We start from the raw sequence: 111,185 nt of genomic DNA, 5'->3' as shown, positions 1-111,185 counted from the left end.
CTGTATTCAATCATTACTTGATTTGATGTTAGAGTAAAATAGATGACTGTAAGCAGCCCACAAATGCGCGCTAATGAAAATGAAGCTAGTGTGTTCACTAGCAAGCAACAGTTCTCAGGTGGAGTCTTGGGGAAGTAAAGGTTAATTATGTCCCCTGGGGTTAAGTGAAGTTCGAGAGCCATTTGCAAAGCAATTTAAAATATGCCTGCACCCACTTCCACAGGAGGAGGATCTAGCCATAAGTTTTCATCTGCACTGTACCCTCTCACCCTACAGGGCTTATGCCCTCCCTGCTTTCGGAAGCCTAGGTGAGCTCAAGGCAGACAACTGGTACCTCCACATAAATGGGGATTGCATGTGCTATTATTCCATAGTACCAAAAGGCTGGTGCTGTATTCGCTGCTACAAAACACCAGAGAGGCTTGCTGGCGGCAATGCCTGGGCTGGTACCAAGCTGGTACCTCTGACAGGTACCAAGTTAACTAGCATCGCATCTGTGAGAGCGCTGACTGCATAGCTTATACCTAAGGTTGGGTATTCTGGCAGTCCCTCATTGGGAACGGCGTCTGGGTTCATTTTCCTTCTATTAGGGACCGATGTACTTTTCCACCCTGTCACAGAGGTATTATTTGAAGTCCATATCTTATATTCTGAAAATGGAAAAATGTTGCAGCCACTACTGAAAACAAAAAAAGTCTGCCATTACTTGCTCAACTTTAAGCAGAGTTTATTACAGATTCATATACCTGGCGATGTCAATTTGAGCTTAACGTCAGATATTTGGGCACCCTAGAGACGTAGGCAAGTTTCAGCTCCTTTCTGAATAAGTGTTTTGAACAAATACTGTCAACATTCACATCCCTCCAATTTACTAAGGGAGGATTCTGGTCTTATCTCACTAATAGTGTACGGTGAGATTAGGTTCCTCTGTACTTTATACCTTGTAGTATTGGGGAACTGCCCCATGGCCTATTGTGTCTGTAGCCACGAACACCTCTATCTTAGGTACCTATAGAGCATCTTTCTCTCCTCAGTCTCCATGGGAATGAAGACATTTTAATACATTAGAATTTCAAGAAGTCGTTAGATAGTGGCTCAGACTTGTAACTGTCAACTTAAATACCTCCTTACCACGTGACTCTCAATTGTCTGCATATGGAACAGATGCAGTTCAAATTAGCGTTTGGAGACTTAATTGACATGGAAGGAAGACACATGCATAAGAGTCTAAAACTTAACTAAAGCCTGAAGACCTCATTCAGAACCACTGATGAATTTTTCAAGCGCCCATGTATGTAAGACGGTCACTGCTCTATAAACCTTCCGACCCAAATAGTTGACACAGAAAGAGATTCTTTTGTAAAAGAGAAGAGACCATCCTAAGCTAGTTGTCCACAATTATACAAGTCTCCTGTAAGCAGCCATCTTTGTAGTTTCCAATGACCATGCTTTGGCTAAATTTTAGCGTCTGTACCCTATCTTCAAGACAACCATTTACCCATACGCAGACTTAATACTGACCTCGTTGCACTACTCAGAGGAAAATTGTCGTGTTACTTTTAACAGTCTGATTAAACCAGTAAGCAAAATGTTTAAAATATGGAGTAAAAGTTTTTGTCTGTGATAAGCACAGGCCATCTCTCATTGGTCTGTAGAAATCTACACCTGAAAGCTTTTTTATTTCTCTAAGAACAAACAGGGCTTAAAGCATCTTTGATAAATATTTTTAAAATCAAATTTGAAAAGTCAAAATTACTTTAAAAAAAATAGATCAAACACAAATATGTCAGAGCTTGAATTCACTAACAGGTTATCTTGATTCCTAGGTCAAGATACTTGTTTTACAAATTAGAGAAGAAAGCGGGAGAAATTGCAAAGTGCGTGGACTTTAGTAATAATATAACTTGTGAACTACTATCAAAGCTGACTGTAGAATGCCTGCAAGCAGCACTCAATGCAAAGTTCCTTCTTCAGGAATTTTGAAGACATTTGTCTTCATTATTGAACCAGCTCTAGGAAGACTGACTTTCTGAACACATACAAGAGGAGCAGCCTGCATATACTGAGTCACTAACTAGCGTGGGGGAGTAAGATATCAACTGTCACAGTAAAAAGGTTTTCCCCTCCGTTGGTACTGAAGGAACAGAAGAAGTGTTTCACAGGCTGTCACAAAAAACAGACTCGTTTACAAGATATATCACACTGAATCTAGTCCCCCATAGTTGTGGGGAACCCTCATAGCATTTTACTCATGCAGAATATCAATGATCTTATATATTTAAAAAAAAAAAATTCACTCTCCCTTTCGATGCCTTGAAGCTTGCATAAAAATCAGACACAAATGGTACTTTCTTCAAAAGGACTGGAATCAGATACTGTAGTGCAATTAAGTTGTACTATCTCCACTAAGAAAAGTTCTGCATCTTAAACTGATGTAAGAGAAATCCAACCGTCAATGAACCTCCTTGGCATCCACTAGGTCTGACAGTTTGTAACAAACACTAAACTCTTAAAAAGCAGCAAGAGAAGACAGAATGGTACCAACTGCTATGTGACACATGAAAACATCTCTCTGAGGGTTCATCACAATATTACATTTGCACAATTCATCTTTCAATGCACTTGTAATTCAAAAGCATATTAAGGCTTCTAAAGCAAAAGTGTGTCACCTTAAAAACACAATAGCGAAGATCACTGGATTCCAAATGTTTTTATTTTGTGTTCACTGCCATAGAAAGTAATCTAACAGCATGGTCATCACTGTTAATGAGGAGGGGCAGGTGAGGGGGAAGAGTGGAAAAATGTGGTTTTTCTTTTCCTGAACAAAAGATGTTATGTACATAAGTCCAGACCAAAATTCTGATGTTAAGTACAAAAAGCAGCTATCTGAATTATAAAATACTGTATGTAGAAGTAGAAAAATGTTCCAGGTGTTCAACAGATTTTCTAAACTTTCAAAGGCAAATCCCAGCCAGGCAGGGTAAATAGCTCTTGTCTTCAAAGATGAGCACCAGGTCACTGAGCAGAATGCCTGAACCTTTATCTTCCTATGTTACAGCTGAAGCAGACTTTGCTTTTCATCCCAGTCAGGGTAACATGATGGTCCTAGTGATAAAGGTGTTTTTCACGGACTTATTAATTTAATAAGCACTCTGTATATATAAAAATGGAATTTCAAAAATGTATACAACAACTAGACTTTATAAAAATATAAATCTATAACTTTACACCAGGAATTATCCAAGTTAAGTTTCCATTTTCTTAAGTCTTAACCATTAGGAATTAATTTTTGTCTTTTGGAATCTTATCTATGGCTAGAATGTAAATTTAAATAATGTGAAGTTATTAGCTAGTGAAAAGAATTTTAGGAACATTTTGTGTTTATTTTCGCCTAAAGCGATCCGATTTCTGCATTCTGCAGTACTTCTTTTATGGCATTTGTACATATTATTTTCAAATACGTTACCAGAGTCCACATCTACTTTTTCCAGAATTTTGACCACCTTCAGCGTTAAAACCCAAGTAAAAACCATCCCATCATCCTCACTGTGGAAAAAACCCAAATAAATAAAATTAGACAGTACTTTTATTTTTCTGTACTGCATTAACTCTTTACTGTGTAGTGGAGGCAATAATGAATAATACAGCCATTAGATGAAGGAATGTAAAACAGAATACATATTGGAAAACACAGACTTCTGCTGTGTATATATATGCGTATATACACACACACACACAGATATATGTATGTCTACATTGCAGTTACCATTGTCACTCCACAAAAGATTCACTTTACGGACTGAACAATTGTTTATAACTTCATCAGCTGGAGTTCTTCAGGAAGAACTAGCTTTCAACTTGGACAGCAGCATTTCATTCTTACGGCATTCCTGTTAACAAAAAGCAAACAGATCAGGTAGTCACTCTTAACTCTATTAGTTGTGATATATATCTTCAGATCATCAAACTGAAACCTGAAAAGATGTCCAAGATCCAAAGGAGTCCTGAGTGAGTGATGAGCTGCAGATATTTTTGATTCATCCATAACATTGTTTCAATGGCATATTCATTAAACTTTATGATGTACAATGCTGCTTGATCATTAGTCTAAAATTGTTGTAAGCAGCTAAAGCAAATCCCCCTTTTTACTTATAAATTGAAAAAACCTGAAATAGAGATTACTGTTAAGTAATCTGGAACATCACAAAACAGTTCGCAAAAAAGTCAGTGTTCATGGAACAATTTTAAGTCAAGAAATGTATATACATATATACACACACAATCTGTTCTCAAACTATTGCCATTTTAAAATATATATATTTATTTTTAAGGTAAAAGACAGGATAGAGCAGAAATGCCCTCACAAGCACAGCAGGAGACAAATGGCTTCTCTACGTTTAACAAAAAAAAAATTCCAAAACCGAAAAACTCCACATCTGGAGTGCTGCAAACAGGACACACAATTCTGCCGGTCATAAAAGTAGCTAAGCAGTCCCTGTCACTCTCCCAGAGTCTACGATCCAAAACAGGAGGGAACTGTCTCAGAACAAACCAGGACAAATTAGAGGAAGATGTTTTTCTCCAAACATCGGAAGCCAGAAGACAATTTTGTTGGCAGCACTACTTTGTCATTCGTTATCAAGGAGACAATAACAGAAGCACATTACAATGATAAACAGAAACCAAGCAGACACTAAATCAATGAAGTATTAAAGAGTACTTTCACAGTGGTTAGACAAGAAGGCTGGCCACTTATTTTATTAGGCTTCTAGGAAACGAATACCCAGGGCAAACTCGGTAATCACCAGCTCTCATCCACAGTACCGATTCTTCTATCACAACAGGCATGCGTGCACAGGACACCTAATCAAGTCTCGAAATAAATCCCTTCAGGAAGTATTATTATGCACGACTAGCAAGACTCATTCTGATGAACAATCTCCCACGCATTTCCATCACCCTCTCTGCTCCAATACCTAGCTGCTCATAGGTCTCCAAGAGATTCCACTAAGAAAGCTAAATACAAACCTTGCTCAATAACCAGTTAATACTGCCCAAGAAACACGGAGGGATGCAAATCTGTCTGTGACAAAAGAGTTTTCAGAGTCCAAAAATCATGTGGAAACACCCACCAAGAGACACTGTGAACATGACAATATAAGCATTGTATAAATAGCACTGATGCATAAGTTAATGCTTAAGTCAAGCCAGAACTGCAAGTCACTGAATATCAGAGCTTACATGCTTCTAGAAATCTTAAATTGTTGAATCACTTCATCTTCCATTTTCTGAATTTACTAATCACAAAAAACCCCCAACACACACATACACGTTCACTCCTATTATCCACCAATAGGCCTTTTCACTTGTAGACCAGCTTTCATACTCCGATTTTGTGGAATTTTTAAGCAACAAGTGTCAAGGAAGAACCCTTCATGTTTCTTCCAAGAGGACTTAACCTACTTTTTTTTGCATTACTTCCACTGCCTAGGAGATGACAGGAGTCATGAACTGAATTCCAGAAACTTGCCATTCTTCCCATTATTGTAGTGCAACACACCTCAAAGGCCTAACACCTCATCCCAAGGATACCCATGACACGCAAAGAGAGTAAAACAGTTCTCAGTAGCTCTCATAGCGTTAATACATCTAAAACAACTCTTATTCAAGCCACTAATATTGTGCTGAAAAGTAAAGCAGTCGTTAAAATTTACTCTGAAAAATGATTCAGTGACCTGCTTCTGCCATCATGGACTTCAACAGGAGCAGAAATAGTCAGCTCTTCTTCCAACCTTCCCCCCCCCCACCCTCAACCTTACTACTAGTTAGTTGCTGAGATTGCCTTTAAAGTATAGGCAACTCTGCTGCTGACTGTCCTACAATACCTAATTATATTATTTGTTATTGTAAACTCATTTAGTTCCCTCTATCGAGCTGCTGCTCAATGAGATTTTAATGAGCTACATTATGAGCCTTAAAAAAAAAAAAAACAACCACACACACACCCCCACACAGTTCTTGTACTGAGAAAACACTTCAGCCATTCCAGCAATCTGAAAAATGCACAATAGAAAGCTCATTCTCAAGATGGGATTGCACGTTTCCTCTTTGTGATTTAACTTTGAGGAGACTTCAGAGAAAAATTCAGAGAGAAAAAGTTCAGGGTAGATCTACCCATCTAGGAAATTTCTCCTTACTAAAAGCAAAGTTTATGATCCACTTCAAAGCAAGTAGTTTCTCTGGGCAGAACAACTTCTTAAGCAACTATTTACCAGTTCAAATATTCACCTATCTACATCAGCAAAAATGCTCTTACCTCCTTAAATTCTTTCACTGTTTTAAAATAAAGCCTTTGTTTCTCTAGAAGCTCCAAGTATTCATCATTCAATTGGTCTCTTCGCATTTTGTTTTCTTGCTTCTTTTTTTCCATCTGTTGGTATATAAGAAGAACAGAAGATCAAAAACTGTGTGCGTAGGTATATATATATATATATACACACACACACACGCACACACACACAAATGTCTACAATAGACAATGGGAGACACGTCAATCATAAGTGATATGTAAGTGACACTACTGGCTGGTGCTTTTAATGCAATGAACTTTTAGGCCAACTCTTAACAAACAAAAATACCCTAAAGCTAAAGTCTCAGTGCCAGTGCACTACAGGTAACATTCCTATTTGAACTACGGCGTATACCTCTGCAAGCCCAGGATCTCGTCTACTAAACAGTGCTCCATCAAAAATGACTCAGTGAAGTTAATTAACAAAAAAAGAAATTGAGGTTTTGACAAAACACCTAGATCTTCATTTGGTGTTTAAGTCTGCTATATCAGTCACGGGGGAGGCATCTTTACTTTACTATACAATGCTGTATTTGATCAAGACTTACACTTAAGAAATCCCTTTTCTCCCCTCTTTTCTTCTCTCAACCTCATTCAGAGTGGAACATGCCAAAGTCGGACCAAGCATACTGTAAATCCCTAAGAGCGAAGGGGACCAATACTTATTACAGAACAGACTGCCTTCCTCTCAGGAGTAGTCCTAATGAAGTCCTTCCATCATAAGCATCACAGACAAGGTTGCTGCTAGTCTGGAAAGTAAATTTTGCCTGCTCTTCTCCGGTTTTAAGGAACTGCCACATGAATAAGCCTGTGGCATTCCTCTCCTGTTTCGAATGCCTCTCCAAAACCAGAACAAGACAAGAGACAGAAAAAGCACCACCATATGCATCCACTCCTTTAGGATGAGGCTGAGAACTATATTGCTAAAACATCAAGGATCCAGGTTCTTGTCAAGCGATAAGACCCTATTACTATCCTTTGGTAAATTTTTTTTTGTGCCTGACCATGACAAATCTCTCTTGACATATTCCTCACAATGAAGACTAACCTGTCTCTCCTCAGAAAGTCTCATGAATATCTGTTATCACACAGAAATTCTTGTTTGCACATTACTCGTTCTCAGTAACAAGTATACCTAATTTCCCTGTAGGCCTCTTCTACAATGCAGTTACAGTATGATGAGCTTTGAAAATCGGAATTTATCCTCAGGTGTAAGGTCTTCAGGTCTGCACAGAAAACAATTAAAATGGCCTTACTTTAAGAGAGGATCACAGTAACTGACTGTGAGCGCTTCTAACCCACCGCAGATGGAAACGGAATGGATCAGACTAAATCATCAAGGTGGTAGATAACCCTTGTTGTAGATAACTAGTCCATCTCTTCAAAACAAAGTAATTCAAGAGACTTTTGCTAGGTGAGGAATAAGTAAAACAAATAAATAAATAAAAACAAGAAAGCTTCTGCTGCAGAAGCAACCATTTACTGTCAGGTTCCTCACTGGCATTGATAAATCAACCACTAGATAATTGCACTGTTCAAGTATTTTCATAATCTGTTTCACCTCGAGACCCTCATTACATCAACAGCCTTGACGTACAGCTGTTTCAAGCATCAAAATCACTACAATGCCACCAACAAACTCAAGTGCTACAAGCTGCTTGCCAGGAGAGAAGTGTTACAACACCTCTGCTCTATTCTATTCATTAACGTTTTAGTGGTGAACACTTCCTTGTGGAAGCGAAGAAAGAAATAAGACTAGTTATTATCTAAAAGGTTTTCTGAAATAATTTCCAGCTTTTAGCAAAGAAAGGGAGAAGAGTCTCAGACCTTCATCCGATTCTGTTTAATGCCTTCTACAATCTGCTCCATCTGCCGTAAAAATTGCTCACGAGAACCAGAAGATGCCATTGCTCTGAAAAGAAAAAAAGATAACAACTGATAGGAACGCGTGGGACAATGTTTCATTTACAATTCTTTTTTGTCCTGCATATATACCTAAGTCCAAGTATACATACTGCTTAGTATTCTGAGTAAAAAATTAATCTTTTTAACTACTGATTTCAGGTAACAGCACAGATCTTCAGCCGGTATAAATTATCAGAGCGCCCATCACAAGTGTTCTCCCTGGCAGTGTAAGTCTACTACTTTCTCATGACAACAGAAATAAACTGCTATCACCTAACCAAAAGCAACGTTGCAAATAAAGTTTAAGAGCAGCTGATGTGAAAACAAGGAAGGTGACTGAAGGACCAGGAGGTCAGTAAATATTCTAAACACATCCTTGTACCCTATTAGGAAAAGCCCAGAAGTGATTTTGGGCTCGAAACATACCTTTAACAGATTAAAGCAGAAAGAAAGAAAGAACAGCGCAACTCTCTACCGACTGGACAGAATCAAAAGGATTTCATCACTGAGCAAAACAGATCTACAACCTCTGCTGCAAAGGAAAATAGCTGAAATAATTCTTGTTTTTTGTACTAGTTAATGGTTTTGGATATCAAAATAGGGGGAAAAAATTAAAAATAACGCAAAGTTTCTGACCCAAGACAAAAATATATGGAAACAAGTAAAGAGATTATGAATTACTTTCTCGGGGGGCAGGGGGGAAATCATATAACTTCACAATAGAATTTTAAAAAGATACAATAGGAAGAACTGTTTAGAACTACTAAAATAGCCATTCACATCAGACTTTTTCTCCAGAAGCAAAAAAAGTAGAATGAAATAAGTTTTGGCTGCATCACAGACTGATATTTGACCTTGGACTTCCAGTGGGACCATAATTTTACCTAAAGACTTCACACTTCATCAAAACTTTTAAATAGAATTACTCTATAATACACGTCTGAAATATGTCTGAAGTCTAATGTTCTGTACATAATGTAGTAACCACAACTTCACAGAAATGAAGAAAAATATTTCAATTAATGCCAGGAAAATTATGACCGAATGATTTTTTTTTTTTTCCCTACAAATGCAACTGAAGAGCCAGATATTAAAAACATATGTTGACTACACACGTTAGGTAGTATCAAGTCTATGACTCCCCAGCCACTACTTTGAACAGAATTCACTGTATTTCATAATACAGTTTAAATGAAAATTATATTCTAACATGTAGATTCATACCCTCTCCTATTTCATCAACCAGCCCTACTACTCATTGCAACTAACAAGTCAAAAATGACCATTACTTACTGATGAAAGTTGTCATGAATAGAATTCAGCAAGTTAACCTATGAATTAAAGGAAAAAAACAGAAAACATACGTTGTCAGAATGAATTTTCATGAACAATGAGATGAAATTCAGATCCAATAATTGACTATATAAATACTGTCCTGACAAGCAGTTCTATAAAAATCACCATAAGCTTCTTTTAGGAAGAGAAACCACAACCCCCGTGTATTACCGAAATCTATCCCAGTGGAGGGGCCACAATAAAATGAACAAAGTCTGACACAACAAGCGAGACTCTTAATTGTATTGATGCTCAATTGCACCACTGAGAATTTTCCTTTGGGATGACTTTCCAGACTAAACTAATGAAGTAAGAGGGCCTACACAGTGTTGAAACTTGACATACAAGTGACAGGTAATAGCCCAGTGTTCAGCACGCGTGGTACACAAATACACGTAGAGACTGCGTTAGGTTTGCTAACTGGTCTTAGTTGTAATTACCAAGTAGAAGAAACTGGGTTTCACACATGCGTAGCCCTGTGTATGCTTACAAGCTGAAGAGAACAAACATGAAAATATATCTTAAAAAAATAATAATAAATAAACCACACAAATATATGCAAGACCTGCATTTAGACATAATTTCCATCGGTACCAACGTCAAGTGCTACTGGTGCAGCAGATCAGCTACCAGCACCAATACCGAAGATGCTAGCTCTGAAACTGAGCAGCGCAGCTCTGTCAGGAAGCTGCACTTCAGCTCAGCCTGAGCAGAATATTGTATCAGCAAAAAACTACTGCTTCTGAGACAAGCCTAGTATCCGCGCAGACTCAGCAAAGCAGTGAAGGAATAGCAGCTGCATTTCCACATTGTATTCGCTGTGTGGCATAAACTTGGTTAGACGAGTTTTGCGGGAGTTTCTGAACAACCTGTGCATCAGTACTTGCTTTGCTTATACTTATTTTGCAGGCTGTTAAAAGATAAACAGCTGAAGTATAGCATGACTCTTCACATGCAACACAGTAAGACTATGGTTCCAGTTATGTGAAATGAACACTGCACTGAATCAAGATATAAATAAGAGTTTACAACAATAAAACAGGGAAATTTTGTTGCTCTTTGTATATAACTCCCCCATTAACTGAACTGCATATTGAAAATTCTCTGTGTAGCCTCCACTGTTTTTTTTTTCTTGCTTTCTAAATATTGCTGAGAACAGTTAAATTCACCAAGCAGCAATTGACGTGAGTCTTCATCTTGGCTTTTGATACTCATACAAGGCTCGCATGGTCAAGCCTTCCTTGCAGTTTCTCCTTTTGATGAATAACTGAAAGTGTTCTGCACTGCCCAAATCTGAGCACTGCAAACAGAACCACTTGTCCCACTACTATGGGAAGCTAAATTCGTCTCCCACAGATCTAAAAAGCTTCCATATGAATAACAGTGATAGGCACATGCATGGCTCAATCTGCACAGTCATTCCTGACCTCGTAAAAATTCAAACGTAATCCAAAAGAGGTTAAGATGTTTAAGAACTCCTGTTATTTAGAGGAAAGAAAGTATCTCAATTAAGGGCAGTGACTGCATGACTTACGAATATTTGCCAAGACCATACCTGTGCCTCTGCCTCTACTTCCAAAAAGCACGCGTTTAAGAATGCGATTACACAGTTTATACTGCAAAACATTCACATAATGAAAAGTAGCACTTTGCAACTATGGCGAAGTATGACTGTTGCTATGTTACATTTCAAAATAGAAAAACCGGAGCCCAAACCCAAATAGCAAAAATTATGAAAAAATTGAGTTCACAGTATCTGCAGCATTTTAAAAGTGAATCTCATATAAAATAGGATCAAAACTATCAGTGATATAAGCAGAGATCTTTCATGACGCAACGCTAACCTTTAGGGGCCACAACTCCGTTGTATGAAAACCGTAACTTGTTATTTTAAAGCAATTACGCTCAGCCTATTATAAAAAAGGGTTTGTTTTTTTTGAGAGAGAGTTTCTTGTATTTAAAAAGGCATCTTTCAAAACCCCTTATGAAACAAAGGTGCCAAAAAAGCATAGAAATCTTTTGCACATATTATTAGACAGTATTTACTTGCTGAAACCTTATTTCTAACATTAAAAGCAACGCAGGAAAACCATATACTTCCAGCAGACAAAAAGGTAAGTTAATAATTCCAAGGTAATTTATTTGCGGAACTTAGGGACCATGATGCAGAAGAGTTTTAAGAAATAGCATTATCTTCTGCTAAAATGAAACCTCTTTCACAAATTGTGTATTTCTAGAGCATGTAACAATCAAAATAGGTAAAATTACAACCTGCTGTAAGATGCTGCCTGGTACTTACCACTGACCTAACTCAGAATATACATTTCTATAAAAAACGTGTTGTACAATTCAGCACAGAACTTACATTTTTTACAAGTATTATTTACATGTTTTGCTACAAAACATGTAAGTAATATTTGCAAAATATGCACCTGTGAATTGTAAAATAGCTGTAAAATATTCAAACTGCCATCCAGTCACAGCAGTTATTTTAAAGTTCATTGTAATGCAGTCTGGATTCTGACAATGTTTATATTGCACTAAAATACTTTTCTGTAACAGAAAAGGCCATATCTACCCTAACACTGCTGTCATGTCTTAAAATACTTTTATTAAGGTAAACTAGGGGAACGTTTAGAATGGCAGCGTGAAAACAGTGTTCTGTTATATTTTTTTCACCATCCTGGCCTCCAGAAAGTCTGTGAGAAAGCCTAGTCTTGTACGACTGAAAGAAAAACAAGACACCCTATCTCTGATAAGTTCTGCACAGCATGAGAGCACCTGTGAGCTTTCCAGCAAACTTTGGCAGATTCACATGGAGCGCTTTTTAAGGTTATCAAAACCAAAGCAAGAAAACTGTACTAAGTTACTGTAGAATTAAATAAGAGAATCAGGAAAGGATGAAGCAGGATTTTTCCCACAGTTTTCTCGTACGTGCCTAACGTGTTATGGTCTAGCCTGAAGGACTGCTGTTTGCCAAGAGCTCCCCTTCTCCCCCCAGCTACATCTTCTCAGAGTTCTACCACAGGTACAGTACCTGCAGCATAGTGTCCCTGAAGAACACTTCTGTTCTTAAATCTATTCCATTAGCCAAGTTCCATGGCAAGCAACTGCCAGGATCACGTGCCTTCTATAAAAGGTACATAAATTACTGATTCTTCAAACCGAAAAACTGAGAACTATTTAGCACATGTAGCAGAATCAAATGCTCAAGGGAAGGAAACTGATGCTCATCATCTTCAGTCCTAATCCAGGAAGTAAAATGCCTTTACATAGTCATAAAATTGACTATGGCTTGTCTCACACACTAAGCAATCAAATACATTAAATAAGGCAAAACTAGTTAAACTATCTTCTGATCTTATTTTATTAGAATCAGAGAAGCCTGTAGTATCAAAACCTTTTACAGTTTAAAGTTATGCTGTCATTTTTTAATCAAGCTTTGACTGTTCCTATTTCTCCATCTTTACTGGAGTCACACGTCGATCATTGCAAAGAAGAAAACTGAAATCATCTGAGCCCAACTCTGCATAGTGCGGACAGAGAGAAGGGAATAACTTGCTTTCAGGAAAGCACTTTGATCCTGATCCATTAAAATCACCAGTGACTTCAGTGTAGGCAGGATGAGATCCTGCGAACTAACTAGGATGTTGCTGAAAGCAGCTGGAATTTAGTTTCCAAAGTCAATAATTATAGCATTGGTTCATAATAAAAAATAGTAACCAAGACGACAAAGGACGCTAACTTACTCCTATGACACCAAGACAGAGATATTTGCTAATCAAATGTCATTTGTGTTTTACAAAACGCAGGGTTTTGAACGTGCCATACTAACGATAGCACTTTTTAGTAACATAGACCATTTTCCTGTAAATATTGTTGAAGTATTCTTATGAAGACAGTTGTTTCATTTTTACTTGTAAAGAGTATTAACCCTTCTCTAGCAAAGCTGAGTGTGAAAGCTATGCAAGAACTTTGCATCGTCTTTTCCAGAGACTAAACACTTAGAAAACAATAATATTTTCTTACCTCCTTCTCCAAATATACTTTCTTATCATCCAGTGTGTTATAAAGAGTAAAGAACTGTTTGGTTTCTTTGTGAGTTGCTGACACTGCAAACAAAAGAAGGGTAGAATAATAAAAGAGCATCACGTGAAATGGAACCTATAAAGATACTTTGTAGGCTTTATTGTTTTTTATAACTTCGTACTATTAATAATGGAAGACACTCTTTAACACATTCCGAAAGAACCCTACATCTGCATGTAAATCTCCAGCAGGGTTTGCAACTAGCAGATTACATGAGCACTGGACTTCAAAATAGCACAGTTCAGCGTCTAAATTAAACCTCAACTGTCAACCACACTTTATGTCAACGTAAGTTGGCACTATCAGCTGTGCTTCCCTAACACTGTCTGTTCATTCTTCTCCCATAAGCTTTTCCCTTACACAACACAGGCTGCTGTGCTGCTAACAGTTACCCTCGCATAATTTGGGTGTTTTCATCTGCGTAGAGGGAGAAGAAATTAAGCAGAGACAGATAGGAACTAGATAATCCAACTCTACAGGGCGACATCTGCACATTTTATACTATACCCTTCAAACTACAGATGCGCTAGGTACCCAAGAAAGCTTTGACTGTGTTAAAGCCTCTTTTTTGTTTTTACAGTTTGTTCATGCTGATATAGCTAAATAATACCTTCTCTTTTCAAAAGGCTGTTTTAGGTGACTATAGCATTCACAGCGGTCACAGTTGGTGGGGAAGGTAGGCTCAGCCATTTATCCCCTTTGGGCCTATAAGGCAATGACGACTGATATTACAAGGCTGCTAAGCGTTCCTCTGCACTTCTTCACAGTTTAAGGAAAACTAAAGACAATTAGCTAGGATCCTCAAGGCAGGAGCTCAACAGAGAAGGACAGCTGGCAAAATTATGGTTAATTTATCAAGCACTATCTAGAATCCTGAACCCAGAAAAGAGTATGGGTCAAAAAGATCAAACGAGGTAATGATGATAATTACTCCAGAGGTCATGAGCAAGCCAGATAAGCCAGACTGAAATCATCTTCACTACCTTATAGTCTGAAGACTAACAAGCTGCTATAAAATCTTTACAAAACTGATAGAGATGACTTGTTTGATTTCTGTTCTCAAACAGAAATCAAAACAGCAAGCTATAGCCCAAAGGGGAGCATTTTAATGATGGAAGTCCAGAAAGGCACCAGTAGTGCCCTACTTCTGCAGTAGTGAGATCTAACGGACCAGAGTGCATTCTTGTCACCACAATACGACTGTAACATGCTCTGGATATGATGTAACCTAGAGAAGCACACTACATACAAGGAACGTGAAAGCACAGAGAGCTCAAGAAAGGTATAAGCGCTGCCCAGCATATTCCATGAAGAAGATTTTCCAAGTGCTGAAATTGAGTTCCTTCTGGACAAACTGCAAGAATCTAAGCGCAGAAAACAATCTCCAGAAGGGCTTTCTCCAGAAGGTGTACTTTCTTGATTAGCTCCTTTTTTTTGTAGGACTCAATTGCTGCCAAACAGAAGAGCTCTGCTAGTCATGTATCTGCTACGAGTTGACTGCATTTAGTAACTCAGAAGAAAACTATCAATGTTTTCCACTGGTTTAGCAAGTTGCATCACCTCACAGAGGCTCCAAAACACACCAGAGCCCATGTAAGGTAAGAGGGAGGAAGAAGGGGAAAAAAAAGAGCCAACCTGCTGCTTGCTTTTAGTCAAACAGAGAGAGATAGGGAAGGGCTAACATCCATTTGTAGTGTATTTTCGAATAGCTTCCTAAATTGTTTTTTGAATGGATTTGTTTTCACCGGATCTTGGAGGTTAAATGGCACCTCTGCAGATCGTCTAGTCCAATCCCTCCACGCAGAACACTAGAGCAGATTGCCCAGGACTGTGCCCAGTCAGGTTTTGAAAATCTCCAAGAATGGAGGCTCCACAGCCTGCCCGGGCAATCTGTTCCTGTGTCTGATCACCATCAGAGTAAAAAAGTTTATTCTTACGTTTATATGGAATTTCCTGTATTTCAACTTCTGCTCATTGCCTCTTCTCCTGTCACTTGGAACCACTGAGCTGGCTCCATTTTCTTTACACTCCCCCATCCCCACAACAGGTACACTGGTGCGCATCAGCACACTGTTAAGATCACTCTGAGCCTTCTCTTCACCAGGCTGAACAGTCCCAGCTCTCTCAGCCTCTCCTCTTATGATAGATACTCCAAGCCCTTAATTATCTTTGTGGCCCTTCGCTGGATTTGCTCCAGTATGTCTCTCTCTTGAACCAGGGAGCCCAGAACTGGACACAGGGCTCTAACGCAAGGCTACAAAGCTGATTTGTGGTCAACTTGTTGTTCACCGGGACCCCCTCCAAGTTCTTTTCTGCAAAGCTGCTTTCCAGCCTGTCAGCCTCCAGCCTGTACTGGTACATGGAGTTATTCTTTCCCAGGTGCAGGACTTTTCACTTCCTGTTGTTGAACTTTGTGAGATTCCTGCTTGCCCATTTCTCCAGCCCAGTGAGGTCCCTCTGAATAGCAGCACAACCACCTGGTATATCAACCACGCCAAGTTCTGTATCAACCGCAAACTTGCCGAGGGTGCGCTCTGTCCTATCATCCAAACCATTAACGAAGATGTTAAACAGTATTCGGCCCCAGTACCAGCCCCTGGGATACACAGCTAGTAACTGGCCTCTAGGCTCCATGCAGCTGATCACAACCGCCGAGTTCAGTAGTTCAGCTTGTTTTCAGTCCACCTCACCTGCCCTCTTATCTAGCCTGCACTTAATGAGTTTCTCAGTGATGATCCTGTGGGAGATAGTGTCAAAAGCATAGCTAAAGTTGAGATAAACAACATCCACTGCTCTCCTCTCATCTACCATGCCATGCATTTCATTTTAGAGGGCACTGCAGAAGATTGGGAGAGTCGGTATGGATTTGAGAAGGGGAAATCATGCCTGACCAATCACCTTCTTGCCCTTCATTTGTTTGGAAATGGTTTCCAAGAGACTTTACTCCACCATCTTCCCAGGAACTGAGGGAAGGCTGATTGACCTGTAGATCCCTGGCTTCTCCTTGCTCTTTTGAAGGCAGGGGGAACATTTACAGAGCAACAATGATGGAAAACAATCCCTTCAAGAAACTCTTTGTAGTTCTTCACATAGTTTGTATATAGAACAAGGTATCTCATGCCAAAGAAAACAATCCAATGTTAAGAGCAGAGTAAACGTGACTCATGAACGGCTACCTCATTTGTAAGTGGCAGATTAAGGACTACCGTTCAAACACACTGGTCACTGATCCAAATGACTGAGTCTTCTGCAGACAAAATTTACTCTAGACAGCTTGTGCATTAAGTTTCATCCTCAAAGATAATATTATAGCCAGTTTTTAAAACCCTGAAAAGAGGGTGTATTATGCGAGTGTCAAATGAACATTAAAATACCACAAAACTAGCAAGTGCTGATGCTGCACACCATCTGCTTATAACGCAACTGCCCTCCTTACAGGACTTTAGCCTTCTGTAGAATGTTTGTTTGATATACATACCCTGACTGTAAAGTTCAATAAATCTTTTCTGATACTGCGTTAGCTCAGCTCGGCTGGGTACTTCATCAATCTTGCGTTGTAAAATGGCTATTTCTCGGTTTCTTCGGGCCTGAACAGAAAGGAAGGAGGACAGAAAACAACGCCTCTGCTAGTTCTCTTCTTAAAAAGGATGAAACCCGCCCAGCAAGATTTTGTTACTAAATACTTAACTTAAAAAAAGAGTATTGGCTGAGGCTCATTTTTATTTACACTTGGTCTGTGACATAAAAACTTTTAAAAATTACAACAACAACAAGAAGTATTAGAAGTGAGAAGATGAGAAAAACATCAATAATTTTATCCTAGTAAATTTACAAGGAGTTACTTACCAGTAATAGCCGGATCTTTTGAAGCTTATCTTTCTCGGTTTGGTACTGCTGGTCTATAATCTTATTAGGCTCCTAGAATTTGAGAACCCAAAAGATAATTTTGGATTACAGTAGCAAATCAGATCTGCAATTGGAGAAGCACGCAGTTTGGATTTGTTTTGGGGTTCTTTGTTCATCTTTCATTCAATGAAACCTACTATATAACACCACCATTTGCTCATGTGTTGTTTTTTGTTGTTTTTTTTTTTTAAATAGATCATGATTTGCATGAAAGAAATCTGTAACATCCTTCACAGTAACCAACTGTGTTTTGCTAGTTTTTAAGCCTTTAACATTTAGTTTAAGATTCGTCAATAGGTTTTCCGCTGCTTAGAAATAGTCACTCTTCTGAAAATGAAGAGTGAATAACAGATACGTATGGAAAGATTCTTTTCTATGCTCATTTTCTGAATGTTCATACTTTGATTTAGTGCAAGGGTTAATGATAAACAATCAAACCCTCTGACATGCATTCTAGACTCGCTTCCTTGGGGATTTTATGATCATGTTTTCTTCTATTAAAAATTAAAGCTCTAAGCTTACATTTTAATTTTCTCATGCTGGGTTCAGGAGGACAACAGCATTTTGGGAAATGTTTATTCATCTAAAATACAAGTAATTCAGCCTTTTCCTTTTCTGTACTCTTCATTCATTCCCATCAGACTGGATGCACTTGTGTAAAAAATAGAAGTTTTGACAGCTGCTTACTGCATGCAGTGTAGTGCGCCACTGAAAACTTGTGCTTCCATCTATCAGACGAAATCACTTAAAAAAAAGAACTATCAAAGCAAATACATTTTTGAGGAGGAACTGTTTTTGTCAGAGGTACACGCTGCTCTTAACATGCAGTGATTCTTCTCTGATACGACAAAGACAGTGGATTTTAACGCTTATTAGAATGCACCAAAAGTTAGAAGGACCTAAAATAGGATTTTAAAAACATAAAAGTAAACTCTTAGACAGTTGCTATTTACCTCTTCCTCCCCATTTTCCACTGCCTCTGCTTTCAAATTCTCAATATTTTGTTGAAGTCGCTCCATTTCTTCCTTTAAAATAAGAAAAAAAAGGTTTTGTTGCTTTTAATTAAGATCTATCTTTTAAAGCAAAGATAGCAGGAAACTTGATTCCACATATCGATAACCAATTTCTGGAGTTGACCACACGCTTTAATATTTGTAAATTTGTAAGACTAAATGTCATTCTCTGCTTAGGGTTAAGGTAGCCATTATTACTCATTACATAAACGGAACATCATCTTCTATCAAATGCAAACGGCTTCATTTCTTATTTGCAAATATCTAGATCCAGCTAAAAGGAGTAATGAATGATATGGAAAATTGGACCGAGGAAGGAAAGTAATATTACAGTATCAATAATACAACACTGGACTGTAAGACATGTCATTCATAATAACAAATGAACCAAAGGTCAGTTGCAAGATAGTTTCCTTTACAACCCTTTACAGCTTTCCAAGAAGAGGTATGTATGGGAAATGAGGTGTTCTATGCTCAGCTTCTGCCTCGGGGCAGTATTTCTTTATACTACTTTTCATTGAATTAAATCCCTTCTACTATTGTTTAAGCAGAACAGAATGAAAATAATTGAAAAATATTTTCTGATACCTGGAAATATCAGTAAATGGTGGGGGGAATGGCAGGATGGGACATAAAGCAGGAGCTGTGCAGAGCATACATAATGCTCACACGCTTGTTTATCAAGTTTTATATCAATCCTTATATAATAAAGTAAAGCTTACCCTACAGTGCGCTTTGAACTCTTGCTCCTGGCTTTTGAGATTTTCATTCATAGCCACAAGTGCTCGCAGGTTCTGTAATATGCTAAATTTGAAGACCCAGAAAACAGCATTAATCTTTTAGTTTCTAATTTATACAGATGGAGAATGAAAAGATATTAGAACAAGATTAGTTCCAAGTAATTTTCCTGTAAAATAAAAATCCATGTACCATCATTCCTCTGTTGAAATAACAATACAGTATTGCATCAAGTCTTTCCATGCCCTTACCCTGTTCTTCCCTCATTATTGCAGAAGTCTTCACAGGTCCTCTATTTAATTTATGCAAGATGAAGGTTTAAATTGGGGGAAAAAATAGAGATAGGAAGGCCCCACCTACTTGTCAAATGGGTCTTGGGTTCTTCTGTTTGTGTTATATATTTAAGCATCAGCAACTATTTTCAAATACAGATTGACACTTAATATTCATTTGGACTTAGTAACGTGGTAACTGTACCCTGTCTTTGGAAAAGGAGCAGGAGGAACCTCTTGTATACATTTTTAATTTGTAGTTGTTTGTTTAGGCTGACCAAGCAGCAAAATTGAGTGATTCATTCTAAAAAATCACACTTTTTTTAGAGCTTAAAAGGCCACAAAAAGAGGGGAAAAAAAAACACCCCCCCCCACACACACACGCACAAACTTACCTAGAATCTGCTTGAGATTCTATTGTTTCTAAGGCCGCCAATTCCTTGTCCAGCTTTTCACTGCAACTCTTAACCTAAGGGTTGTAATTAATAATATACTGAAATACACTTGCACACATAGAAGGATTCATGGTAGTCAGCTTTCCCATACTGTGGGATCCATGGGGTAAGCTGCACCATGAATACAAGCTTTAGCAACTCTCCCACAACCTTTGGCTCTCTTTTGCCATCATTAAGACCTTAAAAAAAAAGTCCAAAGGAAATATTAGTAGAATTCCCATATTTATGAGCTCTGCATGCATCTGAATCACCCTCTTGAGTTACGTTTACCCACATCTAAAAATCCTACTTTATCAAGGAGATCAGACAAACTGTATAATGTGGCTGTGCCTAAAGCTCTTATCAAGCTGGATTAAAACAGAACTGCTCTTTATAGATTCCTTTTCTCCCACTCCAAAATATCATCACCTAACCACAAAAACTTCAAAAGTCAACAACTTCTGAAATTATTTTCAGTAATTAATAAGAGCCTAAGACTGGTCTCGTACATTTCTCCATCTGGCCCCTGAAGAGCAAGATTGTCTTTGAGACCATGCAGCTACAAAGCAGAACAAGACTCTCCTCTTTACACAAGCTGTAAGCAGAAGGCTCTAAACAACAGAGCGGAGAGAGCACTGGCTACAAAGGGGCATTGCTTCACTTCTCTGTTCCGTGGTCCAGGCAGCTGAGATAGCCCGAGATGGTTTTACTTACTGCCAGTAGCAAATGGAAGTAAAATTATTACTCTCAACAAAAAAAGGTAGGAGACTGACTGAGAACGATTATCACACAAGAAAATATAACCCAGCTAAAATCTGTGTGGGAACATAGGTGTTTACTCTGCAGCTTAGAACATACTGAATACAATGATTTTGGGTCAAATGAGGCTTTGGAAGGGTTTATTACCTTAAACCAGACACAAGTTACCAAACCTCTCAAGTCTTAAGTCCTAGACTGCTCAAGATCTCAGGGAAAGTCCCCCTCCTTCTCAGCATAACTGCCAACCTGAATTGCTCAAAGTTCTGTTCTTTAAAGGCCTGTATTCTACCACTCTTTTGTGCAGCTTCACCAAAGAAAGAAATCGGATGCTAACTAGAAGATCATTCTCCGAAATATGCACGTTAGCTTTGTAACGCAAAAATCAGTTACCTCTGCACCGCACCCATTCACTTCAATACGTTCATCTTGCCCCACACTCCAATAGAACGTAAGATAATAAAAGCAGTAATAGTAACTTCCCACAACCTTTAAGTGCAACTAAAACACTACTAATATAGTAAAAAGCACAAAATTTAAAAAAGTTTACCCTTTTACTCAAATTCAACACTTAGAGACTTACATAGAGCAAATCTCATCACAATGAGATTTTATAACCAGAAGGGGGTTCTACAGCTGTCGTAGGATCCAACAGGTAAAAGGGATCAGCTGTGACTGCCTGTTTCTGACCACTGCCTGTATTGCAATCCCTTAACTTCCATTTGGAGAAAAAGGGGGAGGGCAGGACAAAAAACCCAAAACAAAACAAAAAACCACTTCCCACACACCACAACAACCACATTGACGCTCCAGACCTAAGTTGGGTAGAAACATCATGACAAAGATACACAGGGAGCAAGAGTTACTTCACTACAATGATCCAAAATATAACAGCAAAACCCCTCCCAAAAGCAGTTTTTTACACATAAGAATAATTCACACCAGGAATAAACTCTATATAGTTCAATTAAACTAACATTTCACTTCAGGTAGAGATTTTTACTAATAGATTTACTGGTGCCATTAAAAATATTGTTGTTCTCTTTTCGTATTTTACATTGTGTTGCAATCATAGATATATTAGCGTCTGTGGTAATCTACAACTGACATGTATTATTTGTTTAAAAAACAAAAACCAATACGCCTGATCCATACATAAGAACACATGTATAACTGAGTACTGGGCTTTACAATCACACAGTATGTTAACTTTAAATCCAACTTGATATTGGTATCCTGCTGGATTTTTTTTTCCTTTGTTTTATTTACAAATTAGATGCCCTCAAGTAAGTCATTTTCTCACAGTAGTTCCCTTCTTCCCCATCTATGCAACTCCTTTGCAAAACGTAAAGGTCAAATGGTCTAGGAAGAGAAGTCCTTTAATAACAGCACGAGTAAAGCATATTCTGCCGTGAGCAAATAAAAATCTTCTGAAAACGGTATAGTATATTAAAAGTATTCAGCAGTGGTATATAAGACATGTTGAATGGCAAAGGCAAAACAGCAAAACCATCTTATAATACTGAATATAGGACGCTGCAGCAGAACGAAACCAAAGTCTTCCCAAGAACATCACTAACAGGTCTTCCTTTGAAAGTTACCTGAAAAATCTCTGCTTTTTTTGAGCTAGGAAAGCTACTAAGCAATGACAAAAGAAATCCACATCCCCATCTCTGCAGTCAGAACTTTTAACAGAAAAGGCTTTCCTACAACTCCACAACTTAATACCCCCCTACACACACACTACTTCTCAAATGAATTCTCTCAATGATGATTCAGTGAGAATCAGTTTAGTTTAAATAATATTGAACTAAACGTCAAAGCACATAAAATAAAGTGATATAGATCAATTTTAACAACAGTAACTCCAGTAAGTCTGATTTTTCCTATATACTTTGAGCTGTTCAGAGTTCCCCAGAATTGTTCATTCCAAAGCACCTTCTCAGGTTTTTTTTTTGCAAGTTCATGTTGTAGAGCTGCTTTAGGAAGCAAGTAAAGCTTGATCTTAATATTCACCTATTTCTCAGATTGACTGTGGCATTTATCCCCATGTCACAGTCTAGAAATACTACTCATCACAAATATATTGACCAGTTGTTATGATAGCATGGAGAACTCACAGATAATGCCAGTTTCAAACTAAGACAACCCACATTTCTTTAACTATTCTTCTTGTTGAAGAATGGAGAAAACAAAAAGAGGTGTTTCACTTCCCAGGAGGAGTATCCATGATCAATGCAAAAATTCTCTTTTTCACTCTTTTACAAGCACAACATGTTCCCCCAAAAACAAGGCAGACAGATTTTTAATTTTTACATGGAAAAAATAAAGATTACCTCAGTTAACGTCTTCTTTGCTTCAGTACATTTTGCCTGCAGATCAGCACATTTAGCTTGTAGCTGTTATCAAAGAAAAAGAAGAGAGTTTTGATTGTATGTTTACTCTAATTATACCTATAACAGAGAAGAACAATATTTGAGCTGCCGAGTTCACAATGGTTGCCTTTTAAACAACAGGCATACCACCACAGTCATCGCCTTTTCCTGAGAGGTGCTCAGAGTGCATTTCATTGCAAGAATTCTGATTGAATGATTAATAGCAAACATTTTCCATCTGACCTTCCAGAGGTATTAGGTCCTAGAATAAACTGCAGCTTTTACAAAATGGATGCCAACGGAATGGTAACTTACTGGACAGAATCTTTTCTAAACTGTTGAAAGTTACTTAGCTGGACTATGTTAGCCTCGTTTCATACCAGGCTAATAAGACAGTCCCATTTTATACTCCTCCAAAAAAGTCAGGATGATTCAAGGCTTGCATAAAAGTGCCAAGGCACCAAACCATAAAATCGTACCATACCAATAAAGCAAGCTGTTGTAAGATTTTCCCTTTGTGAAACTACAGGAAGTCTAAAAGGCGGCAGTCAGCAAAATGCCACTGGCTATTTCACTTGTCAAATAATTTACAGAAGGTAAATTTTGGAAGAGTAACTTTCTCTAGAGTTCTTATAATTTAAGATAACATTACAAATAGTAACAAAAATGGGATATGGGTTAGAAGAGAGGAGTAGAAGTGCTGCAAATAAGGAAATGCACATTTGGCTTCCTGTTCCACTTTTTTCATGTTGATTTAGTTTGCTGTTTGTAATATGGAGCTACGGCTCAACACTCCATTCATCTGTTTTCAGAGCCAAATTTGTAACAGTAAAGCGCTTTCATTATTTATTTCACATTTTTCACGAAAAATTCAGAGACTGAATTCTAACTAGTTGGGGGGGGGGGGGGGGAGGACACCATAATTTAAGCCTGCAGTCCACATCTCATGAGGACCAAAAAAGATCCAAAAACTATTTCACCTAAGAATTCTTGCCAAAACTTATTGCAGTGCTGAAGCTAGAACTTCATAAACATTTTTTAAAATGAGTGCTTGACTGCCACTTTTAACTGACTTCAACTTCTACCTCACCCCTCCAAAAGCTGTCATTGGCTTGCGGCAAAACAATTTCAGCCAGAAAAACGCTTTACTAAAAGGACGAGAGAAGGATATGCTTGGTTTATATCTGTCAGTACTATTCTTCCATCCAAAAACATAACACAAGACTGTTATGTACTGCAAATAAGCCAGGCAGAATTAGAAAGCCTCCAACCATCAAAATGTCCAACAGCATTGCAACAGATTTAGAAAATACTTAAGTTTTCCTGTAATATGACGTTTATCTTTGGCAGTTAAAAGCAGATCCAGAATAAAGTACCGACTCTACCAACTTCTTGTGGTTTACAACCACATTTCTTCCCCTCCCCACACCACTTTCCTCTGCTCAACAGGATGTGGAAACCAAGCCAACATATTCATTCATGTACCAACTGAGTAATAAGTAATAAATAAAGGAATTGACTTGGCCCAGAAATGAAAAAGTAACTCCATATGTATGAAGTTACAGAAATATTTTCTGTTACTAATTCAGCAGGCACACTATGCTACAGTTTTGTGGAACAGAAGAGCCACCTGTTCCAGTAAAATGTTTTTGAACATCTCAATCATCGAGACTGCAAACAGGCATCAGGGGATCTTCCAGACTGTAAAGGCACAACACAGTAACACAGCATGGCTGCAAAGGCTACCCACAACTGCTAGGCTGGTTTAGCCAGCCTCCCTTACTGCTCAGGTAGGGGGGGAAAAGAGCAAGGAAACAGCATCGTTGGAGAACACTGTGCCATTGCAGTAATAGAGCGTGTTGTTTTTTTTTTTTAGCCTGAGATAAGAGGCCTTTTTTTTTTTTTTTTAAAGCTGAAATAGCTGTTGCAGTTTCCTAATGCTACCTTTACTACACAAACATACCTAGGTTCTCCTTCCCAAAGCTAAGCTTGAGCTAATCGCCTCTGAGAGAGCAAACAGCTATCATAACACAAGCATGCGGAAGAGGAGGCGCGGTACAGCGTTCTAGCATCTGTCCCGTTCAAACTGAGCATTCAAGCATGTATATACTGTCTGCAGAAAAACTGCAGACAGATGTGATCTGGCTAGATACAGCCCAGCTTCCATTCAAAAGCTGTACAGCTGCATTAGAACAATGCTAAACCGGAGCAAACGTGCCCTTTTCAACACAGTGGAGTGCTTACAAGAACGTGAGCCACTTCAAAGCAGCTTCTAATCTGTAACAGGTTTGCAACCAGCTATCTCAGGGCAGAGGCAGAGAGCCTGTGTCTGCCTCCCTTCTGCAATATTCAAGCAGTATACCTGTATCTTCTTTTGTTTTTATTTAAGCTCTTTTAGCAAAGGTGTTTTAGCCCTTGTGGTTTAAAAGAAGAGTTAGTGTAAAGCAAGCATACTGTAACAACTTAGGATCCAGCGAACATCCTTTTCCCTGCTTCTGAGATCCCAGAAGACCCCATTTTTGCTCCTACTCCAGGGAAAAAGACTTACAAACCCAAAGAAATTTAGGAATGATTTAACCATCTTTAAGCCCATTTTAATGATTTTGAAAGCTTGACACGTCAATTTGCACTTAAATGCTAGGTACTGTCAATATTTTGTTAGTAATAGACATAATTTTGATAGGGAACTGAAGTTGTTTGACGTAAACGTATTTGGAAAATTCACACTATCCAAGTGTTAAAAGGATACAAAATTCAAGTAAAAACCAGCATAACTAGTTTTAGTATACAATAGTAGCATAATTCTGGCAAGTTCTTATATGTGTTTTGTTTCCTGCGTGCTTCATTTTCCTTTTCTGTCTGAGGACTGACTACTTAAACAGCATTATAACGTGTATAATGCTGTAAGGAGACCTACATGCAGCACAATTTATCCGAAAACAAACGAGTACATTCTTTTTTAATGCTTTCTAATACTCCACTCTAGAACAAAGAAATTACGTCAGACATCGCTTAGATCCAAAATGCGGCACAAACCCAGAGGGCAATACAGAAATGGAACTGCATCAGCTTTGAAAGAAAAATTAATCCAGTTCAACATGTTCCAAAGGAGAAATATTCAAACATCTAACCATTAAAAAACACTTGTTGTAGCCTACCATTTAAGAGTCTAATTTTTTTTCCAAAGAATTTGTGAAAAACAAATTAATGAAGAATTTGTGCAGGTAGTTCTTAAACATTGTGACTTGAGCTGAAAAACAGGAAACAAGTAATAGAATAAGCAATTAGTTTTTCCAGTTTTCTGTGCTGAAGTTTTATTTCTATAGCTTTATTTAAATTTAGTATTACTTGAATGCTAGTTCAGAGACTTAGAAAAATGGGTCATAGTACGTTTTACTGAAAGGAGATTTATTTAAAGGATATCTATTCCTTTAAAGCTTACAAGGAAAAAAAAAAAAAAAACAACCTGATGCACAGATAGACCAGAAGTAGAGACTATTTTATTCTCACAAAAAAGAAAAATATATAAATCAAGTCCAGTAAGTGGCTAGGCAGTAGGGATTAAAAGCTAGTGCTCCCATAGTTATTTCATAGCAGGTAAATATTTCAAAGCTATCATTCCTTTACCTCTGTTGTTTAAGACCGGACACATCACTGTCTTGTGAGATACACCACACAAGTCTATCTTTCAAAATCCCTGTACCATTGATGTTTAATGGGTACAAAGAGTTAAGATGTAAGGTCTGTCTTACTGACAATGATAGTTAAAAAAAGAAAAAAAGAAAAAAAGGAAAAAAGAAGAGATGAAGGCTGATGGTGAGGTGTTGTACTTGACAGAGTATCAACCATAGAAGTCATCAGCAACAATTTTCCTTCAGTACTATTTGTTTTCTGGTAAGCTCTTCCAATTACTGACACTGACACAGTATGTTTTCATCAGATTCTGCAAGCTTAGAAATCGCATGACTGGTTACAACAATGTGCATAGTTAAAAGCAGCATTTCCTTGCAGCATTTCCTTAATGACAATTTTTTTCCACTCATACTTTTTTGCATTAAAACGGCAATAGCATAAATAGGTTAAAATATGAAAATAGTGATTCTTACTCTTACAGATATGAACACAACACTAGTCACAAGTTCAAGAGCATTTTCTCCCTAAAACAAATGTTTGCTTTTTTCTTTTTTTTGAAGTCACATCAAAAGATGCAGTGAACAACTTCAAAATAAAATAAACAAAAAAAAAGGAGCTCAGTGCGCAAATCTGCAGCTGGCTTTTAGTCAAACATACAGAAGCACAGGCAAGGGCTAAAAATCCATTTGTAACATATTTTAGAATAACTTCTTAAATTGTTTCTTCAATGGACTTGCTTTCACAATTTCAACACTATACCTAACAAGTAAAATAGACAAAAACACAGGAAACATCTCTAGAAGAGGTATGCAACAAACAACAACAACAAAAAGCATCTTTTGATCAGCTAATCCTGTGTTCACAGAGCTATCCAATTCCTGAACATAAAAACAGTCGCATTGTCTTGGTAATAAATGCGCAAACAAGACATTCGGAGATGCTGAAATTAACATTCAGCGTGACAAACTGCTGATACAAGAGACAGTTTGCAAGTCTTTTCTGGACGGCAAGAACTTTACGATTAACCACATTTATCAATGTTTTCTTTTTGTTACGCACACAGTACTTACTTCTTCCAGGAGTTTTGTTTTCTGCAAAATCTGCTTATTCAGAGATGCTACTTTCCTTCTGTGTTGTTGAGCAGCTCCAAGTCTTTCTGGTCGCTCCTCAGCGGAAAGCTCAGACTGCTAAAATAAACAGCAACAAGAGCTTGTTGAACCTCATGCCATTACTTTTTTCTTCTACAGAAACTCAAAAAAGCCAGACTGGGACAGATCTGTGATACTGCTCATCCAGAACTGTGTCACACCATCCAGTACAAAGAGTGGCTTAACAGAGAAACAGATTTATCTACCTATAGACTTGAATCAAGGTCAGGAAGGAGGTAACCAACTGAACTGCACCCCAGAGGTACCAGATGGCGTGCCTGTCACTGCTTATTTTAAGTAAGTTAAAAGTAAAGTGAGGTTAGAGATATGACAGTAAACAAAAACAACAACAACACAACAGTATTACAATTAAGCCTGGCAGGGTTCCTAAATGGAAGAAATACAAGTGTGCTAAAAAACACCTTAAGTAGTGAGACAGTTTTCCAGTGTAAGTGGTATTTACTGAATTTGTTGGATCGGAGATGCTTCGTACCCCAATATTTAGATTCAGAACTACTAAAAAACGTGAACAACAGGGCGTTTAGATTCTGCAATACCGGCTTGGATCCATTCTCTATGCTCAATGATGTACTCAGTGTCATAATTACTTGTACCTCTCCACATCTTATTTGTTTTTATTTGCTACAGGCACCAGTCTTTGAAAACTGCTCAGTGGAGGATGCACTGCCAAGAAAGTGTCATTTAAATATGTAATGAAGACAGCAACCTGGATGCAGCTCTTATCTCTGAATTTTAAAGGGACGGATGCCAGAAATATTCCTTACCAGGGATAACATTTATAATAAAAATTGTGCATTTGCAACAGACTAAAGACTAATTAAAAATCAGTGATAGCTACTTACCTAACTGATTATTTGTCTAAATATTATTTGTACCTTTTGAAAGTCCTCACTAATATTTACATCCATCTGTTTTGGTAATTTGCTTTATTCACTCAGATTTTTCTAATTTATCTCTTTTCCAATATTTCATTAGCAAAACAGTTAATTTTCAGCTATTTCAGGCACTAATTTGCTGAGCCTGTCAAATACTCCAATACCGAGTGCGTTTTGAACGATCACCAGATGTTGACAACCACTACAACGTATAATCAGCAAAACGTTACAAAAAGTATGAAATACTCCACACAGGTATTTGCTTCTGGTATCCTTCCTAGACAGGTGGGAAAGCAGCTTCATTAACAGCTTCACTTTAAATGAAAATATGAGGTAAAAACTCTTCTCTTACTTTTCTTCATTTTATGTTATTCATGCTGAAAAGCAGCTTAATGCCTTGTTACCCTTTTACGCTTACAGCAAGAAAAGGCTAATTCTGACATCTTAGACTTCCTTTCTATTTGTTAAGAAAGGAAAAATGCCTCTAAACAACAGCTGTAACACTGAATTATTGAACAAATACCTACTCAGATTTACTCATTTCTCTCACTGCTAAATATCCTTTTAGCAATGCTCTTAAAGCAGGTATGCTTTAATAGTGCCCATTTAAAAGTTTATGTTCATAAAAGAGAAAATCTTAAAATACTGTGTTCTCATTTCACTCTGCAAGTGAACTATGAACGTAACTTTCAAAGTAACTACTAAATTGGATCAGTAGTACTTAACGCTCTTCATTTTTAAGGATCAAGCCAGAAAAGACTGCCATTTTTTTCCACAGTTTAGAGGACAAGAACCAAAGTAGAACTGGAAGAGCAGCTGAGTGAACTGTGGATGTATTGCATAATCAAGAGCAAAAGAATGTTGGACAGTGAAGATAGTAAGAAAGAAATTCTAAATTTGCCTTAAAAAGCAGGAAGTTTATTGTTTGTAGAGAGAGCAAAAAATCTTCTAACAGTACTTGCCAGCCAAGAGAGCTTTAGGGATTAGATGTTTTTTGATATTTAAAACATATAAAAAATACTTAAGTATGAAAATTGATATTTTATGTATTGTATTTTGATTTAATTGGTTTTAAATCATAAGTTTCGTAAATGTAATCACAAGTGTGATAAGTATAAGTTGCTGCTTGCAATAATCTTCTGTTGCACGTTGCCAGTGCTTAGTCAGAACAAAAGCCAGTTTGATTTGTGCACGTCAGTCATTATTGTCCTCTTTCATTGTAGTGTTTGAACTAGACTAACTAGGACTGCTAACAGTGTAATTAAAGCAAAATTATTAAGAACAGCTTATCGAGATTTTCTTACTCATTCTCATTTTCAGTTTAGGCAGTTACTTCTTAAAGGCAAAGAATGGAAAAAGCAGCCTATTTTGAGGAAACATTTGAAGATCAAAGAATTTGTAAAGTGGTCAAATGTGTTTTGGATTCTTCTGTATTAAGGTGGAGTTGGGGAGCAATGATTTACTGTATTTACAGGAGACTTAAAAAGGTTGCCACTCTGCAAATCTTTAAGAATAAGTCTGTGGCTGGCCAGTTCCATAGCTGTTGGATGGGGGTGGCTTTTTGAGGGGAGAGAGGAGAACACAGAAAAGGGTGTGTGCGGTTACAGAGTGACCGTAAGCTGTGAGAGTTGGGGACAGGGAGAGACTAAAAGTGAGAGTGGATGCTAGAGTAAGTCAATGTAGACTACACTAATTTGTTTCCTTTGGGAATGTAAGAGGATGATTCATGGGATCTCACATACTTTCCCGTCTTATTTCTGGTCATTTATGTGAAACACCCATGAAAGAGCTGACTCCACAAAAGAGCTGATTCAGGCTGAATTCTCCTGGGGGTACATAGGAAGTAGAATGAGAGAAGAGTGTTTCCCTTCTGTATTTGCTTGCATGAGAAGTTTCCCATTAGAAATAAAGTTTTGAGGGAAGTTCTTCTGCCTAAGGGAATGTAAATATTTCATTAACACGACAGGCTTCTGCTTCTCTTCCAGCTTCCACCAAGAGTGTAATCACTGAGGTCAATATATTCAGTCAACGTATTCCGACAGAGTGAGAGTCAGGCTTTGCGGACTTTAAGTTGAAAGCTCAATGAAATTCTTGAGCTACTTATTGCCAAGGCTGAACTGTATGCATTCTTATTTTTACATGATCAGTCTCGGGCTCTTTTAATTGATGTGACTTTCTCTTGCATTTCCAGTTTTCTTGACTTGCATGTTATGCATAATAGTTCAGCTAATCATGCAAAGGAAAGAAGGATGGGGTCTTGGAATGCATGACATCAAAAGGCAAAGGGAAGACAGGATTAATACACGCATTAGTACTTGATAATATTTGCATTGTGAGAAACACTGAATTACTCTTGAATACAGATTACCCTTGAATGAAAATTCACCTGGGTTTTCTACACGCACATTTCATTTTTCTTTTCTCATCTGTGACTTTACTCCAACAAATTACCTGAAAGTTACTTCTTTTCCCCACAGATAGTCATGTCCCAGCCAGTATCCCCTGCCTTTATCACCAACAGCCACTAACACTTACCTAACAGCAAAAATCCCTCGTTATTTCTGGGTCTCTCACTAGCCTGAATGAGTAGTTGCCTCCTGAACACTGTTAAGAAAGCTGTATCTGAGCGAGTCTACTAAGTACTAGTGTCTCAGACTGCTCAAGTTTGCTGCACTACCTCAATAAAAGTAGTTCAATTACAGAGGCAGCAAGGGATACAGGACATATCCTTTACTTTTTCTGTTAAATTGTGTTATACCTATACCTGCCTCACTTCTGCGTTCTTTCCCATTTCCTGCAACTGCTCAGCTGCCCTAAAAAGATTTAGCTAATTCAAATAAAACAAGTTAAACAAGTATTAGCAGCCTCATTTTGTATGACAGAATTTGGAAAGTTAAAACACCACATCAATTATGTTTTCTTGTATATATTGGGATCACTAAACTATTGCAACTCGAAAACTGGCAGCCAAACTAAATGGCCAATTACAGACCCTAAGAGCCTGCCTCCCACTGCTCACATTAAAAAAAAGCTTGAAGTGGGAAGGAAGCAGGAAACAGATGCAATGAATTTCACCCTTCGTAACGAGATTCTCTCTCAGACATTACTACTAGGAACTCTCTAAAGAGTAAAAAGAAACAGAATTGAATCATTAGTTTGCATAACTTCACCCCAAAAAAATTTGAGTCTCTGTGCTGAAATAACAACCTTTGTAGCAGTAACTAATTTTGTAGCCAATTTTGTGCATCCCTGCTGGTACAATCATCTACTACTACACAGATAGGAGTTCCTAACTTCATCATAGTTGCCTCGATTTGAAGTCCACTGTCTGAAGCCTAAAGGGAAAAACAACAACAAAAAAAAAAATCTCAAACCCTGTAACAGCTCAACTCTGTTTTCAATCTAGCTCCAGGTAGATCCTTAGCAATCATTTCAAAATATTTTGCAGTCATTTTTTCTTGATGTTTCCCCACGGCTCAGGAACTCAAGAGTAAGTGACAGAATCTCGCCTTACCTTTCACGGTTCTGGTAAGCAAATAAATAGCAATTTAGTGTCTTCCTTCAATGACTTATTTTAATCATACGATACTGCTGAAATGCTTATTCTATGCTATTCCAAGCATAGAGGACATAATAATGTCCAACATAGGATTCCAGAAGTTGGAAAATACTCTGAGTCAGCTTCTCATTACATAAGCAACTTGCAAACAGCGTTTAGACCTGCTGAAGAGGATTCTCCTTCACGCATTTTTAAAGGCAGTAATTTTGAGACAGTACTTATCTAGTTTCAGTCATTCTCTCATTTTAACAGGGAACAAGCTTCTCTTATTCTACTGCAAGCAAAACCTCCTGTTACATAAGGGGATCCCTACAAATTCTCAGAGAAAGAATCCCTCAAACACAGTTTTAAAAGCAAAGCTACATTGAATAAATCGCCTCAGAAAGATGTTGATGGAGAGGCAGATAAAAGCCATGCTAACAGCGTTCTGCCAAAATTTTTAGAATCATCCCTTCCAGTTTACCCAGTATGTTCATACAACAGGAGAAAGCGGGACAAACCCCGCAAAAAAATTGTACGTGCCGATCTTCAGCAAAAATACTATCCTGCAAGAACGGCCCTGGCATACAGCAACACCAAATTTAGAATTTTATTTGCCAGCTGTCTTCATTGGCAACAGGCCCGTGGATCAGGTCCCGATTAAGGCCCTGACAGACAAATAAACACTGCTTTTTAATCAGAATAGGAACAGTTACAAGGGGTTAAAGCTGTTGGAACCACATGCAAACACTGTTGATGCTTCTATAAGCTGTTTGATAACATCCTTAATTTTCTTTTTCTGGTGCACACGTGCTCACAAAGATTTTTATTTATTTTTTTGGTCGCAACCAGTAGATTTGATTTTAAAAGTGATATATTTTTGGTTTGACTTGAATCAGTTCTTACTTTCCAGAGTATTAATCACTGTTCTACTATAATAGTCAAGGTCCTGCTGCCTTCTCTCAGAACAGAAGAAATGTAACATTGAAATATGACCCATGGGCTTCTGTTCTTCTAATCCACTATAATAAAGAAAGGCCAAGAATTTGCTATAGACTGTGAGTTATAGGGTTTATCTCCCAAATGGGAAAGCTCCATACCTCATAAGTGTCAAGAAAAAGGAAAAAATATGAGAAGACTATTGGACAAATACCAGCGACCTATAACTCATAACTGGCAGTGATGTATTATACGGATTAATTGCCTGAGGAGCCAGATTTTCTTTTCACATTACCGTAAAAATAATCACAGTTGAACACAATAAATGGAGCTAATAAACAAAGTTAATTGCCTTGACTTCTAAAAGCAGCAAAGGTTTGCTTTCCGATGATACTAGCTTAGGAACCAGAGATCTGGCACGTGACTGGTAATTGGAGCCAAGTGCAAGTAAGATCCCAGTACCTGAAAAGACTTAGGCCAGTTTTTCACTGAGCAGGCCCACCGAGCTGTATTTCTGTGCTTAAAACTAAACGTCTAAAAACGCATTAAGAATTTAGGCCTCTAGTTCCAATAAAATATCAGCTCAGCCTCTTATTCAGGAAAACACTTAAGCAGGTGTTTATACCGTATTTACACATTAACACAGTTTAGGAGTATGTGCTCTCACCCTAAAAGCTTGCGCATGTCTGAGTCTGATTTAAATACTTCCCTGAATCTGGTTTTGCTGTCTTCTACTATGACACAGACTGCTGTTTTAGGAGAACCTCTGCAGTTAATTTGGAAGCTTGAAAGCTGAATTAGTAAGCTACCAAACATGACCTGGTAAAGCACAACCAGGAAACACTCTTACCTTTTCGGCATATTCTGACACTATTTGCTTGATCTCATCTGATTGGAGTCCAACAATCTGGCCTACTGTGCTTGCTGTCAACTTGCCCTGCAATTGAATCAAAAAGTGCTTGAGTTTTGGAAAAGCCTGTGTTTTTATACAGCAACTTCCCCAAGCTCTAATTTTAACAGAAACAAAAACCTTAATTACATTGCATTAAGAGCCCTAATCACAGAAAAGCCCAACAAACTTCCCAAAGGAAACTTCATTGATGGAAATTCCTTCATTTCTAACCTTTGAGCAAACAGCATCAGTCAACCGAATTCAGATTTTCAAGTATTTACATCAAATTGTATTTCACATACTGAATTTTACAGGTACAGTAATAAAACTCTCTTTTAGACCACATTTTGAGTCAAACTATGACTACGTAGATAGCCTGAAAGAATGCACTTTTAAAATGAGAGGCACATAGAGAAGCAGCCTTCCACGCAAGGAGACTGAATTCTACAATGGATTTCACTACAAAGAACGCCAGTCAACTTTGAGACTAGACTACTTATTGCTTTCTCTTTTGCAGCCGAAGCATGTTATTTCTGTTTATGTCAAACAGCTGTATTTCTTCCAACTAACCTCACCCAAAAAACGCAAGTGTAAGAATTTCCAAAATAAGCGCAGCCTAAAAGTTCCGCTACATCATTGTTATACTACAACCAATTAAGAATCTGAATGGAAAATATAGATATATTTTTTTTAAGCAAAAGCTTGAAATGCACACACTTTTCTTCTCCTCTCCCCAGTAAGAGGATTATTTCTCTGGATATCATCAAATATATACCGTATTATTTCTTGGGTGATGTTTTTGCCCTGAAATTCTCCTTGTAGAATCCATTTGAAAGAGGCATTTATTTAGAGTATTTTTACTATTTCAAGGTGAAGGATTAAGTTAGCAGCCCTGTAAAACGTGCTGTCTTCCTAATTCAACCATTTTTTCTTGCATTCCCTTTATGAAAATATATATGCAAAATTTTTTTCAAAGAACTTCAGAGAGTTAACCCAGTTTTAATAATAATTACTTTAAGTGACAGCTTTAAAGTAAGTGGTGTAAATAGCATGTTTAACTGCTCTCATGTAACATTATAATGCAAGAATGAAAGTTCTGACTGGGAAAACAGTATTAGCCTTTGTGTGACATCTTAACGACAGGTGAGGCCTGACAAAGTGGGAAACTCTCTGACGATGAATCTGAACTGCAATTGCTAAAACATACCCACATCCATAATTAAAGCTACATTAGTTTTAAATGCTGCTTACCTTTTCTGTTGCCATTGCAGCCATTCCAGTCATCAGAGTTTTAATGCGAAGCTAGGGCAAGATGCGAACGTAACTTCAACATATTCTGTTTACTGACAGTGACGTACATATAAAACTACTATCATTTAACATGATTATGCATTATTTTAACACATGCAATGGGACAGTAGTTCTACAAACATTAGAGAAGGGGTGGCTAAAGTTACCAAACGTAAGAAAGTTCTTTGTAACAGTAGAGGCTAATTCAGAGTAGTCAGCTACCAAGAGCAACCCAGAACACATGCACTAACCTCTTAAAAATACTCAGACTCCAAAACAAAGTTGACTATTTGGTATTAAATATCAACAGACATTTAATTTTGTGCTTCCATTTCAGCTTCCATATTTGCCTGTGTGAAGGAACTCCCATGTCAGTTAAGCACTGAGGTTTTCCTCCTTGCAGAGAATGACTCTGCAATGCTTACTGCTCCTCTCCCCCAGTTAGTGACATCCACGCCCGCTACATATACACACACGGCACACCTCTTCAGCAGCCTGAAGGTCATCTTCGTCACAAGCCTCAGCTTTTCCTGCTGCTGCAAGCCCTGGAGGTAGCACAATTTTTTTATCTTCAGCCTATTTAAAAGAAATTAAGAAAACATTATACCTAACTCCAGTGATCCGAAGCATCAAGAAAGACAACATGGAAAAAACTGGAACGTAACCGTTCTGTTTTTACGGATACTTTATAGACACAGGTAACGCTGGAACATCCTACAGTTCAGTTCATGCCAACTGAGGTGCAACCCTTACTGACTTCACAAATATCTCAGTTGTTCAAGACAGTGCCTCTGGCTTGCTACGCACACAGCTGGGGCAAAGATCCTTTATTCTACATCCTTCTGAGATCCACAACCTCACAAGCCAACTGTCTAGTCCAGAAGTTTGGCCTTGACATCTAACACACAGGGGAAAGCTGCTATTTTTGACAGAAGTTAAATTAAGATATGAAAAATGATTCAACCGGTGTAACAAACATACGACATTCAGAATGTTTGCCTAGTTCAGACAGAAGTATACTTACCACCAAAATAATGAGTACGGACAAAAGACAGACTCAACTTCTAGGTCACTCTATTGTACCATTGACCAGACTACTTAATCTTCTGCTTCTACCATACTGGTGACTCGATTCACACAATAAACATGACAGTCTAATACATACTCCAAAGTCAGTAAAATTTGTGAAGAAACAAAATGAACTATATGAGGCAAGACAACAGCCTGGAAGTGACTTTCAGGGAAAAAGAGGTGGGCATAGATTTGGGAAAATCTCCATTTATATAATTTACATGTTAAATGTACATGTGGATTATTGAGATAAAGAAAGAGGGCAACCTCAATATACTCAATGTACTGTTAAGACCATAATATGCTTAGTGTATTTCCTCATTAACACCATCTATAATAACTTGTAATCAAAGTAATATCCGCACTGAAATAATAAAACTGTAAATACTCCAATTAGCATAGCTTATGATTCCATAACCATCAAAAGCACAGGCAAGAATACTACTTTTCGAGACACACCATGATTTATTTATGGCATGGTATCATGCTTCTCTATCACATTAAATGACCTGGTATGTAATAAATGCCCACAAATTTTCTCACCTCGCTGAATGTTTATTTAAAACAAAAGAAAAAAAACCTCTAAGAAATGCATCTTAGAACACCTAAAGATAGTCATTAAGCAGACAGGATATATGGTTATCCCACATTAAAAAACTACCATCAGCAAACCTCTGATTTAAGCAACCTTTGTTTATAGAATGTAAACTTTAATGGCTATTGGCAGGTGAGGGAAATCACTTAAAAAAAAAAGTTGGTAATCATTAGCATCTTTCACAGCACACAGATTTTTAGTCCCAGTTAGCCCTTTTTAAGGGATGGTAAGAATAAAAGTTACAGCTTTATATTCTGTTGTATTGCTGTAAGATCTTACAGTAACCAACACTCCCAAGAAAATTAATACAAGTCTTCCCACAATTTGAGTATTTAAAAAACAAACAAACAAAATCAATAATAGTATTTTTACCTGTTCTGTTTTTCCTGCTTGTCTGCTAAATCCGTATCTCCTAAAATAATAATAGTAACATCAGACAAGTGTATCGCTGTTTCCAGTGTTCTCGATTTCACAACAAGAAGTTTCTATCAGTTTTCAACATAAGAAATCCACTAAAAAGTGCACCATTTAACAAAAGCGAGCCAGGCGCACGTTAGTTATGGAATGCTTCAAGTGAACTACACAAGCAGGTTCTGTAGCATATTTACAGTATAACGTCAGGCCCATCTACTCCATCCAGTACAGTCCGCAAATCTAGACTGTTCCTAAAGCATCGTCATGTAAAGTTAACGGATGGAAAAAGCAACGCTCTCTTTCCATTTAGAAAGTGATCCTGAGCTATAAGGCATAAATCCTCGAATTCTGGACAGGCCTTAAGAAATTGTCAATGCAATCTCTGCTCCTGAAGAACATTCATGCTTGTGTGGTTCAATGAACTTGCAATTCCTTCTGAAGTGTGGCCTTAAAGCTTCTGAGCTTTAAATATATACTTAGGCAAATTTTGTTTTTTCTTTTTTTGAGGGGAAAAAATTGACATTTGAGTTACATTGTTAGTTTAGAAATATTATTCTACAGAAAAGACAGGCAGAAAGCATTTTTAAATCTGAGCAAGAAAGCACCCTCATTATCAGGAAACACAAAACCCATGTCTATACGCATAGACATGAAGAGAACTGATGTTCCCGGTTGACTAAATTGCAGCGAAGACTAATTGCTTATCTACTGCAGAAGCATGACTACTTAAAGGCCTTTTATGGCTATAAGCTAGACGTGATCCTCAGCAACCGTATCAATTGTCACCAGTTCTCCATTTAGTAAACATTCATAATTACAGGATAAATCCAGTCATGTTTTATTACAATATAACTCCAAGTTCTCAAGAATTCCCAAACATGTAAGATCTCCCTGCATTTTTAAAGCTTATCAACACGGGGAGCGTGACAGAGCATCACCACCATGAAGAATACGCATAAAGCTGTATTTGCAAAGAAGCATTTAATAGTAGTACTGCCATTCTTGTACATCTTTTACTGCTTTCTGTAAGAGCATGAGGTTATTTTCACGCATACAATTGCATCCAAGAAGTGAACTGCACCAAAACAGCAATAATAAAAACTTGAGCATCAATTATACCAACAGAGAACATACATGTATCCCAGGCCTAACACTTCACATGTTAGAAGAACTGACTTTGTACTTTGTTTGAAAACTGATTGAGATTATGCAAAGACAAGGCAAAGAGAGCCCTTACTTGAAACAGGATACACAAGTACATGGAAAGATGCTCACCGACATCACTAAGCTCTCAGAACAGACTCTGGCTAACCAAGTCACACTCATTTGTGATAGCCTTTAAAATGAAGGCCACAGGAACAAAACCAATTCAGAAAACAGCACTATATCACTGGCTGTATCTGTGTAATGCTGCATTTGACATCAAGGCATGACAAGACCCTCTATTATTCACTGTACTGAGAGAAGGAACTTTTATTATTGGTGTCCTCTGAAAGAGGTCATTTTTACGATAACTGAGGGGGCATTTAGGAGTAAAAAAACCTCTACTCACATGATTTCAAGACTACCACCTACATGTAAGGAAAGAATGAGAGGTTCACTCTAACCATGTGAAATTTAAAAGCATTCAACTTTCTATCTAAACATATCAGCCAAAAGTCTACTATCCGCCTTCTTAGCGGTGCTCTAGTTTCCCTACGTGTTGAAAGGCAGACAGTCATCCCTACTGCCCTCTCAGATTTCTGTACACATCTCTAAGTCCTTGTCCTCTTGTTATTCCTTAGTAGGTTCAAGGCAGACATACAATCGCCTTCCTCAAAATTTTCTTTCTCTAGCAAGACACATGAACTGGACATTTATTTGTCTTACTGCTGTCATTTTCTCAGATGTTCTTCTTTGTTTTTGCATTACATTAGTAACAGTTTTCTGATCAAGAATTGTACACTTCGGGAATTTATTGTGAAAGTATCACTAGAATACAATCAAATCCTGTGACTGTCCTAATTTTCTCCCTCTTCCATTCAATTTGTACGTTGAGCTTAACTTTTCATATTAGAAGACAGATACAGCTACTGTCCTTCCTTCTTATCAATTTAAATAATCAGTCCAATAAGTATTCTGTCATGCTCCATGCCCTTCAAAGACCAAATGTCTCTTCTCCCTCTGTTTTTCTGCAAGGGCTGTACAATACCAAATCAAGATCATCTTAAAAAAAAAAAAAAAAAAAAAATCCCACACAAACAAAAACCTGTCTTAAAGAGGCTTTTTCTTTCCCAAAAGTTCCTAAGTTCTTGATTGTCTTTCTTAACAGAAAGATAGTCCCAAGCCACTTCTCACATCTATGTGCTGACATTCACTATACATTATAATAGCTGATCCCTCACATCTTGAGTGCCACCTCCCTTTCTGTTCTTATTTCCTCTCTCTGTACTTGAACTTTCTCCATCACTCATTTTTCATCCATTTTTATGTTAAAGTTTTATCTGTTTTTCCAGCAGAAAGGAGTTTTTCCCTCTCAAAAACTACTCGGGTCTCAACTGTTCCACAATACCTAAGCTAAAACAATTTGTGATGATCCAGGAAATGGAAATCCCATCTTTTTATTTCAACTTTCGAGCTATACACCGATTTCAGGTTTTGTTTTTAAACTAAAATAACCCTATAAAAATCATACACAAGAATTCCCTCAGATCCCATAAGGTATTTCATGTTCTTTTTGTTTATCAGGAAATATGCCTATCAACACTAGTATGTACCGTTTCAGTGTCTTTACTACAAGAACAGATAACTAGCCCAGAGTATACCAAGACTTCAGCATGTCTATACCAGCTCTTTTGGATTCCCATTGTGACCACTGATCAGGCACCAATGAGCTGATCTAAATCTAAGGATTTCTGCATGCGCCATCTTCCTGTGAAGAGCAGGGGAAGAAATCCACATGCCAGGTAGAATAATCCCTGACAATGTCATCAACCTGCAAATTCAGTTTTCATTCAGGGAGGAAGCAGACTCTAAAAAGTGATGACGGACAGGTAAATCAAGCCTAACTCCTTAGGAGTATTAGACAAATAGGAGTCATTCAAGATTACAGTCCACAAAAATTATGAATGTCAGTTCTGTTAATAAAATCAGTAGTTAATATATACAGAAGAGGTCCTATATTTCCTTGTTTTTTTGACTAGATTAAACAAATCTGTTAGAGCAGCCAGCCATTTTGGGCTTTTAAAGTAGCTTGCTAATACTTCACATAACTGCACAGGACTCTACTGATGTCGGATGGATGGGAAGAGTTCTACGGTTAGTTATTTATACAGAGAGCTTATACAAAGTCAGGCTCTGCTAAGTAACAAGAGATCCAAATATCTTCCACTAGTTTCTTTCCACTAAAAACACACTGTGGGCTTCATCCCACTTCAAAGGAAAACAAGCTGAAAGACATTAATTTGTCCACGCTGCCATCAAATACCCTGAATGAAAGGACAAAAGGTTATAAGCAATCTGCAATCAGATCATTTGCTGACTTAAACTGTACGTCAAGAGAAAGAGACAAAAAGGAAAAGAGGAACGTACCTATAACAACAAGACAGAAAATCTGCAGCTTTTGGGGAGAAGAAGCCATAACAGATTCAAAAAGGAATGAAAATGTGATTTAATACTGATTAAGTACTAAGAACTTAGCAGAAAAACTGTCTGTATCACCAAGCTAAGAAAAGGAAACGGGAAATAGAGGCTGAAACAGGAACTCTATTAAATTATTTTTTGCGTTAGGAGAGCTCACAGAAAACCAGAGAGACTACCAGAGGTAACGGATATATGCAAACCTTTAGTAGTTTTGTATCTAACTGGAAGCTTGTAGACGGTAAGCAGACAAAGCACTAAACCATAATTTAGTCTCCTGATTTAACAGCTACACTAGAACTATAAAAAGAACCAGTAACAGCTTCAGTTCCTTTTCTCCCCAGTTTCTGGAGGACTGCTTGCAAAGAGGCAATACTTACTGACAGTCAAGGTTGCGAACCTTAGACTACCTAGAAGCATCATGGATTTAGGCCATTTTTATGGCGCAAAGAACGAACACTTTCAATAAACACTTCCTAGCTGTACTGCAGTACAGCTCATAGGACAAAGTCAGGGTACGGGCTTCCATTGTACGAGACATTGTTCACTTACGTAAAAGGACTATCCGGTTTCCAGTGAATTTACAGGCTAAGTAAACAAAATCTGAAACAGTCTGTTCTCAAGTAACGTGGAGGGAAAAAAATCGCAACAAAACAAACAAAAACACACAAGTCTCATTTGAAATACCTCTAAAGGTACACAATACAAAACTCATTCATAACTTATACAGACTGAAGCCTTTCACCTGCCATATTCCAGAAGCGTAGCATGAACCTTTGATTCCTCGTCTAGCAGTTCTTCAGCTCCCTCCTGACGTTTATATTTTCTCTGGGGTTTATAAATCTCCTGTAAGGCAGTGAATAAATTTAAAGCTTGCCCAACACTTTTCTAAAATAAATGAAGAATTTTGTTTTTTAGAATGAGATATACCACTGGTTGTTTTCTAAGTCAATATACTCAACCAAATAAATAAAATCTAAGGAAGAAGTCTGCTACTAAAGTCATCACGCTATCCCAAGGAGATCCTAGCTGGACAACAATCCAGCAAACCAAACAAGGGTTCATAGGCACTCATTATTTTGTACTGATAGAGCTATTTTTTGTTTAAAAAACAGAAAAAAAACGACAGAGCTGCTATCCTGTGAGAGTATTAACATCAACACAACTGTTACAGCACTACAAATATGGCTTATACTGAAGTAGCCTTCTTACTCCTTCCATATAGCAGAAACAATACCAGCATAATAGTTTTTATACCAAAAATCAGAAAAATTATTCCATCTCATGCAGAGACAAGATTAAAGAATCTGTAACTCTCCTAAAATTAGTAACTGGAACCAAGATAAAATTTACTTTGATTGGAATCATTATTTTTGTTTGTTTGGCAACAGATCAGGGTGCAGCAAGTCTAAAAGGCAACATTTCTTTTGCTGACCCAAAGATTTATTTAAAGACGTTACTTAAAGGCTAGTATTTAGTGCTACCCTGCAAGCAAGGATACTGGAAAAAACTACTAAGAAGTTACAATTTCAAAGATAAAGTTATGACTCCAGTTCATGTTTTTTAGAAAGGTCAACTCTCCAAAAATCAATTAAAATTACGTTCTCTCTTCTCCTTTATTAAAGTGGAATTCTAAGTTTTACCTCTGCTGTGACAAGGGCTAATCATCCTCAAAAACTCAACAGCAAAAAAGAACATACCTTCCCCTCCTTTTTGGTCAGTTTAATACTCATATCTCTCACAACGTTTGAGGCTTAGAACGCTTAAAACAAATACGTTATAAAAACAAAAGCTGAAAAGAAAGCTTGTGTTGACATGGAACAAAAGATTCAATGCAAAAAAATTTGCAAAGATGCTAAAAGAAAATAAAAAGGATTTTTTTTTTTGCTTGCTCTGATTTTCCACACAACATAAATTGATTTTCAACCAGAAATTCCTGCACCATAACATTACTGAAATAGCGCTCTTTTTCAAAGATAGGTAATACCAAAGTAAAGATTTCAAACAAGTGAAAATAAAGCATACTCCTTTACAAGTTTCCGCTGAATTTGTTAGTTATCCTTATTGGGTTTTACTTCATTTCTAATCTGAATTTGTCTTGTCTTCGTTTCTAGCTATTAAATCGCGCTACACTTTTGCCCGCCACACGAAAAAGCTTTTTATGATCAGGATTTTCCCATAACATGTACTTTTACATCTACAGAAAAACAATGGAAGTCATAAAAGCAACTGTAGCTTTTATAACGTTATTCTGTAGCTATACCTGTTATACCTGTGCTATATAAGGCGTAGACCTCTTACCATAAACGTTAGTCTTGTCATCAGATAACTGAGCAGGTAAACAAAACGACTGCAGGAAAAATCTCAATTCACTACATATTCACCTTTCAACAGCAGTAGTTCTTATTCCAATCACCATTCCTTGATATTTAATATTCTCTTTTCTAACCTTCAGGCCTGACCATGACCATAAATCTCATTGCATTTTCCCCCTGAGAAGAGCAGGGCAGGTCCTTAGACTAGAGTGCTAAAAATGAATTCGGAAAACAGACTGATCTTTCACGCTTGCTGATCCTCTCTTAGGAAAGTTGATCTCCCTTCTAATTCTAATGCACAACAATATGAAGGCAACGTGCAAAAGAGTAAATCGAGCTTACATCCTTTTTCCATTTCCTAGGGATATAAAGGAGAGCCTGTGAAGCTTCTCTCCCTTAAAAATTATTCTACGTGTTCCTCTAGATTGCACTCATGCCTTAAGAGATCTTACGGTCTAATCTTCCATTAAGAAGATTAGGTGTCAGCAGTAAAGGCTATAATCCTGACAGAGCTCAAATATTTAATGAAGGGGCATTTGTCTAATGATGCTCTAAGCAGTGATGAATGAATAAGTGACAAAACTTTATCTACCATGAAGATGCACCTCTAATCCAGAGAACTGTGACCGGGAGGAAGAGAGAGACAGAACACACCTTCACCAAATCTGCAAACGAATCCAAGCTGGGGAGAGCAGTTGGTGCGCTCAAAAGCAGGGGCACTATTCAGCAGTACCTAGACAGGCTAGCCAAATGGTGCAAGATGGTCTCAGACTTTCAAGATAGCACCTCGTTTTCTTTACTTTCCACAACCTGTTCCATTCCTGGACCCTAAATTTAGAACTCTTGACTACAGAAGTAGACACATATACACCTGATTCCTGGACCATGACCTATGAATTTCAAAGTAATAACCCTAAAAAGTTTGGTAAGTGAAAACAACTTCACTGACTTCCACCAGAAGGGAAATACCTGATCGAGCATACCTCTACCTGCTTCACTTCTACCATGTCATTCTCTTTGAGCTAGAAAACAGGCAAGCTGATACGTAAGGAAACCCAATCAAGCACTGTGGGACTTGGCACAAGGCACCTGACCGGACCTATTTTCATTGCTTTCACAAGTAGTGAAACTGAAAACAAGTTTTGAAATGCAGTCATTTGAACTCAGCAGATCATTGCCATTTTGATTAATTTGAAGATAAACACAGTTCAGTGTCTTATAGTTTCAAACAAACACTTAGTCTGCTAGAGGTTTAATAGCTGTGAGTTATCTTATGACTTTTATTTGATGGCATGGAATAACGCACTCCCTGTACAAGCAGATCATGTGGTTTATCTAGTGGTAGGCTGTACACCTAAAAGGTTTCCAGTATGAAGCATTGGCATCCGAATCCTTTCTAAGAAAGGAGCTTAACACGTTACATGTAATTGCAACTTTCTCACGAGAAAACCTGGGGGTGGCTGCATTGAATAGAATTCACCACCACCGTTTCATTATTAAAAGGACTTACTTTTTGATTGTTAAAAATGATCACAAAAAATCTACTATACTTACAAAGATATCAGTAACAGTTTTGATAGCCTTCTCTTTTCTTTGCATAAATTCATCATCCTGCAAGACATTTAAGGTGATTAAAACTACCAGGAACAGAGATTAAATCTCAACAACGGTAAGGAGTTTAGCAACCAAACTTGTCAAATAGTTTCTAACTGAGCTGCTCAATTAATTGTTTAGTTAAATAACAGTGATTTCTTTCATTCATCAGATAAGCAAGTCTTTAAAACTGTATCCAGATCAGCAGTCTTTCTCGTGTCTCCTTATACAGTACCCAACAATTGCAATCCCAGTCCACTACGAGGATCTCTAATTGTTACTCCAGCAGATAAAAAATAATGAATGGGATGGGCTTAGCATGAGGAAAAAAAAAGTTTCTTCTATCTTTGTTTTAACTTCAGGGCATTAAAAGCAAAAAGAAAAAAAAAAACCCACAAGCAAACAAAACCCTGCTGTCGTTCCCAGCACTAAGGAGATCTACCTTTAACACTGTTACTGAGTTAGAAGCAAAATTTGCGTTCTAGGTTTTAAATATGAAAAGGCCTTTGGCTAAAAGGCATGAATAGAACTGATGGCTCTTCACTGCAGGCACAAATCCAAACTCACTTCTGCTCTCCTTCTATGCCAAGGAAGCTTTAAATCATTACTGCAGAATAGGAAGAGTTTCAACAGGAGGAGAGGGGATCACATCACCATTTCAAGCAAATAACCTCAAAGTAGTCAGCATTTGGCTATCATCAGCTAGAGAAGAAATTTGACCAGGGTGCCTCAAACAGTGCATAATTGCTCTTACCACTATGCTTCCAGATAAAACAGCAGCTCTGACACCTCTGACAACCATACTTGAAAGAGACAGATCTAATTGCTTTCAACCCAAACCTACCCTCCTCTGCCTTTCCACAAGCTCAGTTTTTGAATAAAGTCTGTTAAGTGTCTATCTTTCAAGAATAGATTCGGGGTTTGGATCCAGGGAAAGAAGAGTTGCCTTCCAGCACTCTAAAAAGTTGTAAGTCACAGATGACACAGCATTAATGGTATACCAATTCTCAGCACATCCCTTTTAGCTAGAACAGCTTCTTCATAGCACACTGGTTGTTTCCAAACCCATTCCAGGCAATGTAGTGCCAGTCGCACAATGAGTCTGGATACACTGCACAGAGCTCGATATCCACTCCAGGAGCCTGGTACCTTGCAAGCCACATGCACGGAGCAGTACCAAATATTGCCAAAAAACTAAAGGCAGCTACAAAGCAAAAGGAAATCTATATCTATAAACCCTCACTCATAATAATAAGTGGCTGGATCCTCAATTTAGTACTGTTCTATTTTTCCTCAGATGAAGTCACATTTGGATTCCTGCAAGACCAATTAACAAAATGATAAAAAAAAAAAGTAAAAAGTACACACAGCCTGATGTAAATCAGCATAGTCTCAGCAACCCCAGTGCATCTGCGATGATTTACAGTAGCTGTGGAGCTGGTGCTGCATCTGACCATTTGACATATAATAGAAACAAGAACTAGCTTGATCTTACCTCTGGTAGTCTATGAGTTTTTTGAAACTGGGATATAGAGTAAGAACGGATGTAGTCTCCCATTTCTTCTCTAGTTTCTATTGCACGTTTCACCAGCCACTAAAAAGAAAGTTTGCATCACTGGAAAGGGGAAGAAAAACAACAACGGCAAATACCATCCCTAAACTGTCATATAATTATTTGTTATAATTATGTAAATGTAAAAGCACATTTTAAGCATGCTAACAAGAACATTGTTTTTGAGCATGCTAACTCAGGATACTCCTAACAAAATGATTCAACATTAGCTATTTCATTACCTTCATATATATATATATATATATATTTTTTTTTTTTTTTTAGTGTAGCAAATATATACACCCACACACACTAAAAAACTATGTACTAAGAAATATCAAGAAAATGCATAAACTAAGAAACCACATGACTATCCTTATAATCAAAGTTTTACCTATAAAAATCTATACATTCTTCATCCTATTGTCAATGAGAATCATACTGTTCACACTACACTGAGATTCAAAAGTCCAAAGATGAGGAAAACTGCCTGGTCTTATAAACTCCTTGGAGCAAAGCATGGATCTTCTTAGGTATCCCAAAAAAATGCTTTTCTAAATATTTTTGTAAAGAATATATTGTAGGATTAGTCACATTCATGCATGATTTCCCCTATATTTAGCTAGGGCTGTATCTTTTCGTACACTAAATTTTTAAATTCTGGCTAATTTCTTACAGTAAGCACTAAAATAAAATGCATATGCTAAAATCCTACCGCAAATTTCTCCTAGTAGGAATACTTAGTTGACAAAATGATTTATAAACAAAAAACCACACGAAATCATCACAACTACAAGCAAAGTTCATTGGAATTTTGCCAATATGGATTTTTGCAATCCAAATATTTGTATCTCACACTAAGTTCATTCTAAAAAAGGAAAATGAAAAGCATCTGTGAAATGGATGTGGGCCACTTTAAACATTAAATTTCTCTTTTAGCTTGCATCTTTAAGGAGAAAAACAAATTAAAAAAACCCCAAACCCCCCACACTAAATGCCCTTTCCAAAAGCCTGACAGCTACATGAACTCTGCAACCTAGCAAAAGCAAACTACCGCTGAAGACAAAAGTGTTTTAACAAAACACATTTCACCAGATTAAATACTACTGTTTTACCTATCATATTCATTGTTACTACTCGTTAAATGTTGAACCTGCAATATATGCTATAATAACGTAGAATATACGGTAATACACAATGGTAGTTCATTAAACTGTGGAACTTCAATTTTTCCTCAATTTTCTGACCTTTACCACAGAACAGCCAGTACAGCTTGCAACTCACCACACCAAGACACCTCAGCTGTACCAGCCAGCAAAGCGCACATCCTACTCTATAGTCAAACAATTAAAAATGCTGCAGTACTTATAAGCCATTAGTGACCAGTTTTTCTACTGAGCAGGTCCTACTGATTATGCAATAAATCCCGTAGTCCCAAGAAGTATGGAATCTACAGTACGTATACAAGAATGTAACTATACTCTGCAGGTACAGAGGTACACCACTCTTTACTCCAAAGAAGCCATAAATGGATAGTCCAGGTGCCTTTTATACAGCCTGTGGGCAATGGCATGGACATCCTTCTATGAAGCAGTCTCGAACTGTTCACAGCACCCATCTCTATCAGTCTGAGTCAGGCAGATGGGCTGGAACTCTGCTGGAACTTGGAGCATTTGAGAATTTGAACGGAACATGTGCTGAGCCCTCAGTGCCAAGATCCAACACAGAATCCATCTTTTAGCATTACTGCATGGCACTCTGACAGAGGATGCCACTGAGAACGGGACCGTATCCCATTAACCTTGGCTGCACACCAAGTAGAAACCATTATAGCTAGGTTCTCTCCATTTCTATACTATAGATTTCCTACCACAGATCACTTCTCTTTTTCAGGAAGTGCAGCTCCACCATAAAAAGCCATATCTTCAAGCCCATGAACTGTTCAAGAACCAAATGCCCATGTACGATCTCTTCTGACATTTATAAGACCACATAAAAAGCCACAAGAGAGTGAAGCACATTTTTAAATAGTTCTAGAGAAGATAAACCTTGCGGGCTGTTGATAGCCTATGCTGTCAATATGTGAGACTGGATCAATCAGAGGATCCAAGTTTGAGCCAGCAGCCATGAATCCCTGGTAAGTGAGGGGAATAAGCTGAAAACAAGAGAGCTGAAAACGGTGGCTATTAATTCCAAAGCACTTCCCAACACAAGATTACATAGGTCCTTTTCTTTGCAGACACAAGTAGGGTTTATATTAGGAAGAACAGCACCATTTCTGCTCACTGGGTTCCCATTTGGATCTCATTTAGTTGTACTTTTTTCTGTTCTACCACACTACATGGCAGTCAACCAGCTCAGTGTAATTCAGACCAGTAAGGAATCTGCAGCTAAATTCCTGCCATCAAGTTCACTGGATTAGCACACACAGCACTATTTGGAGACATGGCAGGACAGAGGAAAGAGCTCCTATATTATTTGGGGAATGATTTAAGATCAATAGAAACAGTGAAATCTTGAATTTGACGTGACATTGGGTAAAGCGTCATTATTAAATATGCAATTCCTAAATGACGGGGTGTGGTCAGCCTACTATAGCTCTTACATGATCTTACAGAAGACAGTCTACTGTTGACTGATACACCAACAGAACTAAAGCTTTCCTGTAAGTCTATCTTTACTGGGAGGAAATGAGGAAAACAGCATCTGGAGTAGCCTGAACCTCACAGGGACTTCTTTTAAAAAAAAAAGTAAAGTGGTTTTCTGTCAGATCTTTCACATATAAAAAAAATCTTAAGCACATCAAGAAAGCTTTCTTCATCAAATATGGATTAAATATACCACCTACTGGTCAGCTACTAATATTGAGAGTCACTGCTCTCAGAGGAATCTAGGAGCCGATTTTCCACCCTGCTTAGGATTAACGTTTCTTCTTTGTTGAAGTAATATCCCAACTCAGCATTTTGGAAAAAGAAGGTCAGAGAAAAGAATACCTGGTGCTACACTTTTTACAGCAGGAGTAATGGTTTATATTCTCCTTTTAGGAGAGGAATTACTTTCCATGCATCTGCGATAAATCTTATATTTGATAAACAAAACCATTTATTAACACTTTAAAGAGACTGAGGCAACAGATGACAGCAGAGGCGGGGAGAGGGGTTGCTGGAAAAATAGAAACCTAGAAGTAAAAACTCACATTGACAACACATATAACTTTTCATGCTAGGCAGCATGAGCACAGCTTGAGAAACGTATTGATAACAGTAGCACACAGCACTTTTTATGGGAAGGCAGTTAAGGGTGGTTTTCCGCAGGAGCCTCCCACTACCAGATAACAAGAAGGAGAAAACAGGAAGTTTTCCCCGATTCTTACAAAATGGCATTTAGATCAAACTCTTACTTGCTAAACTCTTTCACACGGAAGGGATAGGGAGATATTTAGAGAAATTTGCTGAACTGTGTTCATTTTCCCTACTTATCAGGAATGGGTTTTCATGTGCAGATGAAACTGAAATTTGAAAAAAGTTAACAGCACATCAACATTTAAATACATTCGAAAAGATACCACACATCAGCTGACCACATCACATGTATTAGCTTAAACCTTAATAAAAAGGATTATGAGCATGCATATGGCTAGTGTTGCTCAGCAAATACACTGTAACCAGATCACAGGTTAGAGAAATAACTTTGTTTTCCCATTCATGCCTTCTTCGAGTGATATGAACGAAGAATAAAAAGAAGTGTTTAATGACGCTTAAAGAAGCAAATCCAGCTAGCTTCAATCTTATCCATATCCTCTTGTTTGAGCAACTATCTGCAACTTATTCCCTGAACTTAAACACAGACTGCAAGATATTTGCTGTGTTTCCTAGTCTGGTAAAGTAGATTATTCCAGAACAAGCTTAAACTTTAGTTTCCTTAAGCAGAAAAATTCCACAAGAGGCAGACTGACTCAGCTGCAAATAATTTCGAGTTTATGTTTTTCTTAAACAATGCTTAAGAATTCTATCATCTATAACACTCTAAAATAAGTTTTTTTTTAAAACGTACTTCTCTCTGATTATTCACTCCACAATCAAATAAAGAGCCAAAAAATAACACAGATCTTTGTTAAGTGTTGTATATATATTTTATAGCCTTCATTCAGCAAAGTGTTGATAAATAGCAAAATTATTACCTGTATAACAGGAAATATATGAATGAAATCCAATCCCTGAATCTGATGTGGTTCCAAACGATGAGGACACTTCATTTTTGGTAATACTGATACAATTTTTTCAGTTAAGGCACTATTTAAAAAAAAAAAGCTCACGTTCATCTATGTTGTAATCTTCTTTTATAAATGTCAAATTATTTTTGCAAACACAATTAGTAGTTAGGAAGTCCCCTCTAGTAGCTTAAACTGTATACAGCTGTGAAAAGCAATCAAGCTTTCATATACAGAATAGCTTTTACTTCATACTGTATATATTATCAATCTATAAAAAGATCATTAAACCCCACTTACAGGTTTATAGCTTGTTATTGCATTTACAGTATTACACATCGAATTTTAAGATCTGCATGCCTGTTCAGATAAAATGCTCATGCGTGGTATAATATGCAAAGGTTTTTGTAGATAGAACATGTGCACACATGAAAAGCACTAGCTTTAAGTATAGTTATTCTAAAGTAAAATATGCAGACTCAAAGATCAATCCAAATCTAAAGACTTAAAGTTTGCTTAACAGAACCTCCAAAATATCTGTTGACATTACTACCGAAGCTTTAGAAAGTCTGAATACCTATTATACTGAAAAGCTATATACATAGTATATTTACATGAAAAAATTCTCTCCCCCCAGTTTGGGGCAGATAACTTTTAGACCACAATGTCATGCTTTAGGTTGTATTTGCCAAGGCCAACGGTTTCAACCTGTAACCAAAAAGGCAGGGGGGGGGAGAAAACCCACAGACACCAACAGAAGTTATTTTACACAGTGGAAACTGCAGCCGCAGCGAACTCAAGGAAGGTCAATGCCGCATTCCCAGTTTCCAGCAGCGTGGTTTCCCTCTGCCCTTTGTTTTGGCGTCTGCATTATCACCTTGTGCCAGCACAAGCATCTGTGCAGCTGCACAGAGAACTGGATCCAGTAATTGATTCATGTTAAAACTATTTTCCTTTTTTTTTTGGTAGGTTTTAGCCTGGATCAGTTCCCAATCCAGCTAGCTGTGCAGCCACATAGATGCTTTCACTGCAGAGCAGGGACATAAAAACTGGGTAGCCCAGAAGGAGATAGCACTACCTTTTTTGGAATAAGCTTCTTTCTGGTTTTACTGTTCATGGAACTACAATGTGAGAAATCAAGAAATCACTGTCATGTGTGACAAATGGGTGATCTTGAAAACCAGGACACTTCTTCCAAAAAATCCTTCTTTTATATAAACAATATCAGGTAACTCCCCCCCACTCCTCCTTCCTTTCAAACAAGACTAAAAAAAAATAAAATCACATTTGTTACTTCAACAACTTACATTTTTTGACCAATAGTAGAGTTTTCCTGAAACAATAAATCAACATCGATATCAAAGCTGCAAGTAGTGATACACCATGTCATGCCACCTACCACCTAGCAAAGGAGCAAGAGAATGATTAGTTCCATTTTAAAGCTGAAGAGGTAAAAACAAGCATATCTCAAAGGTGTTATTCATTTTAGAATATATATTTAATAGTTTCTCCATCTTCAGCGCGCACCTGTGTGTATATATATCTAGCTAGATCAACTTCCACATAGAATATACATATACAATATACCTCTTTAGGAAGAGTGAAGAAAAAAAAAACAAACACAAAAACCAAAAACAAAACAGAATAGTTAATGATGTTCTAAATTACCCTCTTAGCATTATATCATGGTTTTGAAATGAAGCTCTCAAATTCAAAACAAAAGTGAAAAGATAAAACAGGGCAATATAGGCATCACAATCTTTAAAAACTGTCCAAATGAAAGTTTTACCAAAGATAATTTTTGCCCTCATATATTTAACAACACTCTAACGTCTATTATTCTTTGCAGGCTGTTATTTGCAACATGAAGTGCTAGGCACTGTACAAACACAGTAATGGAAACCCCCAGCTCTAAAACTCTCCATGTCAGGGCCTATTCCAATAGACACTTCACCATATTTAAGCTCCTGAATCATCTCATCAATTTCATAGAGATTACTTGAGTATTTAAAGACAACAGCACACAAGCACATGCAACATACAAACTAAATATGTGTAAAGACAGTGAACAAAACAGGAAAAAAAGGGTTTCAAAGCATGAAGTGACTTACAAATATCACACAACAAGTTCAGGTGTTCTATACAAGGTTTTCTAACATCCGTATCTCTTTCACAGTCCCATCTAATAAGGTTAATCAGTGTCCCTTTTACTTTAGCAGCTAACTCATTTTCAATAGGAACGCTCGTTCTTCTAACGACTGGGCATTGTCATACAAAATCATATTTAGCCAAGTATAAACCTGATGCACCTGTTTCCACAAATAAATGCAATAACACTGCATGCTGAGGTAGTCTCCTTGAAATTACTTTTTGTCTGCGTGCAAAGCCTCCTGAACACTTACGGTCAGTAACGCCACACAGTTTTAAGAAACTAAGACTGTATTGCAAAGAAGGGCTGTGTTATGACAAGGAAACAGCAGAAGACAGAAAAGCCCATTTCAAAGACTCTGTCATACTTCAATGTTTCAAAGTTTGGTCCAGAAATTTCTCATACAGTCAGCACTAAAACAAGGAAGAAACCTCTTGCAGCCTGAACTCTGCTCACAAACAGTATCATACACTTCCTGTCTAGGATAATGAAAGGTTAATATACAAGACATTCTAAAGATTTGAAGCAAGAGCCTAAAAAACAATCACACTGGGCTATTTGTTCCCTTGGTTCAGAGAGCCTCCCAAGATAAATCTTTCCTTGTTTCTCATTATTTAGAATAAATATGTCTTTAAAAAATCAGCATGCTATCTCCAAATATTAAGTCTTTTAACTATTCCAATTACAGCTGAGAGAGAGGGGGGCAGACTTCCCAATATAACACACTGATAAATGCCATAATACCCAGAACAACTACAACAGCAACCAGCTTTGCATCTAATTGTTTCTGTTAAAGCAGGCCTAATGGCACAAAAACACAAAAATGTGTTGCAAGACTGAGGAGGTCCCACCTGTCTGAAAGAAGCTTTTTTGCAGAATTATTTACCTAAAAAAGCTTCATGTGCTGCAAACATCCCTTTTTGCTACCTAGAACTGCTAGGCTAACTTAGAAGAGTATTTCAGACACATATACTGAAAACAGGTTAAGAATACTGTATTGGTCTCACCTTGTCAAAGGGTGACAACCCTTTGATTCTTGCTCGAAAATACCCAGCAGCCACCAACAGTTCCAAAATTTCTGTCAACTTGATGTTTTGTTCCTCATCTTCTCTTGTTTCAACCTAAAAAAAAAAAGGAACAACTTAACATTCAGTGTTTCCCCCTTCATTCTTCCAATATTTTCCAATGAACATTTTCCAAATTTTGTCTTAATGCAGACCACATGTCAGAGAAACTCTCTTGACTTCCATTATTGACTCGGTTATTAAACTGAAAAACTTCAAGGAAAAAGGTAGTGCATTTCTAGATGCCTTTGCTATCAGGTTTTGGCATCTAGTGAACTATTTTCATCCGCTTTTGCTCTTCAAATTCCTAGTCCATAGCTCGCCCTCAACTAGATAAAAATAGTTCATGCCCATTGCCTTAGAATAGTAAATTTATTCTCCATTTTGCAAGTCTCTTTCAACTTCAGGGTTCACACAACAGTACACCTCACCTTTCTGTAAGCTTTCTACAAAAAAACAGAGAGAGGAACTTGTGTGGGTTTCCACTTTGAAGTAATTCATTTCTAAGCAAACGCAAAATAAGGCGACAACAAACAGTAAGGCTTACAAACAGCACGCCCTTAGGGGCAGCCTGGATACTTTCAGTGCTCCAAAGCCTGATCAGCACAATACTTTCCTAGAAGTGCTCTCACTCTACGGGGTGAAAACCCATGGCTGCAGGCATTTGTGGCTTACTAGGGGCACCGAGCACCCGCAAGTCTCCGGGCCAGGCCTCCAGCGTGCCCGCGGAGGTGGCTAACAGAGCTTGGGGCACCTCCCTCAGGCACCGCACGCTGCGCAGACCCACCCCGGCACCCTCCTCCTCGGCGCCTCCCCTCCCTCCTTCCCTCTGCTCCCCCGAATCCTTCCAGCAACCTCCCAGCGCCCCTCTCCGGAGGGGGCCCCAGCCGAGCCCCCCCCCCCGGAGCCTCCCCAGCCGGCAGACAGCGGTGCGCACAAGGTGACCTACCGAGGCGTAGCCCTGCGGGGCCTTGCGTGCCGGCGACTCGCCCCGCGGTGGGGGGCGGCCCTAGGCGAGGGGGGCCCCGCTCACCGGGAGGGCGCAGCCCCCCCGGCTCGGCAGCGGCCCCCGGAGCCCAGCACACCACCACCCCGGCGGGGGCTCGGCGGCCCAGCCCGCGCCTCGGCGGCGCCCCCCAGAGGCGGCGGGGAGGGGAGAGCAAGGAGCAGGCAGGGGAGCCCCGGGGGAGGCAGGCAAGCGTCGGAGGGGAAGGGGCAGCTACTCGCCGCGCCTTGGTGCCCGGCTCTTGCCGGAGCGCGGGGGCGGGGGGGGGGGGAAGCAGCGCTAGTACCGTACCTCCTGGGGGGCCTGGTGCTCCTGCCCCCGGGGCACCACCATCCCCTCCGTCTGCGGCAGCCGGCGCCCCGCAGCTGAGCCTGTCACGTCCGCGCCCTCCCCGCCGCCGCTGCAACGCCCAGGCCAAGGGGTGTTCCCAGCCGGCAGCTACCGCCTCCCCCCCCCCCCCCCACCCCCGCTCAGTGGTTCGCCCGCACCCTCCTTGCGTAGAAGCGCATCCGGGCCGTGCCATTCGCGGCCACAGGGGTGCGGGAGAAGGATGGGCGGGGGCTCCCCGGCGGCTCATGTGACTGCTCGGAGCGCAACCGCCGGAGCGCCGGCCCGCCCCCCTCGCCCCGCCGGTGCCCGCTGGCGGCGCCCCGCCATACCCCCCTCCCCCCACCCCCAACCGCCGCCCTAACGGCCGCCAGGCGCCACCTGAGCCGCGGGGTGGGCGGCGGAGGCGGCTTCCCCTCACGGATGCGCCCTCTCTGCCGGCACGCTGTAGCGCTCCGGCACTTCTTCCTCTCTCTTGCTCTTTTTTTTTTCTTTTTTTTTTTTGTTTTTTTTTTTGGCAAGGGGAACTGAGGCCTGTATCTGGCAGGGAGGACAATTATTCAGCGCTCTGTGACCTGAGAGATGTCTCACTGCTTCCAGTGCCCTGCTAGGCAGTGTTATTCCTCGTTAGTAACTTCACTGGCATTCAGTAAAATAACAGTCAAGGGGGATTTAAGGGTGTTTTTTCTGGCCTGGTCACGAGTCTCGTGCTCAGGGGACCTTTGTACCCAGTTACTTCAGTGCGACATCTCGCTCCTCCGTGAGCGCCGGAGCAGTGCAGCCAAGCTCTCGCAAAGCTGCGCGCTGGCAGCAGGGCGGGTATGTGTTTGGTGGTAGTGACAGGATTTCTTCCAGCCAGGCCTTCCCTTCGGGGTTTACAAACACGTGGAAGCCCTTGCGGTAAGGTTAGTGTGAGTTTGCAGGGTCAGGGTCTGGCAAGCTGCTCACAAACGCTCACTTGCTGCCCCAATCCGGCGAGTCCACCCTCAAATCTCATGAATAAAATTAGACAGATGCACAAGGATTTACAGAGTGATAACAGCCCAGCAGTAAACTAATCCACGGCTCGGAGGCGGGGTAGCTTTTCTCATTGACTAAGGCTGCAGAAATAAATACCTGACAGTGATTTCTTTTTAAGTCTACCCCAGACATTCAGTTTCTAGGCTGTTTACCATAGCTAGAGCATTATCAAAAATAAACTCTGCATTAGGCTGTGAGTACAGGCTTCTCTCAGCTGAAAGAACAAGAGTGTCTTTTCCATCCGTTGGAGGGCAGCAGCGCATACACAAGCCAGTCCATACTGACTACTGCTGTGACAGAGTGATCAAAACAATAATAATAAAAGCAAAAATATGCCAGACTGGCTCAGCCTGAGTACTGGTATAACCACAGGCCATGTCTTAATTAGAGTTGCAGAAAACTTGTTATGCAGCCCTAGAGGCCAAGATGCTCACTAGAGCAATACACGCTTTCTGCTTTTTGTCTGGCATGCCTTTCTACTCACTGAAAACTATGAGGCTCTAATTTGTTTGTCAGGGAGAGGAAGACCGAAAACAAAAAGAAAAAAAGAAGAAAAGAACAGTTGAAATGGCAGGATATTAGGAATTCATACATGTGTCTTTTGGAGTGGCCAGCACAGGATGTAACATAACTACTGTAAAGAAACATCAACCTGGAAACAGGATTCCTGAGCCGAGATATTGTCACAGGATTCCTTTTCAGACAAACATGTAGAAATAAATAAATTAAATAAGCTCAGGGCTTATAAGTTAGAGGCTTAAGTAGTAACTGCATATTAGAGGGGAAGGGATCAAACCTACCCTGGGAAACATAGTGTTTCATTAGCTTTTTAAAGTGCAATAAAGAAAAGAAGGGAGACAGGACTAATTAAGTCTTGTGGAATTTACAGCCCACACAACTGGCTCCTAAAATCACAAAGCTGGCTTAAAATAATATACTTAAAGAAAAATAATAAGTTCTTCTAGTTTGCTTTTTTCACTATGTGATCATGAGAACTGGAAACATTTTTCTCTTTTACAGTGAAGGCTGGAATTTTCATTCACATGGTATGTGGCTAGGAAATCAAAAGGAAAGGCATGAAAATACAAAAATGTATTTGTATTGCCATTACAACTCATCTTTGATTACTTGAACCTCAATAAAATACTCAACAAAGGCTTTGCTTCCCAATACCTAATTGTGATGCAAATTCACCCAATTATTCAGTCAGAGCCCTTGTCCCCAATGACATTCAGATAATCAAGCTTCTAAATACCAATTAGGTTTAAAAAAAGTCTCAAGAGGAGTACAGCCTAAAACAGGAAAACCTTATTTCCCTCAAATCTTCAGATTTTATGCTTGTAAATTTCTAACAGATTCGGCTTTAGTCCTGGGTTTCCCCTTCCCTGCTCTATTTTGATCTGTGAAGATAAGCCACAATTCTGGGTTTTGGTGCAGCTGCTTTGAATCCTGTCTTGGTTTTCCCAGTTCATTAATCCTGAGTCCATGAGGCTGAACTAAAGAGCTTCCTCCCTGTTTATAACCACACACTTTTTTTCACTGTTCAGCCTGGACTTCTGACATCAGGCTTGGTTACCACTGAATGTAGCAATCAGGTTTTTCTGCATCTTGTAGCACGTACTCGCTGTTTCTCATAACATCAAGAATTAAAAGATAAGATGGGGTTATAGCAGCAACAGCAAGGGCTCCATTCTTTGTTCGCCTGGAACAGTTAATCAGATAGACTTAAGTAATTTTCCAATGATCCTTATGGTGAGGAGGCCTTAAAAAAAGATTTGTTTCCATAAATGCTGTATGATAGATAAAATAAAGTATAAAATAAGTATAACTCCCTGCATACTGGTCCTTTTTTGGTGTTAGTAGGATACAATGTTCTTTTATGTATAATGTAAAATAAAGCATCATGGACAGATTTGAGAGTAAATGCAAAGGTTCCCAGTGATTTCATTGGACTGTGAATCAAGTAATGCGTCATCTTTACCTGAAGCTAGTTTTTCATCATTTTTAATGAACATTTTTTCTCTTAAGCTTGGTTACTTCTTAAGCATTACACTATGGAAATTACTGTGTCACTCAAATTCTGGAGTTCTGCTGTTGACTTCAGTAATGTCATAACTGCACCTTCTAAGTTTTATTCCTAATCTGAAGAGAAGCTGGAGCCAGCCATAGGAGACTGAACCTAAGCCTCCAGAAATCAATATCAATTTTTGCATTGTTTTCTGTGTCTCGGACCTTGCGTAAACTCTGTTTTCATCCTGTTTTGTTGCTTGGCAGAGATCACTTCCATTCTGATCCCTAATGGAATGATTACTGCCATGGAGGCAGGTATCTAGATTTCTGGGATTAGCAGGACTGCCAGGCACAGCAGCAGTCTCTTCCTTTGCACACACTTATCGTCATTTTGAATTGTAACTCTTGGAGAAGTGTCTCCTCTTCTTGATTGTCTCCAGGCTCCTTATAGTGATTCGGCCTTCCTTCAGCTCATTTGTCTAGGGATATGATTCTCAATTTGACGTAGGAGACCTGAGGTTCATATCCCAGATGAGCTCCCACGGAACGAAAGGCAATGGACACAAAATGAAACACAGGAAATTCCACTTACACACAAGAAAATATTTATTCACTCTGAAGGTGGTTGAACACTGGAACAGGTTGCCCAGACAGGTTGTGTAGTCTCCATCCTTGGAGATATTTAAAACCTGACTGGACTCCACCCTGGGCAGCCTGTTCTAGCTGACCCTACTTGAGCAGGGAGGTTGGACCGGATGATTTCCAGAGGTGCCTCCAACCTCAACGATTCTGTAATTCTGTGATTCAAGTATTGCTGAAGGTGTAGTAGGCATGAGGAGTCATTTGGCAGGCAATTGCAAATTCCCAATTATCATCTGTGAAACTGAGACTCTGCACTGTGAAATGAAAAAGTCACAGACCTGTTACAGTAGCCCTTGTTAGAGGCTGCAGCAGACCATTGCATCCCATCAGACAGGCTGATGTGTTTTGCAAGGTAACCCTTTTAGCAATCACAGATGACATTAAATAGTGATGTTTTAAACATGCCTACTATCCCATGCAGTGATGGCATCTAGAAGGTACAGTCTGGCCAAAATCCTGTCCAATCTCTCCTCTGAGTGATTCATATTTTCAGCATTTAATAGCTTAAAACATACAGGGAGACAGGAAAAAGAAACGTTTCTTGAAAATTATGTTTGTGTTATTTTTAATATTATTTTTTAGGATTGGTAACATGAGAATTTTTACCTCACTTACCAAGCTACTAGTTCATCCTAACCAAACGCAAGGCAGACACAAGTGAAAAATGAATGAGAAAATGAATGAGAACATGAAAAAGCTCCTGTTCATGGTCACCTACTTAATGATAGTAGATAGCAAAGGACCATGCAATAGTTCCTTTTTTAATCAGATGGAACAGTAAACACTTCGTGGCCCTTTGAATTTGTAGAGGAAAAGATAGCCCAATGGTAAAAATGCGGATGTTCTGGTAAGAAAATAAACTACTCCTTTGTGGTCTGCTTAGGCTAAAGTTGACAAACTCTTTACAGTTTTGTCTGTGAAAGCAAAGCAGTCCGGCTGGAGAAGACAATATTGTGACTATCTCATTAAGACTAGAGTTTTTACCTGACTTCTGTTTTGTCGTGTCATGATTCTGGCCATAATACTCAAAGTCTCTGGTCAGAACATTCAAGTGAGTAGTGATTTTGGGTGCTTTGATTTTTGAGAAACTTTATGAGTGACTTGATTTTCAGAGCGTGCCTAATGGTGCCTGCTTTGAAAATCAGGCCGCCGCCAAGGAGTCCCCTTCCTTGGGAAATACCTTTGTGGAGAGCAAGAATAATTTGTGGTGGTTGTGTGTAAGTGATACAAGTGAGAGAAAAAAACAGAAAATCAGATTCCTCCTCTTTGACACTCATAATCTGTTTCTTGTAATGTTTGTTAGGTTGCTGTTATGTATATTAATGGCTCATAATAAGCATTATCTTAATCAATCTTCACAGCTCTCATCTGAGTCATTTTTGTCTGTGGAACAGCAGCTGCTAAGAAGAATTACACGGAGTTAATGACAGAGATTCATGGTTAAAGCCAGAAAATATGCAGGCAGTCCAGATAGCTACTCTGAAAACTTATCACCTGGATCTGCTTCCTCTCTGTTCTCCTACCCTCTGGAGTTCTGTCTTGTGCAGCTGATGCCTATTTTTTCATAATGGAAAGGCTGGGTAGCATGGGGACAGCTCTCTCTCTTTCTACACAGCTGCACATCACAAAGTCCATGTAAGGACAGGCACATTACACCCTGACACAGAATAATTATCCGTAGTGAAGTCTGTTCAGGACAATACTGTTACCCATCTCTTCTAGAAGTGTCAGGGCATCTGTAACTCTTACAGTCAGGAGAAATTCATCTAAGGTAGAATGAGGTAGGTATTTTCTGACTCATATCATCCGTGGAACAACTAATTAAGTCTGAGTCATAGAACTTTTACCTGAAAAGATACAAAGAAAAGAAGAACAATTGCACTGTAAGTGCGTCACACAGCCCTCCTCTCTTTGGACCAGGATATTAATTTTCAGATCGCAGCTATGTATGTGATGCTAGCACTGGAAAGAAATGTTTTGTTTCATTTTTATTTTTAGACTGAGCAAATCTAATTTGGAATTGTTGGAAAACGAAAAGCACAAGAACTTATAAAACACTTGTAAAACGTAAACCTTCTTCCAAATAGAATCATGCTCTAAGATTTATTTGCTGTTCAAAGAACAAAAGAATCTAAGTTGCCAGATCACTGAGTGTCTTGGAATAAATCCTTACAAAGGGTAAGAGAAATGTATATTTTCACCTTGGCTGCTTAGGCAAGATATATGGATTTATACTTTTCCTCCTGCATACCATAATAGTATGGCACATCCTTTACTTAAAACAGTTATAAGAATGAACGGTTAAGTTCTTCTGAAACAGTAACAGACATCTCACAGATACACCTCACTCCCAAGAGATATCTAGGCTTTTCCTTTTTCTAGGGAAGAAGAAGAGTCCAAGGTAGAGGAATTTCGTTGGCTTTTCTTTTTCATGCTGGTTCAAGTTTTTGTGAAAGAGAATTGAAAAGGCAGAGAAGTAGTAAGAGGAACAAGACAAAATATCAGTGAGGTAGAGGTAGAAAAGGCTGCAGAAAGGTAGAGACACAAAGCAAGCGCTTGAAATGTAACCCTGAACAAAGCTAAGCCAAAAGGAAGTAAAAATGCTTATAAAGTACTGAACAAAGACATTCCCACTTCTTGTCTGATTCCTCTTTTACTCAAGTAAATAGGACTTTGCCTTCTCTGTGAATTACAGGCATGGCATAAAGAATTATTCAACTTCATTAACTTCTAAAAGGAACAACCTGCAGCCTTTATTTGATGAAAAAAATTGTATCAAAAAATGTTAACATTTAACCTCCATCTTCTTCTGATACTAATGTCTAATTATGGCACTAATACCAGGCCTCTAAGATATCCAAGACTTTGTAAAGCAGCTTCCTGTGCAGAAGAAATTAGTTTTATAGAGTCTGACAAGCAACTTAACCCTAAATACAAAGCAAAGTTTGCTACTGCTCACGTTACTCCTTCCATCTTGAAACTATCTCTAAGCAGATTTTGGCATAATCCAAAAGTGACATCAGAACAACATATCTTTTTTAGCAAGTCAAAACTTGCTCATACGAAGGCAAACACTTTGGAAAATGGTGGAAGAGCACCATCTGGTGACATCAGCCACAATACTACGTTCTGCTGACGTTGCAAAACTTGTTGGTCATGTTTGGGTAAAGCCTTTATTTTGGAAAGCCTGCTTTAACGCTTTTTTGGTGTGTTTTAATGCATTATTCAATTATACATAAGGATTCCAAGAGTGAATTTGCTAAAAAAAAAAAAAAGAAAAAAAAACAAAAACAAAACTGAGCTGATGGTGACCCTACCTCTACTGTCCCTTAAATCACTGAGAAGTTGTCATAATTTGAATCAAACATTCTCCTGAGTTGTTCTGAGCCATTTTTTAGGAGGCTATGGACCAGATTTTATGGGCCCCATGAAATGCAGTCCCAAGTTTTATTGCACTGGACATTTCAAGGATTTTGTGTGTGTGATCCAAGTATTTTCTTGCAATGTTGAAGAAGCTTGGCTTAGCTGTCTTTTCAAAGATTCTCATTTTCTGTAGAAGCAATTATTAGGAAAAATGAATTACCTTTTGCCATTCTATCTATTCAGAGGCAGGGAAAAAGAATAGATTCTAACCAGACAGTTATTTGCAAATCCTACCTAATTTCAGCACAGATTGAATTTGAATATGCTAACAAATAAAATACATTTTTTTCTGAAAAGGTTCTTTTTCACAATGATGATCACACTCATCTTGTTAAAGTTCAAGACCAAATTAACATGAATTTAGTTAGGAATCAATAAAAGCATTTAGCAATCACATTAGGCTCAGAAAATACTGGATTTTCAGTTTATGCAAAGAACTAGTTTTCTAAGGCTCTTGATTTGTGCAGACCAACTTACTCACTTTGAAAGCTTTGCAAAGCTCCTAGACCTCAGGGAACCTTATTGAAAAATTAGATAAAGATCAAGAATATGCAAACCATGGAAGTTCTTTTTCCTAAGTGTTAAGTAGGGCTCTTAAGTATGTAATTGCTGAAGAACATGGTCACATAATTACCAAGTCATTTTTTAATTTCTCACATAATCCTAATCAATATAATATTGATCTAATCTTGCGTTTAATAAGATATTAAACCACTACCTCTGAAAAGTGTAAAAGTAATCATCAAAATGTCACGTAGCATAAAACTGTGCAATATGTCTGAATAGGTCTGCACATAGCAGATGGTGATTATCCTGAAAGAAAAGTGGTGTGCCTTGCTTCCTCCCCTCATCACACATCAGTGGAGCGATAAATCTTCAGCCTATGATGACATCTGAAAATGTTAACTTTGTTTCCGTGTTGATCACACTGTAGCAACAACCCTCAGCTGGTGAGGTTTCCTTGTGCAGTGAGGAGTATTGAAGGTTGCAGTAGTTGGTGAGTTGGAGAAAGTCACTCATACTAAAGAGTAAATTATAAATCAGATCTATCAATGTCCAAAACGATGAGGGAGAAAAAAGGTGCATCTCCTGAAGCCTTGACTTCCAATCAGTATATAAATTCTAAGACTTCTCAGAGGGCAAAATTCAAAATAAAAATGTGAAAGATCTGGTTTTTGAATGATGGTTCTTTGGAAACACAAGACTACAAGACATCAGAAAAGAGCTTGGAAGGGAAGCGTGGGTCTGTAAGTCTAACATCCCTTTTTCAGGCAACCTGCAAAGGAAGTTCTGAAGGTCTCCAGTCCATCTAGTCCACACATTCCAAAGCCCTTACAAATGCATTATAACAGGTTTAAGAAGGATAGAAAACAGCCACAACTATTATATGCTGCAGACAGAAAGTAAAAAAAAGACTCAAGACCAGAAGAGCCACCTCTAGTTCACTTGTTAAAAACCAACCCAGTAGGATTATGTTCATTAAAGGTTCATTAAATTCAGCTGTCTGTAGCTTGGAAGAAGCTATCTATCTCATGCAGAGAGAATAAGCAGCCTACTTTCATTCATGACAGCTTTCTGCCCTTCTAATAGCGAGACCAGGTGCATATTGTGGCCAGAAAGGTGCGTATTGTTTACAGCTGTGAGTCAACTTCAGTTAAGGTTCATGCTTTTAGGATCAGATATCTGCATTTCAATCTTGCCAAGGATCCAAAGTCACATGCCAGAAGGGGAAGATTCCTCTTCAACAGATTTACCAGTTTTCCAGACAAGATTATTTCCCCCTTTTATGTGTCTCAGAGTTCATACTATTGCTATATATATCTTGTACAACTAATGTCAATTAGATGGCCACTCACTTCGGAAACAGCCATGGATTCATTCTCTCTCTTTATAATCATACTCTGTTTAGCCCTAATCATACAGGTAGTAGCAGCTTTCAGTGCTACCTGCTATTTTTCCTTCACCAGTTCTATCAGAAAGGAATCAAGTGATTTGAATTTGGATCTCTTTGAAGCTGTTTTGTTGCTGATTAAAGAAGGATGAGTTATTTAAAAAAGAAACCTGACACCTTTTGGGTTTGGAATTTTCAGTGTTGCTAAACAATGAACATTGAAAGAGCAGTCTCCATAAATAACAGAACTGATTTAAACCAAGTGATTCAATATATCTAAACCATATATCAATACAAAGGTTTTTCTATCTCCTTTTTGGCTTTTGAACCCTTGGAGACCTTTTTTTTCAGCAACCACAAAATGAAGAAAACCTTTTCTTGTTTGTTTCTTAATTAAAACAGAGACTTTCACCTAATCTCTTGGTTTCAGGAGCTGGGCTTTAAAAAACATCAAATATTGCAAGGCTCATAATAAAAACAGGGAGAACTGGCAACTCCTTATTACACAGCTTCACATCCTTTAAGCATGGCCACTTAGGACAAAGATTTACCTCTAAGACTGTTAGCATTTTTCTTATCAGTCAACCCATAAGCAGAAGATTTTGACTGACTCCAGTGACTATGTTGGATTTTTTTTATAGTTCAAAGCTAATGAGGTCTTTTTGTTGCAGAATTCTCCTAGCAATTTTTCCGCTTTCTCTAGCAGTTCATATGCTTGTGAGTTTGGAAGGCTCAAAGTAATATGTTTGGAATTATACTGCATATCCCCAAAGTATGGCCTCTTATCAGTGAAGATAAGGAATTCTAGAAACCCTTCTAGAAATTGAAGATGGAACAGGATTCCTTGTAACTTCCATGACTTTTGCAATTCGGAAGAAGAATTTCCTACAGATACACTAACATTTGGGCTATGCTGGAGGCTATCCAGTCTAGTTTTGTCAGAATGGCTATGAAAATCACAGCTCATTCACAAAGCAAGCATTAGAAGTTGCCCCTAGCAAGCCCTCCCACAACTGCTGCCCCTTTCTTGGGATCAGTGTTAGTTTTGGTTGGTATAGGAAGTAGATGTGCAACTGCCTCTTCTTTCCCAAATCTGCCTCTGTGTAAGGAATGTAATCTCTTCCAGCTTCCTATCCCTTGGCCCTGCTCTGAGAATTTACTGGTGCTCCTTTAGCAGTGTCCCCCTGGCTAATATTACCTGTGATTCTAGAGATACATTGCTTCTCTTCTACAGACTTCTTGTAACCTGAAATGCCATTCTATAAAAATGTCCACTCCCTGCAAATGAATTTAGCAGAAAATCACTTTCTTCCACTTCCTTTCACCTTTCCCAAGTCTTGTGCTGGCGAGAGGCTGAACAGCGAGCACAGAGCAATGCTCTAAATTGCGATTTCAGCACAGTCAATACGGAACAGAAACGACCAGAATCCAATAACTGCTTCTAGGGAGGAGATACCGTTTCACCCTTTAGTTCAGGGACTATAAATTACACAGAGAGAAGAATGAAGCTTTTACCTTGACTATCGTTCTACTGAGCTACTAAAGCCACTTCTCTGTCTTTGTCTCTGTATAACTTCTGGCTAGAAACACTCCCAGTTGCCTTTCTACTGCAGATTTAAAGACAAATTTGAAAACATATTCTCTTTCTTGTCAGTCTCTGCTCTGCTAGCTGTCTGCCTTGTAGTCAGTTCTTCTGCTGTGCTTCTCCCCTCGTACAGCAGAAAATATTCTGCAATCTTTCCATTTAGAAAATAGGATGAAATGAGTTGCACAAGTTATATCAGAATATCACATCAGGATCTGTCTGCCTCTGTTTCGGGAGGCATATCTGAGGTGAAGCAACATGCTATGGATCAGAGGGAGGTGGGGAAGTCAGCACAGGAGGGAGAAAAGTTGCAGCTGTTCTTAGAGTCATAGTGCTGAGTTGCTCAAAGAAAACAGGTCTGTGCTGACTCGTAAGAGAGAGAGAAACAAAGTCTGCTTTCAGTGAGTGAGATGAAGTGACCCGAGGGTTCCGAAATAATATGGCAAACAGAGGCTCTTATGCAATGCAGTAAGTCAGAAATGCCAGTAATTGCCCATGAACCTGCCAGCAGAAGCAGCATTTCTAGTAGTAGACCAGTTCTGGAGAGGTTCTGGTACGCTGAAAGTCTGAGCGCCTATAGCGGATGTAGGTGGATGGGCAAAAGGCTGATGTTCAGACAAGAGAAACTAAGGAAATGAACGAATGCGTTGAGAAAGGGTTAGAGTCAGAAAAATTATTTTATTTTACACACGTTAAAAAGAAAGAAAGAAAGAAAGGAAAAACAAATATCTGGCCTTTGACCTCGTTCAGCTCTCTGGACCAATCTCTTCTAAAGTTTTTCATTTAGCTCTTTCATTTAAGAGGTGGAAGGTGAGCATTTTGTTCCACGTCTCATAGAGAGATTTTTCAGGAGATCTGAACATGAGTATGAGTGTTAATAGATTCTGTTCACCAGAACACACTCCAGTGCTGCCAGGTTACCCAATATCGGATAATACTTTCTCATACAAGTCTGGTTGCCCTGAAGGATGTTGTTCAACTTGGGAAGTGACATGTTGGTGTTCCATTCTGATGCTTCTTCACTGAATTCAATATCAAATTCACTCCATTTATAAGGCAAAATAAGATTTTTTGAACTGCCAGATCTGCACTTAACAGAGTATCTGAAAATCGAGCTACGTTTTTTTCTGCCTTGTAGTTCATAACTTACCCTTGATAGCAACAGAGATTCTGAGATCAGGACTGAACTGTAATTTTATTGCTGAGGCATAAGAGGAGATGGACTGTATCTTGCATTTTCTGCAGCTGTATTGATTTTCAAGTTCTTTAGTAATTAAAAAAAAAATCAGAAAAGCAAAGAGATAGAGGGTGTTGCCATGGGGAAGGAGTTACTACTACAGTAGTAACTTGCTTCTGACAGCTGACACTGCAGAGGAAAGCTAAGCTACCTGTTTTTTTAATATAAGTCTATATCTGTATATATTTATTTATATTTATATATATTTATATAACTTTGTAATATCATTATTTACTTTTCGAGGCCATTAGATTAACTATTTAAAACATAATATTTTGTTTAATCTCCACGTATCACTCCAGCTTGCACAGTAGTTGTACTGAGAGTCTCACCCAAAGCTTACTGAAGTCAAAGGAAAGATTTCTGTTGCCTTTATGCGGAATCAAGCCAAAGATTTCAGTCATCGAGTAAAAGCCTGATGAGCATACATGAGAAGCAATAGAGTACACCTTGCTTTAACAGACTTCCTATCTCTAACTACATCCAGCCATGACAGAATATTTTCCGCTTTTAACACCTTTTCCATAATCAAAATCTACTGTTTGAATTCATAGTCTTTACATATAACCCTGTTTCTTGCTGGACACAACCAATTATCCACATTGAGCATATTTCTAATTGTTACACAGAATGAAAAGGTCAACAAGTCATATTGGACTGGAGAGAACTACCTGCCATACCATACTGAATGACAAGAGCTGATGTTCTATCTGATCCGGTCCTATATGCCTAATAAACTGTTGGTGTTTCCATTGCACAGTCTGAAAGATGTTATACTTACTGATTACTTCTCAAGCTGTTCTTCTAAGGTGCAAGCTGGAAAAGACGGGGTTTTCAGGGATCTGTTTGAAGGAGGACCGGGAAATGGTGCTGGGAAGAAGAAACTGAGGAAGGCTTTCTCTCGACAGCAGAAGTGGGAGGGAGGTGCCGAAGAGGAAATGAGCACACGGAGCGAAGGGATTACTTGGGTTGGTAAGACACTGCTGGTGTCTTGACAAGATGTGTCTGCTAAAATGCTCCCTTGGGCAGGGTATAAGCATGCAGTGGGTGGCATCAAGCAGCAATCTGTACTAGGGGCCAGGCTTGCTGCGGATTTAATCGCTGACCATTTAACACTTAATTTGGCAGGGACAGGGCACCTTCTGATCTATTAAGGAACTCCTGACAATGGTGGTGGTAGCATAGTAGGTGAACAGTAGTACATGCTAATATTTCCCACTGTCCTTCACATCACGTTAAAATATCGAAGAGTTTTACGGCCATAGCTGTGCACATCAATAACATCTCCAGGGCTTGCAGTACAGGTTCCCGTCCCTGAACAGCAGATGGCAGTGAAGTTAAACAAATGAGAGGAAACAACCCGAGAAAACGTGTCTTGCCGTCTGGACGGTGTTGCCGCAGATAGCTCGTAGCGCTCCATGCATATTCAGACAGTGCAAGGTTCATTTCGAGTGCACACCCGTGGGATGTCTCAGGCACGTTCAGGTAGCAGCAAACAGTAATTAATTCATGGCTGTTGTGATCCAAGTCATGTTTATTTTCTCTGTTATGTTTTAACATTTGAACAGATAGAATCTGCTATCCTTTCTTTCTTAAACCTTTTAAATCTATGCGTATCTGAACTCATGAGGATGAAGCTCAGTTTCAAGTGAGTAAACTTTTATTCTTTATTATGTATCTTGTACTACATTCAAGAGAATGAAGCTGTATCACCATGGGTTACTTTAAAACTTTCATAATACCAATTTTTTTACCACCACAAAAGCTGCATGAAAGGGTTAATAAGATCTTGATTTAAAGGCATGAGAACAAAGACATTAAGAGTAAACTTTTACAAATCAGCTTCACACTTTAAATTAATCTTGCTTCTGGTGGAAGGTTGGGAGGGGAGGATGTTTTTTTCCAATTTCCATCAGGCAAATGATGGAGATGTCAGCAGAGATATTTGATCACAACTTTTACATTCGTCACCTAAAGTGAAAAAAGGGATGAAAAAGATTTAAACATTTAAAGAAAATTACAGAAGATTTAAAGATTTTACCTTTTTCTTCAAGGTAATTTACTTGATTGATCAACATTAAGGAAGTCTGCTTAGTGTCATTAATGTGTTAGTTCCATAGCAGTATCATGAAGAACAATTTTGTGGGAGTCTGTGATTTCCAAGCAGATGCTAGACCATCATATACAAAATCTCCCTTATTTATTGCTCAGTGCTTGATACACCTGAGGAAACCCAACACTATGCTCCCTTCGTCACAAACCAAGGTAATTAGGCCATCCTGTACGGTTATGCAAGGCACTCAAAGAGAATACAGCACTGAAGGCCCAGATCTTCATTTCAAAACCTGTTCAAGACATTAGCAAGCTTTGAAGCCCTGAGATATTACAGTGCTGGTCTGGATGTAAATACTGTGATAGCAGAAGGAGGGGACCCTTTCTTGCTCCTCTTGCTTGGGCTGTTACTGCTCTGGAACACAACGAGTTGGATTCTGTTGCCCCTGTTCCCAAGAGAGGTATCAAGCCAGTGGGACTGCTCAGAGCTTCAGGCTCTCTTCAGGGCTCCTCTCAGAGTTTGACTACCCTTATCGTAGCACACATAACTACATATTTTCTTTTCAAGCTCATATTTACACATACCATAGTCTGAGCATGCTTTTAATCTTCCAGTTACATTAGAATTTTTGTTTAAAAAAATGTGCATGACACACAGTAGACATATTTATAACAAGCAAGGGCACAAGTTTCACTCACTTGTGAAGAAGCAGCCCTTCTTAATCTGTCAATCAGTCCATGCACAAAATGCACAGAGCATCAATTGCTTTTTAGGTTATTTACTGTGACTTATGTATCTGTCAATAAATCTAAAACACAGGTCAAAGAATATGTAGCCCAAGTAAATCTATAAATGTAGCAGAAAAGCTTCACTAACTACCTCGGATTGCCAAAGCTGAGGTCATTTCCTTGTTGTGAAAAATATTGAGGTCCATAAATTATTTTTATCACCTCTGGGGCAATGCAAACAGTTTCCCACAGATGCTGAAAGTATGATATGTTTTTTATTTAATATCAGAACACCACTTTTACACAGCTCTTAAAATATGAGGTCCAAGATTCTGCTTGCGCTTTAAGGCCCCAATTCAGCAACATATTAAAACAGATACTTCAGTTCCTGACATTAAGCACGCGCCAAAGTGCTTTGTTGCATAGTCATAGATTGCTGAATTGGAGCCTAATGAATAAATCTTTTTCCCATGGAACTCAGAATTTACCTTCCAATTCCCTTCGAGGAAAATAAGGCATTTTTATTTATTCAAACATGATATAAATAAACATTTAAAATGGCATGTCTTCTAGGGATCACTGGGCGAGCAGTAGCACTGGAGATAAACCTTGGACAAAAGTTATGTGACATCTTTTGCATCAGTTTAACTGGTGTTTATTTAAAGGTTTCCTTAGCATCGTTTCCTTGAAGAAAATAAAAATGTTGAACATGCAAAGAGCATAAGAATGAGCGGTGAACATTCTGCAGAGGACTTTGGAGAAAACACCACTGAATTAACTTACAGTACATTTGTTAAACATGAGCAGCTCTAATAATGACATTTCATTTAACAATGCCCTTTGTCTTTTCAGTTCATCAGTTACCTATTTCAGTAATGAACTGCAGTCATACCATTCTGATTTTCTCCTAATGTAAAGGCTGAGATCACTTCACTTGCAGTGGAGCATGATGCTATTATGCAGTTTTTGGCTTAGGAAAAAAGCTATAGAATGTATCACAATTGAAATTGGCTAACAAATATTAAAATCTGTGATTGGTAAGGATACCAATAATTTCGTTTAGCTTTTAACAGGAACAAGTAAAATTTTAAAAAAAAGAAATGGTTGAAAATGCACAGCATATCTATTTTATGAGCAGAGCAGTAAGTATTCAGCTGGGAAAAAATGAGCCGTGCATTAAATGTTATTTTAATTTTTTATCAACAATCCATGCATAGAACTTAATAGCAACATTTTTTAGTTGGGATGAATAATCTCAGTTGCAAAAATAAAATGGAGTTACCGACACTATTTAAGTAGGATTTTCAAGACCTAGAGGAAGTCAGGTTAAGTGTGTAATATCCCACTTTGCACTGTGTAAACGCAAGACAGATAAAAAATAGCATAGGTCTACTTGATATAATCCATAAGTCATACAAGGGGTAATGGAGCCTGCTTTCACTCATTTGCCTACCGCTTTTCCAGTTTTCTTAAATTTCAAAAGCTTCTTCATTGCCTTTCTAGCTGCAAGAGAGACATTTTAACCAGGCTGCTGTTTTCACTTTTCTGTTCACTGTGATCCATTCAAAATATTTCCAGAGCTCACCAAAAACATTTAATTAGCAAAGACTCGTGTTCAGCACTTCATCATCTTTTCCCAGCTGAACCAAATCTACACAATTTACAATAGATCTTTGGAAAACGGCTTTTTACTGTGTGCTGCATCTATAGATCTCTCTCAATTACCCACAGTAAATTTAGGCATTGTACAAGAGCAAATTTTACAGTCCATGAAGAGATGAAGTGAAATCTAGATGAAATTCATTGTGACAGATTCTCAGTTAGTGCCCTGATGTGTCTGTATTACAGAAGATAGACATTCTATTAGCATGGAAGCTCCCATAATGGACTGTGAATCATTTCAGGTAATAGAGATGCCAACTAGAATGACTGAAAAGCACTATTGAATTCCATTAGAGCTCTTTGTTTTTAAATCAGTCATTTCTTTGTGAATAGCCAACTATATACTTCTTGACCCTCTCTCAGAGTAATAATTGTGAACTAATATTACAAAACATTAATCTGAGTTACTGTTCAATTAATGTTTCTGCTCGAGGGTTATTTTTGTGCTGCAAATGTGAAGGAGACTGTGGCTTGTATTACAAATACGTATTTGGACTTGAGCTAGTGCAGAGTGCAATTTTCAGTTATATTTCTGTCACCGCTGTACTCAGTCTCATCTCATTAGCTGTAAAAAGACTTGGGTGTTGGCTTTTCTTTTTCCAAAGTCATCCTACAAGAATAAAATAACTATAATCAACAAATCTATAGAGATAAACATTTTTATAAGGGATGCCTCAGATAGTCTTCTTTCATTTAGGTGCTTGTTTAATTATCAGCAAAATAACTAACACCGTATCCTGTTCCCTAAACAGCCCCACCTTATCTATCAATCATGTATGATTTATCAGACTTGATAATTGCTTGGGTAATTAACACAGAATTTTGGTTTACTCATAGTGGTGAAACCTCAGAAATGCCTACACAATTGCCATTTGTGTAAGTAGATCAAGTTATGAATAATTCTCTTCCACATAAATACGAAGGCTGGAGTAGAGGCAATACATATTTCCTCATCTATTGCCTGGAATGCAGATACCATGTCATACAAGAGGTATTTCATTATGTCACATGCCTTCTGCTAACAACATATATCTGTATAGTTAAAATAATTAAAATGCATATTTATAAAAATAAGGAAGAGAACCATTTCCCTTTGTTTATAAGTACTGCATGCTTTTTCATGAGGAACAACAGAAGGAAGATTGCAGGAAAATTAGTCTACTCAGTACACTGGCGAAAGGATTGAATCTCTGTAAAATTCTCACATAAATCCTTTGGGAAGACTTTAAAAAGAGCAGGCTCTATATCTTCTGTCTATGATCATCTATTTTCACATCAGAATGAGCAACATTATCCTTATATGCTAGAGTATCTGTGTCTACAGCTTGAAAATGAGCCTCTCCTTAATGTTGTAATGACAGGTGTAAGATTAACTTTGTTAGGTGTCTAGCCACTCATGCAAACTAAATTAAATTAATGGAACAAATTTCTCTCATAATTAAGATAAAAATTCATGTCAGCTGTAACCTTGCTGTACACTAATTATATACAAATGATTTATCATCTGCTTCGCCCAGAATATTAATCCTCAACTCATTGATAACTGCAGCCAGTGTTAAGAGATGAGAGTTGATTAACTATGACAGATTGGGCGACCACAGTACCAAGTGCCTGAACAACCAGTGAAACCAATAATATTCAAGCAGCACTTCTTTAAAAATGCATTCCCATGGAAACAGATGCATGTTTAATGAGGGATATGGAGATTATTTCAATAACGACTGATATTGGAACAGTGGGCAGAGCTAATCAATAACAATTAAGCACTTAGCCTGGTAAAGACATGGTTATATAAAGTAGGTTATATACACGTTCGTGAGATACCAGTTTGGGCCATGTTACATATAATATCTTCATGCGATGCTGTTACTTATTTACTTTTCCTGCTGCAGAAAGTATTGCATAGTTTACACCTGTTACAAAACCAGATAATCTATTTTTGGCTTCTACCAGCTCTAATAAAAATAACAAAAAGAAGAAACTGATGCTGTCAACAGTCCTTTAAACAATCCAAGTAGAAACTGCAGTGGTAATTATGCTCTGGGAAATAGCACCTCTTTATGAAAATCATTGTTTTACCAAAAAAAAAAAAAAAGGCTCTTGAAGCATCGTCTATGAAACAGGGCACTCTTTGATCTCCTGGAATGTGACATTATTCTTTTACTTTAAATTAAAATTATTAAAATTAACTTGTGAAACCTTTAAGGAAAAGCTATGAGCCTTTTTTTTTTTTTTTAATAGCTGACATGTATTTTTTGGGAAGATAGTTCGTTAATAATGCATCCTTTAATGAATAAAAAAAAAATGCAAACTTCCAGACATTTTGAAGATTTGCAGGTTTGAGCTTGGGGTTTTTTTTTTGGTATTAAATCTGTCTCCCCAGGACAGCTTTTTTAATACTAATTGCTAATTGAGGCTCCCAGAATCCCTGTCAGAATGAAGAAAAAACCCAGTACCCAGGCATTAATAAGGCACAACCAGCAGGCTGGAGTAATATTGCTGTAAAAGAATTTTTTTCATGAAAAGTTGGTGTCTGAAGCTGAGTTATGCGTGGAAAGGAAAAGTAATTGCTATTATAAAACTGAAGGCAATTACAAAGTTAACACAGAGCATGAACCTTTTATTCAGACTGGTAAACCGGGGCGCGCCATGTGTAATACTGCGCATCTTTGGGTGTAAGGGCTGAAGGGTGCTCTTCAGTGAATATACCGATGGTGAAGAGAGGTTCCCAGAGCCACCATCCTAACCAGTCATCTTTCAAGCTTTCGTATTGACCAAAGTATTGTGATTCTGACATAAAGGGACAAAATCTAAGAAAATGGTTCCTGTTCTAAGGCTTCTCAGTGACTGGACTTTTTAAAGAGAGCCGACCCTTTTCAGTCATACTACTTTTTATTATGAGGATGCTTATTCCTTTGGAACTGGAAGGGCTTATTTCACTTGGATCACATCTAGATCATATTTTAAACATGGATTTGAACTTTTTCTTGAGCCCAAATGTTCCTTAACTTCCATTCAGCGCTTGGCTGAACACAGGTGCTCGTGTATAGGTAGCTCCAGAGCTTGGTTGGCTAGGATGAAAGTTTGAGCTCCTGCTACTAACCCTGGAGCCAGCTGCATGCCAGCTTGCTCTACAGGCAGCTTGGGCACAGCAGATGGTGTGGTGCAGGCTTACCAGCGCTTGTAGGGACGTTGCAGGCTGATAGTAAGCAGATGAGCCAGACTGCATCCTAGAAATACTCAGTACTGCATATAACCTGAGCTTAACCTATTCAGAGAAAAAGAAGGAAAAAAAAAAATCTGAGCCCTGCTGTGCCAGGGCTGGCAGTCTCAGCACCTGGACTGCAGACCAGGGCCTAAGTTTTACTTGCCAACATTCCTCCCAGGCTGGTGATTCAAATATTGTTCAAGAAGCTGAGTAAAAGTCTTCTATTTCATAAAAATGGTCCTTTCCAGCCTCAAATCTTAAGAAGGACTTTTTTTTTTTAAATATTTATCTTCTGATCTTCAGAAGGAATTAAAGTTGATTTAAATGAAAATGGAAATAGAAACTTTGCAGGACAGAAAAAAAAAATCAAACTTTTCTTTCTCTATATTTCTAGCAATTTCAGGGCTAATTGCCTTTGAATTTGTAAATGCAGCTAATTAGAAGGATCGTAAGTATATGGAATTGGAGACAATATATGCAGAGCAAGTCTAGTTCTTGATATCCAATTTAATTTGGAGTTTGATATCAACTTTAAATAAGCAAAAAGGCTATGAGATTTTTCATCATCTTATTCCTAGGGGGTACACATCTGCTATGAACCTAATCAGCTACAGTACATCACTGGTCTTCTATGCCAGTGCTAATACAAGAACATTTATATTGCAAAGCAGAGATGGATCATCAGCACTGAAGGCCTGATATGGCAACTGGACATTACCCTAAACATTTCTATCAAGATTCAGTGAGTGCAAATATTTTTTCAGGTATTCAGGTCATTGGGATTGTGTTACAGAAGCAATCATCAGTAAGAATACATTATAATGAAAGCACAAAAGAAGCTCCTCATATAAAATGACTTTCCTCAGTACTTTTTATATGCTGCATGCCATACACACTGTCACCTGCAAATGCTAACAACATTTAGCAAGTAGGTAAGCTAGGCTGTGCCTGCATATTTTTAAGCAATAGTGAGCTGCACCAAAGCAAAAACCTAACAGCCATGGCAGAATAGGCTGTAGTGTAATTTTCAGAAATGCAGTTTCAAGTGAAGTGAGAAGCAGATCCCACCAATATAGTGGTCCCATTCAACACTTCAGCCCTACTGCATGCAGGATTATGTAGCTGTTCTGGTGGTTGCAGTTCATAAGTTCTTTTTTTTTTTTTTCTTTAACTCCAAATAAAGGAATTCAGGCATGAAAATAGTTACCTGTCTTTCTAGAGCGTACAGGAGTTAATGGACCAATTTCAGGGGAAAATCCGATGTGGAAAGCAGTGGCAATCTTCACTTTGCCTAGGAAAAGAGCAAGAATGCTAAAAAGAAAATAGCACAAGTCAGAGAGAAGACACAGTCATTTAGCACATCTTCTTTTCTAGTAGAAACTCAGCATGGGCATCGGGCAGTGATACTGTCTAAATCCAGCCTCCTGGGAATAGCAAAAGCAGGTGTATATTACCAGTTGGTGCTATTTTGGCTAACTGTCCTTCGGTGGAAATTAAGTTTAGAACACCAGAGTCCCTCATTGCTACCAGTTAGAGCTATACCTAATAGACCTGAATTTACTGTTATTAATACATGAGCGAAAATATGCTGCCTTCAATAGAGTTCCCCCAGTTTAACAGGCAAAAGGAGAAACAGATGCCAAAAATGGATAGTGTTTCTGTCCTAAATCTAGTCTGCACAATGAATTAGTCTTACCTCGAGCATCTTCTGCTCCCTCTACTCAAAGTAAGCAGTGAGATTATGCACTGCCATCTGACTTCCCCAGCAGTACCAGTTCAGTCCCTTGATCAGGCTCTGCAAATAATGCAATTATTTCAGAGGAGAGTGCAGTGAGCCCTAGTTTTGCTACTTACACTTATTACTGAGGAGCATCAAACTAAGCAGCCATTTTCCTGCAGCCATCTTTAAAAAAGGCAATGATCGCAATGTGCCGCTAACCTAATGAGGGCTGTGTGTGACAGAGTCATAGATACATTTTCTCGCTAGCCTAATGAGGAAGGTGACAGACAGTGAACGAGTTCACACTTGAGTAATTTTCGAGTCATCAGCAACTGCAGTGTTCACGGTAGCAGAAGCCGGAGAAGGGTAGGAGAAGCATACAATAAATATACACTGGTTCCATTGGCCAGAATAAGTTATCACAGGATGAAGGTCTTGGGGCAAACTCCCTTAGGAAATTTAAACAAAAAGAGTCAATTTAAGGCATCTCTAGCAGTGCATTCAATTAAAATTAAATTTAAAAAGTAGGATCAGCTGCTTGGCTGTTAGACCACCTGCCCAAAGGAAGAAAAAAAAATTAGAGATGCAATGAACCTGCACTCCCAGCGTCTGCAAGCTGCTCACAATTGACTGAATAGTATCTACTTCTCAAAACTATCCATTCAGCACTGCGTCCAATTCTCCTTTCTTGCCTCCCACCCCAGAAAGAAGGAAACTAGCAGCAAGTAACTCATTATACATATTGACAGCAAGTGTTTGCATGAAAAATGCTGTCCTTCTTACATTTTTACCACACTGGCACCTTGTTGCAGTGAAATCATTATTTCTTAAGAGAACATTGCTGTGAGCCAAGCCTTGTACATCCACTGGCACAGATTCCAGGATTGATATGGTGAGGAATTTGTAGAAGTTGTGCAGAGCTATGCAGTTCTCCAGGCAGTATGTTGCTCCATCCCAACACCTCCCACTGCTGTAACATTCAGGTATAGAAGTGGTGAAAAGACATAGCCCAGCTGCAGGGCACTATGGGAGCCCTCTCCCAAAACGGGAAAACCAACTGGTCAAAACACAGGTATTTCCCGCTGACCAGAGTGTGCCACATCAAACCTTCTTAATCCTTCTTGATCCTTCACCTTGAGTGATTGTTGCTACTTTTACCAGTTACAAAATATTCTGCCTGCAGCCCTTCTCTCAGACTAAGAGAGAAGACACTTGGATGCTGCTGGCAGAAACAAAGCAGCAGCTGCAGCCAGTCCACCCAGCTAACCCCAGAGCTGTCCTCTTGTGGACTGGCCTGACTCTCTAAAGAGGAGGGTTGTTAGGGAATGATAGTCTTATGGTTCCCCGCCTGGATGATTCTATTGTGCCCCTTCTTGCAATGTGCGGGAGCCAGTGTATGGATGGATGAATCATACCAGCTCTGTAGCTGTGCTGGCGTTACTTCACAGAGAGCTATGGACATGCTTTGGAGGTGCAGCAATTTGGCACGGCAGAACTCACGCTACCCTTCCTGATGTGGTGCTGCTCTGCAGGCAGCAATGATCTCCCATGCTGTTGAAGCACAGCTCTACATAATTCCCTATTTGAGCGGCTCTGTGGGAGCCACATGGTGCCCAAAATGCCTAAAATTGCCTTCTACTGCACCAGTCACACCTTCAGCATGCTCCTGCTTAATGGGGCTGCTGGGGCAAATACATGGGCTATAGAGTGGGTACCTCCCAACGATCACAGCAGCAACAGACAATAGTCTACATATAACCCCTGGAGAGAGCATGTGGTGCAGTCCGTTCTCCGTCAGAGCTTTTCCACAGTGTTAACTAGCTAATTCTCACGAGCGCTCCAAACGCTATTACTGCTCTGCTCTACTGGCTGGAGAGGACGCCCACCGTATAAGAATTGCCAAAGGCACAAATGAGGCTAGTCAGGAACACAGCTCAAAGGTCTGGCCTCTGGTCCTCAACTCTGGCTGCTCGACCACAACATATTTATGCCGGCTCACTGCGAGCCAGTTATATTGTTTTCTCTGACTTTCCTCCTTGCATGTGCGAAAGCATTCCCTTTAGCTTGTAACCGAAGGCCTGTGCTTCAGAAGGTGACTTGGCTCTGAGTCAGGTGCTGCTGCTGTCTTTCTAGGTCTGCCGCTGGTTCAGCTGAGTTCGGCAAGGCATTTAAACACGCTGCACCTCATGTGTCATGTCAGAGAAACCCAAAAGAGCATCTAACAGGCTGTTATGTCGGCACAGTGCAGTGCAGCGCAATTCAGAGCTGCGCTCACCTGCTCCTAGGTGGTTCTGGATCCAGATCTCCTGGCTTTGGCTTTGTGCTCCACGGAGCTTCGTTCTAATTCTGACTTGAGTCAGTCGTTCCTTGACCACATCCCTCACACAGAGCACATGATCTGTGCCTGTGGCTTTAATACAAGTAGCCTAACTGAGCAGCCTAGTACAGATGACTGCAGACTATACGACTGTTGCACAACTGGTCCAGCGTTTAGGCTTAACTGCTAGGCAGTTGGGGCTAAGCCAATAAATGGTGGGTTTTTCCAACAAGCATAAGGGAATAAGGTGGTCTTCTCTCCCTGACTTTCACTGGGGTTGCTCTTTTAAATCTTTTAGGTTATTTTACAGATCCTAGCCTAGGAAAAGAAATTGGCAGTAGCACAAGCGTTAAACTACTTTGAATAATCCTCCATGTGGAACTGCTCATGTGCAATAACAATGGCAGTATTTCTCAGTAGAAGTAATCATTCCCTTCTTGAAATCATAAATCATTCACTCCTTGAATTATTTGGGTGTCGCAAGATAAACTGTTAAGTCTATATTTAGTATCTAAGTCAAAGTTCTGCCTGGTTTTCAGAAGTACTGCACAAGCTGGGAGACCTTGAGAATTTATGATCAGAACCCTCTGATATTATATTTAGACTTACATGCTTATATTTAAAAACTGTCCCCAACACTTAAAGGTAACTTGCAAAATAAACTGTTATATGCTGTTCTGAGAGTTTCCAAAAATTATGCAGTGGAAGGCATTGATGATGGAAATATATTTTAAATAAATTTTCAAAAATGTCCCCTTTTTCTAAAATTCTGTCTTCCTCATCAAAGATACCGTGGAACATGATAGCTCTGGACACAACACCCACGTACTGGATCATCCGACGGACGTAGGGAGAAAAGAACAAGTCGTGTGATGAGGGAAGCCGGACACCTGTGTCTGACAAATGGGGATACAAAACGGGAGAGAGTTTATGGTGCAATGCTGCGAAGGAGTGATATACAGCCCTCATGGTGGGAAATGGGAGATAAGAGCAAACTGTGTGAGCTTCACTGTCAACGTACAGGATTTGTCAAGTCTATATACCAGTAATATCACTGCAGCTCAGGTGTTTTTCATATCTTGAACCATTCTGAGTGTCTGCATAGCCATTTGCCCAAGTCTAAATATGGTACAGTGTTTTTAGATGGATCTTAGTTAAATTGTTCCATTCTCTGTGTTACATGGACATACAGAATCTGTCTGAAAAACCTGTTCAGTCAACCAGGAAGTGTCAAGAGGATTTTATACAAGAAAAAAGGTTTGAAGAAACTCAGTGGTTAAGCCAATGTTCATTCTTACTTCAGAGTTCACCTTAAATGATCCTGTATGTGAGCCAAAACTTCTAAGACAAGAAATATGTGCAAAAGATATAAACCTGTGAAACAGCGGGAAAATAACTTCTGCTCTTCTAATAAAATAAAATAGCAGTTACTTGTTAAAAAAATCCACACACCACATCTGTAAATTTGCTCTACCTTTTGTAATGCTGGTGCTATAATTAATGCAAGAACCTCTAAAACTCCTATCTGATACTTACACTTGTTACAGCAACATATTTAATTCCAGAGCTACATCTTTTAGCAGATTCTTTAACTTCATTCAAATTACTAATCGTTTAGATCCTCTCTGAAAGTCCTCCCTCCCTCGCTCCCCGTGCATGCTTAACCTAATTAACTATAAATGAGAAAAAATGCTACTCACATAAAAAGAAAATGTTAACCTATAAATTATCCAGCGCTCCCTCCTGAGGCTGGCAACGCCTCTCATAGAAAAGCTCAAATGCTGGTGCAGTATTCTTGGCTTGCTGTCCAGTTTCTGCCACCCAAAATCATTTTATACAACACATTACTCTGCCATTTTGTACATCTGGCAACATTTGCTGATACTAAGTCCTCTCCGGTGTTTTCAAGATTACACGAAGGAGGATTTTCAGGATGATTAATTGGAGAGAGAAAATCATTCCTTTACTTTTCAAGGAACATTTGTAGAAGACTAATGGTCATTTATGGAAATATGGCCTCTTTATACCCACTAATGTCTTCCAGTGCTCCCTGTGGGTCACACAATTAACCACCCATTTGTGTTTCTTTGCTCCTGTCATCCCAAATCCTCTTGGTTGTCCTCATCAGCTGGAAATCTTCTGCTCCACCCTAGCCAGATCAAAAGTCCCCTGAAGTCTGTAGGATGGAGATATCTCAGGGCCGGAGTCCCCAGTCCATATGTTTCTCTTCAAAATCCACTTCTTCCAAAAGTTCTCTGAGCTGTGCTCAGTTAAATTCCACCCCAGATAGCTTTTCCAAATGTATTTGTAAATCCAAACAAAAAAATAAAGAGTATTTTCCCATTCCTTCCCCATGCTTTTGTGATTTCATTCTTCTTGCATTGCATATTTGCCTGCCAGTCATCTCATGGTAAGGTTTTTGCACACATTTGCTTTGTATCAAATTGGGGAAACTGGTTATATAAAGTAATAGCAATGTAATAGCTCTGTCCCAATTCTCCAGCTTAGAAGATCTGAGTGAAGAGTTCAAACCAGGTCTGAAACAAAGTCCAAATTCTTTTTTCATTTATATATTCACTTAAATCAGTGTGAGTAATGGGCCTCTGTCTCTTCTGGTATGATCTGGCCTCTTCTCTGGAACCATGAACAACAGTCAAATCTGTTGTTGGGTGTAGCTGCTTTTTGGACCACAGAAGGATGTTACATTTTTCAGATTAGCCTGAGAAAACAGCCTCCCCTCCCAGCGAAGTGTGTCCCCACGTCTTACAGAGGTGGGGCTTGCTGTAGAGGGTTTTAATTGCTGTGGGTTTTTAAAAATAAAGAGTGGGCTATTTGAGGGCGCACAGAGCTAGGGCGGGGAACTGAAAAGGGACATGGCTGGGGAGATTTGGAGCTTGGTGGAGGTGTTCAGGCTACCCTTGAGGAGCCCAGAAGTGCTTAGGGGGTAAGGAGGATGTGGAAGCTGCCCCAGGGAGCCCCAGAGGCTGGTGGCTGTGGGAGGTCACTCAGGAGCCTGGGCTGGGCCTGGGGGTGGTGCTAGGGGGAGACCAATTCTAGGTCCCAGCATCCTGCCTTCCCACAAGGACTCCTGGCCTCATCTCCCCTCTGAAGGACTTCCCTCTGCTGTCTGTGAGCTGTGAAGTGGCTATATGTTTAAACGGGGAAGGGTAAGGTGCTTAAAAATGACCTAGGAGGTATGGATTATTACACTCAATTGTTTTCTTTCTTTATCCTATCCTTATTCTTTTTCATTTTGATTAAAAGATAAAAAAGTAAAAAATACATATATCTTAAATAAAAGGCATAATGTTGCCACAGTATCTGTACAGAAGTTGTACTGTATTTGATAACATCATCCATAGAAATAAGCCTGGGAGCAGGACATGTGTTCTTTGTTGTTCTATATCTGTATGACTCAAGATTTCTCTATGGAGCTTAAGTGGGAGCGGTCTAAAAGTGAGGAAGATCATGCAGAGGCTCAAAGCATATGCCTACATTGCCATCTCTGCTTCCTGCCAAAGGGCTGCAGCTACATCTTGTAGCATCAACCAAATCCACCATTTAGGGATCATGAGGAAGCTGATATCATTTCAGACGATGCCTGCGTCATGCACAGGACACTGGTCCTAAGCATGTGTTGCCACCTTACAGTGGTGAGGTCTGATGTCTAGGACAACCTACTGTTTCCAGAGAGTTGAAAGAGTTACTCTAGTTTTAGCTGGATGATAGGGATTATGCTTTTGGTGTTGGTAGTCTCCTGACACCAGGGATGTCTATATGTTGACATCTGTGGCTTGTTAGAGTTTCATTAGCAGTCCACATAACTTGTCCTAGGCATTTTATCAAGTGCAAAATATCACATTTAGGTTATTTGATCTTTTTGATAGCAAAACAAAAATATCTAAGCGTAGAAGAAAATGAAGAGAGGGGGAAAGGAGAAATGAGGCCAGCACTGAAAACAACAGGGAGAAATGCCATAGCAAAATGTAGTAAATTAAAGAACACCCAAATTGGTCATCTGCCCATCCCCAATTCCCTGAAATTTTTTCCAGTTTGATAGTGCTTGATCATGAACTGAGAAGAGATGGGCCCTCCAACTGTGAGAAGACAGCATCAGACTGAAGCAGGAAATAGAAGCATAATTTATTAGCTGTATTTGAATGCAGCAAAAAGAAATGGAGAGAGAAAACTTCAGGAAAAGCTATTGTCACTTTGCTCTAGCTTTCTAGATAGCGAAATCATCAAGATGTGGATTTTGCGAGGGTGGTGCATTATATGGTTCAGGATACGTTGCTGCCACTACACAAGTTAGTTGAATTAATTTTAAGTACGAAAGTCCGTTGAGATATCCTAATTAAAGGTGTATATAAAGTTGAGGAGAAGATACTATCATCCAATCATTTCTTACATTAGCATTGCTTAAGGATGACTTACAGCACCTTAGCAGAAAATGCAGAAGACATTGCACATACATTATTCGCTCAGGTTTTTCCACTAGCTGTCCTGCAGGCAGCTCTGTGCTCCTCTTTGTTCCATGGACTTTCAAATGCCTGAATTAGGAGCAGAGCATCTTGTAGACAGCCCCTAATAGAATTTATACACCCTGTTCTCGTCACACAACTTCCCTTACAGCTGATATCATTTCCCCCCATTTCCTCTGCTGCCGTATCTATTTGCTTTCTCGGAGCCACCGAACACGTTCGCTTAACGCCTGCCAAAGGGAGTGCTAGTCACTGCTGCAGCTGTCCCTCAACAGCCCTCTTCTGATGCCTTCTCAAATCCTAATCCTAACCGCTCGCTTTAGCGTGCGCTGACGAGAGAGCCTTTCATCAGTGGGTTTGCAGGAATACAACCGCTAAGAATTTTAGTTAATTGGTACTAATTATAGCTAACTGTAATTAGGACCACGCTCACAGAGGGAGGTAGGGCTGAAGCAGAAAAAAACCTCAGTACGGTCTCAACTCTGTACACACACTTAGCTGAGCAGGGTTAATAAGAGTATCAGCGTGATTCCTGAGCACACAAAAGGCTGGGTAAATAGAAGCCATTTTTCATGTTTTACTCTGCAGAGTAGAGTTTTACCATGGCCCATTTTATAAATGAGGTAAATGAGTCATAGAAAAAGCAAGTAGCCTGACCAAGGCTTTGCAGTAAGATATTGGCAATATAGAGCTCTGGAGTAACTAGTTTCCAGCCTAGGTTGATCCTCATGAGAACTAAAACTTGCATTATTACTATTATTATTATTATTATTGCTGTGCAATAGCTACTCTCCTCTCCAGCACCAGAAATTTTAGGCTAAGCTGTGTTGCAGCTGCACAGTTTAATTTTAATTAATCAATCCTTAATCCCCGGTTAGGGGAACACAGTAAGAGGAAAATATCTGAGAGAAAACAAACTTCTCTCAGAAACAAAAATATTATTTGTGAGCCTAACACCTTGCATCAATTTACAAGTAATGAGTTTCAGCAAGCAGCAGTGGAAAAATATGAGGCCATCCCTTAGTAGACACTTAGGTATGTTGCAACTGAGACTATTGTGTTCCAACCTTTGAAATCCAAGCTGCTGTTTAAGATTGCAACTATCTTTGTGCTCCACAACAACAACAAAAAAAAAGAAAATTGAAAGGCAAGACTATTAAGCCGGGAAAAAGGTTGAGCCGTAAGCAAATGTCATGTTATAGATTTACCTACCAACAAGAAGCCAGCAGGGTTCAGGTCAGAGGTTAATGAAAGACATCCAAAGGTCATTCAGTGATTATGTGAGAGCAAGAGTTTAATAGGGCACAGGGACGACAGACACTGACAGAAGATTTATACCAGAGGTGATGACACTGCTACGAATAGTGCTGATAAAAAGAGCCCCAATATCGGACTGAACAGAATGATGAATGGCGCACATGTCTACTCACACTTCTCATTATAAGCTCTTTCACTCATGGTGGCACTTAGCAGCATTTATTTACTGTGGTTTGAAGGTACTGGGCAGAAGCACAGTATATCTAATACTTTAAATGTAGACTTGCCATATAAAAATGAAACAAGAGATAAGATTAGACCTTTGAATAATTGCCCAGCTTTCCTGCAGAGATTATATTCACTTGTGCTAACATTATTTTTTCCCTAATGTTCTAGTGTATGAACAGCTCAAGTGAATTAATTTTCTAAGGCAGAAGGTCAAAGGAAAATAACTGATAAGCATTGTGCCTGCTATAGAATATCGCTTTACAGTATTCTCTCATCCTCATTTGTCAGATAGAGAATAAGAGATAATATAATAAAGGTATATAAACATATTTTTTGTCACGCCATATTTAGTTTTAGTTGTCCCAAATGCTATTTTTCTTTGTGGATATTAGTAGGAAGAGGATCAGAGAAGTCAGCCAAAAATGTCAAATAAAAAAATAAGCTAAAAAAGAATAAACCTCAGAACCAAAAACAAGGAAAACTGAGGTCTGATGAATAACATGCACTGCACCAAGAAACTCCTTTTCAGCCTGTTATATATTTATCAAACCACTGGAGTGTGAATTCTATGAATAAGTCTTATCATCTTTCAGGCAGCAGGCACAATAAAAATTAGAACTACAGAAAATTGTGGGTATTACAAAAGGTTAGTTCTATCAATTCATACATATCTATAGATTGGAATGTCACAATAGAAAAGAAAGTTCTGTATGTCTTTCCACTGGTACCTTCAACCAGAGATGGAGCAATATTGCATGACATCATTTTTGACATTTAGTTGCACATATAACAGTATAAGTAAGCCCCCGTTCAACCAAGAGGTGTTGTAAATAGTGTATGTAATTTTAAAAGGTGGAGAGATGGAACATTGTAAGCATACGCTATCATCATTCTCCAAGATCGTTCATTTATAGTTACCTCTCATGGTGCCGTTATTTCTAGTTTCAAATACAATACATCTATATTTTATACCGCATCCGTCTTGCATACCATCCTGAATGTCTTCCATGTAACAGAAAATGGAGGTAGCTGCAGCATTGCATAGTTGCTACTATTTCTATCATTATTGTTTATTATGGTCCGTATTGGAAGCACCAGTTTCACAGAGCTCATTTGGGTAAGCAATAGCTTATTATAGTAGCTAAGAGATTCACATTCTGGTCCTACAAACGTTGCAGTAGCTTCTCGATGTCACAATTACGCTGTGTCTTATACTCATACCTAACGAAAAGATGCTGCTTCTGCCAAAGAGCTCTTATAGATTTTATCTCCTGGAGGTAAAGGCGATGGTGTGCACGGCTGAACACAAGGCAGAACATCACTTAGAAGGTGAGGGATGTGTTTGCTGGAGCACTGTATATTTCTATAGCTATGTTGTGTTAGGTCTTTCATCTTAAAAAAAGAAGCAAACACAAAAAACCTCTTAGCCCACTTCTTGCAGCCAAGTTTTCAAGAATCAGTTTCATGAAAAGAGGCCAGCGCATCCAAGTTACAGCCTCTAGCCACTTCCTGACTTTCTAATTAAGGAACAAAATGTAGATATTCAGAAAGGGAAGGAGTAATTCTAATATGCTTTGGAACGTTCCTTACCTGTAGAAAAAATATGTGATAAACAGGAAAAAACCCTATTTGAATTCCAGGAAGAAAGAAATTAATTTCCTGGGTCACCTTGAAAATCACATATTGATATTTAATATCTGAAGGGCATCTGACGCTCTAGCTGATCCCTCAGAAGGAGAAGGGACCTCTGATGAACTCCAGAAAACCAGACGTATGGCAGACAGAAGTTGCTGAATTGTCATGTCTAGTTACTAGAGAGAAGAATTATAGTCACAGATGGTTATAGTTCTGCTTAAGTGGGAGGACTAAAAATATGTAAATGTAAATAAATCTGCATCCCTGTGCAGAGTATGAGGTCTATGCCAAATGGAAACATAAATGGTGCTGGTGTTGCACCAGGCTTCTGCAACACAGTAAATTCCAACATGAGTGAAAGAAAATGTCTTTTGTTACCACACTGTCTTGCTCTGCCAATTTATGTCCCTGATATAAGTCACAGACTAGCCATTTGTAGCACTTAGCACTGATTCTCTTCTTCTTCAGCCATCTCTTGCATCTATACCTATAGCAGCAGTACTTTTATTTAAAGCACTTCACTCAGTTTTCCAAGTACTGCCGAATAATTTGCCAGAAAAGCATTTAAGTAGCATTTGCCAACAGCACAGTACTAATCTTTCAGATCTTGGTAGCCCACCTTCCCCTTTGGAAAAAATGTCATCAATGTTATCTAACAAGACCTTACACTGGGCCTTACAAAAGTAACAGAAATATATTAAAAGGGCCGTGCTTCCATTAAAATACAGTGGTGGGGGGCACATTCAGACATGGGAAAACCAAGAGAGAGCCAGGAGGCAGAATGGTTTCTTTCTTTAAGGCTCTATAGACACATTATCATTCAGCATGTTTTATTGTCCACTGGAGTCAAATGAATAGAACCGTCTAGCGGAAGCCACAGTGCTTCAGAACAGATAGAATATTTGTTACCGAAGCAGACAATAAAACGCTAGTAAAGCATTTGAAGCATCTCTACTCCAAATGAGAATGAGGAAAGAGGAAAAATAAAACTTTCCTTTACAAAGAGGAAAAATAAAACTTGAACAACACTCCTTATTTATTTATGCACAGCAAAAGAGGAAGCCAGGGCAACTGAAATTCTGCTTATAGAGCAAACAGAAAACATACCGCTTTTCTAGCATGACCAAATTTCAGCTGAAGATATTTGATGAAAGAACATTGCTGACTATGAAGGTAAGATCACTTATTTTCTGAAGCAGTAGAAATTCACTGGTGGCAAAACATTACTCATTTTGGCCCATGTTCTGGTGTAAAGAAGATGGGCCAAACTCTTATCAGTGGTACCCAGTGACAGGACGAGAGACAATGGGCACAAACTGAAACACAGTTTGAACACAAGAAAACGCTTTTTCACTGTGAGGGTGGTCAAACACTGAAACAGATTGCCCACAGAGGTTGTGGACTCTCCATCCTTGAAGATACTCAAAACCCGAATGGACGTGGCCCTGGGCAATGTGCTCTAGTTGACCCTGCCAGAGCAGGAGGGTTGGACCAGATGATCTCCAGAGGTCCCTGCCAACCCCAACGATTCTGTGATTCTGTGATCTTTATCCCATTGCACCACAAATGTTGGAAATATTGAACTAAGAGTTGAGAAACTGTATGAGCAGAGTACTCTCAAAAGGCTCGTGTCTGAAATTCCTTATCTTTTTGTTTTATATGTATAGTTGGCAACCAACGCATGGCTTTGAATTTATTTGGAATGGAAGATCTTTGTAAGACTCTTGGGAAGCACATTTGAGAACATCTGACAGGAATTACTGACGAGCTGGTGGTCTTTTGCAAGCTGATTGTGTTGTGTGGAGTCCAGTGTCTACTGTGGAGATCTGAACTAAAAACAAAATAATTATCAAATAATCTAATCTGTTGGATTTAGATCAAATCCCTGTTACAACTGCTTACTAATTATACGTATATGCCTGTATATCTGTGTGTGTGTATCTATATGGACAATATTTTTACTTTAACACTCTCCATGAATTCAGTTCATTTCGTCCTTAGAAAAGCTTTCTTCCAAGAAAAGCCAAAGAAAGTACTGTGACAACAGCCATAAATCCACAGTGGAAGGTCTGCTGGATAAGGAGCACAGGGCATAAGTTCTAATGTTTTTCTGCGTTTAAAGTATTTGTGTTCACTTTGGGTATGTGTGTTTATCTTTATGCAAGTCCTGGCCTGCTCAGAGTACTTCAATTCCTGGATAATGGAAATACCATCAGAAGCCTGAATCTCATCATCTTTTTTCATAAATGAATCACTGGAGCAAAAAGGAAAAAAAAACCTATAAAAAACATTAGAAACAATACAAACACAAACACAATACTTAGATTTTATTTATTTCTCTCTGTAATATGAAGGTTAAATTCTTCACTGGGATAAATTTACAATCTCAGCAGAAGTTCAGGTCTAAAATTCATAGCTTAGGAGTAAAGGGATAAGGCAAAATCCAAGATACTCTTTAGGTAGTATCTGCCTAAATACAGTATTGCTTAGAGCAGGAATCCACATCAGCAGTGTATCTTGGGACATTTTTTTTTAAAGTATATGTAAAGACCTATCTACTTTCATCAGACTAGTCATGTGTTTAACCTGTGTGTTAATTCTACTAAAACAGATAAAAATTACAAAAAAATCTTCTTCCTCATTAAACCTTCTTAAATCTCCCTCATTAAACCTTTGAACTAAACTGTTAAACCATCCTCATTAAACCTTAAAAAGAATTGTAGAAGAGAATATAACTAATTCTGTTATCAAATCCATTTGCTGACAGATTCAAAATCGCAGGTAAAACCTAGTTAAACAGCTTCCAAGTTCAGAAGGTTCATACCCACGCCCTGGTTGTGAGGCATCACATCTGAAAAAGTGCAGCTAAATTTGTATCCCTGCTTTCATCAGAGAAAATCAAGTTAAAACAAGAGCGTGGAGAGGCCAGAAATCTAGGACGGCCTCCAAACTCTTTGCTGGCACTGACTGGTGGGTTACTACAGAAGCAAGAGGCAACTATTTCCTTTATTTTTTTCAGAAAGATGATAGTCAAAGAAGCAAATTTAGAAGGAGAGAGGAAAAAGTGTTCAATTTTTGTAGGCCAGAGAAATCTACAGTACAAATTCCACTACCTAGGGATCCATTTACTAACCTTTATATTATTTGTATAATACTATTGTATATTATGTTCTTCTTCAAATCTCCTTTGCTCCTGAACTATATGGCTTTCCAGGATTGTCTCTGTGCTTCTGTGACTCAAAAAATAATACTGCTGACTCAGACAATTATTAATCCTTCCTGTCTTTTTATAGCTTCAGGGAGAATTACATGGAGTTGATTGCTATCTGTAGCTCCATTTAGTCCTCTGTTCTTTGCATTATCAGGTTACCAGCCTTCACTTTTTTCCTGCTACACTTGTGAGGCTGCATGTGACACGCTAGGTGAGTGCTCAGAAGAGCACGATTCCTTGCTGCAGGTATGTATGCTGGCATTGCAACCTTTTCCTTGCTCCAGGACTCGGCATTGCAGATGGTTGGTGACCCAGCTACCCAGGGTTTTGCACTTGGTGGAGGTCATGGCATTGAGTTGCCAGTGCATGAATATCTGGCTGCTGCAGTGGTAAAATAACCAGGAGGATCCAAAAGACTGTCATGGATAAGGGGTGAGACCTGACAGAGCTAAGCCGCTGACCTCTCTCCTTTGTCAGACTGATAAACCATTAATAACAGTATCAGATGGGATGTTTTATCATATGAAATTGTGTAGCTTTGCAGAGATTTGGAGAGCAATTGCCTAACCTTAGGTGCCTAGCACTATTCTAGATGCCTTCAAGTGTGCCTCCCTAGCCTGCAGCCGCAGCCTCGGAAAGGTGTGGGTCTTTCACATGACTGCGTCACGTTATCCAGCTCCATGCAGATGTCTTGGATGCCTTAAAGTGTTTCTCCAAGGGAGCCTGCTTCTTATGTTTAGGTACCTGAATCACTTACTGTCAATAGCAGCTATGGATGATGGAATGCATTTTATTAAAGCTATTTTTAACAGATCGTTTTTCTAAGCAAGCTGTTGATTTGTTTATTGTTGCATTTTGTGCTATGCACTTTCAGGGAGAAAGTTCAAATTTCAGAGGAAATTGAATGCTGCAAAATGGAGATATTTTCTGTTGGACACCAAAGAGAATAGTTGGAGTTTGAATTGTCACTGAAAATTTGCAAATTTCTCTTGGCTAAGAGGAATAGACATTTTCTGAACAGCTCTGTAATGTGTCCTTTCCAGCAATGTCAAATGCCAGCAGTAATTGTCATCCAACACAGCAGTAGCTGTGACTAGTTGCAACACAAACATTCCTCAGTGCTGACCCAGATAACCTGCGCTGTTTAACGAATTAGGCAGGACAACCTCATTATCGCCTTATTCTGAGGCCTAAAAGTCAGGTATCTAAACAGAGGCTAGTCATCTTTTCCTTCTGCAACAGGTGAAGGGAAGAGGAAGCCTTCTCCAGAAGATGATTTCTTTTTGACTTAAAATAGATGCATCAAATGAGCAGAAGGAATCTCTCAGTCTGTGCTGTTTCTCCCTAGTGGCTACAGAGGAATCTGCTTCTCTCTCTAGACTGCAATCTCTGCAGGGTATAGGCTCGTTCTCACTATGTATCTGCACAGCCAATAGCAAAATAGGGGTGCGTTATCGTTCTGTCTCAAGTCAAAATCTGCTGCTGACATTTTCGTATGCATAAATATAAGGTCTATATCTCTACAAATATAATGGCAATTGAAATAGGTTCCGTCAGCAGTATTGCCAATGCTAATTGCTTTATAGCAAGCCTCACGACATTTTATAGGAGTTTTTCAAACGCAGTTCCTAGAATCTTGCTTCTTTGTGAATCTGACATGCCACAAACGGAAAAAGGGTGAGAGAGAGAAAGAAAAAGAGAGAGAGCAAGAGAGAGTGAAAGAGAGAAAGAGAGAAAGAAAGAGAGAAAGAGAGAAAGAGAAAGAGAGAAAGAGAGAAGGGGAGAGGGAAGGCTCTGAAATTCATGGCTATAGAGAAATTGTGAACCCCTGAACCTTTAATACCTTAAGAGAGAAACTACTTTCTTCTATCCTCAGTGCCAGAAGTATTTTAAATATTTTCACTTGAGTTCAGAAAATATTCTAACTTCCTGTGCAAGACTGCTTTCATTCTCAGACACTGCAGCTTTTCTGTTTGCATTTTTTATGCCATTCTCTCATCCACGCTGATCTTACTCTAACTCTTAGCAAGTGACACACTTGCGACACCCCCCCCCCCAGAACTGTTAGGAAATACATTCAAATGCACCCTCCGTGTATTTTCAGTTTCCTTATAGTATTTGCTTTACTCCATTCATGCTCCTACGAGAATTCCTCTTTGAAAAAAATATGCTCTGAAGTTCAGTGTCCCAGCTATTTGGTTTTGTTTAGGCTCTTTGTTGAACCTAGGTGTCTTATGGCACTATAAAATTCAAGAGGAAGTCTTTCATTTCCACATCCTGTGTTTGGATAGGTTCGGACGTGGTGAAGATCACCTCACGTTTTCAGTATTGTTTTTTAAATCTCATAGTCCTTCAGTACGACAGCTGTTTGTGGCTCTTTGGCATGTGATGCAATGAGGTTGTCTTGGTAAACTTCCGACTGGGCTGCGGTCCATATTGCAGAAACCACGACCGTGGTTGGCAGTGTTTACTCCCTAGGTAACTGTTTCAGCAAGTATTGAATAAGGGGGGAAAGTAGATCAGGGCTGAGCCGCACTGGCAGAGTGCTGCAATAGTCCATGAAGCACCTTTCAGTAAATAAAAAAAGGACTTTAGCCTCTGGAGCTGACAACCCAGTATCTTTCACAAGTGGCTAAATATATAAAGCAAACAGAAAATTCCTTTCATATCAGCCCTGGAACTGGGTATCCTGTTGCTAACCTGTGATAAGCCCAAGTCTTTTTCATATGGAAGAATGCGCATGATCTGATGGCTTCGCATTGCTGCTGTTGCTTTTTCTGTTCCTCTCTAAAATGCCAACCCTGTCAGAAAATCAATTTTATAGAGCTTTTCCACCGCATGCTGTTCTTATCCAGGAGCCGGCCTCATTCGCGGTATGCTGCCCCTTGGTGCCTAACAAGATGCCCCTGCGTTGCAAGGCTTGTCAGCCGTTCTGATCTTGGCCGGCGACCTACTCTCCACCTACTCTCTTCTTGTCTCTCTTTCCTTCTCTCCTCCTTATCCATCCATCTATATTCTTTGTCCGCACAACCATTTTCTGATCTATTTATTTCTGCAGTTCCCAATTCAGACATGTTTTCCTATACCCTTCCCTCGTGCTCCTCCCATTTTTTCGATATGAAACTGTACCCTATAGGATGGATGGGTATAACCAGATGGACGTAAAGACTGGGTCTTTAGCTGCTGTGAATTGGCAATGCCAACAAAGGCCTTGGAGTTGCACTGAGTTATACCACCCCTAGTTATTTATTTTCTCTCATATTAGCTTTAATATCCCTTCACTAAAATAGCTAGTATTTGTGTTATGATCGGTTTAATTCTTTTTATACAAATTAAGCTCTTGTAGTTTTATAGCACCAAGCACAACAGCAGTCCAATCAAACTATAAATAACCTGATTTTATTTATAGACAAAGTGCTACCTGACTGTATATGTATCTAGAGAAGGAAAGATCTCGCAGTCATTTGCAGCCTGCCTTCACTCATGACACACTTTCCCCTAAAGCACGTATTTTGTGTATACAAAGTTTCTGCTTTACGGCTTTCCCTCAGCGACTGACCTGGTCTTTGAGCCACAAACAGAAAGGCCAGCAGTGCGTCAGCTGTCCAAAGGTATTTCATCTGACCCCAGCGAGGGGCATTTTGTTTAATTAGTAAAGCCTTTTGTTTGTCTTTCTGGATCCCAGTTTTGGAGCTCAGATATGGAAAAGTAACTATGTAATCCGCTGACTAGGCAACTAGCTCAGTAGGAGTTACCGAGGAAGAACCCGTTTCTGCTGGGAAAAAAACAAACTTTAATGATTTCAAAGTTCATTCGTCGCTCATCTAAACAGCAAAACGAGTTTCTGCTATGGTAAATCTATTCCTTCCTTGTCTGTTCTTAAAACCTCTACTGCAGACCCACGTATCATCCTGTGAGTTTATAAATGTTACGTGACGCTCTCTTTCACCGTGTATCTGCGTCAGCACAATGAAAACACAGTTATCACTGGAGATGCCACCATTGCAAAACCAGTAACAATTTTCATGCTATCCAGTCATTATTCTGGGAACTGTAATAGGAGCTCCTCTTAATCACTACGAATCGCGCCTGTAATAGGGAAAGGTCTAGCAAATCTTGGCAATTCAATACAATTTAATGCAAGTGAGTGAATGCCACGTGCAAATATTGTTAATAAATTGTGTTTAATATCTGTGGAATGAGAAGAAAGTTCATTAACGGAAGAACAGTTAACACGAATATAACATTATTATTCTCCTATGCCCTCCCCACTCACAAACATATACGACAAGTATCATTTTTTATTGTCACGCCTGTACTCCATGTTAGGAAAGTTTAAAGCAAACTGTTTTGTGCTTCGTATCGCACCTTCTCCCCAAGAGGCCACAAACCAGTGACGAAAATGTGGTTTCTGGAGTAATGAGCTGTGTCCTCTTTGCCCTGATCAATAGAGTTAAGCACACGGGAAAGCCTTCGCAGCAGCAGGTGCTCAGGAGAGCGCTGGCCTGAGGCCTGGGGCTGAGAAACTAGTGTTTCAGCTTCTAGGAGGAAACGTCAACTTCTAGGAGGAAACGTCTGTTCCTGCCGCTGAGATTTGCTAGCCATCATTGCCAGTGTATTTAAAAACCGATTTTACACCATTCACATTTTACATTTTCACTTCTTCTTCTCCCTTTGAGACTTGAGGGGGGAAAAAATCTCTTTTTCTGTGTTCTGTGAACTTGGCACTGTTTTTAATTCAGCGTGGTGGCCTCTTCTTCTCTATCCCCTTCCTTTACACCTCAGCTTTTTAAGACCGGGCCGTGGGGAAGGCGCGTCCCCCCCCAGCTGCCCTTCCCGGCGGCGCGGCGGCCGGGCCGTGGCCGCTGCCCCCCTCACGCCCACGGGCCCCTCCCCGCGCCGGGGCGGCGGCCGGGCCGGGCCCAACCGGGCCCAACCGGGCCGGCGGCGATCCGCACGCGGGGCCAGGCCGTGCTTTGCGCGCAGCCGGCCCCGCGGCCGCCCCCGTCACCTGCTCGGCGGGGCCCGGCCGGGCGCTGCGGAGGCTGCGCGAGGCGGGGACTGGCGCGGGCAGGGAGAAGATGGCGGAGGCCGAGTGAGTCAAGGGGCGGCGGCTGCCGGGGCGGCGGGCGGGCGAGCAAGGGGGCTCGGTGGCGGGTGCGGAGCGGCCCCCCGCAGCCCCTCTCCGGGGGGGGGGGCAGGGCTGACCCCGGCGCCGCCGCTGCCGCCGCCTCGCTGGCCGCTTTCCCCGTCAGAAAGCGCCGCGGACCAGGGGCGGCCGCAGCCGCCGGCACCGGGCCCCTCCACCCGCTGCCCCGTGGCCGCCTCTGCCCCCTCCGGCCGCTCGGGCCTGGCCGAAGCGGTCAGCCGCCCGCCCGGGGGCAGCGGAGGCGTCGCCGGGTGGGCTGGGTTGGCGTTGCCGGGCCCTAGGGGGGCCTCGCCGAGGACGGAGGGCTCCTTCTCGGCCCCTCCTGCTTGGTTAGACTTGAAGAAATCTCCCCCCCCCCCCCACCCCACACCCACCCCCTTTTGCCCCCTACTCCACGGAGTCCTTCGTGGTGTGTCTGTGCCATGTAAGAAGTTAAACCTCACGAGTCGCACCCAGCAGAAGGCTCTTCCTTACTGTAAAGAGCGCAGAGGAGCGTTTGCAGGATGGATCTTCTGATTAAAAGACAGTTAAGTGACTAAGTGTTTTGAAGACGGCTAGGGTGGTAATTTACGTGTTAACTTTTCTGGGTAATGCCAGGCATCATGTGGTAGCATTGTGGGTCCTATATAATACTCTTCCAGGGTGTGGTGAAAAGCTTGGGCTGAATCAGTGTGTCACAGAGGTGGGAGAGCCGAGGTGAGACTCTGTAGAAGCGCCCCACCTGTAGCTTTCTGTATGCCGTTATAGTTCTGAATATTCGTTCTCAAGAGATGAGGGCTCAGAAATAACATTGGTTCGACATATGAACCGCTCCCGTCCAAACGGAAACCCAAAATAAGACATAAGGGTTAAAAGGAGAGAGCGCCTATCTTCTGTTTGCATGCACGCTAGCTTCCCAGTCCAGAACAAGGAGCTGATGTCTTCTCTGGAAAGCTTAATTTCCATTTTTATTAAAGGAAGCAGTAGTAAATACCTTGGATATACAAGCAGTATGCTTTACCTGGGCATCTTAAGCCCAGGTTGTCTAAGGAGTCTTGAGGATCTTAAGAATCTTTCTGTTAGTTATGGCCTGCTGTTGCCTTGCTGTGTTCCTCAGTTTCTGTTTGTAACATACCAGCAGGTCTCGGAGCCAAGCAGCAGGGAAGATCAGAAAACTGTAATAAAACAAACAGGAACCTTATGTCTAGGACAAGAGACCAGGACAGAAACCACTGCATCAGACTACTAATTTAAGATCTGGCATTACATGTTATAAACGCATTCATGGATGTATAAACACTAAAGTGCCCTTGTTCTGGTAAGGCTGTTTACCTCGTAGTAAAAATCTGTTGCTGGTATCTGCAGTGACTCGAATGACTTGCAGCTGCAGTGGTCATATAAAAACAGTAAGCAGTTCCCTTGAATAGGAAAGTCCTATTATATTCTGATTTTCACAATTAAGTGTCTTATTTATTTGCTGAATGACATTAAATAATGAAAAGTTGGATAAATGCATTTTTTATATACTGAAACTGGTTTATGCCAGAATGAGCTTGTACTTTTATTTGATAACCACCATTTCTAGACGAAGAAGATGCGTAAGATCTGGTCTGTGTTTACGGCAGTAAAACATTTTCTGTAGTGCCACGTGGGACAGTTGAGAATTCTTAATTAAGTTGGAGATTATTGTAATTAGAAGAATTACAAGAAAGAGAGGCTTTTTAGAGGAGATATCAAGAGATGGTCTAAAATGGGGAAATAATGGCCGCAGGGAAATTATTAATAGATTTCCTCAAAGATTGGGACTTGGGCTCCTCTTGTTTAATATTTTAATTGAAGACTTTGGTGCACAAAATAGAAGTGCCGTCGTGATGTTTGCTGATCACACAAAGCTGGGAACCCTCCTTAAGGCCAAAGCAACTGAGATAGCCTATGGAAAAATTGAATCACATTGAGCACTGGCATAATACAGATGGGATAAAACTCAGTGTGCAGGGTTGGGGGCTGGAACCAAGGAGCAAGGAGTCCTCTAAGAGGAAAGAAGAAAGACTCAAATGTAGTAATGGATCACAGGATGTGAGCAACCACTCTATGATAGTGAAAAAGGCAAATGTGATCCTGGGGTGCAACAGAAGAACCCATTTAAATGGAGATACAAAAGTGTGAATTTCCTTGTACAAGGTCACGAGGACTGAACCTGGAATTGTATATGTCAGCTCTGGTTACGCATACTCAAAAAAAGTGGTGTTCAGACTTCGGCACGGAGAGCTATTAGGACGGTGAACTAAATGGAGAGTCAAATCAAGAGCTCAGCTTGTTTTGCTAGGAAAACGAAGGCTAAGAACTGGTATAACTGTTGTCTCCGACGGTGTTAGTGAGAGAAAAGAAGTTAACGTGATGAAGTTGGAAGAGTTGGAAATTTAAAAGATCATTTCTGACCATTAGGTCAGTGATATTTTGGAGCAGCCTTCCAGTAGAAGCAGTGGGGGCTAAACTTAGTGGTTTAAAAGCTCCTGTTAAGTCCAGTGTTGCTGTGAAGTTAATTTATGATCATGATGTACAGTCTCTGATGCTATGTATATAAAAGACTTTCCTTTGTAAGTTCTGAGTGTCCCTGTCATCAACTGGTGGGTAAAACCCCAAGGCACGGGGGAGGTTCCCGGCTGAAATTGTAATTTATTTGTGATTCCATGCTTTCTCTCCTGGAGGCTAAATATATTATTTAAGCTCTACCACCACACCCTTTGGAGAAAGGGAAAAAAATAGCTGGAGCACCTCCTTTTTGCTTGAGGGAAATTTGTTGCATTCCTAGTGTCAGCTCAGATGCAGACATCTCAATGTTCAGTATGAGTCAGGAAGTTGGCTAAGAAGCCAGACACCTTGGTTGCCCTCCAGATGTGCTCATAATTAAAAATAATGTTCCAAAACAACCATATAGAGGAGATCGTGTGTTCTTTGGAGGACTCCGCTGCCTCCTCAAACTGCCGGCGGGAAGTTGTGTGTGATGGGAACAATTCTTGCTTTTGTTTTGCCTCTTGGACTTTTCTCAGCTGTAGGGATTTCTGAGTGACCATTGAAGGAAGAGGCCACAGAGTGGCATCATGTCTTCTGGGGAGTTAACAGTAATGTCTTAGCTAGCCTGGATGTATTTGACTTCACTTCTGGCATTTCCTCTGCATATGCTGCATGGGTACTGCTTCTTTCCCACTGCTGTTAACGCCTTCAGAGAGTTTCCTGCAGATCTGCAGGAGTCTGAGCAGAAGGGGGAAGTATGCCCTATTGTGGTTCCCCTTTTCTCTGTGAGGCCATAAGTAAGAGTTAACAAAAGCCACCACCAGTTGGCAGTTTCAAATTTAAAAACAATGTCTGCTTTTTCTGCAAAGTTCCAGGTGGCTAAGCTGTCGATCAAAATTGTTGTTATACATGAATGTGACCCTGAATCCATGTATAACAAGACTTTTGATTGACAGGATTTTCTTTTTTAAGTGGTTGGGGTGGAACCTCTGCCATTCATAGAATGCCTGCAGAGTTGCTCACGTACGAAGCTCTCAGGTGCGTGGATAGGTGGAGCTTCTTTTTCCCTTTGCGTTCAGATTCTTTTATACCTGATTCAAATCATAGTTTGTAGTAACGTGTGATAGTTTTCACAGAATATGTTACTTTGGTAAGCATTTCTCTGCATTGAGACTGTGTCTCTGGATTGCAAAATTATTTGCTTTTATCTGAGATGAAAAAAATTGATGCACTGTGGGATTGCTGAAATTCTGACTCCACCCTGAAAGGTGTTTCTCACATTTAACCTTCCAGTTGAGAAATGTTTTCTGGCTTCTCTGGGAGAAGATAGATTTGTGAACCTCTGTGGCTGCCTTGAAACTAAGAGCTGTGTTTACTTGCTTCTGAATTACATAATCTTTTGTCGTTGCCTTAAGGAGAAGATAAAAACAAAATTTATCATTATTGTGAAGCAAGCCCTTCTTTCACCTGATATCAGTTTTATTTCCTCTCTTTTTCAGTCTAGTTTCAAATGCCAAGCTATCCTATGTCACGTGTTTCCTCCTTCTCTGTTTCCTGGTAGACAAAGCTATTTTTTCTTTGAAGGTATTTCTGCTACTATGGTTGGTTCTGCTGAGGTTTTTATTTCTTAAAGGACTAATTGTATCTTCTGAAAATTCAGAAGAAAAGTAGTATCCGTAATTTTTAACCCAATCTGCAATTTATTTAAGAGAAATATATTTAATGTTTCTTACATCTGCACTTTTTTCAGCCTTGTTTTATTATTTTTCAGGGTTTGGTTATCTCCTAATTGAAGAGAGTCAAAATACTGATTACAAGTGGATCCTCCTCAGTCAGCCTGCTGGATGTCTCTGAGAACGTAAAAAGTCATGGCAGAAAATGATGCAATGCCAGCCTTACCAAAAAAGTGCGGTCCATACATTTCGTCAGTAACCAGTCATGGCATGAATTTGGTAATTCGTGGAATAGTGCTGTTTTTTATTGGCGTATTCCTTGCATTAGTATTAAACTTGCTTCAGATCCAGAGAAATGTTACTCTCTTCCCCCCTGATGTGATCACAAGCATCTTCTCCTCAGCTTGGTGGGTACCACCTTGCTGTGGCACAGCATCAGGTAAGTCCCATCATGTAAGTACGCCCGGTGTGGAGATGAAAGGGTCGAAGGGTAGTTATGAAAAACTTCGTATATAAAAGGTGTGGAAGATCACTTTTCTGGGTGTTAGTTTGAGTCAATAAACTAGGTTTGGTTTGGCATCACTGTCTTGGTAATGATAATATTTAAGCCTGTTTTTTTTTCAAGTCATCTAGTTACTTTCTTTTTGGCACCTTGTTGAAATATTACACCGCAGATATCATAGGGCAGCTTGATTTGAAAGGAAACCCTCCACATATCTCTTTGAATATTATCAGTTTTGTTGTACTGTGGAAATGCATTTGGCATAGCATGGTCACAGTTGCATACCTACTTTACCTGTTAGTTGTCTCTTAGTCCTCCTTCTGTTGTCTTGTTGAAATTGTGGACTATTCATTGATTGTATCCTGCATTTGCTGTATTCCTCTGCGCTTTAAATTGGTTGTCTTGAGAAACAATCTGTCAAAGGTTTGATCTTTTTTTGTATGGTTTGATTTGAACACTGTCATGTTTGTGACAGAGCTTGGCCAGTCAACAGCTTTTGCGTATTGTTCTGTGTAGGACTGTTTTGGGGTCTTTCTAAAGAGCACGTGGATGTAACTGTCTGTAGTTATCACTAGGAGAATAGCTGTTGTTATGTCCATGAAGCTTACAATGTGAGAAGGGTAACATACTTCAGAAGAGATTTAAGAACCAGTAGTACCCTTGCTATACTGTGAAAACCTTGCTCACGTGCTATTTTAATGGTACCACTTGCTATTTCATTTTCAAGATTTCTCTGGGGGTTGAAATGACAGAATCCCAACTTGCTGCAGCAGCACTGTTTACACTGTAAGGTCAGGTTGCACCTTATGCTCTCTTTTTGAGAACATTTGAAAACATTATATCTGCAGCTGTGTATTGCGAAATCATAAAGGTTAGGCTTTGTCACCATCTCAGAAGAGCCTTCTGGGTCTTTCTGGTTCTGCTGGGCTGATAATTTTGATGGAAAGAGTGAATATTGCTTGTAAAATGTAGTCAGTCACGTGCTGAGTATTTGCGCTACTCGCCGCCACCTGACTTAAAGGTATTAAACTGGCTTTTCCCAGCAGGAGTGACACCTGTTGAGGAGTTTGAGTTATTTCCTTTCTGTTATCAGTCTTTCCCCCCTTCCTTCCTTATCGCCTATGCTGACATACATACAAGAACCGTCTCTGGCTGAATGTTGATAATTCACATATTGTTTTACCATTCATGCTTGCGCAGCCTCCTTGCAACAGGCATGAGCATTTCTCTGAGGCATGGTTTGTTATTATGAACAGAATAAAGGTATCTTGCGTATTTGTAGTCAGCGGCAATCAGGGCTGCTTTCTGGGAAGACCTTTCATCTGTCACTGGTATTAGTCATCAGTTTGGCCCAATGCCTTTGGCAAGAAAATTGCTCAAACAGTTCCCCTCCCCCCCCCCCCCCCGCCTCCTGCTTTACTAGTGATTTATTTTCCTAAATCCTGGAGATCAGGTTCTTCTCTGGCAGAATAAAGAGCATTTGCCGTAACATATCTCCCAACAGCATGCCAGCCTGAGAGTATTAGAGTCCATACTGATTAGTCAGTCTCTGCCTTGCTCCTGCAGCACCAGTTTAACACTAAGCAACAGTTTATTCCTTTGCTGTGTTTATAACAGTCTTTTTAGCTGCAACTATAGTGTAGAATACATTTATCAAGAAATGTTCAAAGCACGTAATGCTTCCCTGGGGTTGAAAGTCCTGTTTGCTTTGAGTATTCAACAGCTTCTGCGGGGTCTTGGCTTACCCTCTTTTGTGTGAGTCTTCACAGTAGCAGTGAGGGAAAGAAGAGCGTTATCCAAATGAAAACTGCTTTTAACAACAACAGAAGACACAACATATTGACGTTATAAATCACGCTGCACCCTTATTGTGGTGTTTTTGTTTTGTAATTATCTTAACATGTATGTTTAAGATGTGGGATTTTCAGAAGCGCCAACTTGCCGCCTATTACTGCTCTTTTTGAGCTAAATTGTGAGGCTGCAAATTCTGTTATGGTTCAGAACTCTTTGATCCTCCACCCTTAGTTCAGATTCTCTCTGTTTTGGTACTTCTTTCAGGTCACTGCTGCTGTGATTGAAGATGCTGCTGAACAATTTTACAGTGCTTTTTAAAAACTAAATTGTATATGAAACTCCTGTTCTGTTACAATGTTTGTTTTCTACAGTTAGATTTATGCTTAAAATATCTGTTGTGGTAGTTACAGTTATTGTCAAAGTCTAGACAGTCTTCATTCTAGCTAAGCGTTGTGAGTACTTTAACTTTTGGGATTTTGAGTACTTTTAACTTTTGGGATTTTTTTCTTTCATGTTTCCACAGCTGCAATTGGGTTATTGTACCCATGCATGGACAGACATCTGGGAGAACCACACAAATTTAAGAGAGAGTGGTCCAGTGTAATGCGATGTGTAGCAGTCTTTGTGGGTATAAATCATGCCAGTGCTGTATCCTATATTCTAATGAAATTGTCAATAACAAATAGGTTTCCAGTAAAGCAAAGCCTACCTGGTCAGTCTTAATGCATTGTTGTTAAAAATATGATGAGCAGCATTTATGCAAAGAAAATACAAAATATATGTTAGTGTTAAATGGTAGTAGCAATACTGAAGGTGATAAGTCTCACACTGGTTGGTTCTGAAAAATCTTTTCATTAGAAATGTCTCAGTATTGGTATTTGTTTTGCTTTAGGTCTTTATTTGCTTTGAATAATTAAAACAAGTAGGGGGAAGTGCTTACATGTTATGTGTTATAAAAAAAGTACTTTAATACATTTCAAAAGTCAGTGTTTGTTTAATGCTGTAGTTACAGGTTGAAGCCCAGTCTTGCAATCCTCAGTGAAACATGCATTTCGCAAAGAATGTGGAAAAGTTGGGAGCAGCTATTACCTAGGACAACCCAAAGCATTTCACAAGGCTAGTGAGCGTTGCTAGCCCGTTCTACAAACTGAGGCCTTGATGCTGAGAGTAGTTACCTTTCCTGTGGTCATTCGATAAGAACAATTAGAAGTCAGTCAGTATATTATGGTACATTACCTTCCTCCTAAATAGTGTAGATGTTCATGTACATCCTTGCACAACTGTGTTCGAAACTAGCATTCTTCCCCCCCTTAAGCAGCTGGGGTGGGGGGGTACACTGGCTCGCAGAGTGTTTTTCAAGTGGACTGACTCACCTCACTGGCACCCCTGTGAGCTTCAGTGGTGGTGTTGTCATGTAGGGCCTCCTCTGTGAGGCAAAGCCAGTGTCTGTCTGTGAAAACTGAGTTCTGATGAACTGATTAAAAAAAAATTATCATCTCTAGAAGTCTCATTGCCTTTAATGTCAATTCCAAAATGGCTAGCAGAAATTTATGAGGTGACTGCTAAGTTCCTGATTTTGTGCTACTGAATCTCCTTGCTTTCAGCTGAAGAAAAATAGGGCAAGTTAAGTGAAAAATGAGAGCTGCCTGCATTTCCATTGGGGTAGCTTGGACTTTGATATTTTTTGATGGTTTTTATTTTTGTTCCTACAAGCCGTCCTATCCGATATGGCCAGAAGAGCTGGAGCTGTCAAGGTTCGGAGTCCTCCTCGCTGTCCCTCACAAGCCTTACTCTGTCCTTGTAAAAGATACATTAGCCTGGTCCTGTGGTGCTCACCAACTTGGACCATAGCTGTTCTGTAAGCTATGTGTTTGTGTTGTCATCCCATAAATCTACTTTCAGGCTTATAATGCTTGACAGCTTCCTTTTTAATGTTTTGGAGAGGAGTTGTGAGGATGAATTAGGATTCCTGTAGCATTTTGAAGATGAAAGCACGACAAAGATATCTGGAGTGACTTCACCGTTTTATCACTGAGCTGATAAAACTGATTTCAGTGTTGATTTACATGACTTCGCAGTAACATTGTTTACATTTTTATTTTATAGAAAATGTTAAAATTACTAATATTTTGCTGAATGTCAACTGGTACATTAATTAAAAATAATAGGAAGTCAAATAAGAGTTATTTAACTTCAACAAATATGCTATTTCAATAGATCCCTGGCGTTTGGAACAGTTCAACGTTAGTTTTAACATTTCATGCTTAGCGTAATAAAGGAGCAGGAGAGAATGAAATGTCCTTACTCTGAACAGCAAAATATGCATTATGTGTCTAAAACTCTTATATTCTGTTTGATAAGAGTATAGTCTCTTTGATCTTGTACAGTGCTAAGGCTCTGTAAACGTGAAGTAATATCTTAAGTCTTTAGTTTCCTGTTACACTCATAGTACTTATAAGGCTTATTTCCTTATACCTGATGGCTGTATTAATTGTCTAGTGCCTTTTTTTTTTTTTTTTTTTTTATGGAGGGACATGCTATCTCATGCTGAAATAACGATAGACAGAGTGAAGACAACTGCTTTGCACCTATATTTGATATTTCCAAGCTTATCCTTAACAATCAACACAGAAAGTGGACTTTGCCAACAATATCCAGTTGTCTCTCACATTAGCAGCCCTGTCAATTGGGCTCTGGTGGACATTTGATAGATCACGAAGTGGCTTTGGTCTTGGAATAGGAATTGCTTTCCTGGCTACATTGGTGTCACAGCTTCTGGTCTACAATGGAGTTTATCAGTAAGTATTTACTTCTTCAAGATTAAATGGTATTATCTTGCAACTGTAACATAAATTCAGAATAGTTGAAGGGGTAGAATCTAATGTGATTTCCAAAGCTGCCAGCACTTAATTTTGTGTGTAGAATAAATTGGACTATTGATGAAAGTTTTTATGTGTTTGTAAGAGTGAGACTTTCAGCTGGGAGCTATTTACTTCAGTAAATTGCTGCCTAGCCAACGACATAACATGCTTTTTGTAGCTTAATAAATGTGATTAGAATCAATAGGAAGCCTCCTTTGTTATTTACTTTAAGTATTTAAATTTCTATAATATGTGACTTTCTGAATTCAAATGTCCCAATACTTAAATTTATGAATTTGTCTCCTGTGGTTGGAGGATTTTGTTTTTATGTGTTACACGAGGTTGAGCTCAGGAATACGTGCTCTTTTCCAGATACACGTCTCCAGATTTCCTTTATGTTCGTTCCTGGCTGCCATGTATATTTTTTGCTGGTGGAATAACTATGGGCAATATTGGCAGGCAACTGGCAATGGTAAGTTGGGAAGGGGGAGTTGACTGCCTTCTTGTTCAAGTTTTAATCTGCATGTCATTCCTTCCTGTATATACCAATCAGATGACTTGTGGATGTGGAGTAAGGTGAAGTCTGTAATCAGTGCTTGTGGATCTAGTCAGTGAATCATCAGTAGTGCTCATCAGAGCACAGACATCACAGCCTGTCACTTTGCTCTGTTTGTACGCTCTTAGTTGTTTACTTTCAATCCTTTCAAAACCAGGAGCTAAGTAAGAAATCCATGTCTGGGGAGAAGTCAGGCTAACCCCTAAGTCTGTACTGCTCTTTCTGTTGCTCAAGGAGACAGAACTTGCAGCCAACACTTTGTGCACAGAACTGAGGGAGACCAAACTCATCTGGGCAAAGTGTAAACTGAGCTATTTTATTTTTATTTATTTATTTTTATTTTATCTTTATTTTACTTTGAGGATAATTCCACTTCATAGCAGTCTCTTTCATTAGTTCTGTAAATTACCATTATTAAGTATTTTTGTCAACTTCTCTTTTTCAGTATGAATGCAAAGTCATCGCAGAGAAGTCTCATGAGGACTGAGGAAAAACAACATGCACCTTCTAAACAGGAAAACATCTGACAAATGACTGTCGGAAGAGCATAAGGAACACTTGACTATTAAATTGCCAAAATGCAATTTTTTCCCCTTGAATAGTATACTTTACTGCAATCTGTGATTGCTGCTTCTATAGAAACTTTGGTGTCTTGATTTTTGATTACTGTGAAGTTACACTAGTATGCAATACATTTGACAATATTGGTTTGATTATAGGATTTTTTTTCCAAAGCTAAACTGAGTTTACCATAACTTCTTGTCTGTCCGTAATGTTCCAGTGCCAAACTGACCTTTGCACTACATTTCTGTAGCTGACACTTCTGCTTCACTTTATCTTGAAAAATTTGAAGAATTTGTTCTTAATAGTTCAGTTAAAGACAGGGAATTCAAATTTGGGAATGAAGACCTTTATTTACTTGATGATAGCTAGTAATATCTTTATTAAATTCATGAATTACAGTGAGCCCGGATGCAGTAAGTAATTGGTTTCTGCCTATTAACATGCTGTATCATTCTTTTTGATCATGTCATAGGTGAGGACACTTAATATGGATTGTATGGGTTATTACCATACCATTTCTTTTGTCTGTGTTGTGTGCCCCAGTCTCACGTATCACAGAACGCAGGAATGGAAACTTTGCTGGGGCTGGAAGTTCTTTGCTATTTTTTTCCCCCCAGTATACCCGGTATACACAGCTTGGATATTGATTTATGTGGACCATCATCATATGTGGACAGATTCTGAAACTGCTTGCTGTATTGCATAATGGGATACAGTTCAGGTCATTCTTCTACAGTCCCTAAGCCAACTTGTGTTGGTCCCTTCTTTTAACAGAAAAAAACAACCTTCAGGAGTTATTATGAAACTTTATTCTGCTAAACTAAGCCAGTGACTACTACCATTTAGTGTCATAAAACTTTCCATTACCAATGTTAATTTTGAAAGTTATTGTCTACACCTGTCCTGTTCACAAGGATTGGCAGAAGGAGATGAGGCTGGTAGTCCAGGTACTATTGTAGCTCTTGTTGCTGTGGCTGTGGTCCAGGCACTCTTCAGGGCATTTCTCATGGCAACTTTCTGCAGTAGATAAATACTGTTATCCCTATTTTACAGGTGCCTGTGCACAGGAAGCCTGATAGGAACTCAGCGCAGAGCTGAAATAGGCTGTGCACTAATCAGTTCCCTTCCTAAGAACAAGGATTTTAGAGTTTGACCCATGTTTCGATACGTGGAATTTCCTCTGTTGGCTTTGCAGCTCCCTTTTAAGATCATAAGACAAAAGACCTGGGGCAAGAAGGCAAGAAGCAGACTTGAAGAATCTGCCAACCTGTGCCAGCAGTGAATTTGGGGTGGAATTGTCTCCATCTTCCCCCTTCTGTCTCTGTGCTGATGTTTTAATGTATTCTTCTTTTGTCTTGAATTATTATTTTCTTAAATCTTCCATGAAGGGTTTATAAGACAAGACATGTTACAGTCACCTAGGGAGACTGGAGTTGGTCCAAAGAGCAAATAGATGTTTAGATAAGTTTTTATTAACAAATATGTGTATGTATTGTACATGAAGCTTGAAACAGGCAACTCTTTTTCAGTCTTATGTGCTTATCTGTAAGTCTGAGAAGTATGCAATGGAGTGCTTCCAAAAGCATGTAACAAAAATGATAATCACAGATCTTTTGGGTGGAGGAGTTTAAAAGTAATAAATAAGCATATGATGTATAAAGAACTTTGTTCTGCAGCTCCACAAAATTTCATTGGCTTTTTACAGTTCCATGACAATTCAGCACTTCAGGCACGTTTTCATTTGGTATTACTTCAAGAAAGCACTTATAGATGTGCTTTGCTTTAAACTGAGGTAGAGCATGTTTAAATAGTTCTGTGGCTAGAGGGTTTTTGGTTTTTTTAGTCAAACCACATGGCAATGAAGGGTTTTATTAATGAAACCAACAAACCATCAGGGCATGAGCTTAGGGTGAGATTCCATATGCGAGTTCTGGCATTGCACTTGAGAAGACGTTGGGTCCCTTTCCTGACAGTATTTGGCCTGATCTGCGTTCTTTACTTGGGCAAATGGTTTCAGCTTGTTCAGCAGCGTGATGAGGCCCGCTTGCGTTATCAAGGCATGAATGGCAAAAAACATTTAGATGTCGATGTTTCTTATCCTAACTGTAGGGATTAATGTGGTTCCTCTGTAGCCACTGTGCTGACTTGGGAAACATTTGATTTCATCGTGACCAATAGGTATACAACTGGAGATGCGTAGTTTTTATTATTCACTTGGCGGCAGAACCGCTTTTACCTGCCTGTCTATGTATTTACATAGAGCAAATCTTGTGTATGTTAAAATGTGCAGTATGTGAGAAGTGGTTATTGTGCATACGTGGCACCCACTTTACAACGCTTGTGCACTCACATTCATCTAAACCTGATTAGACTGTACTGTCAACTGGTGTCTTGTAGATTTCATTTTTGAAATTTTGAGCAGTTTGTGCAAAGGCAGCAATCATCCAAAATACATTTGGGTGGAGTCCTTTATTATATACATTTTACTTTTTTATTCTTATTTGACTAAAGTTCATACAAGACTGAGATCTTGGATGCCATATTTTTTCAAACTGCATTGTATTTTTATGGCTGGTATGTTCAAACGCTGAAAAAGGTTCACGATGAGAATGACGCAGCCTTAAATATAGTGGTGTGAACATGCTGCTACTGTAAAATGTGTAACTACTAGACTGTCTTCAAAATATTGTTCAATTGAGAATGAATAAGGTATATTTTAGATACAACTTTATAAGCACTATAACCTCTTCACTAATTAAGCATTGTAAGGTCTATGCTGTTTAAATTGCAAATTGCTGTTAAAAGCAAAATGTGCATTAAATACAATCACAACCTTGTTTGATAGGTTTCTTTTTTTCTTTTTTAAGAAATGATACTGATTTTTAAAATACACTGAACTGCCTTCTATCAGCAGTCTTGTAATAATTTTGACCATTGAGCTGGCCTGTTGGCTGCACAAAACACCTGTCTAGAAATAGCAAAAAAGAAGCAGGCCAGATCAAATCAGCAGTGATTCTGACGTAATTAGCGTACTGAGCTGCTTTTGAAAAGTTGCTCTTTTGAATCTGTAATAGGGATATTTGAGCTGCAGAAAAATAAGGTACGTTTAGCTGCAATACAGAAAATAGAGATTTAGATATAAATAGTCCCTGTGAATAAGGAAAACCACTTATTACAGGAAACATCATATTATGATATTTGTATTTATTCATGTTCTGGTCTGGATATGTATTGACAGTATATTGCTGGAAGTTAGGCCACTGGGTGGCCATGTACAATGCCTGTACATCTCAAGAGGATGTAAAAGAAATAGAGATTTAGACATATGCAATGAAAATACCTCAAGGCAGAACTGAAGAAAGGGTGGGGAGAGAGGCCCATCAATAGGTTGGGTGCATGCCCACAGACATCCCAAAGCTACAGTATATGTAAAAATTGGAGGGAGAGAGAGAGAGAGAGCGCGCATGGGGGGCAAATGGGAAGACCCACAGTTGTGTTGTGGGAGCCAATGGGGCAACCTGCTATGCAAAAGTCTAACTGGTGCCAAAATGCATAGTCCTGTGCATGTCCACTGTCTCACCAGAGGAATTACTTTCCACAGTCAAGGATGGACGCAGTTATGACAGAGTCATAGTACTAAGCTCCGTCCAAAACACCCTGGCCGAGTTGCTTTACATCATAAACACAGGTGGTGCCTCTCCCTTTCGTCGATAGCCTCTCCGCGAGTGCTCTACCCTGGGAGTGGAAAATCTAGGTCCTTCCTGCTCAAATTCAGCCAGGGGATGTTGCATGGAAAGGTGCACGTTTTTGAGAGAGTAATCCAAACACCGGGCTGCCAGGCTCTCTTGCAACGCGTGTTGCCCCTCTCTTTATAAAACGACTACTATAAGTAGCTAGAAGGAGAATGAACAAAGTAAGTTTTCTTCTGTAACTTCTGTAATTCTCTTCTGCCATCTGGCTGGGATCTGCTGTGGGGACCTTTGGGCATAACAGCCTTCTCTTTTCATTTCTGCCAGCATGTAAGGAAGGGATGTAATTTCACCAGCTGTATTACCTTGGATGTTTTGCGTACGCTTTTTACATTTCAAAGCAATGTTACCAATAATTTCTGATGGTAATGTTAATGGATGAGTATAACCTATGGAAGTGATTTGAAGATGAAATACAATGCATATAAAAGTACATCCACAGCTGGACGGAGGGAATGTGTGTCTCGCAGTGGGAATAGCTATCTAATGCTGTTAGTTTTGATGCCAGTACTAAATGCAAAGCATGAGTAATTTTGCAGCTTAATGTTAAGTACCAAACCATAAATGAAAGGTCAGTCCAACATGTTAACTGTCATGGAATAGTAAACACTACTTTAATTGCTTCGTACAGTCAGCTTGGATTTTTGGTGTCTGTTGTCATGTTTTGAGCAACGTGGTCCAGAGCCTTGTCCTGATTACCTCCCCCTAGTCAAATGACAAAGCCTCAAATTAAAGGATAAATCGAATGCTTGGGCTTTCTTTCCAGGCAGCGTACTGGGCGTTTGTGCTTGGAATGCTTAAAAGCCACTCCATGGGAGAGGTAGCGGTCTTTTCTCACTCTGGTCGGAGCCAAAATCCAGGTTGAAGTGCAGTTTTGCATTTTTTAAGATTTTTCTTTCTTGCTCGTCATCTCTGAAGTACAGAAGATTAGCCACTCCTGTTGTACTTTCACACTTCTTTTTTTTTTTTTTTTTTTTTTAACCTGCCCAGAACTGTAGCGTGAAAGGAACAAAATAGACAAGTGAGAAAGTTACTAAATTTTCCCCAGGCCAGCAAGGTAGGAGCTCAGTGGTGTGCAGTCAGCCAGGTACCTCTGTGTAAGACTTGCTGCATATCCAGATCGAGGTCCACATGATTAACTTCCTGTACCAGTAGCAGCTGCTTTGAGTTGTGCAGTTAAAAATCTGTATATTTTGAGGGCAGGGACCTGATAATACTGTAGTTATGCTGGGATGCTCGCATGGCAAAGTCCACATGTATAGCCATAATGTCTGCTTTTTAAGATTTTTTGGTAGAGACCCTAAAACAGCGCCTTTTAAATATACATGGCAAAATATTGTTGAAAGGAAATCTGAATTTATAAATATGTTGCTGTCTGAATTCATAAAATAATTACTTCTGTCCTCTCAGTGCACCGTATTCCTTGTGTTATCTGAGATAAGCCTAAACTCAGATTTTTGATTTTTTTTGCAATCAAACCACAGAGCAAGGTTTGCTTCATGCATTTATTCAGGGAAAGTTGGAAACTGGAAAGAAAATGGAGGAGATAGATGGTTGCAACTTATTTGGCTGCATGAAAATTGTGCAAGGAGAAGCTTCAGCACTTTGCATAACGTTGCAAGAGCAAAAAGGACAATAAGGGTCCTAAAGTGACCATATAGTCATTTTGATTTTTCATACTGGCTTTCAAAACAAGTTGGGAAGGGGGGAGATTTACAGATATAGTGACTCTGCTTGCTCTGATCTTCACATATTCTCCAAAGGCATCACTGTATTGGCCGCAGTCGCTGGACCTTGTTGTGCCTCGTCCATTTTTCTCTAAGCCAGTTGTGCCAGTTCTTTTCTCAGCACCTGGGAATCCCCAATTTAAGCGTGGCAGTGCCACCGGAGAATTTGTAGGGAAATGGCTTTAGCAACTTCAAGCTGAGGTTGACGGAGACCTTTTGAAGTTTGTGGGAAGCTGGTGATCTGACCCTGGTTGGCAATGATGAGTTAGAGTTGAGGGAATGTGATTACACTGGGTTTATGTGGGAGCAAAGTATATTTAAGCACATATTTCAATTATAGGCTCTAATGAAAAGCAAAGTAACCTTTTCCTGCAGACCATCATTTCT

At 39.3% G+C, this 111,185-nt stretch overlaps 2 protein-coding genes and 1 long non-coding RNA gene across 8 annotated transcripts; 2 read left to right on the top strand and 1 right to left on the bottom strand.

The window, feature by feature from the left end:
* Positions 1-2,695: 2,695 nt before the first annotated feature.
* CCDC93 (coiled-coil domain containing 93) lies at positions 2,696-55,674 on the bottom strand. 3 transcript variants are annotated; one of them, XR_011141979.1, is made up of 24 exons: positions 55,387-55,602; positions 54,033-54,146; positions 52,184-52,278; positions 50,847-50,958; positions 46,610-46,708; positions 45,076-45,132; positions 41,952-42,052; positions 37,547-37,586; positions 35,992-36,084; positions 35,470-35,520; positions 34,177-34,263; positions 27,876-27,992; positions 23,134-23,196; positions 20,003-20,076; positions 19,320-19,401; positions 18,538-18,609; positions 17,525-17,596; positions 17,157-17,265; positions 13,619-13,701; positions 9,548-9,585; positions 8,177-8,261; positions 6,317-6,430; positions 3,767-3,890; positions 3,432-3,546 (listed from the first exon to the last, which is right to left on the bottom strand). XR_011141979.1 is itself a non-coding variant. In XM_068949170.1 (23 exons), the coding sequence occupies exons 1-23, from the start codon at positions 55,426-55,428 to the stop codon at positions 3,837-3,839; spliced, it is 1,854 nt and encodes a 617-aa protein (XP_068805271.1). In that variant the 5' UTR covers positions 55,429-55,674; the 3' UTR covers positions 2,696-3,836. The 3 variants fall into 3 exon arrangements, 2 of the variants coding, with proteins under 2 accessions (XP_068805271.1, XP_068805273.1); XM_068949170.1 differs by having other exon boundaries at positions 2,696-3,890; positions 55,387-55,674; XM_068949172.1 differs by lacking the exon at positions 55,387-55,602 and adding an exon at positions 55,039-55,186 and having other exon boundaries at positions 2,696-3,890.
* A 12,973-nt stretch (positions 55,675-68,647) lies between these two features.
* On the top strand, positions 68,648-81,271 carry LOC138067670 (uncharacterized). Its single transcript, XR_011141978.1, has 3 exons — positions 68,648-68,705; positions 68,799-68,878; positions 79,706-81,271. It is a non-coding gene; the product is annotated as an uncharacterized lncRNA (long non-coding RNA).
* Positions 81,272-94,633: 13,362 nt separating this feature from the next.
* Positions 94,634-108,159, top strand: INSIG2 (insulin induced gene 2). Of its 4 annotated transcripts, none has more exons than XM_068949168.1 (6): positions 94,634-94,825; positions 99,144-99,484; positions 101,865-101,989; positions 103,973-104,139; positions 104,575-104,674; positions 105,204-108,159. In XM_068949168.1, exons 2-6 carry the CDS (start codon positions 99,241-99,243, stop codon positions 105,243-105,245), a joined length of 678 nt encoding a protein of 225 aa, XP_068805269.1. In that variant the 5' UTR covers positions 94,634-94,825; positions 99,144-99,240; the 3' UTR covers positions 105,246-108,159. The 4 variants fall into 4 exon arrangements, with proteins under 4 accessions (XP_068805269.1, XP_009675485.1, XP_068805270.1 ...); XM_009677190.2 differs by lacking the exon at positions 94,634-94,825 and adding an exon at positions 95,077-95,405; XM_068949169.1 differs by lacking the exon at positions 94,634-94,825 and adding an exon at positions 95,521-96,176.
* The last annotated feature ends 3,026 nt before the right edge of the window (positions 108,160-111,185 follow it).

This window comes from Struthio camelus, chromosome 6, assembly GCF_040807025.1.
Source record: "Struthio camelus isolate bStrCam1 chromosome 6, bStrCam1.hap1, whole genome shotgun sequence".
Lineage (NCBI taxonomy): Eukaryota > Metazoa > Chordata > Aves > Struthioniformes > Struthionidae > Struthio > Struthio camelus.
This window is presented reverse-complemented; position numbering and strand designations above follow the sequence as displayed.

What these genes read in the sequence shown, in the direction of transcription:
- CCDC93 (XM_068949170.1), bottom strand. Translation starts at nt 55,428, where the DNA reads ATGGTGGTGCCCCGGGGGCAGGAGCACCAGGCCCCCCAGGAG. An exon ending in AGCACCAGGCCCCCCAGGAG is followed by an intron (nt 54,147 to 55,386) that starts GTACGGTACTAG and finishes TTTTTTTTTTAG; the next exon opens with GTTGAAACAAGAGAAGATGA. An exon ending in CTGCAATGGCAACAGAAAAG is followed by an intron (nt 34,264 to 35,469) that starts GTAAGCAGCATT and finishes ATTCAATTGCAG; the next exon opens with GGCAAGTTGACAGCAAGCAC.
- INSIG2 (XM_068949168.1), top strand. Translation starts at nt 99,241, where the DNA reads ATGGCAGAAAATGATGCAATGCCAGCCTTACCAAAAAAGTGCGGTCCA. An exon ending in TTGCTGTGGCACAGCATCAG is followed by an intron (nt 99,485 to 101,864) that starts GTAAGTCCCATC and finishes ATGTTTCCACAG; the next exon opens with CTGCAATTGGGTTATTGTAC. An exon ending in TTGGCAGGCAACTGGCAATG is followed by an intron (nt 104,675 to 105,203) that starts GTAAGTTGGGAA and finishes TCTCTTTTTCAG; the next exon opens with TATGAATGCAAAGTCATCGC.